The sequence below is a fragment of the Dryobates pubescens genome, chromosome 15, assembly GCF_014839835.1.
Source record: "Dryobates pubescens isolate bDryPub1 chromosome 15, bDryPub1.pri, whole genome shotgun sequence".
NCBI classification, from domain to species: Eukaryota; Metazoa; Chordata; class Aves; order Piciformes; family Picidae; genus Dryobates; species Dryobates pubescens.
In genome coordinates, this window is record NC_071626.1 from 18,426,793 (window position 1) to 18,533,515 (window position 106,723).

General features: G+C 47.1%; 5 protein-coding genes across 5 annotated transcripts; 2 read left to right on the forward strand and 3 right to left on the reverse strand.

Annotated features, from left to right (window-relative positions):
- Window positions 1–3,046: 3,046 nt before the first annotated feature.
- LOC104299486 (C-type lectin domain containing 7A) lies at window positions 3,047–12,465 on the reverse strand. The gene is made up of 7 exons (XM_009899650.2): window positions 12,384–12,465; window positions 10,200–10,277; window positions 9,183–9,281; window positions 7,655–7,795; window positions 5,360–5,511; window positions 4,061–4,173; window positions 3,047–3,218 (listed from the first exon to the last, which is right to left on the reverse strand). The coding sequence occupies exons 1-7, from the start codon at window positions 12,463–12,465 to the stop codon at window positions 3,086–3,088; spliced, it is 798 nt and encodes a 265-aa protein (XP_009897952.2). The 3' UTR covers window positions 3,047–3,085.
- A 2,637-nt stretch (window positions 12,466–15,102) lies between these two features.
- Window positions 15,103–24,106, reverse strand: LOC104299485 (killer cell lectin-like receptor subfamily F member 1). Its single transcript, XM_054167603.1, has 5 exons — window positions 23,782–24,106; window positions 18,083–18,214; window positions 17,280–17,431; window positions 16,447–16,562; window positions 15,103–15,315 (listed from the first exon to the last, which is right to left on the reverse strand). The coding sequence occupies exons 1-5, from the start codon at window positions 24,104–24,106 to the stop codon at window positions 15,186–15,188; spliced, it is 855 nt and encodes a 284-aa protein (XP_054023578.1). The 3' UTR covers window positions 15,103–15,185.
- A 124-nt stretch (window positions 24,107–24,230) lies between these two features.
- Window positions 24,231–47,101, forward strand: DNAI7 (dynein axonemal intermediate chain 7). Its single transcript, XM_054167604.1, is given in 17 exon segments — window positions 24,231–24,339; window positions 25,575–25,595; window positions 27,543–27,586; window positions 27,588–27,690; window positions 28,846–28,934; window positions 30,360–30,461; window positions 33,916–34,053; window positions 35,563–35,709; window positions 37,215–37,318; window positions 38,398–38,671; window positions 39,684–39,780; window positions 41,359–41,528; window positions 42,651–42,795; window positions 43,701–43,915; window positions 44,862–45,029; window positions 45,238–45,351; window positions 46,513–47,101. Coding segments are annotated over 17 exon segments (2,310 nt in total). The 3' UTR covers window positions 46,783–47,101.
- A 103-nt stretch (window positions 47,102–47,204) lies between these two features.
- Window positions 47,205–89,126, reverse strand: IRAG2 (inositol 1,4,5-triphosphate receptor associated 2). Its single transcript, XM_054167606.1, has 39 exons — window positions 89,045–89,126; window positions 88,747–88,857; window positions 88,007–88,187; window positions 87,745–87,806; window positions 87,584–87,662; window positions 86,060–86,218; window positions 84,863–84,980; window positions 82,887–82,937; window positions 82,289–82,366; window positions 81,456–81,512; window positions 79,600–79,659; window positions 79,435–79,499; window positions 79,248–79,347; window positions 78,146–78,259; window positions 77,765–77,866; window positions 73,579–73,742; window positions 72,151–72,265; window positions 71,549–71,711; window positions 68,005–68,066; window positions 66,669–66,734; window positions 65,556–65,664; window positions 63,819–63,921; window positions 62,951–63,032; window positions 58,691–58,737; window positions 58,544–58,608; window positions 58,294–58,410; window positions 55,702–55,784; window positions 55,490–55,562; window positions 53,874–53,928; window positions 53,760–53,787; window positions 53,062–53,202; window positions 52,444–52,578; window positions 51,512–51,659; window positions 50,641–50,684; window positions 49,658–49,735; window positions 49,479–49,543; window positions 48,726–48,827; window positions 48,464–48,565; window positions 47,205–47,490 (listed from the first exon to the last, which is right to left on the reverse strand). The coding sequence occupies exons 1-39, from the start codon at window positions 89,124–89,126 to the stop codon at window positions 47,247–47,249; spliced, it is 3,810 nt and encodes a 1,269-aa protein (XP_054023581.1). The 3' UTR covers window positions 47,205–47,246.
- Window positions 89,127–99,410: 10,284 nt separating this feature from the next.
- SPX (spexin hormone) lies at window positions 99,411–105,115 on the forward strand. Its single transcript, XM_054167607.1, has 6 exons — window positions 99,411–99,416; window positions 100,824–100,904; window positions 101,035–101,092; window positions 102,089–102,151; window positions 103,248–103,334; window positions 104,873–105,115. The coding sequence occupies exons 1-6, from the start codon at window positions 99,411–99,413 to the stop codon at window positions 104,929–104,931; spliced, it is 354 nt and encodes a 117-aa protein (XP_054023582.1). The 3' UTR covers window positions 104,932–105,115.
- The last annotated feature ends 1,608 nt before the right edge of the window (window positions 105,116–106,723 follow it).

Genomic DNA, 106,723 nt, shown 5'->3' on the forward strand with positions numbered 1-106,723 from the left:
AGGTCCATGTCCTTCCTCTGTTGAGGGCTCCAGAGCAGGATGAAGCACTGCAAGTGAGGTCTCAGCAGAGAAGAGCAGAGCAGAGAGGCAGAAACACCTCTCTCCATCTCTGGCCACACTACTTTTGATGCAGCTCAGGCTGCCATTGGCCTTCTGGGCTGCAAGTACCCATTGCTGGCTCATGTCAGCTTCTCATCCCCCAGCATCCCTTTTCTGCAGGGCTGCTCTCAATCTCATCATCTCTCAGACTGGATTGATATCTAGGATTGCCCAGAGCTAGGTGCAGAATCTTGCACTTTGCCTTATTGAACCTCAAGAGATTCTCCTCAGCTCACCTCTCCAGCCTGTCCAGCTCCCTCTGGCTGGCACTTTTCCCATCCTTCAGTCTTACCAATCACACCACTCAGCTTGGTATCATTTGCAAACTTGCTGAGGGTGCCTCAGTCTGAATTTTCTGTGACAAGAGGACTTCAGTGTAACCAGAACCATATGGCATGGATGTTGTCAGGAACTTGTGAATGCCAGATGATCACTAATTTTGCTGAACTACACATTATTACCTGGCTTGTATTCTTTATAGGCACAGCAACAGGACTCTGCAGAATGTATAACCTAATGACCTATGTGTTATTTATATGTAACTAGTTATCAGGGGGGATTGTTATGCAGTGCTTTTTAATTTAACTAGCTCTGAAGGATGTGGTCTGTGCAATAGGTCTGAAATGATACCCAATAAATATCTTAACAGAGCCTCTGATTTATGTTCTAATATTAAAAGTGTTTGTCAGCCTAGGCTCCATTTGGGGGATCACCAGACTGAATCATAATAAAATGTCCAGGCTTTGAATGTGAGATGATCTTTAAATCATAATGTTGGGGATGACATGGGACAACCATAGAATCATAGCATGACTTAGGTTGGAAGGGACCTCAGAGGTCATCTACTTCAACACTGTGGGCAGACACACCTCTCAACTAGACTTGGCTGCTCAAGGCCTCATCCAGCCTGGCCATGAACAGCCCCAGACAGGAGGCATCCATGACCTCCCTGGGTAGCCTGTTCCAGAGTCTCACCACCCTTGTACTGAAGAACTTCTTCCCAAGATCCAGTCTAACTCTGCTCTTCCTCAGTTTCAAACCATTTCCCCTTCTCCTGTCTCACCTCATGAAAAGTCTCTCAGCAGCCTTCCTGTAGGATCCCATCAGCTATTAGAAGGCAGCTCTAAGGTCCTCCCAGAGTCTTCTCTTCTCTAGGCTCCAGCTCCCTCAGCCTGTCCTCATAGCAGACATGACATTTTACCACCCATTCCCTCCAAAAAAATTAAACATTTAACTTTCTAACACTGTTGTTTGCCACAGGCAAAGCATGCTACATGCCACATCTTTAAACATGTCCAGGGATGATGGGAATGTTCCAATGCCTGACCACTCTTTCAGGGAATCTTTTTTTCCTCATGTTCAGTCTAAACCTCCCCTGGAGGAGCTTGAGGCTATTCCCCCTCTTGTTAGAATTAGAATTAGAATTAGAATTAGAATTAGAATTGGAATTAGAATTAGAATTAGAATTAGAATTAGAATTAGAATTAACCAGGTTGGAAAAGACCTTTGAGATCATCAAGTCCAACCTATCACCCAACACCATCTAATCAACTAAACCATGGCACCAAGCGCCTCATCCAGTCTCTTCCTAAACACCTCAGCGATGGTGACTCCACCGCCTCCCTGGGCAGCACATTCCAATGGCCAATCACTCTTTCTAAGAAGAACTTCTTCCTGTCATCCAGCCTAAACCTCCCCTGGCACAGCTTGAGACTGTGTCCTCTTGTTCTGGTGCTGGTTGCCTGGGAGAAGAGACCAACCCCCATCTGGCTACAACCTCCCTTCAGGTAGTTGTAGACAGCAATAAGGTCTCCCCTGAGCCTCCTCTTCTCCAGGCTAAGCAACCCCAGCTCCCTCAGCCTCTTCTCATAGGGCTGTGCTCCAATCCCCTCCCCAGCTTTGTTGCCCTTCTCTGGACACCTTCCAGTAACTCAACATCTTTCCTAAATTGAGGGGCCCAGAACTGGACACAGGACTCAAGGTGTGGCCTAACCAGTGCTGAGTACAGGGTAGAATAACCTCCCTGCTCCTGCTGGCTACACTGTTCCTAATACAGGCCAGGATGCCATTGGCCTTCTTGGCCACCTGGGCACACTGCTGGCTCATGTTCAGCTGCTGTCACCCAGTACACCCAGGTCCCTTACTGCTTGGCCACTCTTGTTCTATCATTGATTGCTTGTTAGAAGAGTCCAGCCCCTACCTCTCTCTGTTGTCCTTTCAGGCAGGTGTAGAGGGTGATAAGGTCTCCTCTCAGCCTCCTCTTCCTCTATCTAACCAGTCCCAGTTCTCTCAGCTGCTCTTCATCAGACTCATTCTCTGGGCCCTCCACCAGCTTAGTTGCTCTTTGCACCCCCTCCAGCCCCTCAATGTCTTTCTTGTATTGAGGTGCCCAAAACTGAACCCAGCACTTTAGGTGAGGCCTCACCAATGCTGAGTACAGGGGGACAATCCCCTCCCTCTCTTGCTGGTCACGCCATGGCTGATCCAAGCCAGGATGCCCTTGGCTTCCTTTGCCCCCTGGGCATGCTGCTGGCTCATCTTCAGCTGGTTGTCAGTCAGAACCCCGAGGTCCTTTTCTGCTGGACAGCTTTCCAGCCACACTTCCCTGATCCTGGAGCATGTATGACAGCTGCAGGCACCACTTCAGGCCCTGCCGATGGCGTCTTGTCTGCACACTGAAGTTCATGTGCAAGGTGCTCGTCCCGGGTGATCACCTCTTCTCCCTGCCCTTTCCTGGAGGCAGTTGCTGCCAACATCTGTCCATGAGAGGGCTCAGCCACCCCCACATCCACACCTGCTGACTTGCAGTCCTGTTGTGTGACCTTCACATGATCACTGAGCAACTTCTGAGCCCCTCATTTGCACCAGACAAAGTCTTAGGGCAAAATACAAATTTCTGCATAAGGCTCATGAAATTATTTACAATACATGTTGTTTAAAATGGGTCTTCTGACAGAAAGCTCTGTCTGTTGTTTGACAGTTTGGCTCAGAGCACCAACAAAGTTGCATTCTTCTTGCAGATCCACTTCTTCAGAGTCTGGCAGTTATCTGCTTGGATCATGTCTTTTCTTCTGTAAACAGCACAGTTCTTCTCAGCCTCTTCTCTGTGTTCAGCTATGCTGGTGAGAGAACAAAAGGGATGCAGTGAGTTGTCAGCTTTAAATTCAGTGCCAGACAAAACTGTTGATCATATCCTTGTGAGGTGTTTGGGTGATGCCCATTCAGTAACCCACTGAAGCTACAGCAGCCATGCATAGGTGGGATGAGTGCTTGCAGCAGAGGCTGCTGGCTGCTGAGGGGTGGATGGTCAGAAGTATCAAAGTTACCATGGTAAAGCAGCCCATTACAGTGGCCCTGTGCCTGTGACCAGCCACAGAGTTTCCATTCAGGCTGGCACTCTGGCTGCTTCCTGTCAGCTGTCAAAACCCCCTCAGTGATGCTTCTCACCCCAATGAACCAGGCTGCAAAGCCTGCTCTTTAAGGGGAAAGAGCTGTTTCTCAGGGAATGGTGAGCTTCTCAGAAGAGCCATTTGGAGCAGAAAACCTCCACATGCAGCCAAAATGCTGAACTACAGTGTGGTAAGAGCGAGGGGAAGGATGCTTCAGCTGCATAGATGTGCAGGTGTCACATTCAGGGGAGGAAGTCAACACATGGTGTGTAAAGTGAGAGGATTTGTTGGCTGCTTTCAGTGGGAGCAGTGTGTGTTGCTGTCCCTCTGCATTAGCACAGACATGAACTTGAGTGTGGTTACTCTTGCAGGCAGTAAACAAATCTGTTTCCAAAGGTGCCCATCGGGAGCAGTTATGCTGGAACTGGCCATGAAATAGGTGCCTGGGGCTGCAAGACTAAATCTGTGCTTTGGCAAATGAGCTTGGATTCAGAGTTGTATTTCTGCGCAGGGTTCCATCCATCTGAATTGCCAAAGAGACCTCCTCCCTCCAACCCCCATCAAATTATCACCTTTTCCCTTTTGCTCTGGGATCTGCAACTGAACTCTGTTGTGTTTTCATGTCCTGCTTCTTCAACCCAATCCAGATGTATTTGGTATCTTTCTCTTTCTTGTCTATAAATTCCTGTGGAACAAGTAGAAGCATGTTACCCAAAAGCAGAGATTTTTCTCCTGTGCTCAGGTCACAGCCCTGTCTCTTGAACAGGTTTTGTGGGTGCCACAGGATGGGAAAGACACTGGGGTCCTGGAGCATGTCCAGAGAAGAACAGCGAGGCTGGTGAGGGGTTTGGAGAGCATCATACAAGAGGGGTATGAGGGAGCTGAGGTTGTTTAGTCTGGTGAAGAGAAGGCTGAGGGGAGAACTCTTTACACCTACCAGAAAGGAGGGTGGAGTGAGGCTGGTGTTGGTCTCTTCTCCCAGGTAACCAGTGACAGGACAAGAGGAAATGGGTTTGGGTTGTGCCAGGGGTGGTTTAGGTTGGACATTGGGAGAAACTTCTTTACTGTGAGGGGTGAGGGGTTGGAACAGGCTGCCCAGGGAGGTGGTGGAGTCACTATCCCTGGAGGTGTTCAAGAAGCTTAGATTTAGTACTTCATGATATGGTTTCAGTGGTCATGGTAGTTGGGTTACAGTTGGACTCAATGATCTTAAAGGTCTTTTCCAATCTTAATGAGTCCTTGATTGTGTGAGTCTATAACTCTATGAGTCCATGATTCTATATATTCCCTCTCATGGGGAGCCAGGGCAGGGATCCAGCCATGGTAAAGCAGCCCATTACACTGGTCCATGTGCCTGTGACCAGCCAGAGTTTCTGTTCAGGCCAACACTCTGGCTGTGTTGCTTCCTGTCAGCTGTTGAAAAACCCTCAGTGGTGCTCCTCACCCCAATGAACCAGGCTGCAAAGCCTGCTCTTTAAGATAAAAGAGCTGTTTCTCAGGGAATTGTGAGCTTCTTAGAAGAGCTATTTGGTGATTCCTTGCTATTCATTATCCCAAAGGAAAATGAGGAGGAGGTTTTGCTGTTTGAATTTCCATTTAGTGGTTCAATCAGACTTCTCTCCCCAAAGCAAAGTACTGGGAATGGTTGGGAAGCTTCCAGGATTTCCTCCTCTCAGTAAAACTACTCTAGCTTTCACAATTGCATCTTTGGTGCTTCTCTTCAGCTCTATTCTGTTGCCACTCTCAAAACAAGCTCCTCTCTGTGGAGAGTCAGATGCTCTGCTCTTGCCTGCAGGTACACCTGATATCTGGGCCGTGTTTGACTAAGGCAGATGCCTGTTGCAGAGTTTTAGGGCTGATGCATGTCTCACCATCTCAGTTTCATCTTCAAAGACAAGAAGCTGGGATTTCCTGGCCAAACAGTTTCTCTGGCTGTCATCCCAGCTCACAGCCTCCTCAGAGAAGTAGTAACATCTCCCTCTGTGTAGCTGCCACCCAGGTGGACACAGCTCACATGTTGTTTCTGTGGGTGGAAAGAGGGAACCATTAGCTCATACCCTGACTTGTTCGAGTTTCCTTTTAGCATTTTATGTCCATGTGCTTGACTGGCTGGTCCATAAGTAGCCAGTCTCCAGTCCCAAGCATGGGTTTACTGCGTGTGAAGGGAGGTTTGAAGGCTCCAGTGTCACTTCTCAGCTGCCAACTCCCCTGTCATGGTGCTGTGGACTTTTGCATTCCCACTGCACATCACCAGGCTCTCTGCCTCCTTGTGAGCCTCCTCAGTGAAGAGCACCAGGAGGACATAGAGGAACTCAAAGAGGCATTTGGTCCTCTCACATGCAGTCCTTGTGAGCAGACACTGCAATGTGACATGCTGGAGCAATGTGGTGCTGGAGTGGGTGCAAAGAAGAACAACTAAGCTGATGGAGGGCCCAGGCAATGAGCCTCATCATCCTCTACAACTACCTGAAAGGACAATAGAGAGAGGTAGGTGCCAGTCTCTTCTCACAGGTAGTAAGTGATAGAACAAGAAGGAGCAGCCTCAAGCTGCTCCAGGGGAAGTTTAGGCCGAACACGAGGAAAAAAATTTCCCTGCAAGAGTGGTCAGGCATTGGAACAGGCTGCCTAGGGAGGTGGGGGAGTCACCGTCCCTGGAGGTGTTTAGAGGTCATTTAGATGTGGCGCTTAGCGATATGGTTTAGTGGTGAACTTGGTAGCGTGGGCTTGATGGTTGGACCTGATGATCTCCAGGGTGTTGTTCAGACCTGATGATCTTAACGGTCTATGACTCTATGATTCTATGCTGTGGAGTGTGTGAATTTGACACATGATGTGACTGGAAATCACAGGCACCCATGACATCCTAACTATGCCTGTGGTGCTGGAGAAGGTCCTGTGTGACGTAAGGGAAGCAGTGCTCTTCCCAGGTCTACTTCCCATTTCACTCAGAGCATCTGGGAGGAGCTGCTCCCTTACATTGTCTGTTTGGCTTCCTTTAAGGTTTAAAGTAATGTCATTGGTCTCAGCCCATAGAAAACCATTAGCATTTCCCCCAAAACAAGAGATCCACAATAAAAGGAGGGCCTTCCCTTCCCTGATCCTTGGGGGGGACAAAAATGAAGAGCTAGATTCCCTCCCACTCTTTGTGAACAATTATTGTCTAAAAAGTGTTCCCTAGGGCAAAGGGATGAGCTGCTTTATATGGCATTGCTGACAGCAGGGCCTGGCAGAAAAGAAGTGTAAAGTACTATAAACTGTTTACACCAAAGGAGAAGGGAAATTATTGTCATTAAACTGTTGGTTTAGATCCTGTCATCACTGCTCTGCAGGAACACCATGCCCTCTGGCATCCAGTCTCTTGGATGTTGATGAGTCATGGTATTTAAAAACCCAAGAGCATCTTAAAAGTTCTGCTGCTGCTGAGAAAATGACCACAGTTCATTGTGGTAATGGTTGCAATACGCAGTGTGAGCAATCTGGCAGTGTAGGCCTAGAGCCTGACGTGCTGGACACGGCCTACCACCATGTCAGGCTCTAGGCCTACACTGCCAGATTGCTCACACTGCTTATTGCAACCATTACCACAGTTCATTGTTGCCTTGCTGTTCCTGTTTGAATTCAGTGATTCAGAGCACTGTGATACAGGGTGGGTTTATTCAGACTGTCTGGGTTCAAACTACTCCATGATGGTCATCACAGGAGCAAATGGGGTGCACCCCATACTCGGCTTGAGTTCTGTCTCCTCTGTAGTCTGGAGAACACTGAGAGGGGAGCTTACTAATGTTTGCAAATAATCTGAAGGATGTGTGCCAAGAAGAAGGACCCAGGCTCTTTTCAGTGGTGTCCTGTGAAATTCCATGTGGACATAAGGAGAAACTTCCACTGTGGGGGTGCCAGAGCCCTGGAGCAGGCTGCCCACAGAGGTTGCGGAGTCTCCTTCTCTGGAGACATTCCAAACCTGCCTGGGTGTGTTCCCGTGTGACTTGCCCTAGGTGATCCTGCTTTGGGTTGGATCTCCAGAGGTCCCTTCCAACCCCTACAATTCTATGATTCTAGCAGTGAGTTCCCATAAACTGCAGGGTGTCATAGAAATGGGAACAGAGACAACAGAAGTGTGCACACAACACCTCCCCCACATCTGCTGTGAGAGGGCTGACTTTCCTCACCCTGTCCATCTTCACACAGTTCCTCCATGAGCCATTTCAGAAGAACCACTGAGTCAGCCTTCTCAGAGGAAATGGGGTTGCCACTGCTGTTTACACCATACTGGGACAAACTTTCTGATTTTCCCGATCTGCCCTTTAAAACTTGAACAACAACAAAAAAGAGATTATGGTTAACAAGAGGGAAATGCAGTCTTTCTGTCCAGTGTTACACTGTGAATGTGAGGATGTCTGTGTGTACATTAGGAGGGTAGACACAGTTATGAGCATAATATCCTTTGCAGAAGAAATGTTGGGTGCACAGGACACTTAAACCTCAGGGTGGGGGAAGAGTCACCCAGATGCTCCACTGAAACCAGCAGCCCTCTGTGTGGAACAGAATCCTGAACTACTTCATTGCTTCCTCTTTAAAGTGAGGGTGGTGAGACACTGGAACAGGTTGCCTAGGGAAGTTGTGGATGCTCCCTCCCTGATGGTGTTCCAGGCCAGGTTGGATGAGGCCTTGAGCAACCTGGTCCAGTAGGATGTCTCCCTGACCATGGCTGGAGGCTTGGAACTAGGTGATCTCCAAGGCCCCTTCCAACCTAAGCCATTCTATGATCTATGATCATACCATGACTGTAAGGGGCTGGCAAAGGGCACAGATGCTGAATAAGGTGGAGAGGACAGAAAAAGAAAATAGGCTTTTCATTGTTCATAGTCAAATGTATAAATAATACAAAATATTTTGGTGAGGTCTTAGGGAGGGTTGGTTGTTTTTTCTGGAGTGTTTCAAGACCGTTTTCTCTTAGGAAATGAATATCTTCTTGGGAGCAGTTCTTGCATAACTGGTGTATAGAATTCATAGAGTCACAGAATGGCTGTGGATTATGATAGCACCAATACCAGGGAGCTTTGATTCAATTCATTTAGCTGAAGCGTGACTTTTGTTTGTTTGCATCTACAAAGTAATGAAGTGAAATGGCCTCAAAATATCATCATGTGTGCAACTTGGATTTTGTAAGGCAGTAAAGCCAAATGTAATGAAAGTTGCACCAGGGAAGGGTTAGGTTGGCTATTAGAAGAAAATTCTTCACTGAAAGGGTTCTCAAACACTGGAACAGGTTCCTCATGGAGGTGGTTGAATCCCCAAGCCTAGAGGTGTTTCAAAGAGGCCAAGATGTGGTGCCAAGGGACATGGTTTAGCACTAGAGTTGGTAGAGTTAGAGGATGGTTGGATTGAATGATCTTAAAGGTCTTTTCCATCCAAAACAATTCTGCAGTCCTGTGATGGTATGAAATCTGCTTCTACAGCCTTTCACCATCACTGAGTACATAGCAGACTGCAGCAGCTCCCCTCCATCTGCACTACATGTTCATTATACACATGACAGGTGATAGTTTCTCCCTTTGGGATGCTCCATTTAGTTCCCTGTATGACTTGACACCTTTACTGCAACACTAAGGGAATTTTTCTCTCAGCATCACTCTGCTTGTGAAGTTCAGTCACACCTGCAACAAAGAGATGGAGGGGGAGGTAGGATCTACTCACATGGCTTGGCTAGCATCACTGTGATGCTTAGCAGGATGAGCACAAGGACTCCCAGGACCATTGCCATGTAGAACCAGACCGAGCGCCCATGTTGGCAGCCTGGAGGGAGGCAGGAGGAAGAGCAGATTAAGGTCTTTGTCCTGTTGAAATCAACACTGCTTTATGAATATCCATTTCTTATGTGGAAACAACAAAGAAACCATCTGCTGAAGTCAGTCTGCTGTGTGAAGGATGTGGGGACATTTCACTTATCAAAAATTTGCAACCACTTTGCATAACTGAAACTGAAATCAAAAGGTCATGTTGCCAGAAAAAGCAAGTGATTGTCAATCAATGATGCCACTAACCATTCCATTTCTCTCCTTTGGGCTCCTCGAGTGTTGCTTCCATTCACCTACCCACCCACACCTGCAAAGCCCAGCAAAGCAATTCAGAGAACACATCAGGGATGGTCTGTGGTAGGTTGCTCCTCTCTGGTCTCCCTCTCCTGTGTTCAGGTGCCTGCCCTGGGGCTGAAAGCTAGCTTAGCTGAATGCAGGGAAAAAGCAAAACATCTCCTAATGACACCATAGCCCAGTGAGGAACATCTGAGCAAGCATCTCTCTGGTGTGCATTAGATCCTGAGAGTGAAGCACTCAGGAAGAGGATGGACTGAGGACATTTGGGGTCAAGGTGCCATTTCCACTGCTCAGGGATGTCCAATGACAGGACAAAGAGCAATGGGTGCAAGCTGGAGGAGAGGAGGTTCCATGTGAACAGAAGGAGAAAGATTTTCCCTGTGAAGGTGCCAGAGCCCTGGAGCAGGCTGCCCAGAGAGGTTGAGGAGTCTCCTTCTCTGGAGAGGTTCCAGGCCCATCTGGATGTGTTCCTGTGTGACCTAGACTAGATGATCCTGCTCTGGCAGGAGGGTTGGACTGGATGGTCTCAGAAGGTCCCTTCCAACCCCTACCATTCTGTAAGGCTGTGATTCTGTGATCTATAACTGGCAACCAACAATTAAAGAAAAGAGCACAGTACCAGAAGTGGAAGTGTCTGATTTGCTGCTTCCTTTGGGTTTTGGCTTCACAGGCAGCTCAGCGTAAGTGATGGTGTTTCCTGTAAGGAGCAGGGACATGCTGACATGTGTGATTGTGCAAGCCATGAAGTGGAGAAACAACAAAGGAGACAAATCTGTATAACGAAGGGCCTGTGTTTCAGCTATTTTCTCTGTGAGAATCAACTGAGAAGATGATGACTTAAATTTTCCTGCTGCTCTCAGGAAGTAACTAAAAGCCTCCTCCAGAACCTTTGCTTGAACTACTTGGGTCACGTGTGGCTGGACCAGCAGGCAGGCAGACTGACTGAAGGACAGGTAAGACCTGGGTTCTATCCACACAAAACACCTCATTTGGTGTCACATGAGGAAGCATCATAGGGGCTTTAAGGGTGTCAGAGTGGTGACCACTTTGTGGAGCAGGGAGATGACAAAGGGGAAACTGCAGCTCAGAGATACTTCTGCAGCAGTCCTGGGCTGCATCAAAACCAGCATGGCCAGCAGGCAGAGAGGTGATTCTGCCTCTCTGCTCTGCTGAGACCTCACCTGCAGTGCTGTGTCCAGCTCTGGAGTCCTCAACACAGGAAGGACACAGACCTGATGGAAAGGGTCCAGAGGAGGCCATAAAAGTGGTCAGGGGGTTGGAGCACCTCTGCTACGAGGACAGACTGAGAGAGCTGGGGTTGTTCAGCCTGGAGAAAAGGCTTCAGGCAGACCTAATAGCAGCCTTCCAGTACCCAAAGGGGGCTACAAGAAGGCTGCAGAGGGACTGTGCGCAAAGGTGGGAGATATCCCTGCCCATGGCAGGGGGGATAGAACTAGGTGATCCCTAAGGTCCCTTCAAACTCAATCCATTCTATGATTCTGTGATTCACAGCACCCTCATCACTATTGATCTACACTGAAGCAGAACATCTCGTAAAAGTGCTTATTAAACAATGTTGTTTCCTTAATTAAATACATTAATTACTAACCAACCTTGAAAGCATGGAAATACCATCTAACTCCAACCACAGGTACTCCCTGTTTGCTCATAGTGAGAAGCTGCCATTCATGTTAGCTGTGATAGAGAATTTTGACAAAATGCTTTCTAAACTTAACTAATTGTTAGTATTTTTACAAGTAGTGGAAATTGTATTTCTATATAAAAATACACATAGTTTAAATCATCTCCTTACCCTGAATATTGCCTTAAATCTTTGTCTTTTATTGTAAATACATGAAGTGATCACAGATTGAAAATGTGGCCCTGGGAAAATCCCTACTGGAAAATTAAAGAGGAAGAGCAGGATGATTTTAGCAGTAACAGTGCTTCCTTCAATGCCACTAGTATTCTGATTTACTAGTTAATTTACTGCTCCTCTTCTATGGAGACATCAGAAAATACACTGATCTGATTTTTGGACTTGATTGTCATTTTATGGAGCATACTCTAATAGGATTTTCACCATATTTCATAGATTCATGGAATGGTTTGGGTTGGAAGGGACCAGAAAGATCATCCAGTTCCAACCCCCCTGCCATGGGCAGGGACGCCAGGCTGCTCAAGGTCTCATCCAGCCTGGCCTTGAACACCTCCAGGGAGGGGGCATCCATGACCTCACCTGGGCAACCTGTTCCAGTGTCACCACCCTCACTGGAAAGAATGTCTTCCTAATCTCCAGTCTCAATCTGCCCTCCTCAAGCCTCAATCCATTCCCTCTTGTCCTCTTGGTACAAGTCCTTGTAAAAAGTCCCTTCCCGGCTTTCTTGTAGACCTGCCTCAGGTACTGGAAGGCTGCTCGGAGGTCTCCTCAGAGACTTTTCTTCAGGCTGAAGAGCCCCAACTCTCACAGCCTGTCCCCATAGGTGAGATTCATATTTAAAAAAGAAAAAGATTATGCACCTTATTCAGAAAGAGCAAAGTTTGTTTCTCAGTCTGTTACTTAAAGCAGGCAATCAGGATGGAGATAGTACCCCACGGTGATACTGGCTGAGGAGTAGCTCTGCTGATTTGTATCCCGTGATGATCCCTGTCACCATGTGCAAGTTTTCAGTCTTTCTGTGACTTCTGTGTGCAGCATTTTATAGCACTATTCTGGTCTTATCCAGTGACAGTTTTTAAAACACAAGAGAGAGAAAAACAGCGAGAAAACAGTGCGTGACCGAGGGCTAAGGAGAGGTTTTACCTGGAGCTGATGTCCCAGAAGGAATGTGCTGTCTTTCCCTTGGTAGTATTGCCACATCTGCATATGTGATATCACCTGCCATTGGTGCCTGGCTTATGGGCAGAGCTGGCTTATTGCAGTGGTTGCAACCTGTATGAGCTTTGCCTGCCTCCAGAAGTGTACATATGCTGTGCTATGCCCATGAGGAAGGCTGAGCAACAGATGAAAAAAGGAAGGAAGTTACTTATTTCAATACAGCTTCAAAGACTATTTTCAGCCACCATTGTGACTCTCTTGTGTGATCTCTTACCCTTCAGAATACAGAAGGGGGGGGGGGGGGGGAAAGGGGAAAAAAAAATAGTATTTTTATTAATATAAACCATTTCTCGTTGGCCAAAGCAGAGCAAAGTTGCTAAGGAATAGTGAAAAGTGGAACAAAAGTTTTGCTGCTACTGCAGTACAGTCTGTGTTGTGGATATATTATGCCCATGTGCATGATCTTCTTCACCAAAAAGGAAGGTAAACAGGATATATACCAATATAAGGTGGTGTGGGACTAATGCAACTGCAACCACAGTTTGAGCTATAAAAATATAACTCACAATTCTAACCTGCTCCATCCACTAATTACTATCATGGTCTAACAACTGAATTTACATTACATTGCTGATGCCTTAAACTTAACTCCAGATAAAGTAATACCATAGAAAGGTTTGGGTCAGAAGGGACCTCCAAAGGTCATCTAGTCCAACCCCCCTGCAGTCAGCAGAGGCATTCTCCACTAGAGCAGCTTGCTCAGAGCCTTGTCTAGCCTGATCTTGAATATCACCACGGATGGGGCCTCTACCACTCCCATGGGAAACCTGTTCCAGTGTTCCACCACCCTGATAGTAAAGTAATATGATCAATGCCTTTTAAAAGAATGCTTCAGCACTTCCCTGTAGCAGTAGTTACAAGGGCTTGAGCTATCTGTTGTTTGAGACAGCAACTCCACAGGAAGAAAGCCTGAATTGCCTTTAATTCCTAGTTCATGCTGCAAGTTATTTTGGTGGCAGTGTTTTTGTCTTCTGTTTTGGAAACAAACACCCAAAAGCCCCACAGATCTGAACTGAAACTTAAAGCCCTTCTAAAACCTAAAAATACTTTTCAGAACACACAGACACAAAGCCCTGGGTATTCACATTCCTGATATTTCCTGCTCAGAGATGCACTCCTGGTTTTGTGCTTTCTTCCCACTTAGAAAACTCCATAAAGGTTTGACACAGACAAGCCCCACAAACCTACACAGATCAGCTGAAAGGAATGCTTCTGTTCTGCTATGAGGACAGGCTAGGGAGCTGAGGATGTTCAAGCTGAAGAGGAGAAGGCTCTGGGAAGAGCTTATAGCAGCTTTCCAGTACCTGAAAGGGGCTACAGGATGGACTGTTTGCAGTGATAGGACAAGGGGCAATGGTTTGAAATGAGAGCAGAGCAGATTTAGATTGGATGTCAGGAATAAGTTCTGTACCATGAGGGTGGTGGAACACTGCAACAGGTTGCCCAGGGAGGGAGTTGAGTCTCTATCCCTGGAGATATTCAAGGCTGGGATGGACAAGGCTCTGAGCAAGCTCATCTAGTGGAGGATGTTCCCACTGACTGAAGTGGGGTTGGACTAGATGACCTTTGGAGGTCCCTTCCACCCCAAACCTTTCTATGATTCAATTCCATGATAGATCCAATTTGCTTTTTCTGTTACACTCAATGGGACTTAAAAAACTGTAGATAAATATGAAAAGCAACTTTGGTTTTGCAGTTTTCCTGTAGTGATCATTCTCCTTCTTACGTTAAACGTTAGTAACAGTGTAAGAGCAGGAAAAAGAGAGGTTTAGGGGAAAAAAAAAAAGAGCCTTTGATAGTCATGGAACAGATTACTCAGAAGTGCCTCTCAGGGACAAGTTACAGGCAGTCTGTCTAAAGTATTGGTGCTCTGTCATCAGCGACAAAGTGATCAGCATGCAGAGGTGGATGCTGTTAGCTGGATGCTGATAAGGTTTGTTTTGTGCTAACTTACACTGTAGCAACAGAACTTTTGGGCCCTAAAGCAGATCCTTTAAACAAAAGACCTGTGTATGAAATTGCTTTTTAAGTTAGATGCTAATGCAGGTATAACCATGATTTATCAAGAGAATGCCTCTTGAGTGTCTGCTACAGCTTGTGGGTGGACTGATGCAATTTGGTTTTGCTGGTTTTACTTTCTTCTTATTGTTGCAGATGTATATTTGTCATGGAAAAGGCACAATACTGTTTATTTATTTATTATTTTCCCCCCAGTCAGGTCTCATGGTTGAAGTTAAAATCAAGTCCATCACATTCATCTAAGAACAATGGGGGGAAAAATGAATCAATTGCAAGGTGCTCAGATCCCCAAGCAAGGGTAACCTCGGCTCTCTCAGTGAGGATATACATGCCTCCCACTAGAAACAGTGATCAGGATGCTTGTGCACACACCATCACAACCACCTGTGTTTATTTATGAAACAGGAAGAGTTCAGCTGCTACAAAAAGCAAAGCTCAGTCAATCACTGGAGACCAGTGACAAGTGGTGCCCCTCAGGGGTCGGTACTGGGACCAGTGCTGTTTAACATCTTTGTCAGCAACATGGACAGCAGGGTTGAGGTACTCTGGGTATCTTACACACAGTAAAGTGGCACAAAGCCCCCAGGGGTTGTGAAGACCTTGTTCCCTTTCAATGTTAAGTGTTGACCCTTCAGTGCTGGGTTGAGGGTTGGACTGGATGATCTTTGAGGTCTCCACCACCCAAATGTGTTCTGTGGTTCTGTGATCTTAGGTACCCAGAAGGACTGCCCTCTTCTTGCAGATCCACTTGTACAAGGAGTGGCAGTTGTCAGCATACATTTTTGTCAACTTATAGGCACCACATTTCTCTTCTTTCTTCCTTCCTCTTACTGTGAAACTGCAAGAGCCAAACAACACACAGCTATGAGGATCACTGAAATAACTTTCCTTGCATATACAAAGACTGGCTTTTATTTTTTGTAGTTTTATTTCCTTTGTTCTTATGCTGTCATTCTTTTGATTCTCTGACCTACAGGGAGGTTTTTTTTCATTACTAAGCTTCACCCTTTCTCCATTTCCCTACTTCAAAGTAAAATACTTACACAGCATAGGCACACCTCCTAACCAAATCAGCTTCTTTTCCAAAAGCTTTGAAAGAGATTCACTTTTCAACTGCATAATTTGATCAACTTTATTTTTTTAATAGATACTAGGAACAAATTCTTTACAGTGAGGGTGGGGAGGCACCGGAACAGTTTACCCAGGGAGGTCATGGATCACAGAACAGAATCATAGAACCAAGAAGGTTGGAAAAGACCTCAAAGATCATCAAGTCCAACCTGTCACCCAAGACCTCATGACTACTAGACCATGGCACCAAGTGCCACGTCCAATCCCCTCTTGAACACCTCCAGGGATGGTGACTCCACCACCTCCCTGGGCAGCCCACTCCAATGGCTAACAACTCTCTCTGTGAAGAACTTTCTCCTCACCTTGAGCCTAAACCTCCCCTGGTGCAGCTTGAGACTGTGTCCTCTTGTTCTGGTGCTGGTTGCCTGGGAGAAGAGACCAACTCCCTCCTGCCTACAACCTTCAGGTAGTTGTAGACAGCAATAAGGTCTCCCCTGAGCCTCCTCTTCTCCAGGCTAAACAATCCCAGCTCCTTCAGCCTCTCCTCATAAGGCTTGTGCTTGAGGACTCTCCTCAGCCTCGTTGGAGGGATGACCCCTCCAGGTTCAAGGCCAGGTTGGATGAGGCCTTGAGCAACTTGGGCTAGTGGGAGGTGTCCCTGCCCATGGCAGAGGGGTCAGAATTAGAAGATCTTCAAGGTCCTTTCCAAACAAAACTGTTCTATGGCTATGAATTCTCTACTGAACACAAATCGGATTAGGCTGAGCTGCCTAACTGGAGTATGGGCCCAGGTATCTTACTACTACTACCTCACAATCTAAAGGCTGAACAGACTGGGCACAGTGAGTGGAGAACATGTCACACAAGCCAACACAGATTCATTCCATAATGAACCTACCTGTGCCCTGGATGTTTGGGATCGTTGAGCCATACCCATCTGCCTTCCTTCTCATCAAAGCTTAATCCAGTCCAAACAAAGCCAATGTCTTTATTATTCAGTTTGTTTATGAAATCCTAGAGAGAGGTATGTCTTTGAACTATCACAGTAATGCTCTTCTCTGGACACCCTCCAGCTCCTCAGTGTCTTTCCTGTCCGGTGGCACCCAGAACAGAACCCAGCACTCAAGCTGAGGCCTCACCAGGGCTGAGTACAGGAACACCATTAGTGCTCTACTCCTGCTGGACACACTGGTTTTGATCTAAGCCAGGATGCCTTTGGCCTTTTTGGCCACCTGGGCACACTGCTGGCTCACGTTCCTCTGTCCACCAGCACCCCCAGATCCTTTTCCTCCAGGCTGCCTTCCAGCCACTCTGCCCCAAGCCTTTAGTGTTGCTTCGGGTGGTTGTGACCTGCAGGACCCAGCACCTGGCCTTGTTAATCCTCATTCTGTTGACCTCAGCCCATGGATTGAACCTGTGCAGATCTCTCTGCAGAGCCTTCCTACCCTCCAGCAGATCAACAGTGCCACTCAATTTAGTGTCATCTGCAAACTTGAGGATGGTGCCCTCGATGCCCTCATCCAAATCATTCATAAAGATATTAAAACAGAATGGGGTTTCTTAACAGGGAGAAGCCAATCATCAGAGCACTTTCCAGAGGTGATGCCTTTTATGAGCGCATCAGGTTTAGAAATGGCTTCTAAAAATACTTGGAAAGCTATCCTTGGACATGTGAATTCACAAGGTGCAAGTTAAAAGATTACTTCAAGCACAGGGTGCCTTGAAGCTTACCATTTCAGCCTCATCTTCTATAATCAGGAGCTCAGATTTTTTTCCTGAGCAATCCCTTCTGCTGTTCTCCCAGATGTCACGAGTTCCTGAGAAGAAATAACATCTCCCATAATGCAGCTGCCAGCCAGCAGGGCAGACTTCACACCTGGAGTCTGTGAAGAGATCAAGGTGAAGGCATTTTTGTCACTTTTGGGTTTGGTTTGGGTTTTTTTGCATCTGATTATTATTTCCTCCTGATTTTCCTGCCGCTTTACAATACAAGAGTAAAGAAGGTTTAAACCATAAGCAGAGCAGAAGTTGTCATGATTCATAGATTCATGGATTCATTAAATGGATTAGGTTGGAAGGAACCTTAAAGATCATCCAGTTCCAACCCCTCTGCCATGGGCAGGGACACTTTCCACTACCCCAGGTTGCTCAAGGCCTCATCCAGCCTGGCCTTGAACACCTCCAGGGAGGGGACATCCACAACCTCCCTGGGCAATCTGTTCCTGTGTCTCACCACCCTCACTGTGAGGAATTTTTTCCTAATCTCCAGTTTCAGTCTGCCCTCCTCAAGCTTCAATCTATTCCCTCTCATCCTACCACTATAAGCCCTTGGAAAAAGTCCCTTTCCAGCTTTCTTGTTGGCCCCCTTCAGGTACTGGAAGGCTGCTAAAATAAATTACTTTATATATCTATAGCAGTATAAATGTGGCTGTTCTGGTATCTAAAGCTCAATTCCTTTGTGCAGGTCTTTATATCAATCTTCTCTAGAGCTTCAAACCATTTATGCTGCTCCAAGCAAGACTTTGTTTCCTTACCATTTGTATACACACATAAGCTTTCTTTTAGAGTAGTCAGGAAGCTGTTTTCATGAAGATCTTCCTCAAAGACACTGCCACTTCCAGACAGATCTTCTCTGCACTTCCCCGTGTCACTTGATAGCAAGTTACCTGGAGAAAAATCTCCAATGCTTTAATGTAAAGCTGACAAATGAACTGTATAGAAACCCCACAGTGTCTGAGAATGGAAACTCAGTGAAAACTCAGATTGTGGATGTGTCCTTCCAGCTCTCCTGTAAATGGCAGGTGGAGAGCTTTGTATCCAAATCATACGAAGTGAACAAATACAAGAGGTGGCTGACTTCATAAAGATGGTGCAGAGTATGTTAACATCATGCTTCTGACAACATGACATGCAACAATTCTCTCTCAATTAATGTGGCTGTGCCCTGAAATTTGTATTGAGCTTATTTCAGAAAAGAATGGGCTGATGTCAGAGGGCAGTGCTCACATCCAGAGAAAGGGAGAACAGGTGACTCTGAAGGATATTTATCCTGAGAAGTGCTCCTGAATTCTCATTTTCTCCTGTGTTCTCAACTGACTCTGATGTGCAAAGTGATTTTGATGCCTAGAAGCAGGCTTCACATTGAGACTACCAGGGCAAGATTTTCTAAAGGAGGAAACTTGGGGCTCCTTGATCAGAATTCAAGTGCTAGCTGATGGCAACCTAAAAGTTTGTTCCACTTGCTTAACTAAGACAACTGCAACCATTTCCCTGATCTCTGCCTTAAGATGCTCAGAGATAATGGCACAGATCACTGCTGGATAGCTCTGCATGCAGGTCATCAATCCTGGCAGGGATCCAGTGCTTATGCACAAATTCTGTGGACAGGTGAAGGCCACTTTCATAAACTTAGAGGCACAAATTCTTATTTCTATTTAGAGAGGTCTTTTCCAACTATGTACCATTTCCCAGGCTTCTCTCTTACCTAGCCCTGAAGTCCAGCTCACATTCCCATTGTACGTGCTAGGGAGGACTATCTGAGGCTTAAGGTAAGCAAAGCAGGGCATCAGGAGTTGAAGGCTGACTATGAGGATGAGGGGAGGAGGAGACGGCAGGGGTTCCAGTTGTACTGTATGCCTGGAGTGAGATCTATTTCATTACCAGAAGAGATTTTCCAAATGGATGGATGGTTTCTTTGCCTAGAAACCTTGGAGGTTCAGTTTTGGGAAGGAATAGGAGGGACTCTCGACTGGGGAACTTAAAAGTGAGAAAGCCTCCAGCCCTCTTCATACAGCCCACACATGCAATGGTCCTCTGAAAGCTGCTGACTTTCCACAGCCCTGAAGTGCCAGGGCCTCTCTTCACCAGGAACACAACAGCAGAAACACCAGTGGCCTTGCCACCTTACCAAAAGAGTTTGTTTGCAAAACTGAAGCATTGGTACCCACCAAATGCACAGGGATTTAAAGCAAAACATTGCACTTGGTCACTCACATTGCTGAATCAACAGGATCCCAGCTCCCAGAAACACAACATTCAGAAGTCCAGACAGAGCAGCGAAATACCGCAAGCCTGAAGCAGCAGAGGGAAGTTCTGCAAGAAAGAAGAGGGGTTTACAAACACAGCATGAGAGAAACCAGACACCAGATTCTCTAGATCTCTTTCAGACAGAGAATCCACCACTGTCGCTTTGCCACATGCTTTGCCACAGATCCGTTTTCCCCTTCTGGTTGCCTCCTGCCTGTCAAGTTTAAACAAAGCCAAGCCAGAAAAGCTCAACCAAACTCCAGGAAAAATGTAAATGGTACAGAGTTGAGACCACTGCTAAACTTGCTGCCAGGTACTGCCTCATGCTTTCCTGATGTGCCTCTGTCTCCTGGTCCCCGTTTCCTATTGACACTGCCAGCACCAGTGCTCCAGACCTGGTGGCGCTTAGTACTGTGTTTTATCTACCAGCCATCACATTTCTCTGTATACTACCACATACCATTGGCAGTTTTAGTAGCACCAACTACAATTTTTGGCAGATTTGGAGTTATATATTTTTTAAAGATAACTCAAATACAAGTGAAAATAGCTGGAGAGATTTGTTATTCACAGAGGAAGTCTGAAGGCATAGTATAAGTGCTTATGTGCTCACCAGCATTGGAGCCTCTCTTCCTTCCTTTGAAATGAAGTTCTGTGTAGCCCTCTTCGTTCTCCATCTCAAGGTCTTTTTATCACCTTTTCCTCCTGAAGACTGATTTTCAGTGTCAAACCACATCATGCTTCAAACGAGTGTGACAAACAGGAAGGGGGCAGCGAGCGGTCACTTGTGCTTTGAACTGAAAGCATGCAGTAGCTGGGCGCTGAGAGGGAACTTTTAATAACTGCACAGACATGGGAACTTTTTTTCCCCCTCTCCTTTTACACTTCTTGTGTTTTTCTCTGAAGAACTCCAAATACTTTTGGCACTGCATCTCTTCCAAGGCAGTATCACAGCCTTCAAATGCAGTCTTTCAATGCTCACACACTCTCCTCCCGCACATGAGAGAACAGGTTTGAGCCCCTCAAGCCCATTTCCCCGGCTTGGTTTGATGCACCAGGCCACAGAAAAGTTGGTTTTTTACATTTTAGGGTTGCTTCCAGTTGATGTAAAAAGTTCTGGGTTTATGGTTGTTTTGTGTACTTGACTTGGTGGGGGGGGACAGGCAGGCAGGGGAGTTTTACTTTGGTTTTGGTGGCTTTGAGTGGTCAGGCAGGGGACAGGTAAGAAGGGAGCCTGGAGCTGCATGGTTGGGAATCGGTTGGGACTTTGTTGTGAAGATAAACAAGTGAGGTGAGAGAGCTGATACTGCTCATGTGCCCCTGTGGGAGTTCAACTAAAGGACACCCCTGAAGACCACCAGAAACCTTCACATAAGACCTCAAGAAACTCGGAGTGCACATGTGGGTGGGAAGCAGAAGTCATCATTTGGTCCATCTGTGTGTAACAAGGGTATATAAGCTTGGTGCCTGTAATAACAAGGCAGAGCTATCCCTGTGTGTGTCCCAGCTGAAATAAAGGCTGCCTGCTCCCTGAGAACTTCAGATTAAAGTCTCAGAGAGTTTTCTTTAATAACTGAATTTTACAGTATCATTTTTGGAACTCCAGGTGGGACCCTGCTTCTGAACCTCAATGGATCCTGGCATGGTAGGACCTTCAGCTGGCACCAAGGAATTCTTGGGGAGAACCTCTGATGCTTTGCCTGAAGAGCTCAGAGCAAGCCCACTGGTAAGATAAAGGCATTCATTTCAAATATGGGATTTTTGGTTGCCTCCCATAATACAAAGGCAACAGCCCAGCAGGGTTAGGTTATTAAGGGTTCCCAAGGGGGTTGGGTTCCCAAGGGGTTCATGTCCCCAGTGTTTTGTGTTGTTAGTTTTGCTGGGGTTTGTTATTGGATTTTTTTCCCCTGTCACCAGTGTTTTGTTCCTTAAGGAGTGGGTTGGAGTACCACTAGAAAATGGGCTGGAGTCCCCAAAATATTGTGGGTTAGTGTCCTACTTGAAAAAAAGGCTTTGAGCCCCCAGAGTGGTTTACTGAAACTTGGTCTGTTTACTGGAACTTGGTTCCTCTCTGTGACTTTGGTGAAGTTAAAGTTGGATTAGGAGTGAGGGCTAAGATGGGTGCAAGACAACCTAAGGGTGATGTCTTCAAGAAATTTCCTTTAGGATATAGCACTGGAAATGAATTGGTGGACCCCCAAGCAGGGTTGTGACAAAGGAAAATTTGATTGTCTAGTAATCAATGGTGGTCTTTATATAAATTAAAGAAGGAGAAAGGTGGTCTGTGATTGGTACAAGTTACAATGCTTTGTTACAGTTAATGCTGATCTTAAGAAAAGAGCAGAAAAGGGATGATTTCTATATGCTGGTGTGTCCTGTCCTTTAAGAAATCATCCAGAATGGCAAAAGGAAAAGAGAACACCTGGCACCCAGTGATCCTCTTGTTTTGGTATTAGAGGAGAAGAAGTGATATTAGAGGAGAATAAGTGGAAATCTGAAAAGATGTTGCTCAGTTTGTAGCACAGGGCAGAGGTGTTAAAAGGTCTGTGAATAGCAAGAGGATGTGGCATGGGCACTGTACACAAGACACTGAGAGAAAGAAACCACAAATAGCAGATTAATAGCAATACTAAAAGAAATCCTTTGGGGAATTATCACCCAGCACTGTTTTCATGCACAGAACTGGAATAAACTAAATGTCTTCACTCTGTGTGTGGATTGGCTTTTGCACACTGAGTACAGAATCCAGATCTGGGACATTTTGGTGACCCAGATGGGACAGCCATGGAGCTTTACCCAGATTATTTTGCCATTCCCTACAAAGAGAAGTGGGCCAAGCCCGAATCCATTGTGCACCAACCTGCTGATCAGGGACTCCTCTAGCTCCACTCCACTGCCAGTTGGTGAGTGACTCACAGCTGCAGAGGATAAAGAGATTCTCTTACAATAAGAGAGGAGAGCTGTGTGGGGAGAAATTGGATGAAATCCAACAGGGACAAGTGTAAAGTCTTGCATCTGGGAAAGAACAACCTCATGGACCACTATAGGCTGGTGACTGAGAGCAGAGACCCGGGGGTCCCGGTAATAGATGATACTGAGTCAGCAATGTGGCCAAAGAGGCCAATGGCAGCCTGGGGCGTATTACAAGGCGTGTGGTGAGTAGGTGGAGAGAGGCTCTCCTCCCCGTCTACTTGGCCGTGGTGAGGCTGTATTGGGAATAGTGTCCAGTTCAGGGCCCCTCAGTTCAAGAAGGAACTCAGGAAATGCATATTACAAATACATTAATGAAAGAGAGACAGGGAGAATTTCCAAACTTTATTGGGTGCAGGGGAGAATATTGCCAGCAAGAATGAGAAGGCTGAGGTACTTAATGCCTTTTTTTGTTCCAGTTATTAGCCAGACCAGTTATCTTCAGGTTAGTCAGCCCCCTGAGCTGATGCCCATCTATGAGAAGGGCCAGAGGAGGCCTGTCAGCCTGGCACTGGTACTGGGAAAGATTATGGAGTGGTTGATCCTGGGAGCACTCATGGTATATGCAGGCTAGCCAGGGAATCAGGCCCAGCCAGCATAGGGCCTGCTTGATGAACCTGATTTCTTTCTTATAACCACATTATCTGCTGAGAAGATGAAGGAAAGGCTGTGGATGTTGTCTTCCTGGACTTTAGTAAAGTCTTTGATGCCCTTTCCCACAACATTCTGCTAGAGAAGTTGGTGGCTCACAGCTTGAAGGGCTGTATTCTTTGCTGGGTTAAAAACTGGCTGGCTGGCTAAGCCCAGAGACTTGTGGTGAACAGTTAAATGCAATTGGCAGCTGGTCACAAGCCGTGTTGCTCAAGGCTCAGTCTTGTTTAGTATCTTTATCAATGCTGTGGATGAGGGGATTGAGTGCACCCTCAGTAAGTTTGCACTGATCGGCCCCAAGGTACAGGCTCTGCAGAGGGATCATGGGCTGGCACCAACTGTATGAGGTTCCTGCACTTGGGTCACAACAGCCCCATCCAACACAAAAGGCGGAGTGTCTGGAAAGCTGCTCGGCAGAAAAGGACCTGGGAATGCTGGTGGACATCCGGCTTAACTAGGGCCAGCACAGCGGCCAGGCGGCGCTCTGCGGGATCTGGCTGGCCTCGAGCAAGCCAGGCGGGGCCGGCGGCCGCATCATTTAGGCGAGCCGGTGCTCGTCGCCCTGCACTGTGCCTCCAGCACGCACCCACACACTGAACTGGCACACGACCCCCTCTCCTCTCGGCTCGGCCCCCGGGAAAAAGAGGAAAGTCTACATCTCCCCAGCCCCACACCACGCCGTAAAGCCCGGCGGCGTCACTTGTCGACAAAGCCGTAAAGGGAGGCGCGGCCTTCCCGCGCGAGCGGTGACGCAGCGGGAGCGCGGGCGGTGACGCAGCGGGAGCGCGGGCGGTGACGCAGCGGGAGCGCGGGCGGCGGGGCCGCGGGAGCGCGGGCGGTGACGCCACGGGCGGCGGGGCCGCGGGGCAGAGGAGGGGCCGGGCGCCTAGGCAACGCGGCGGCCGCGTCATGGTGAGAGCGGGCTGGGGACCGCGGCAGCGGCGGCTTCGGGGTGGCTCGGTTCGGCTCGCCGTTACGGTGGTTTGTCCAGGGGTTTGCGACACGTTGTGTTGGAGCTGCCAGTGCCCGGTCCGGATGACCGAGCTGGGGGCACTGGCACCGAGGGCACGGCTTGTTGGGTACGGCCGCGGAGCTGCGCTGCGCTCGCAGCTGCTGCTGCTGCGGGCGCCTGAGGCGCTTGCTGGTACCGGTGTAGCCGCAGGGCTTTGAGCTCCTTGCTTTCTACAGCTACCTGAAGGGTGGTTGTAGCCAGGAGGGGGTTGGTCTGTTCTCCAGGCAATTAGCCTGAGGACGCAGTCTCAAGCTGTGCCAGGGGAAGTTCAGGCTTGAGGTGAGGAGAAAGTTCTTCACAGAGAGAGTTGTTAGCCATTGGAATGTGCTGCCCAGGGAGGTGGTGGAGTCACCATCCCTGGAGGTGTTCAAGAGGACGTGGCACTTGAAGCCATGGTTTAGTTAGTCATGAGGTGTTGGGTGACAGGTTGAACTTGCTGATCTTTGAGGTCTTTTCCAACCTTATTGATTCTACGATAATGAAGAGGAGAGCCCCGACTAACAGGCGTTGTGAGGCGCTGATTAGGTGTTGAAGTGGGTGAGGGTTGGGCTGGAGCATTCCTCGTCGGGTATTGAGGTACTGGCACATGGAAAAAAGGATTTAAAACGGGGAGGTGGGGAAGTCACTTGAAAACATGTTACCTTTTCTGCAGTCCCTGAGCTAACTTCTTGTGCAGTGATTTGTTCCTGTGGTTGCCTAGCATGAAACCCAGCTTGGAGGGAACTGAAGCATTGTCATAGTCACTTTGAAGGAACAAACCTCTCTGTGCTCCGGCGCACAGCTCGGCTTCCCCTTTCTCCACGAAGTGATGTAACTTCACAGTATTTAGGCATTGCACAGGAAATGTAATTGCTTGGTAAAGCAAATAAAGGAGTCACTGTTAGGTGCCTGGCTTTCCACAGTCTGTGGTTACCTCCTGTAGCCATTTGGAGCAGTGCCCTGATTGCACTTCCTCACTTTGTCTGCACTTTCCCCATGAGTGCCAAAGGCTTGGTGGTGTTTCTGTGTCTGATCATCACATTCACAGGAATAGCATGCACCTGAGTTCAGACAACACTGAAAATACTTCTAAATTGTGGCTCAGACTAAATTTTCTATTGGCTGTGCAGGAATTTTTTTAAACAGCTATTAAATAGCTGTTAGGATTTAATAGCTACACTTCTGTAACCATAAGTGTAATCCTGCCTGATAAGCTGTGATGATCTGAAGTCATGCATTAGTAGCTAATTTTCTGCACTATAAACTTGGCTGTTCTAGTTAAACTGATTGTACAGAGTTGCATTTTCTAATCATTCCTTTCCACTCAGTATCTTGTTCTCTGATGCTCATTTTCCTTTTATTTTTTCCCCCCCCTCTTGATCTTCTAGGGTCCAAAAAAGAAAAAGAAGGTAGGTAGGCAGAAATATGCTCCAGCTCATGCACAGCATTTTGGTCCTTGTTGTGGTCATTTAGAAGCTCTGCCAGCACAGTTCTGGCATCATGGAAATTATGTCAGTGGATTTACAAAGCACTTCACACTGAAATGAAAGGAAGCCTCAGTTACTTCTGGGCTTCATGTCTGCAGGACAATATTTTTAAGGTGATGTGTCATAAGAAGGGTGTTGTGACAACTTAATAGTATGCAAATATGCTTTTTAAAAGGGGGAAAAATTGATTTTAAGTGATTTTTAATGTGTGTTTCTTCTGAGGCACTTGCTTGGGCTCAGTCAGATTCAGGCACCTGAAGGAGCCTAAGTCTATGTGTGTTTTTTTAAGGAGGCTGAGTCCAGAGGGACTTGGGCAGGCTGGAAAAGTGGCCCCAAGCCAACCTCATCAAGTCAACAAGGCCAACTGCAAGGTCTTGTACCTGGGTTCAGGCAATCACAAGCACAAATCTGGGCTGGGTGAGAGCAGCCTTAAGGAGAAGGACTTGAGGGTGTCAGTTGGTGACAAACTCCCCAGGAGCCAGCAATGGTCACTGGCAGCCCAGCAGGCAGCTGTGTGCTGGGCTGCATCCAAAGCAGGGAGAGCAGCAGCACAGGGAGGGGATTCTGCCCCTCTGCTCTGCTGAGACCCCACCTCAGCACTCTGTCCATTTCTGGTGCTCCCAGCATAAGAGGGAGGTGGAGCTGATGGGGTGGGTCCAGAGGAAGCTGCAAAGATGATCAGAGGGCTGGAGAACCTTCCCTGTGGGGACAGGCTGAGAGAGCTGGGGCTGTTCAGCCTGGAGAAGAGAAGGCTCAGGGAGACCTTAGAGCAGCCTTCCAGTACCTGAAAGGGCTACAGGAAAGCTGAGAAGGGACTTGTGACAAGGGCTTGTAGTGGAAGGATGAGAGGGAATAGATTGAAGCTTGAGGAGGTGAAATTGAGACTGGAGATTAGGAAGAGGGTGAGTGAGGGTGGTGAGACCCTGGAACAGGTTGCCCAGAGAGGTCATGGATGCCCCCTTCCTGGAGGTGTTCAAGACCAGGCTGGATGAAGCCTTGAGCAACCTGGGCTAGTAGAAGGTGTCCCTGCCTTGGGGTTGGAATTGGATGGTCTTTAAGATCCCTTCCAACCCAAACCATGCTATGTATCTGTGGACTGTTTTGTTGGTTAGATGCTTCCAAATGCCTGACTTGCCATGGCCCCAGACACATTTCCCAGTGTTTCCTAAAATGTTTTAAGTTGTAACATCTATTTTCTTAGCAGGTCTACCTCTTACACGATTTCTACATTAAACCAAGAGATTTTAATATTAGGATTGTTGAATCATAGAATGGTTTGGGTTGGAAGGGACCTCCAAAGGTCATCTAGTCCAACCCCTTCTGCAGTGAGCAGGGACATCCTCCACTAGATCAGCTTGCTCAGAGCCTTGTTGAACCTTGAATATCTCCAGGGTGTGGCCTCAACTCCCTCCTTGGGTAACCTGTTGCAGTGTTCCAGCACCCTCATGGTGCAGAACTTGTTCCTCACATTCAATCTCACTCAGCTCTGCTCTCATTCCAAACCATTGCCCCTTGTGCTGTCACTGCAGGCCTTTGCAAACAGTCCCTCTGCAGCCTTCCTGTAGCCCCCTTCACATACTGGGAGGTTGCTATTCGGTCTCCCCAGAGCCTTCTCTCTTCCAGGCTGAACAACCCCAGCTCCCTCAGCCTCTGCTCGTAGGAGAGATGCTCCAGCCCCCCAGTCATCCTCATTGGCCTTCTCTGAGCCCACCTCTTCTCCTAGCTTAGAATAATGTGTTTAAAAGCACGAGTTGCATCATGCAAATGAGAAGGAAACTGAGCCCAGGATGTGGATTGCTGTTGTGGAGGCACCACTGACGGTGTGCAGAGTTCAAATCACACTAGAAGGACGAAGTTAGAGAGGGCAAGTACTTCCTAAAATGTATTAAAATAATGCTGATGCTTGTTTGCTTTTAATTTATTGAAAACATTTAGTCAGGTGGCACCAAGAAAGGAAGGAAAGCTGAAAAACTGAGATTGCAGCAAGAAGAGGAGGAAAGGAAGCGGCAAGAGGAAGGTACTGTGTGCACTTCATTTACAGGGGACGTGATGGCACAAAGTGCTGGTTTGAAACCAGTGGATGGGAAGTAATTTCCTAAACAAAGCCTTAATTTCTGTCTGTTTCACAAACATAGGTGACTTCTCTCTCTTTTGTTATGTGGGCCACATTCTATGTTGTTACTGTACCTTACTTCCCTCTGCCATACTCTCTTCTCTAGTTACTTCTACTGCAGTTAAGAATAGAATAGAATGAACCAGGTTTGGGAAAGACCTTCGAGATCACAGAGTCCAACCTATAACCCAACACCATCTGATCAACTAAACCATGGCACCAATAACCCCATCCAGTCTCTTCCTGAACACCTCCAGTGATGCTGGCTCCACCACCTCCCTGGGCAGCACATTCCAATGGCCAGCAACTCCTTCTGTGAAGAACTTTCTCCTAACATCCAGCCTAAACCTCCCCTGGTGCAGCTTGAGACTGTGTCCTCTTAGAATAGAATGGAATAGAATGGAATAGAATGGAATAGAATGGAATAGAATAGAATAAACCAGGTTGGAAGAGACCTTCAAGATCATCGCGTCCAACCCATCAACCAGTCCAACCCACCTTAACAACTAAACCATGGCACCAAGCACCCCATCAAGCCTCCTCCTGAACACTGAGGAAGCTGAAGTCTGTTCCACTCCCCACCCTCTGCCCAGCTAGGCTATAAAAAGCAGGACATTGTAGTGCTCCTTTTGGCTCCTGCCTCTGCAGGGCCAGAGGAGGCCATGAAGATAATCAGAGGGCTGCAGTGCCTCTCTTTGGAAGACCGGCTGGGAGAGCTGGGGCTGTTCATCCTAGAGAAGAGAAGGCTCCAGGGAGACCTTAGAGCAGCCTTCCAGTACCTAAAGGGGTCTCACAAGAGCACATTAAAGGGGAAGAATGAGCTCTCTCGACCTGCTGGCCACATTCCTGTTGATGCAGCCTAGGGTACAGTTTGCTGTCTGGGCTTGTTGCCGGGCGCTGGCGGGGCGGAGCCCTGGTGTGCTTCAGTAGCTTGAGCCAAATTATTTTGGCTCGTTCTGAAGCTTCCTGGGTACTGTAACACAACTTTACATTGCTCATTATGATGGTTGGTTTGTCATTAAGTATAATAATGTGCTTAATTTGTTTCCCCATCTTCAGAGGAAGCCCGGTTGCAAGCTCAAGAAGAAGCAGCAAGGCTTGAAAAGGAGAGGCTGTTACGAGAGCGCATGGCGCAGCTGGAGGCTAAAGTTAGTTCTTCTTCAATAGCTGCTGAAAAAAATCCAACCCTATTTCTGAACTTGTGGCAAGGTCTGTAGAATATTATTAATGGAGTGCAAAACTGGGGGAGAAAACAAATCCCTCGTGTCCCTAATGCTGGGAACAATGTAGAGGAACTAGCACCACTAGGTGAAAATTGGTCGTGAAAGATTGGGGCAAGCCACTGAAAGGTGCTCTTGGGTAAGGTCCTGCACCTGGTGATCTAAAGAGCTGGATTCACAAACTGCACTGAGTTGTGAGTGACCCTCAAAGGTCATCTTGTCCAACCTCACTGCAGTCAGCAGGGACAACTCCAACTAGATCAGGGACACATGATGTCTGACCTTGAATGTCTCCAGGGATGGGGCCTCAACCACATCCCTGGGCAGCCTGTTCCAGTATCTCAGCACTCTCATTGTAAAGAGCTGCTTCCTGGTGTCCAACCTAAATCTCCCCTGCTCCAGTTTCAAACCATTGTCCCTGGTCCTATTACCACAGGTCGATCTCCTTCCTGTGTTCAGGGCTCCAGAGCTGGACACAGTACTCCGGGTGAGGTCTCACCAGAGCAGAGAGGCAGAATCAGCTCTCTCCATCTCTGGCCACACTGCTTTTGATGCAGCCCAGGCTGCCATTGGCCTTCTGGGCTGCAAGTGCCCATTGCTGGCTCATGTTCAGTTTCTCCTCCACCAACACCCCCAAGTCCTTTTCTGTAACTGAGTAAACCACAGGACGTAAAAAGTCAAGAGAAATGGTGCTGAATTTTTCTATGGTATTCTCTCACTAAGCCAGCATTTGGCACCTGCTATGAGGACAGGCTGAGGGAGCTGGGGTTGTTCAGCCTGGAGAAGAGAGGGCTCCAGGGAGACCTAATAGGAGACAAGGGAGGTAGCTAAGGCCCCATCCCTTGAAATATTCAAGGTCAGGCTGGACAAGGCTCTGAGCAAGCTGATCTAGTGGAGGATGTCCCTGCTAACTGCAGGAAGGTTGGACTGGATGACCTTTGGAGGTCCCTTCCAACCCAAACAATTCCATGATTCACAACAAGAATTTTCTTTTCCTCTCTCTTTTTTCTCTGCTTTTCTCCAGAATAGTCACTCTTGTCTGTGCTATATGTCCTTTACAGAGTGTTTTGGGGATTTTTTTTTCACTCCACTAGGGAGAAAAGGAATTCAAACCTAGAAAGGAAAAAAATGACCTTGCCCCCTTTTTCTCAACCTTTTTCTCAACATATGCTTGCATGTTTTAGCAGCTCACATTAGAAGGGGTTCCAGAATGATGATGTGGAAACTGTGTTTGGATAAGTTTCAAAGATCACTCATTCAAATGTACCAAGTGTTTGTTTTTTTTCTCTTGGGTATGAAATAATTGCAAGAAAGCCAAATACTGAACTGCTCTGTTTCTGTCTATGTTAACAGGATCAGGAGCGAAGGGAGGCTGAACTAGCAGAGCTTTCTTCATTGGAGCACAAGTTTGTGTCTGCAGAGCAGTGGAAAACAGATTCTAGAGCAAATGCAAAGGTAAGCTGGCTTACCAAAATGTGCCCAGGGTTGTGGAGGTTTGACAGTGTCCAGACTTTAGGCTGTGCCTCTATGGGAGTACTGCCCTTTCCTGTATGTAAGTGTATGTTTGGACTGTGTTTCAAGTTCCACATGAAGGGTGGAAATGGTCATTCTCACTCTCCTCTGTCGTCTGCTAAGACCTCATCTGCAGCACTTCATTCACCTCTGGAGCCCTCACCACAGGAAGGACATGGACCTAAGAGGCAAAAGGGGATCTAATTCCCCTTTCACCACACTTTTGTCAGAAGGGATCAGTCAAAAGCAGCATGGCCACAGAGCAACTGAGGTGATTCTGCTACTTTATTCTGCTCTGGTGAGACCTCACCTGGAGTACTGTGTCCAGCTCCACAGCCCTTAACGCAGGAAGAACATGGAGCTGATGAAGAGGGTTCAGGGGAGGGCCATGAAGATGATCAGGGGGCACCTCTGGAGCACCTCTGCTATGAGGACAGGCTGAGGGAGCTGGGACTGTTCAGCCTGGAGAAGAGAGGTCTCTAGGCAGACCTAACAGCAGCCTTCCAGTAGCTGAAAGGGGCTACAAGAAGGCTGCAGAGGGACTGTTTGCAAAGGCCTGCAGTGATAAGACAAGAGCCAGTGGTTTGAAGTGAGAGAAGAGCCCCATCCCTGGAGATACTCAAGGTCAGACTCAACAAGACTCTGAGCAAGCTGATCTAGTGGAGGATGTCCCTGCTCACTGCAGAGGTGTTGGAATAGATGACCTTTGGAGGTCCCTTCCAACCTTGACCTTGAATAGCTCCAGGGATGTGGCCTCAACTACCTCCCTGGGCAATCTGTTGCAGTGTTCCAGCAGCCTCATGGTGCAGAACTTGTTCCTAACATCCAATCTAAATCTGCTCTTCTCTCATTTCAAACCATTGCCTCTCATCCTGCCCCTACAGGCTTTTGTAAACAGTCCTTCTGCAGCCTTGTAGCCCCCTTCAGCTGCTGGGAAGGCTGCTATTAGTTCTGTCTGAAGCCTTCTGAACAGCCCCAGCTCCCTCAGCCTGTCCTCACAGGACAGCAAGTTGTGCTTTCCTATTTCCCATATTTCTGCTTCCAACAACGCTCAACCATCTTAAGTCCCTCCTCAGGACGCTGCAGTGTGCTGCTCTTTTGTAGTGAGGCACACAGTACTGCAGATCTGCCCTCGGGAGCCCTGCAGAGGGAACTGTCCGAGGTTTGCTAGTCAGTTTCACATGCCTGGTGTGCCCTTAGCCTTCCTTGCCACAAGGGTGCAGCATGGTAGCTTCACACCGAGGTCTTCATAGGCTTCCAGGAGTTTCATGACTTTTTCTGGGTGATAATAACCTCTGAGAATACTCAGGGCAAAAGGAGCAATGGTTCCATAATATTTTACTACCCAGATGAAAAAACCTCTGCATTCTACATGACAAATTGATCCCCTAAGCCAGTGTTGGGCTCCTGTCTAGAGGTAAGTGGATTTAGCCTGTCAGTGACTTTTTTTCTTCCCCCACCTAAAAGAGTGACCCATAAGAGACTGGAAAATCAAGCTGCTCAAAAGAACACCTGGGGTTTCACATTCCCACCAGAGGCTGAATTGGTGCTGGTAAGGAGGAGGGAATCTCCCTCAGAGGAAGAGAAAGGAGAAATAAACATGTTGGACTGGAAGGCTCTTGAGTATCTTTATTGCAGTGTAGGAATTTTCAGATTTTCTGGCAGTACCCAGCTTGGGAACTGTTTGCCTCTCCTGTCTGCACTGGGTCCTTATTTATGGTCTTGGTCATTTGTTCTTTCAGCCCTTCATTTGTGGCAGGGACTGAATTAGTTGCTTTTGTAGACACACAGGTTAGAAAGCATAGAATTGTTTCAGCTGGAAAAGACCTCTAAGATCATCAAGTGCAACCACTGACCTAACCATCATTGAGGCTGGAAAAGACCTCTAAGGTCATCAAGTGCAACCACTGACCTAACCATCATTGAGGCTGGAAAAGACCTCTAAGATCATCAAGTGCAACCACTGACCTAACCATCATTGAGGCTGGAAAAGACCTCTAAGATCATCAAGTGCAACCACTGACCTAACCATCACTGAGGCTGGAAAAGACCTCTAAGATCATCAAGTGCAACCACTGACCTAACCATCACTGAGGCTGGAAAAGACCTCTAAGATCATCAAGTGCAACCACTGACCTAACCATCATTGAGGCTGGAAAAGACCTCTAAGATCATCAAGTGCAACCACTGACCTAACCATTACTGAGGCTGGAAAAGACCTCTAAGGTCATCAAGTGCAACCACTGACCTAACCATCACTGAGGCTGGAAAAGACCTCTAAGGTCATCAAGTCCAACCATTGACCTAACCATCACTGAGGCTGGAAAAGACCTCTAAGGTCATCAAGACCAACCTCAAGTCCAACCACTGACCCAACACCACACTGAGCACCAAAACATGTCTTGAAGTGCCATATCCACACATTCTTGGAACACCTCTAGGCCTGACCATCTCCTCCTGCTTTTAGATCACATAATTCAGGGTGTATCCAGAATAACTTTCATCACCATAATTTTCTGGCTGAGAAGCTCTCAGTAAAATCTTCTCTGATGTTCCACTCTCTGTAAAAGCAGCTCAGAAATGATCAGTGGGAGTTAACTGGGAAAAGAAAGGAGAAACTGGGTGGTAGCTGCTTTTAAGGATGTCAACTTTCAGCTAAACTGGACAAAGCTGAGCTTTATCCAGTTCAGCCTCTGGAAACTGCAGGCAGAAGTAGAGGTTTGGTCTCTGCTGTCATGAGTCAGTATCCAGAAGTTCTACCTAGAACAAACCAGTGAGAAATGAGTAACTATAAACAGCAAATGTCAGGTGGGCAGAAGTGTTTCAACACATCAATATCAAACCATTTCTTGCTGGCATAGTGATAAGGCAGGTGGTGTTGCAGCCCTGTTTAGATGCAGGTGGGAATTTGTCAGAATCTGTTTTTGTCTCCTGATCATGACAGTCACTTGCACCACATGCCTGTGTCTGCTCTTCTTTGAACAGCTCCCTGCTGAGGAGAGGCTGAGGGAGCTGGGGCTCTTGAGCTTGGAGCAGAGGAGCCTGAGGGGTGACCTCATTCATGTTGATCAAGATGTGCAGGGCAGTGTGGGGAGGATGGAGCCAGGCTCTGCTCAGGGATGTCCAATGACAGGACAAGGGGCAATGGGTGCAAGCTGGAGCAGAGGATGTTCCAAATGACCAGAAGGAGAAACTTTTTCCCTGTGAGGGTGCCAGAGCCCTGGAGCAGGCTGCCCAGAGAGGTTGTGGAGTATCCTCTGGAGGCATTCCAAACCCACCTGGATGTGTCCCTGTGTGATCTGCCCTAGGTGATGCTGCTGTGGCAGGGGGGTTGGACTGGATGATCTTTGGAGGTCCCTTCCAAGCCCTAATGTTCTGTGATTGTCATTTTCTGCAGTGGGAGCATTACCTCCGTTGTGATGGAAGTCCTGACCCAGCTGTAGTGCAGGAAGTCAACACTTTCATAAGCTTATGGCGTGATGAGCCAGATAAGGACATCCAGCTTGTGATGGAGAAGGGAGAAGAGGTGCTCAATGTAAGTGTTCAAATGCTGCTTTTCAATTTAAGCTTCCCAGAATGCATCCTTAACAGCCCTCTCCCCTTTCCTTTGCCCCTCTCCCCATTTTTTCCTCAGCCAAATGCTTGGAATTGGTTCTAACCTTCAAACCCCAGAAGCTTTTCTTCAGTTTTTCCATTTGGCTGGATTGCAGAGCTTTTGTTATCTCTAAAGGAGATGACTCTGTCTACTTAGAGCAGTCTTGCACCAGAACAGAGGAGCCTGTGTCATATCCAGATGTTTGTGTCTGGCAGCCTTGTTGTGTAATAGCATAGAATTAACCAGGTTGGACAAGGCCTTTGAGATCATTGAGTCCAACCTATCACCCAACACCACCTAATCAACTAAACCATGGCACCAAGCACCCCATCCAGTCTCTTCTTAACACCTCCAGTGATGGTGACTCCACCACCTCCCTGGGCAGCCCATTCCAATGGCCAATCTCTCTTTCTATGAACAACTTCTTCCTAACATCCAACCTAAACCTCCTCTGGTGCAGCTTGAGACTGTGTCCTCTTGTTCTGGTGGTGCTGGCCAGTAGAGTGTCATGTAAGAATGGTTCCCAGAAAGCAAGCTACCAACCACTGATGCTTTGTAGTTTTAAGCACTTTGTGGCTGCTTTGTTAGGATTTTATTTTCATTTATGCTAACTTCTTGGAATGTGTTTGAGAGAGTGCAGTGAGGCCTTCCAGAAATTAGGGGTGAAAGTTGCATCTGTAATAATAAATTTCATTGGGCTGCAGTGGTCCTCTGAGTGTTAAATTCCCTATCTTGCAATGCTTGCTGGGTGCCTGAATTGTATAGATTCATAGAATGGTTGAGGTTCAAAGGGACCTTAAAGATCATCCAATTCCAGCCCTCCTGCCATGGCAGGGACACCTTCCACTAGACCAGGTTGCTCAAGGCCTCATCCAGCCTCCACTCTTTCACCACCCTCACTGTCAGGAATTTCTTCCAAATCTCCAGTCTCACTTTGCCCTCCTCAAGCTTCAATCCATTCCCCCTCATCCTGTCACTACAAGCCCATATCAGAAGTCCCTTCCTGGATTTCTGTAGCCCCCTTCAGGTGCTGGAAGGCTGCTCTGAGGTTTCCCAGAGCCTTCTCTTCAGTCTGAGCAACCCCAGCTCCCTCAGCCTGTCCTCATAGCAGAGGTGCTCCAGCCCACTGAGTATTTTCATGGCTCTCTTCTGGACTTACACCATCAGGTCCATGTCCTTCCTGTGCTGAGGGCTCCAGAGCTGGAGACAGCACTGCAGGTGAGGTCTTACCAGAGCAGAGAGGCAGGATCAGCTCTCTCCATCTCTGGCCATGCTGCTTTTGATGCAGCCCAGGCTGCCATTGGCCTTCTGTGCTGCAAGTGCCCATTGCTGGCTCGTGTCAGCTTCTCATCCCCCAGAACCCCAAGTGCTTTTCTGCAGGGCTGCTCTCGGTCTCATCATCCCCCAGCCTGGACTGATACCTGTCTGTATTGATATAATTTCTTCTAGCTGATTGAGAAGCTGCAGTTTCTCCTCTTGGACACACCACCAAGTGAGATGTCAGAAAAAGCAGCACTGCAGTACCAAGAGTGTATTCTAGGATTGCAGATTCTGCTTCATCAGAAGTACAGTGGAGCAACAGAAGAGTTGCTGAAGGTAAGACTTTGCTGCTTCAGAGTTCTGATAGGCAAGGGGTAGCTACAAGTGTCTGCTTGCCATGGTTGGTTTGGTTTGTTCTGTAAGGGTGTGTACAGGTACCAGGCTTGCACTGCCTCAAAACCCTTGCAGCTCTTAGCTTCACAGTGGAAAGTCACATCATTAAGACATCTGAGGCTAAATGAGTGTGGAATGTTTGGAGATTTGGAGAGGCTGAAAACAGGGCACTGTATGAAAATTGTTGCCTGTCTTGTTTCAGTGAGCTGGAGCAGAGGAGGCTCCAACTTGAGAAAGAACTTTCCCTGTGAGGGTGCCAGAGCCCTGCAGCAGGCTGCCCAGAGAGGCTGTGGAGTCTCCTCCTCTGGAGACATTCCAAACATACCTGGATGTGTTCCTGTGTGACCTACTCTAGGTGATCCTGCCCTGGCAGGGGGTTTGGACTGGCTGATCTTTGGAGGTCCCTTCCAACCCCTAACATTCTGTGATTTAAAGCAGGTTGCACAATTGCAAAGGTGAAGTGGAAACAGATACTTAATAATGCTCCCTTGTTCATAGATTTATGCAATGGTTCAAGTTGGAAGGGACCTTAAAGCTCATCCAGTTCCACCCCCCTGCCATGGGCAGGGACACCTTCCACTAGACCAGGTCACTCAACACACCTGGCCTTGCACACCTCCAGGGATGGGTCATCCACAGTGTCCCTGGGCAGCCTGTTCCAGTGTCTCACCACCCTCACTGTCAAGAATTTCCTCCTAATCTCCAATCTCACTCTGCCCTCCTCAAGCTTCAGTGCATTGCCTCTCATCCTGTCCCTACAAGCCCTTGTCAAAAGGCCCTCCCCAGCTTTCTTGTAGGCCCCCTTCAGGTACTGGAAGGCTGCTTTAAGGTCTCTCCAGAGCCTTCTCTTCTCACAGAATTAACCAGGTTGGAAAAGACCTTTGAGATCATCAAGTCCAACCTATCACCCAACACCACCTGATCAACCAAACCATGGCACCAGTCTTATTTTAAACACTTCAGGGAAGGTGACTCCACCACCCTCCTGGACACCATTCCAATGGGCAATCTTTCTGTGAAGACTTCCTAACAACCAGCTTAAACCTCTCCTGGCACAGCTTGAGACTGTGTCCTCTTGTTCAGCCCCTGGTTCTCCAGGCTGAACAGCCCACAACTCTTTCAGCCTGTCCTCACAGGGGAGGTTCTCCAGGTCTCTGATCACCTTTGTGGCCCCTGTTTGTCTTTACTGAGTTTAGGATTCCACTCCTGCTGTAGTGGAATAGTAGTTGTATGTTGAGAAAATGCTGCAGTGCAGTGACTGTGTTCAGCTTTTAACACAGAGGTCTGTGTTTTTAGCTGCCATGTTTTAGTACATGAATACGAGATACATGAGCTTGGTCTGGTCCCTGTTTGTTTCTACATCTCTTTGCTTACTCAGGTCCAGTTGTGAGTTAGTGAAAGGTGGCATTAAGGACACAGCATGATTTAATTGCCTCTTTCCTTTACAGAATGCTAATATGTACAGAGATTCTGCAAGTGGAAATATGCAGGCAGTCATGAAGGATAAAAATGTTACCTTCTGTCTTTGGGCCAATCTGACAAAGCACATGAGGTACAGCACACTTCAGTTCTTCATTTGAAGTGAGGCCTGGCCTTGCCTTGTCAAGCTGAGGCCAGACTGAGAACCAGTTTCTCGCAATCATGGGATCATAGAATGGTTTGGGTTGGAAGGGACCTCCAAAGGTCATCCAGTCCAACTCCCTGCAGGCAGCAGGGACACCCTCCACTAGATCAGCTTGCTCAGACCCTTGCTGAGTCTGACTTTGTGCATCTCCAGGGATGGGGCCTCAACTACCTCCAGGGCCCTTCTGGGCTGCAAGTGCACCCTGTTGGCTCATGTCCAGCTTCTGATGCACCAGCACCCCCAGGTCCTTTTCTGCAGGGCTGCTTTCTATCAGCTCATCCCCCAGCCTGGATTGATAATGAGAGTTGTTTTGTCCCAGGTGCAGGGCCCTCCACTTGCTCCTGTTTAACCTCATGAGGTTCACCTGGGCCCACCTCCAGCTTGTCCAGGTCCTTCTGGATGCCATCCCATCCCTCTGCTGTATGGACAGCACCACTCAGCTTGGTGCCATCTGCAAACCTGCTGAAGGTGCACTGGATCCCACTGATACAAATATTGAACAGCTCTGGTCCCAGCACAGAGCCTTGAGGGACACCACTTACCTGATGGAAAGAGCCAGGGGCACGAGCTAGATGTGCCTGTTGATTGTCAAACTGAAATCTGTGTTTCTGAGGAAGACTCTGTGCCTGCTGAGACACAGCCAGCTGGTGACTCTACCTGTGTAGGATTTGCCTATTAAATCAGCCACTTGTAGCAGGAAAGTGCTGTGTAGAAGAGCTGGGCTCTGATTCTGCCTCCCTGTCATCCTATCAGCACTGTTATTTTTGCAGCTTAATCCCCTTAATGCAGCTGCAGCTTTTCTGGGGAGGCTTACAGACAGTTGTCAGTACAAGACAGGAAGCCTGTCCTGACATCCTGCTCTATTTCTTAGACTCTGCCCTGTGCCCAAAGAGAATTTAGGTGACTTTCAGTGTAGAAAACACATTTTCCTGTTTAAGGAAATACAAAAGTGCTGCCAACATTACTAGGAAATGATACTTTCCACACCCCCACCCTGTTACTTACAGGACTGAAACTCAGATGTTCCGTGGTGCAGAGCATGGATTTGAGCTGCCCAGGTCCCTGGAGTCAGACAGTGTGGCTGTTAGGATACTGCACACTCACTATGATCATCTCTCTCCACTGTGGCTGTGGTGCCACAGCCTGCCAGAACCTCAAAGCTCAGGGAACAAAGACTTAACTCAGCTTGCAAATGGTAAAGTAGAAGAATCAGAAGAGAAGAAAGCCAGAGAAGAGCCCAGCATGCCTGCTGAGGAAGGAAAGTGTTCTGAAGGGAGAAAGGTAGGCAGAAAAATCTCTCCAAAGGGTGTTTTGCTCTGCTGCTGTTACTCCAGGCCCAGCTGCAGTGTCACAGCTTCTTAAGGAGCCCTGAGCCTGGGAGTGCCAAGTTCTGAAACCTTTGATAGAAAAAGGCAACTTGTGTTAACTCTCTGCCATACAGCTTCTCAAAGGGAGGGTGAATGACCAGCAATTAATGGGTGCACAGAAGGTAGAGGGAAGTTTGGACCAGGTGTAGTAGTTGCTATGCAGTTGGACTACTAAGCTCCCCAGCTGGAGTGCTGTGTCCAGTTCTGCTGTTCCCACCATAAGAGGGACATGGAGCTGCTGGAGCAAGTCCAGAGGAGGCCACCAAGATGATCAGAGGGCTGGAGAGAACCTCCCCTGTGGAGACAGGCTGAGGGTTGGGGCTGTTCAGTGTAGAGAAGAGAGTGCTCTGGGGAAACCTTAGAGCAGCCTTCCAGTACCTGAAGGGAGCCTACAAGAAAGCTGGGAAGGGACTTTTGACAAGGGCTTGGAGTGAGAGAATGAGAGGGAATGGATTGAAGCTTGAGGATTGGCAAATAGAGACTAGGAAGAAATTCTTTTCAGTGGGGGTGGTGAGACACTGGGACAGGTGGACAGGGAGGTTGTGGATTCCTCCTCCCTGGAGGTGCTCAAGGCCAGGCTGGATGAGGCCTTGAGCAACCTGGGCTAGTGGGAGGTGTTCCTGCCCATGGCAGGGGTGTTGGAACTGGGTCCCTTCCAACCTAAACCATTCTGTGAATCTATGACTTTGCTGTGCAAATGAAGCAATTGCTTTTTGCTTATATATCCAGTTCCAAAGTTGGAGACTACCTTTAGTCACAACTACTTTTGCTAATATTTCTCCTGAGACTTTGTGTAGCAAGATTGGTGCAGATGTTGCTGGAGCAGTGGAACTCCACTTTCTGTCCTTGGGCCTCCTTGAGGGAGGTGATGCCCTCTTCTGTAGTGTGCCTGCCTCTGACTGATGGAAGTCTTGCTGTTGATACAGAGTGTGCTCTCCTTCAAAGAGAACAGCACAGCTGAAATAAAGGAGTCGGAGGAGGAAACTGAGAAGAAATCAGAAGCCTTGGCCATGCCTTCAGAAGGTATTTGATCAGTTTTGTGCAGCATAACAAAAGTACTTATTCTAAAGGGTTTATTTTATATATGAAACATAACATCTGCTACAGAGCTCTGTGTGAGTGGAGCAAAGGTTATGAACACCTCACCTGCAGCAGTGTGTGCAGCTCTGCAGCCCTCATGACAGGAAGAGCACGGAGCTGATGGAGAGGGTCTAGAGGCCACCACGATGATCAGGGGTCTGGAGTGCCTCTGCTACAAGGACAGGCTGAGGGAGCTGGAGTTGTTCAGCCTGGAGAGGAGAAGGCTCCAGGCAGACCTAATAGCAGCCTTCCAGTACCTGAAGGGGGCTACAAGAAGGCTGCAGAGGGACTGTTTGCAAAGGCCTGCAGTGACAGGACAAGGGACAATGGTTTGAAATGAGAGGAGAGCAGATTTACATTGGAGGTTAGGAACAAGTTCTTTACCATGAGGGTGCTGGAACACTGCAACAGGTTGCCCAGGGAGGTGGTTGAGGCCCCATGCCTGGAGATATTCAAGGTTGGGCTGGCCAAGGCCCTGGGCAACCTGATCTAGTGGAGGATACATACATAGAATACATAGATGTCCCTGTTGACTGCAGGGGCTTGGACTAGATGACCTTGGGAGGTCCCTTCCAGTTCAACCCATTCTCTGACTCTATGACATTGATGTTTTGATAACACACTTGAGTTCTGTTGACATTTCTATTAATGATTGTTCAATGCAGGGAGAAAATAGGACAGACAGGAAAATGGATTTGGTTCCCACTTGATCTATTCTTTCTGTTCCTGGACATGTTTGTTCTGTTTATGCACATTTGTGTATTGTCATCCATGTGTTTAGTGGGTGAGACACTCTCTAACAGTCTGCCAGGTCAGATATTTAGGAAGCTGTTAGGTCAGATTGACTGACTCAGGTGGTCCTTTATTTCCCCACCTTTAAGTGGTGAAAGACAAGGGCAGCACCAGTAGATGGTGCTGAAATGCTGGGCAGAGTATCACACAATGTCAGGGGTTGGAAGGGACCTCCAAAGATCATCCAGTCCAACCCCCCTGCCAGAGCATCATCACCTAGGGCAGGTCACACAGGAGGACATCCAGGTGGGTTTGCAATGTCTTCAGGGAAGGAGACTCCACAACCTCTCTAGGCAGCCTGTTCCAGGGCTCTGGCACCCTCAAAGGGAAAGTTTCTCCTCCTGTTCACATGGAGCCTCCTCTGCTCCAGCTTGCACCCACTGCCCCATGTCCTGTCATTGGACATCCCTGAGCAGAGCCTGGCTCCATCCTCCCCACGCTGCCCTGCACATCTTGATCAACATGAATGAGGTCACCCCTCAGGCTCTTTCACTCCAAGCTCAAGAGCCCCAGCTCCCTCAGCCTTCCCTCAGCAGGGAGATGTTCCACTGCCTTCAGCATCTTTGTGGCTCTGTGCTGGACTCTCTCAAGCAGCTCCCTGAGGTCTTTCTTGACCTGAGTGTGAAGCACTTGAAGTGTGTAGGCTTTCTGTGCAAAAGTGAAAAAGAATAGGAGTGGGGAAGGTGGTCAAGGCACCAAGCTAAGTGGTGGTGTTTGGCTGTATTTCAGTTCAGGATCCAGCAATGCTTGAAGAGATGAAGGAGGAAGAGGTGGTGACAGCTGCTGAGATTTGCATTGTTGATTTGCAGCAGTTTTTGCCAGTGGGTGGTGTGTACCATATTGATGCTCTGCAGCTTCCACCTCAGGTCAAAACAGTCAAGGGCTGGACTATGGTGAAGGTAAGTGAAGGTGTCAGGCTTGAGGAGCTGTGCCTCATCTCCATGTACATCATTTCTCAAGCAGCAAACTAAAGGGACTGAGTTGTCAAATCCATTTTCAATAAGGCCTGGCCAATTTTTGGAGGAGCCAGGAGGGAACAGATCACCTTGCACTGGTGCCTGCTCAGCAGCATGGCTAACTGGCACAGACTGGGGTGCTGGAAGATGCTTTTGAATTACCAAATCATCAATGTCACAGAAGCATAGAAGGGTTTGGGTTGGAAGGGACCTCCAAAGGTCATCTGGTCTAACCCCCCTGCAGTCAGCAGGGACATCCTCCACTAGATGTCTGCCCAGAGCCTTGGCCAGCCTCACCTTGAATATCTCCAGGGCTGGAGCCTCAACTACTGGTGGTGCAGAACTTGTGCCTAATATCCAGTCTAAATCTCCTCTGCTCCAGTTTCAAGCCACTGCCTCTCATCCTGTCACTGCAGGCCTTTGCAAACAGTCCCTCTGCAGCCTTTTTGTAGCCCCTTCAGGTACTGGAAGGCTGCTATTAGGTCTGCCTGGAGCCTTTTCTCCAGGCTGAACAGTCCCAGTTCCCTCAGTCTGTCCTTATAGCAGAGGTGCTCCAACCTCATCTTCATGGCCCTTTGAACCCTCTTCATCAGCTTCATCTATGTATTCTATGTATGTATTCTAGCTCCATGTTCTTCCTGTGTTGAGGGCTGCAGAGCTGGTCCAGGTGAGGTCTCACCAGAGCAGAATCAAGTGGCAGAATCACCTCTGCTCTGTGGCCATGCTGCTTTTGACTGATTCCCTCTGAGAGCTGTGTGGTCAAAGGGGAATCAGATCCCCTTTTGCCTCTTAGGTGTTCCTGGTTTTTTCTGAGACTGTGGGACTATTAACAAATGACTCTGCCAGGAGGGTGACACTGCTTTAAGGGTGCTGTCAGCAACAGCTGAAGGGTTCAGTGTCCTGGGGGTAGTCACCCTGAGGCTGTTTCAACATCACTTGGAACTGTGCAAGACAGCAAACCATTAATACTAACAAATCTCACATGGTGTGGGGAAGCTGCACCTGTGAGTAGGTGGACTCCATTTTCTAACCATAATGTGGGCCTTTTTCCCATCTTGCCAACAGGTTCTTGATGATGGATTGAAGGCATACCCCTATCCCCCTGGAGAGGCTGAGGATGCCTCACCCCCACCCATACAGATAACCCTCAAGCTTCCTGACCACGTGGTGTATTTTGTGGCTCCTGTGGTAGCACGATGGGATCCTGTGGGTATGAACTTAGGCCCTGAACTGAGTGTCCGGTTCTGGGCCCCTCCCTTCAAGAAGGACAGAACCCCATAGATGCTGAAGACCATGGAATGCCCCCAGAGAAAGAGACTCCACCACCTCTCTGGGCAGCCTGCTTCAGGGCTCTGGCACCCTCACAGGGAAAAAGTTTTTCTCCTTCTGGTCACATGGAGCCTCCTCTGCTCCAGCTTGCACCCACTGCCCCTTGTCCTGTCACAGGACATCCCTGAGCAGAGCCTGGCTCCATCCTCCCCACACTGCCCTGCACATCTTGATCAACATGAAGGAGGTCACCCCTCAGGCTGCTCTGCTCCAAGCTCAAGAGCCCCAGCTCCCTCAGCCTTTCCTCAGCAGGGAGATGTTCCACTGCCTGCAGCATTTCTGTGGCTCTGTGCTGGACTCTTTGAAAGAGTTCCCTGAGGTCCTTCCTGAAGGGAGGGGCCCAGAACTGGACACAGTATTGCAGATGTGGCCTCAGCAGGGCAGAGCAGATGGGGAGAACCACCTCTTTGGACCTGCTCACCACACCCCTTCTCATCCACCCTAGGATGCCCTTTGCTTTGTTGGCCACCAGGGCACATTGGTGGCTCATGGGCATCCTTCTGTCCATCAGGATCCCCAGCTCCCTTTCCCCAGAACTGCTCTCCAACAAGTGAATCCCCAACCTCCACTGCTCCATGTTCTTTCCTAGATTCCAGACTCCACACTTATAAAGACAACCAAAATGAGAGGAGTTTGTTGCTTTAAGTAGTATTTCTGTGGCCAGTGTCTGATCTTCACTGAGTATTAACTAACCTTGGCTGTCTTTACTAATTATTCCCTGCTAAAGCCTTCTGCCTGCTGTCACAAGCAGAAGCTTTACAGGTCCACCCTGGTATTTTTGTGAAGGCCAGCAGTGGAGAACTGATGGCATCAGGAATGTGGTGTATGAAAGCCAGGAGAGGAGAATCACCTTCCAGCTGGGCACCTTTTCTGCAGTAACCCTCCTCCAGGATGCTCATCTCCACATGCCCTACCAGGCATGGGAACTGCGACCTACTGGTGTGGATGAAGCCCTGCTTGCAGTCACTACAGGCTTTGCAACCATCCAGATACAAATGAAGGTACTGCAAGGACTTACTTTGCAGATTTAAAGACAGTAATTAAAAGCTGGAGTCAGTGGTGTCCTTTAGTGTGAACCTGGGGTGCTTCCAGCAGGCCCTTTTGAATTCTGCTGGTGAAAAGGAGAGCTCTCTCCTTTTCCAAGCACTCCCAGCAGCACTACTGGCCAGCTCATTTTGCTGTGGAGTAGGCAGAAGCAAGCTTTCAGCTGATTGTTCTGAAAAGGTCCAGCAAGTGCTTTTGATACTGAGGCCACCTTGCTGAGTTCAAGACTGTCAGATGGTTCCTCTCTCCTCTCAACTCTACCTAGAGATGGGACAGCATTTCAAGCAACTGCCTGCCAAAGCTTCAAGTTACATGTGAGATGCTCATTGTGTACCAAGCAGCATCAGAGCTGACTGGAAGAGTCAGTAAGACCCTTAGCATTGGCCAGTAGGCCTCTGCCCTCAGTGCTGAACTCCTGCAGAGCAGTGGCTTCCTTCAGGGTATGTGAATGGAAGTTTACAGCCCAGAGTGATTGATAACAGCCTCCCAGAACCTGCAGCAGAAGGCTGGAGAGGAACTGTTTGCAAAGGCCTGCAGTGATAGGATGAGAGGCAAAGGTTTGAAATGAGAGAAGAGCAGATTTAGATTGGAAGTTAGGAGCAAGTTCTGCACCATGAGGCTGCTGCAACACTGCAACAGGTTGCCCAGGGAGGGAGTTGAGGCCCCTCCCTGGAGATATTCAAGGTGAGGCTGGCCAAGACTCTGGGCAAGGTGATCCAGTGGAAGATGTCCCTGCAGACTGCAGTGGGGTTGAAGTGGATGACCCTTGGAGGTCCCTTCCAGCTCAAAGCATTCTGTGATGCTGTAACATATGCAATATCCAGAACAGCAAAGCTATTTGATGCCTGAAGCAGAAAACAGCTTTCATGAGCAGTAAGTTGCTTTCCCTGGTTTGTACAACAGGATAATCAGTGTATGTTGTCTTCAGTAGCGATGGAAGAGGAGGATTTGCTTTCCCACATCACAGGAAAATGGCTGAGTCCAGTTGTCCTGAGAGCAGCTCTGAAGAAAGCTGGTGTGAATATTTTCCCAGGAGAGGTCTCTCACAACTATGTCTCTGTGAACAAGAAGGTGAGTGCCAGAGGGGGCAGTTTTCCTGGGGGTAGTTTTCAGATGGCTGATACTTTGTTGTCTGAAGAGCTGTTGGGCAGAAGCAGAGAGCAGCAGGTGCACAGGTGCCCTGCCAGGGGCTGGTTCCAGCAAGCTTTTTTCTTGTGTTTGTATAACAAAAGGCATGGAACAGATCTGAGTTTCCCAACTTGGCACTTGTGCCTTGCAGGCTGCCTTGGCAGAACTCGGGGCCTATCAGCAGATGGCACTGCTTGCACCTGCCTTTGCTTTTGCCTGGAGCAAGTGGAACCTAGAGGCAAGCCCTGAGCAAGTTGTGTTCAAGGTTTGTGGATTTAGACTAAACTTCTAAAGGAAACCAGCACAGCACTGATCAGAGTTAGTGACAGAAACTATTGACTTCTAGAAGTTAGCACTGTGCTCAGCCTCTGCCTGCACCCTTAGTGCTGCAGTTTTAATACTTGAAAGCTGCTAAGCAGTCAACCTCACTGTGTCCATGAAAATTCAGAGCTTGCTTCTCCACTGCTTCACAGCTCACACAGCTGTGAGATCCTCAGTGTGACTGAGATGTGCCCCAGAGGCACTTGCTCCTCTGCTAGGACCTGTTTAGCTTGGAGGACAGAGGGGTGACCTCATTCATGTTTATAAAGATGTGCAATGGGTGCAAGCTGGAGCGGAGGAGGTGCTACAGGAACAGGAGCAGCTTTTTCCCTGGGAGGGTGCCAGAGCCCTGGAGCAGGCTGCCCACAGAGGTTGTGGACTCCTCTGCAGACATTCCAAACCCACCTGGATGTTTTCCTCTGTGACCTGCTTTAGGTGCTGCTGCTTTGGCAGAGAGGGTTGGCCTGGATGACCTTAGGAGGTCTCTTCTAACCCCTAACACTCTGAGACTGTGCCATCAGTTACTGAGGCTTTAGCCAATGCTGATTTTCATGAAGTACCCTACTGCAGGGGTGCTCCAAATAGTTAACAACTGGAAGTCTCTTTTTGTCCATATGGCACTCCATTTGTTCCCTACTGTAAAGAGGGAAAAGAATCATCTGAAACATGGATTTCTTTTTTATCTGTCAACTAAACCACACATAGTTAAAGCTTCTCCCAGGCAGAAATACACTTAGTTGTGGCTGTAGGTACAGAACATACCCTGCTGCTGGGATCCTGAGTGGCTTTCCCCCCTCTCCTGAATTAAACCTGTGCCATACAAACCATTTAGCCTAATACTTAATCTTGGGAGCAAGAACTACAAGTGATGCCTACTGCACCTAGCTGCTGGCCCAGGGGGAGGCAGAAGAGGAGCAGGAATGGCTAAACTTTGCATTTTCCAGAGGCTAGCTAGAGGGGAGGTTGTGGTGTGGGTACAGTACCTGTTACAGAGTCTCTTAGCTGCTGTTTTAGGTCCATCCAGAACTTAGGATGCAGTACAAAACAGTGCAGTGTCAGCTTCAGGGGACCTTCAGCTTACAGCACATCTCCTTTCCTGCACTAGGTAAGTGAGCATCTAAAACCAGATTCTGCCCAAGCCTGGTCTCTTTACTTGTTTGATGGTCAGAGAGCACAAAAGCTCAAGATCACTGAAAGCAGTGAAGCTTTTTCAGAGGAGCTGGAAGAGGATTCTGAATTTCACTCCACACTCTACCACATGCTTAAGGACTTTGCCAGCAAAGAAGCAATGGAGAAAGTGGAAAGAGGCAGCTTCCTGTTTATTGATGTTGTATACCAGCTACTCCTTGCCACAAGAGTTTTAACATACTCTTAAATGCTGCATGCTTTCCTTCAAAGGTTTACTATCAAAAGCTTGCAATAAAGTTACAGTTCAAGCCTTGAATTCTTTTCTGTTTGAGTACTCAGAATGCCTTCTAGGACTGAAATGCCAACATTTTGGTTAAAGTAAAAGTTCTTTATTCTTTTCTAACCAGACCACTCAGTGATAGTGAGTGTTAGCTATGTTCAAAAGAGCTGCTTTGATTGTAAACCTGAACAGAACTGAGCCCCTTGCAGGTACTTAGAAAGGTGACTTTTGGCAAAAAGGGGGAGGAAAAATAGAGTTCAGATTTCAAGTCATGCTTCAGTAAAAGAAAAAAACCCCTCAAAACCCCCCATGGCCCCAGCCAAACCACCCACAGCCCAACCCAAACATGGAAGCTTAAATACACTACTCTCAGGTTCTCGTGCTGCTGCCCACAGCTTGGCACTCTTAACTACAAAAGGTCAGGACCTCTGTTATATTGGAGGCGGTCCATAGTGTTGAAGTCCTACATACGGCCACAGCAGCTGCTGCAGCAGAGTCCAGGAGTCTCCAGTTCCTACAGGTGCTGCATCTGCTGGTCTTTGAAGAGACAGCCCAGTGAGGAAGCTTGTGAGAGCAGCAAGCAGTACCAGGATGGAGACAGAGAACCAGAAAGTTTTGTTGGCGTTGGAAAAGGAAGTCTTGAAGTGGGACACCCAGGATGCCATTAACTTGCACCTGCACAGAAGCGGTCAGATTGGTTCAGTTTGGCTTCCAAGCCCCCTTCCCCACCCCTTGCCAAGCAAGCATCCAGTCCCTTAACTATCAAGAGTGACAAGGTTGTTACTGGAGCAGGAGCATTGTACAGTGGTGGCTGGTTCTGGGGTTAAAATACAGACTTCAGTGGGCAAGCTCTTGCTAAGCTGTTTGGGTGACTGAGCCAAGGTGGAAGCCCAGCCCTGTACCACACAGTTTCTGAACGTTTCACAACAGCTGCTTTGCAGGTCAGCAGCTCTTGCATGTACAAACCAGGGGAAGTGTTTGCCCCAGGTTTTGTTGTTTCCTAGGGCTTTGGTGCCTTCCTTGAGGTTAGGGGAAGCCCTGCCCTCACTGACTGTCCCAGACCTCCTGTGCTGTTTGGTACATCTATCTTTTATCATCAGGTAATAGAGTTTACATCTGCTCTTGCTGCCTTCTCAGTGTTACACACTAGCACAACTGTCTCTCTTGCTCAGGAATCCCCCAGTGGCTATTCATAGGGAATAGACATTTTCTCTGCACAAGCAGCAGACCTCCTTCTGTAGAAGGTGCTTCTAAGAGAAGCAGTCTCACTGAGGGGAGGTGCTTGGAGAAGTTGGCTGGAGTAGTCCAGAGCAAATTCAGTGTGATTCTGTAAGTCTGGATGGCTAACTGTGTGCGAGTGTGTGCCAAAGCTGCTGCCTCCAAACCTCATCTATTAGCCTAGCTACAGCAGCTTGTCACAGAGACACCACAAGAGGTGAGATCCCAGCAGAAAGCTGCTCTTTACCTCATGATTCAGGATTACTGGTGAGTCCCTGGTGAGGTGAGTCTGGCCTTTGAGATCACCCATTTCCAGCTGGCTTAGTAAGTGGGCAGTAACAGCCAACCCAAAGCTACAGCTTTGCTTCCTCCCAAAGAGGAAGAGGAACCTAACCACTGTTTAACCTCACAACGATGTGAGGATACTTACACTTCCTCCAGGTTCCATTTAGATGACTTTCTTTTGTCAGAGACACTTTCCTCCTTGGATGGTTCTTCCTGTACCTCTGCAGGTGATTCTGACTGCTCAGTTCTGTAAGAAAGCACCAACAGGTCCATCAAGCACTCAAGCTGACAGAGCTCCCAAGAGCTTCACTTCAAAGCCCTGCCCAGGTGGTGTACAGTTGAGAGCTCATTAAAGACAACCCCACCCACCCTGCACACCCCTCAGAGAGGGCTGCCAGCGACCTTACTTTGTTTCAGGGTGCTCCTCTTCATACTCTGCCCAGGAGTAGGTGCTCATGAAGCGCTGCAGGGAGGGACGCTTCTCACTTTGCTTTGCTCCTAGTCGCCCCCTGTCACATTTTCAACGAAACCTGACTTAACATTTCCCCATCAGATACACAGCATGAACTGAGAAATTCTGCAGCAGCCTGCCCCTGGCAGCAGGCCTTCAACAAGTAAGTTTCCAAGTCAGTTGACTGGAATTAGAAAAGGTTAATTTACCCTTTTTTCGGATAAACCCTCAGACCCTTCAATGCCAGCTGCCTGCTTTTCATAGTCCAGTTCTAATGCAAGACAGGCAAAGGAATTACAAACCCCACACGTGCTGTAACATTTAGTGACAAAGGCTCCTTTACCTCCTGAGGCATGTGGAAGTGAGGTGGAAGATGAGGGCAGACTGAGACTGGAGATTAGGAACAAATTCTTTCTAGTGAGGCAGGTGAGACCTGGAACAGGTTGCCCAGGGAGGTTGTGGATGCCCCCTCCCTGGGGGTGTTCAAGGCCAGGTTGGATGAGGCCCTGAGCAACCTGGGCTAGTGGAAGGTGTCCCTGCCCATGGCAGGGGGTTAGAACTGGGTTATTTTTAAGGTGCCTTCCAACCTAAACCATTCTGTGAGCAAATGTTATTTCTTACACATCAAGATGCTCCCATAAGCTGCTGAATACAGAGAGTTTGAGCTGAAAATTCAACCCTACACAAAACCAAGGCCAAGTAACTTTACCAGCTGCTGGATCTCCTGTGGAACTTCTCGCTGTGTTCGCCTCCATCGGGCTCACGGAGCTGGGCCTAGGGGAGAAGTTTGACACACTGCACTGCCATTGTCATGCTTCAGCTGAGCCAGTTTTGAGGAGAGAAAGCCAGTTTTGGGGAGTCAAGTCCCACCTGGGACCCCTCACTTACCAGCTGCAACCCAATGCCTGCACTTGCCACACTCCTGGGCAATGCTGCAATGCTAACTCTTCGTAGGGATGCTGGTGGCTGTACAAAGAAGAGGCATTACCAACTCTTATCAAGGAATGATTGCATTACTCTCTGGTCACATAAAATACTTCTACTTTTATACAAACTATAGAAGAAGAGTGACACACTACAGAATCAGATCAGAAGCACAGCCCAAACCATATTCTTTAAAGCTGTGCCTTTCCATACCATTTGATTTTCCCCTCCAAGGATCTGAGGTGAGGCTGGCTGCACAGCTCCCACCCAGATACCCAAACTCAATGTGTCTGAACTGCCCCAGTGGTGCTTACAGGAATTCCTACAGTCACCTTGAACTGCTCCCATCTATTTTTCCCCTCTTTCCATGGCTTTTTCTGTAACCCCAATGAGAAGGCTGGGGAGGGACTATTTAGAAGGGGTTGTGGTGACAGGATGAGGGGCAATGGCTTGAAACAGGAGCAGGGCAGATTTAGGTTAGGCATAAGGAGGATATTCTTCACAATGAGAGTGCTGAAATACTGGAAAGGGCTGCCCAGGGATGTGGTTGAAGGCCCCATCCCTGCAGAACTTCAAAATCAGACCTGATATGGCCTGATCTACTTGGAGGTGTCCCTGCTGACTGCAGGGCAGTTGGACAAGGTGACCTATGAGGGTCCTTTCCAACCCCATGCAGTCTATGTGCCACACATGATCAGTACTTCTTAACCACTGCTGACAACATGGTCATTACAGGTTCTGTGAACACTCTGTCTCCCAAGTGGGAGCACATGCAGTTCCCCTAAGGTGGTGGTGGGAGGTAGGGGTGAAGGAAAACTGTATCCTCATGCTTGATGACAGCAGCCCCTCTCTGACACAGAAAAACACATGTAGCAGAGCACCCAGCACAGGACAAAGCAAAGCCCTTAGAGACTTGACATTTGGTGTTAGTCTGCAAGGGGTATTACCTTAAAATTAAAAGGATTTGATAGCTTTTTATTTGTAGCTTCATCTGTGAAGAGATCAGAAAGGGTCACAGCAATGCAGTAAGCTTCATTTGAAACCAAAGGTCTGACTTGTGGCAGTACTGGTTCAAGCAAAGAGGGTATCAAGGGACTCTCCAAAAGCAGGACTAAGATTCCTATTGCACTAGGTAAGTTGATAGCATTCACACATTACACATCCTCTACAAGCACCATCTCCTATTGCTACCAATAAATGCATTCTTCTATTACTGAGGCATGTCCTGTTACAGGACAATCTTCAGCAGTCAGGAAGGAACAGACTGTGATGCAGAAGGCTCCTGCAAGGCTTTTACCAGTCTGCATGGCTGCTGCTTCTGGTTTTAACCACATGCTCTCTTTTTCAGAAGAATTTCATGCCTCTCTGACCAAGCCACAAGAGTACAGCACCATCTGAAAAACCTCACCACACTGTCTGCTTAGAGGGGGAAATTCAGGGCCCCTGTACTCAGGGAGTCCATAATTCTTCTTTAGAAAAGAGCAGGAAACATCTACAGAGAGCAGTCAAAACTCAGCTACCTAGAAACAGCATCCAGGAGTGCTCCAGTGTGAGTGAGCACCCAAAGTTAACTGCTCACAAGGAAGAAGATTATCACTACCACTTTCTGAAGTCCAGCACACTGCTGCATGCTGGCAGCTGCCCTCTTGCAGCAGGAATCACAATTGTTGGCACACAAAACTGCTTTCAGGGATTGCTTTCTAATGATGCCAGGAAAATGCTATTTTTGCAAACCCCCCCCCTTATTTTTAGGCAAGGAGATACAGCAGTCATAGAAGCCCTCAGGCAGGGAAGGGTGTGCCTGGTGGCTGTAGTTACCTCGATCTCCATGAGCAGTGAAAGATCTCTCATTGTGGAGCAGGACCTGTTTGAGCTCCTCGAGCTCGGCATGCTCCTTGGCGTACATGCGCTTCAGGTTCTCCACGTGCTGGATCATGACTTCCACAGCCTTGCTGACTCTGCTTTCCTAACACAGCAGGTGTGACACCAGTAGTGAGGGAACTGCATCATGTTTAGAGTTTGACTCCCCCTCCAGCCCAGCCCCTTAACCATCTGCTTTCCTTTCACTGTGGTGCAAGATCCTCTCACCTCTGTCCACCCTCCTGGGGTTACAGCCTGCCTCCCACCACAGGCCTGGCTCACACAGGTCTCATTTCTTCAGTCATTGCTCTTCTGCTAAGATGTGTTAGTCAGTTTTCTGAACCCTTGCAACTCCTCCTCATCTCTTTTTTGCTCTACAGTCCCAGCTGCCACCATGCCTTTGCAAGCACTGCCAGGGCCTGCATTCAGGCTATGGCATGACACAGAGGTACACAACATTTGAGCAGGCCTCTGGAAGTGTTTGTAAGTTTAGTTTAATAAGGCACAGAATTCCCATGAGAGCATCAAGACTTGGTACCACATTGCATTCTTGTGCTCTCTGCTGCACATATCCCCCTCTGATGCCAAGTTTTCCCCCTGTATTGGTGTTTGGAGTTCTCCTGTTTGCAATCAGGACCATGTATCTTCTTGTGTGGTTTATGCACAATGGCAGTGCAATGCAGCTGCTCTGGCAGTGCCTGGATTCCTCATAACAACACAGTGCTGGGGGAAGAGGAAGCCAGGACTAAGCTGTGCTGGTCAGTCTGCATTACCCCCAAGAGATTCCCAACTGTAATTCTGGAATCAGAAGCCTAGCAAACAGGTGCTGCTGTCCCTTTACATCTAGAGGCTTTTAGCTGTGTACAGAACATTGACATGGCAACAGTTACCTGGTTAATAGCTCCCAGCATCTCTGCTCTGCTGGCAACTCGGGCTGCATACTGGCTAAGGAACTGCAAGCTCTTCTGCAGCTTCTTAATTATCTCCTGTGCTTGGTTATCTTCTTCACACAAAGAAGCTAAAGCCTAAAAGCATAATGGTAAGAAACCCCATGTGGGCCACCAGTAAAAAAGAGTGAACACAATTGATGACGCTGAGGAGTTGTGCTCAGGCCCAAGCAGTCACAGCATCCTACACCCTCCATCAGTGTAACTTGGATACAGACCTCAAGTGGGCAGAGACTTCATCTTGCCTGGCAAAAAATCAGCTGAAGACATGGTCTTGCCCAGCATCTGTTTGACAGAAAATTCCACCCACCCCAAGCACACAATACACTTGGCTGAAAGCTAACCCTCAGGGCAAAGTCTCTCAGATTTCAAATGCACCACTTCAGAACTTCATTCAGATTTGCTTTAAAGTAGTACACATTCTAAGGAAAAAAAGAGACACTTTCACAGCCCTTCCAGCAGCCCTGGCCACCACCAGCCTCTACCCACCCTGTACCCTCCCCAGCCGCCCTGGCCACCACCAGCCTCTACGCCCCCCCAGCAGCCCTGGCCAGCACCAACCTCTAACATCTTCAGAGCATTTGTGATCTCCTTTTTCAGGTTTTCCTCAGCCAAGTCTCGGGACCTTTCTTCGAGCCTTACTCTCTTGTCCAAGGTAAACAAGTCACATTTAAAACCTAAAGACAACCTCAGAAACTCTGCCTGTTGTGGGAGAGGAAAAGGTTTCAGAACAATGCAAGTGATGCAGCAGCTTTAGAAGCAGGTGTGGACATGACATTTAGGACTACAGCCCCATGGACAGACACAGAACAGCATGCAAGCATGGGCCCCCTGCCCATCAGTAGTGATGGGGGCAATCATCTGCAGGCAGAACAGGTGAGGTCTCCTGGCAGCAGGCAGTGTGCCACCTCTCTCTTGATAGAATTGTCTTAAGTGGGCACATTTTGGCTGGGAGGAGGTCACAGCTGTGCTCCTTCACACTTGCAAGGAAACATTTCAGTAGTGAGAAATCTTTTGTTCAGCTTTACAGATTTCTGCCTCTTCCCATCTCACAGCCTCAGAATTCCAATAGGGCTTGGAAAGCAATTTCAGAAGCCAGCTGAGAGAAACAAAGGCAGCTTAAGCTACTCAGCAGCATTCTCACTACACAGGACAAGATATGAATCAGGGCTCACCTAAGAGCAGGACAAGATACTGGGGCTCACCTACAAGATCTTTCTGTTGTCAGAGATACTTAGATACAAGCAGTTCAGACTTACCTCCACTTCCTTCTCGTTAGGGGAGTCACTGTAGGATAACAAACAGCAAACATGTAACATCCTGCAGCTTTAAATTCATCCCTGCAGGTGAACACTGGAAGTCAAAACACTTACAGCTCATTTGGCTTTGTTTTATCTCCTTTAATACCACCTGCAAGGTGTGAGCTCCCTGAGAAGAGAGGAGAAAGTTCTCAGACAAAAGTGGAACAGCAGCCCTCCCAAAGCAGCTTCTCAAAGGCTTTTCAGCTCCAACAGAAAGCAGTGCTCAAGACTGCCAGTGTTAAGCTCCTGTCAGTCAAACCTGAGTACTTCAGAGTCTCTTAGGCTTAGAGTGTCACTAAGAGCCCAGCACTGTAAAAAGCCCCACAAGTCAGTTCTTTAGTTGACTTCAGCTAGACAATGAGTACAGGAATGGTTAGTGATAGGTTTAGGATGTTAAATGACTTACTGTGGCATAGCTTTTAATGAGCTTCTAGGGCAAAGAGGGAGGTGACCAGAAGAGTGGGGATGCCTAAGCGTGGTTCAATAGAAACATCCTGCTCATCTCTATTGCCCCAAGCTCTTGCTAAGACAGAGGATGCTGCTTTAGAGGTATTTGGGAAGGGCAGACACATCAGAACTGTTTCAACAATCCCAAATGAATGTGCTGCCCGAGGAGGTGGTGGAGTCACCATCACTGGAGGTGCTCAGGAGGAGACTTGATAGGGTGCTTGGTTGCATGGTTTAGTTGATTAGGTGGTGCTGGATGATAGGTTGGACACGATGATCTTGAAGGTCTCTTCCAACCTGGTTTATTCTATTCTAAATCCTCTGAAATTGCAGAGAAGTTTCCCCCCTTTTCTAAAGGAGGATGGAACTGGATAGATCAGTATCTACTGAAATCAGAGCAGCAGGGTTTACATCACAGAATGTGAGGGCTTGGAAGGGACCTCGAAAAATCATCCAGTCCAACCCCCTTGCCACAGCAGCATCACCTAGGGCAGGTCACACAGGAACACATCCAGGTGGGTCTGCAATGTCTCCAGGGAAGGAGACTCCACAACCTCTCTGGGCAGCCTGCTGCAGGGCTCTGGCACCCTCACAGGGAAAAACGCTCTCCTTCTGGTCATTGGGAACATCCTCTGCTCCAGCTTGCACCCATTGCCCCTTGTCCTGTCATTGGACATCCCTGAGCAGAGCCTGGCTCCATCCTCCTGACACTGCCCTTCACATCTTGATCAACATGAGTGAGGTCACCCCTCAGGCTCCTGTGCTGCAAGCTCAAGAGCCCCAGCTCCCTCAGCCTTTCCTCAGCAGGGAGATGTTCCACTGCCTTCAGCATCTTTGTGGCTCTGTGCTGGACTCTCTCAAGCAGTTCCCTGAGGTCCTTCTTGAGCTGAGGAGCCCAGAATTGTACACAGTATTGCAGATGTGGCCTCAGCAGGGCAGAGTCAAAGGGGAGCAGAACCTCTCTGGACCTACTCACCACACCCCTTCTAATCCCCCCCAGGATGCCTTTGTCCTTCTTGGCCACAAGGGCACATTGCTGGCTCATGGTCACATTTGCCTTCTCTCCACTACTAACCCATTTTGGTTGCTACTTGCAGCTACTATTCCTCAAACCAAAACTCTCTCATAATAATTGGTGTGGGGCAGGCATCAATCTGCAGCTATTGATACAGTTTTTGACCCAGAGGGCCAAGTCCTGCACTCCAGTGACTGACACAAGTGTGTGAGAAAACAACTCTTACCTTTCCTGCTGGGGACCAGAGCTGCTGCTTCCTTGCTCTGCTCTTCAGCACTTTTCTTTTCTTGGTCCACTTCCTACAGACATGTCAGAGAATAGGTAAAGCAGGGGAGGAGCCACACCACCTGCCTGCAAGAGGCCTGTACCCTCCTGCAGGATTTCTTCTGTCACTGCTCAGGCAAACCAGTTGTGCTTCACTGGCTGAAGGACTCTTACCAGGTCTTGCTTTAAAGCATTTTGAGAAGCAGGTTTGTGTTCTTCTGTGACAGAGCAGAATTCCTCCTTCTTGGGCAGATTTGCTCCTGGAAGAAACATTTCCAAAACCAAATGTAACAATAAGATAGAGCAAGTCCCCAACACCCAGGGGGACAGCCAGTGGGCCTTGGACACAGTCCCCCACAACATCCTTCTGAGCTGGAAATGTGTGGATTGGATGGGTGGACTGCCCAGTGGATAAGGAATTGGTTGGAGGATCACATCCAGAGGGCACAGGTCAACAGCTCGATGTCCAGATGGAGACAGGTGACAAGTGGTGTCCCTCAGGGGTCTGTTCAAGGTCTTCATCAAGGATATCAACAATGAGATTGAGACACCCTCAGCAAGTTCTCAGACTATACCGAGCTGAGTGGTGGGGGATGGCATCCCGAGAGACCTCGACAGGCTGGAGAGGTATGCTGGGGAAACTCCCATGAGGTTCAACAAGGCAAAGTGCAAGATCCTGTACCTGGGTCAGGGCAATCCTAGATCTCAATCCAGGCTGGGGGATGATGAGATTGAGAGCAGCCCTGCAGAAAAGCACTTGGGGGTGCTGCTGGATGAGAGACAGCTACAAGCACTTGATGTTCAGAAGACCAATGGCAGCCTGGGCTGCATCAAAAGCAATATGGCCAGCAGATGGAGAGAGGTGATTCTGCCTCTCCACTCTACTGAGGCCTCACCTGCAGTGCTATGTCCAGTTCTAGTGCCCTCCACACAGGAAGGACATGGACCTGATGGAGAGGGTCCAGAGGAGGGCCATGAAGTTGACTGGGGGGGCTGGAACACCTCTCCTATGGAAACAGGCTGAAAGAATTAGGGCTGTTCAGCCTGGAGAAAAGGTCTCTCCTCAGCCTCCTCTTCCTTAAACTAACCAGTCCCAGCTCCCTCAGCCTTCATCAGACTCACTCTCTGGGCCCTCCACCAGCTTAGCTGCTCCTCTTTGCACCCCCTCCAGCCCCTTTATGTCCTTCTTGTCTCAAGGTGCCTAAAACAGAACACATTGGTGAGGCCACACCTCGAGGACTGCTAAGGACTGGGGGACAATCCCCTCCCTACTCCAGGCTGGTCACACCATTGCTGGTACTTCTGTCCCTGCTGATTTCTGCAGCAGCCCTCTGTAATCTGACCTGTCAGACTCCCAAGCACCTTTAGAAGACAGGGGTCAGGTATCAGCAAAAAGCACAAGAGGAGAGGCATCAGGGTCTCTGCTCTAATACTAGAAACCCTTCCTATGCAGAGCTGTACAAAGGGCAGCAGGCTCTTCAGGTTTTACAGCTGTCTGGAACTCTGCTTTGCATATTGTTGCCTCATTGCCAAAGGCACCTAGACAACAGGAAAATCAGCAGCAGAAGCAAATGAGCTTCTAATAGTCTTTACAAGGGGATTGAATTAGACTTCAGGAAGATAGCACTAAAGAAACAAAATCAAAGATGAAACAGTGACAAAAGTCTTCTATTGAGGTAAAAGTTAAAGACTGGTTGCAAGCAGGGATGCACACATCCTGTGCTGCTTATTCAGATGTGCTTCTCTAAAAGTACAGTGAAGACACTGGGCACAGTTACTCCAGGTTTGGCTTGCTTTTAGTGTTTAAGTGAAAGAAGCACCATCAGAGCTGGTAAGAATAACTCCTGTGGATGTTTATGGCTATAGCAAAAGACAGAGCCATGCAGAAAACGAGCCTGGTGGATTAGAAGAGGTGTAGTTAGTACAAGAGAGGTTTTCCTCCCCATCTGCTCATCCTGGTGAGGCCACATCTACAATACTCTGTCCAATTCTGGGCCACTCCCTTCAGGAAGGACCTTCAAAGAGTCCAGCACAGAGCCACAGAAATGCTGAAGGCAGTGGAACATCTCCCTGCTGAGGAAAGGCTGAGGGAGCTGGGGCTCTTGAGCTTGGAGCAGAGCAGCCTGAGGGGTAACCTCATTCATGTTGATCAAGATGTGCAGGGCAGTGTGGGGAGGATGGAGCCAGGCTCTGCTCAGGGATGTCCAGTGATAGGAGAAGGGGCAATGGGTGCAAGCTGGAGCAGAGGAGGTTCCATGGGAACAAAAGGAGAGAGTTTTTCCCTGTGAGGCTGCCAGAGCCCTGGAGCAGGCTGCCCAGAGAGGTTGTGGAGTCTCCTTCTCTGGGGACATTGCAAACCCACCTGGATGTGTTCCTGTGTGACCTGCCCTAGGTGATGCTGCTGTGGCAGGGGGGTTGGACTGGAGGATTTTTCAAGGTCCCTTCCAACCCCTAACATTCTCTGGTTTTGTGAACAGGCCTCAGTGTCTCACCACCCTCACTGGCAAGAATTTCTTCCTGATCTCCAGTCTCAATCTGCCCTCCTCAAGCTTTAATCCATTCCCTCTTGTCCTGTCACCACAAGCCCTTGTCAAAAGTCCCCTCCTAGCTTTCTTGTAGGCCCCCTTCATGTACTGGAAGGCTGCCAGAGCCTTCTCTTCTCCAGCTGAACAGCCCCAACCCTTGCAGCCTGTCCCCATAAGGAAGGTTCCCCAGCTCTCTAATCATCAATGCATGAGTATCACTGGGCTGCAGATATCACAGTACCTGAGAGAGGAGCAGCTGGATCCTTATCCTTGTTGTCCTCCATGGCTGCAGCAGCTAGCACATCATCAGCTTTTCCATCTGAGCACTTGAGTGATTTTCCCTCTGTAGCAAGAGTGCCTAGAATAATATCAGGAGACAGAAGACAGAGCTCTCAGTTCAGTGACTGCAAAGATTTGAGTCTATTTCCATCTTTTACCAAGGACTTCAGTGCAAAAAGATCCCACATCTATGCCCCTAATTAAGGGCTCACCTGTTACTGCTGCAGTGTTTTCCAAAGAGGGTGTAAGAACTTCTTGTGGTGAAGTTAAGTGATCACTGTCAAAACAGAATTCTGTCAGAACTCATCTGTGTTACACAGTCTTCATAAAAGCTTTTAAAAGCTTCCACAAGACCTGACCTGGATGGGATGAGGGTGGCTGGTAGCCTTGGCTCTTCACAGTCAATCTTAACAGAAAGAGAAGAGTTAGTATCAGGGAGTGTTGCTATGGGAGTAGAAAATGTCTGTGTCCAAGTTTCAAGTAGTTGTCCCAGCTGTGCCCAGGTTCTCTCAGGAGTGAAGACCTCGATGGTAAGTGCACTGCATGCAGACTGCCCTGCTGCTAAGGCCATCCTTACACAGTGTGTGGGCTAGCATTTTGCCATCATTTGGAGTGCTAACTAGGATTCTACACAAGTCTTATCTCAGGAACATCATCCTTAGAGGTGTATTTTTGTTCCTGCCCTCATGCTTTGCTTCTAACGCACAAGTGTACAGGTTAGCATACCACTGCTCTATCTTAACGCTGTGCATCATGATATATCCCTTTGCAAGGTCTTGGCCTCAAACCCTCTGAGATGCACTGCACAGAGCTTCACTCTGCTGCAGCTCAGACTCATTCAGGTAAATGAAAGCACTGCTATTAACAGCTCCACTGAGAAGATGATTAGAATGCAGAAAACTAGCATGGTGTGTTACAGCTTTTAGTGCCTGCCTTTGAATGACACAAGACTTCAGGATTATGTGTAACAATTCCCTAGCCATCTGAGAAGGCTTCAGCCCTCCTCCTTTCTATGCAAACAGCTCAGAGGAATTCAGCAGCTGAATGCTGATAAGTTGCTTTGCTCTTGTTCCTTTAGCCACTCCAGTGTGGTTCCAGACCAGAGTTATCACATCACAGACAAAACCAACATCCTCTTCAGCTTTTTAATATGGCAAGGGAGACACTGAACAGGAAAGCAGCCCTCTTCCTCACTCACCCTGGTTAACATCAGCTTGCTTATTCAACTGAGACTGGCTTCTCTTCGTGGGTGAAAAACACAGGGAGAAACAGAATTATAAAGGGCTATGTCAATAATTGCTTGTGGTGAACTGCTGAAGAGGAAAAAAAACCCAAACCAACCAAAACCCCTCCCAAGTAAACAAACAAGAGAGGACAAAAGAAAGAAAAACCAAACCAGAAACCAAACCTGTCTCCAAGCAAAGAAAGTATGAGGCTGGCCAGCTTTGGGTAGCTCCCTGCACATCAAGTGACCAAAAGCACTACTGAAGGGGGGGGACAGCCACAGAAAACAAGTATCAGTGAGTGACTACTGATGCTGTGATGCTTTCCTTTCCCCGACTAATGTCCTCAGAGGACCCAGAACAGTAGAAAAGGAAGTGGCCAAGGCCCTCCAGTCACTTCCAGGAGCAACCAACTTCTCCCAGCATCAATAAGTGCCTTCTCTTTCTTCTCTGCTTGCCCACCCACTGGAGCTCAACCACGCTCACAGAGCCTTGCTGGATGTTTCCTCTAATACCAATCCAGGCTATTTTTAGTCTCATTTGAATTCTCTGTTCAGCTTAAGGAAGTCCAGCACTGCATTTGCCTTGTTCAGGCCACTAGGTCTACAGTAGTGAGGAAGAAGGCAGTGAAAACAAACATCACATTGGAGTGAAAACAAAAGAAGCCTAAAGGGCTTTTAAAACAAACACCCAAGCACCACACCACCCAAGCAGACCCAAAGCACCCCTCACAGCACCTGGAGCTGCATAAAGCAGCACATTATACAGGACACACAGAGGGCTACAAGAAGGATGCAGAGAGACTGTTTGCAAAGGCCTGCAGTGACAGGACAAGGCACAATGGTTTGAAATGAGAGGAGAGCAGATTTAGATTGGATGTTAGGAACAACAACTGCACCATGAGGCTGCTGAAACACTGCAACAGGTTGCCCAGGGAGGTGGCTGAGGCCCCATCCCTGGAGATCTTCAAGGTCAGGCTGGACAAGGCTCTGAGCAAGCTGATCTAGTGGAGGATGTCCCTGCTGACTGCAGGGAGGGCTGGACTGGATGACCTTTGGTGGTTCCTTCCAACCCAAACGGTTTCCCCCTCCCCAGGTAACCACATGGTAAGTGGCTTTTGTTTAGAACAAAGGAAAACCCTCAATGCTGGTTTTAAAGCCCCATACTGTTAGGGCTGTGGGCTCCCATAGATTGCACAGGGTACACCAAGAGGAACAGCAACAAGACAACCCCACTTTCTAGATTTCCTAATAAAAATCTGTTTGCACAAGACAGAGAATGGATCTTCTCCCTGATAAAAGGATTACAGCTGAGATCCTGCAGTACATTCCCAGTGGAGCATAACAAAACAAGGATCCTCTGCCACAACAAATTCTTGCCACAGTCTTGTATAACTTGCTCCCAAACAAGCATGAACATTTGGAAGGCCTAACATGTGGTTTAGGCTGTGAGATGACTCTCACATTTGTAAGTAAATTAAAGCAAGTAGAACTAGCCCAAGCTTCATCTGGCTCTCACAAGAACTCCCTCAGCGAGTAGCTCCTGAACTCTTAGGGTTTAGGACCCTAAAAGTTTTGACAAAATAATCTGAGATACTTACATGCTGAATGGCTTGAGCTGCTCAAACATCTGCAACCCACAGTGCACCAACCAACCCCCCACTAGGGAACCTTGTCCTATTAAATGGTTATTCAAATGTTTTCCTGCACGTCACAGTGTTCAGAGCAGATGCTGGACACGGCCACTTTGCCTCTCCTGTGGAGCAAGCTTTAATGTTCTCATTTCCACCCCTTCCCCCCCCCCCCCCCAGAATATTCACATGGAAAGTTCATATGTGACTAAGAAAAAGGCAAAAAAAAAAAAGGAAAGTGACATTTGTGAGCCCAACTGGAGTTACAGAAAGCTCCAAAGCTATGAAGCACAGGCATTTCAAGCAGCTCTGCATTCCTCTGACTTTCCAGAAGGGCTGGATAAAGCAAGGGCCTTTAAGATTATCCTCTTAAATAGCTTAAGTAGTAGCAACATAAATAGCTTAAATAGTAGCAACATAAGCTAAGAATTCCTCATTACCCCAACTGAGCAGTGTGCTGAAACCACAGGCCATCCCCACCACACTTACTTTTCACCCTCCCTTCACTTCCTGCCTTGACATGCTGCTAGAGTTAGACTAGAATAGAATTAACCAGGTTGGAAAAGACCTTCCAGATCCTAGAGTCCAACCTATCACCCAACACCATCTAATCAACTAAACCATGGCACCAAGTGCCTCATCCACTTTCTTCTTAAACACTTCTAGTGATGGTGACTCCACCACCTCCCTGAGCAGCACATTCCACTGGCCAATCTCTCTTTCTGTGAAGAACTTCTTCCTAACATCCAGCCTGAACCTCCCCTGGCACAGCTTGAGACTGTGTCCTCTTGTTCTGGTGCTGGTTGCCTGGGAGAAGAGACCAACCCCCAGCTGGCTACAACCTCCCTTCAGGGAGCTGTAGAGAGCAAGGAGGTCTCCCCTGAGCCTCCTCTTCTCCAGGCTAAGCAACCCCAGCTCCCTCAGCCTCTCCTCATAGGGCTGTGCTCCAAACCCTTCCCCAGCTTTGGGCCACTGCTGCACTTGCAAGGCATCTCACACTGGCTGAGGCAGGTCTGAGGCTGCCTGCTCATCAGTCTTGCAAGGGTTATTTCCAGCATTCATGAGCACTCCTCCATCATCACCACCAAGACCAATACCAAAGTTTGTGAAGCTAAACAGAAGCCCTGTGGGCAGGCCTGGGATCTAGATTTCACCAGTGAGTTATGTGGCACAAGCACAGAGCACAGCTAGGTGTGCTGAGCTGCAGCTCATCTTGCTGTTGCCATGAGGGAGCCAACTGACAGCTCAAGCTGTATGTGCAGGATTCCAAAGAGCAGTGAAGGCATTTCTGAGCACATTAGCTGAGTGAAAGTTTTTATACAGCAAAAATATTTTCCAGCTGTGGAAGGAAGTTCAGAGAAGGCAGCATTCACAACTAACAACATGCTGTGGCTCCTGGCAGGTGGATAAACAAACAGACCAAAAAAAGGAATCACTTGGGACTTCCCCCTGGCAGAACTGAACAGACAACACTGCTTCAAGCCTTGAAACCATATTTAAAGTGCTCCCCAGCTAAAAGCATGACCTAGATGCACATGGTCAAGGCACTTGTGTCTTTAACTACAGTAGTTTTCCTGAACAGGAGGAACCACCCCACAGAGGACAAGATGCCACAGCCCCCTGCTGACTGATGTGATGTCAGCTCTATTTATCCCAAAGCAATACTGATTTATAGCTGCTCAATCTGGATCTGGGTCTGAGTAAGGCACTATACATGCTTGAAACCATTCAAAACCCACATCATGGTTATCTGAGACAGCACTCACCTCAGTAAGTGAAGAGTCCATCATTGTAATGGAAACAGGAAGGTCTGCAGCAGTACAGTTGCCAGCATAGCATATTTTCCACCTGGCAACACACATTTGATTTGCATACTGCCCCAACAGCAGAGAGCTATTTTGCCCATTTTCCTTAAGTACATAACTGAAGTCACTGCTAGCTGTGTAGTCAGACAGCTGGTCTCTTGAAAGAAAGACAAATTCATCACTAACATCAATCCCTCCTCCCCCAAACAGCAAGAACCACCACCAGTCCTTCTAACCTCCTCCACACTGCACATGTCTACAAAAACACCAGTGGCAAAAGCTTCAAGAGCTGCTGAGCCTTTTGCTGCAGATTGCCTGCTTCTGCATCTTCAGGAACATCCTCATCTTCTAAAATATTCACTGACAGCACTTAGCTAGCTTTCATCATCTTAAGCAGCTCAGTCTCTATTTTAAAGATGTAAGGAGGCAGCTTGATAAGCAAAGCCCTCAGAATTCCTGCTCTAAACTCTGAGAAATATGTGACTCCTCAAAGCCAATAGGATTTTGGCTCTTAAACATGGGAGTCAGTTGAGAGTTAAACACTGAAAATAGACACAAGAATGCCTGCACTATGCTTCAGCTCTCCAGCATGAAATGGAAAGAGCATCCCAGTATTGGCTAACAGTTTTAGTCACCAGTTTAATTACTTTTGTGATTAGAAGCCATGTGTTACCCCCCTAACACTGAGCACTGAGTATCCAGCCTTTTCTCTAAGGGATGCCCTGTAGTTGAACACAGCATGTGCTGAAGATACAGCTTTCCCCTGAAACCTGCTAGATCCTGTGGACTCCTCCACCTTTCACCTCAAAGAGGTTTATTGCCATCTTACTTGCACCCCACTGATGTCACTTCTGAAGCAGATGCATATGCCAGGTAAGAGCTTTCAAGCATCCAGCTGTGCACAGGGCATGAGGTCTCCAATGTCAGAGCATCTGTCACAACAGACAAAGGTGAGAGTGGCAGTTACTGGCAAAGCTGGGTTTAGTCACATGTTAAGGTTTGACAAAGCCTAAACTAACCAAGGAGCAGACCAACCAAACACAGATTTTTATAAGGCAGCTTCCATTTCGGTATGAAAGGGTTAGGTTATGTGACCCTGATGTGTTTTGTAGATGGAGTCTGCAGCACCTGGGGATGGGGATTTTCCATCAGCTTTGGTGTGTGGCAGAGGGCTGGGAAATCTTGTTTGTATCAATAGTGGGGTAGTGCCAGCTGAGAATACCTGCCTTATCTGTGATTGGACTGTGCTATTCCAGCAAGCTGCAACAATGGTCCAAGCTGACCACTGAAGCAGCCCTTCCAGAAGGGCACAAAGCTCTTGTAAGGAGCATGTGCAAACAGGCAACATCATCTTCTGTTTCCTCCAGTATGACACAGAACTACAGTTGAGCATTTTATAGATTGTGTGAGAAGTGACTCTCTGCTGTACCATCTCACTGCTGGAACAAATGCTTTGTCTGCAAAATCCCCCAAGCATTCTGCAGTTCTCTGGCTCTGCAATGAATACCTGGCAGTGGCTTTTAATCCTCATAAGGCTTTAGGGTAGCAGGGAAGTACCAACACCCCGTGAAAGCAACAGAAACCAGTAAACACGTTTTGGTTTTCTTCCTCAGGAGTTAGACATTCAAGTTTTTAACTCAGGCTTGACCTCAGCTCAATAGCAAAGCAGCAGGACATCACTTGCTATCTCAGTGTGTGAGAGTCAGTGAACAGAATGAACATAACTCAAGCCCCCTTGATACTGACTGACAAACATCTTGTGAGGAATACACTGGGATGCAGGACTTATACCAATAGTTCCTTAAGCTTGTGGGAACTCTTCTCTGCCCTGCTGAGGCCATATCTGCAATACTGTGTCCAGTTCTGGGCTCCTCAGTTCAAGAAGGACCTCGGGGAACTACTTGAAAGAGTCCAGCACAGAGCAACAAGGATGCTGAAGGCAGTGGAACATCTCCCTGCTGAGGAAAGGCTGAGGGAGCTGGGGCTCTTGAGCTTGGAGCAGAGGAGCCTGAGGGGTGACCTCATTCATGTTGATCAAGATGTGGAGGGCAGTGTGGGGAGGGCAGAACCAGGTTCTGCTCAGTGATGCCTAATGACAGGAGAAGGGGCAACGGGTGCAAGCTGGAGCAGAGGAGGTTGCAAGTGACCAGAAGAAGAAAGTTTTCCCCTTTGAGGGTGCCAAGGCCCTGGTGCAGGCTGCCCAGAGAGGTTGTGGAGTCTCCTTCTCTGAAGGCATTCCAAACCCACCTGGATGTGTTCCTGTGTGACCTACTCTAGGTGATGCTGCTCCAGCAGTGGGGTTAGGCCTTTGGAGGTCCCTTCCAACCCCTAACATTCTGTGATTCTAGGTGTGGGGTCTCCTAGGCTGACAGACAACCACTTTTTCAGGTCTTACAATGAAAGACTTGTAAAGATGGCTTAGCCTCCTGGTTTACACAGAAATAGGCTAAAGCCAACACAGATTTTCCACAGACTTCCAGCACCTTGAGCAACATTGGTACCCTTCTAACAACTCTTCTGATCTTTCAGGAGAGACAGAAGAATGGCTAATGCCAGCAGGTCTTACCTAGTAGAGGTGTACCACGGCAGTAGGCAACATCCAAGCCCAGTGTCCTGGGAAGTCCAGTGCACAAGGTGGGTCCTCCACTCCACGGTGGTTTAGAGCAACAGAGCTGCTAATTGCAAAACAGAGTGCTGCTGCTGTTCAATCACACTCAACACACTAAGGCCACCAACTTCCCTGCCCCCAGTGTTTCATCTGCTTTTATGGAACTGTCAGTATTACATCATCTGTTGCTTTTTTTGTCCAGAAATGCTCACATCCTTCATGGGCAGAACAGGTACAGGAAGAGGTAGAATAATTCAAATTCACATTTGCAACAGACTTGTTGGTTCAACTACATCTGGAATTAGGTACTGCAAACCAGGCAAGATGAGTAGGGCAGAGCAACATGAACACCCCACCCAAACAACCAACCCTATGAAAAAACAAACAAACCCCACTGAAAAAAACACCCAAACAGACCTCAAAGAAACTAAACAAAACCCAACCAAGCCCCATCAAAATAAAGAAGCCAACAAAACCCTTTTGGGCCAAGCTAACCCAACCAGATAGACAAAAATGGGAACATCCATCCAGTGCCCAGCATCTGCTATGTAGATTTCCCTCATCAGAAGCAGGAGCACAGCTCCAGCTGGAGACGGCATGGACACAAAGCACTGCCCCACCATGCTCTGAATGCACACCACTTGCTTGCTAGTTAGTACTGAAGATGTCATCTGAAGGGGGCTCCAGGAAGCTTCTGAAGCAACACTGCAGCTGCATTTGAGCTGATGTTGTAACAACTTGAAACTGAAAAATGCAGACCCACCTTCAGCCTCTGATCCTTCTCAGAAGGCAATTGATCAAATGCCTAAAGTTTGTCACAGAAACAACTGGAGATTGGTTTTGCAACAAGGATCTGGATATACTTTTGTGTGTGGACATGGTTGTGCATGCACATGCAAGTATGTGTCTCAGGTGTTTTTTAAGTCAATGTTTAACTTGGCAAAGTTTCTCACAATGAGGTTATTTCCTTCAGATCACAAACCAAACCCAACCCCACCACCACAACTGAAATAAAACCCCCCCAAGAACCACTGTCACATTTAAAACAGGGTCAGCAATGGTCACACTTACCTTCCCCTTTACCAGCTCATCTGATGTGAGCAGCAGACTGGAGTCAGGTTGTAATTCTACATAGCACTGTTGCAACAGAGAAATAGTTTAAAGGCAGGCAGACATAGAAATAAGAGTAAAAAAGAGACAAGCCACACTGCTACTAATTACAAAGGGGAATTTTAGCTAGTTGAACTACTTTTCACCCATCAGGAAACCTCAGCAGTTGTTTCCCCTTGCTACTCTCAGCCTTTAGTTCTGCAGACCTTGACACACACAGACAAGTGATATTCACATGCAGCTGGTCCACAGTTTTGATTCTGCTCTTCTGATGCCCCTGTTACAGCCTAGGATACTTAGACAAACAGAAGATCCTGAAAGGTAACTTGTTGTTCTATGTTAAATCCATACCATTCAGACCCTGAGCTACAGCATTCCTTACTAGAGTTGGTGAGGGAAATAAAGCCTTCCCACAACACCTACTCCTCCACCCCCTTCTAAACTTGGAGAATTTATATTCAAAGCCAAGCACTCTAGAATTATATAATTCCCTCCATATTTCCACAGAGGGGCACACAGGAATGTTTCACTGCCTAGGCCAATGTCTGCATACTGACAAATACTTTATTACAAGACTTTGAACATTTGTTTTCCAGACTGACACAGAAGAGAGCTGATGGTGTGGGAAAAATCACAGCAATGCATCAGAGAAAGCTTCATAGAATGGCTTTGGTCAGAAGGGATCTTAAAGACCATCTTCTTCCACTCCACCCCCCCCTACCATGGGCAGGGACACCTCCCCCTAGCTCAGGTTGCTCAAGGCCTCACCCAACCTGGCTTTGAACACCTCCAGGGAGGGGGCATCCACAACCTCCCTGGGCAACCTGTTCCAGTGTCTCACCACCCTCACTGTAAGGAATTTCTTCCTGATCTCCAGTCTAAGTCTGCTCTCCTCAAGCTTCAATCCATTCCCTCTTGTCTTGTCACTACAAGCCCTTGTCAAAAATCTATCTGCAGCCTTCTTGTACACCCCCTTCAGGTACTGGAAGGCTGCTAAGGTGCCCCTGGAGCCTTCTCTTCTCCAAGCTGAAGAGCTTCATTTACTTCAGCCCCATTTGCTTTCAGCCCCAACAACTGTTTAGAGTGAAGACCAACACCAGCCCTGTAAGTTCTAGCCCCTTTTTCCCACAAGACTGAAAGATGAATCATGTGCAGACCAGTACCTACAGTTTACTGCCTCCACAGTTATGCATATCAGAAAAGAAGAAATGAGATGAAGTTCACCTCTGCTGGGAGTGTCCTACCAGAGCACATCCTATGCAAGCCTACCTTTTCTTCCCCCAAACAAGCACCATACCTGACACAGCAATTCACAGAGTCGCCTTTGAAGCAGTTCCCATCTCAGAACGTTGGCAGTTGCTAAGAAGAGACATTTACAAGTCTGACATTGTTCCTTATCATTTGATAACAAGCAGGCAGATGTTACAGCCTCTTTAAATCTGACTGCCACCCATCACAAACCCATCCTGCTTTGCTTTAGTCTGGTTATACCCACGACATTTTTTCACAGGAAAGAACTTCCAAATGGTGAATTCTACCCTCCAGAAACTACTGTGGTTAGTTTAACCCTTGTTGGAAAGAGGGAATCAATACTTGCCCAGAACGTCAGGTTAAGGTGCCACAGGTCCCTGTGACTCCATTATGACTTACTGGAAGTGAAGTATTTGTCCTTACAATGTGACATCCTGCACAGAAGTTTTAAAGTCAGGGAGCTCTCTGTCACACTTAAACATTCTTTGTTGAAATCTGCCCCCAGGGACTTCCACATTGATTAAAGTCTACCAGAGCTTTTATACCACACCTAATAATGGGGCAGGAGCAGGGCAAGATGGTGAAAGGAGATTTCATTAGCACAGTCACTTCACAGAATTATTTAAGGCTAGAAAAAAAGCCCTTCAGATGATGGAGTCCAACCACTAACCTAACACTGCCAAGTCTGCTGCTAAACCAGATCCCTAAGTACATCAACCACTTCCCTGGGCAGCTCACTCCAGTGCTTGGCAGTTCCTTCCTCATGTCCAAACTAACCCTCTCCTGGTACAACTTGAGGCCACTTCCTCTCATCCTGTCACTTGCTGCTTGGGAGAACAGACCAACAGCCACCTCACTACAATCTCATTCCAGGTTATCAGAGAGACAAAGTATGCCCTTGGTCTCCTTTTCTCCAGGCTAAACAACCCCAGTTCTCTCAGCCACTCCTCACAGGACCTCTTGTCTAGACATTTCACCAGCTTTGTTACCCTTCTCTGGACTCACTCCACACCTCAGTGTCTTTTCTTGGGCACTCCATTGTCCAAGCAGAAATCAAACACAACTCTCAGTAGCTTGTTCAGCTTTTTCACTGGATGAGAGCTGTAGCAATTAGTGGCAGGGCACAAACACAGAAGGGACTGTACCAGGTTTAGTTTAGTTGATCAGTAGCTTCCTTGGCCAACAGGTTTCCTACTTTCTCATCCCTTACCACACAGGTGGCAGGAAGTAGAGGAATGGAATAGGTATGCAGTCAGAGGAGAAATCTCAGTCTTGCAGTCAGAAATGGCACTGGACCTATCTGGCTTTCTACAGGAATATAAAGCATTGTGCTCCCCTGCTCCCATCCTTGCCAGCCTTGTTCTTCAGAACACTTTGCAACTTCTCTACACATCTACCAGTTTATTTCCATTCATCTAAAAGATTTCTGCACGCTGCTCAGACTCATTTAAAGCCAGTCTCAGCCATTTTTGGGGTGGGTGGGTTTGGGGGAGGTCTCTTTGGGATTTTTAAGTATATTTTTTTTTCTTCTTTTTTTGAGTCCCCACCTGTGTGGGGTTCCATCTCTTCAGCTACTCTGGTTTACTTTGCCTGTTCAGGGCTGTGAAATGACACACTGCTTCCATTGTTGTGCCCCTTGCCAAAATACAGCCCCACTATTGAAGGGAACAGTAAACAGGAAAGCAGCATCAGCGCACACATCTGCCTGCTGTTTCGGCATCGCTCACAAGTCAGCAAGCACAGTCTGGAGCTGTTTCTGCCACTGCAGTGCTTAACAGGTAGATCTCTTAGAGCTAAGAGAGTCCCACTGGCTATGAAATGACTTTGCTGAGGAGGGAGCATTTCCCCAGGCAGGATGTGAATACAACCCAGCTGGGAACAGCCTGGCTGTGGGGTTGGACCCCGCAAGGCTTTCAGCTCAGTATAAAGCTGTCATGTACAAGCACAACCAGAAAAAGGTGTGGGTGACAGTTTCTGGTCTGGTTCCACCACACTGCCTGTCTGCTGGGAGAGGGAGGTTTAGTTAATTGCTACAATTAACACGGAGCTTTCCTTCCCCCTTTTGGTGCGTCCAGTTACTGACTCATTCATTCTCCCAGACAGAGGCCACAACAAGGCACAGAGAGGCTTGAGGATGAGGGGTGGAAGACTAAGAAACAAATGGCATATGTGCCAAGATCTGCTTCTCAACAAGAGGAAAAACTTCTTTACAGTGAGGGTGTTGGAGCACTGGAACAGGCTACCCCCAGAGAGGTGGTGGAGTCTCCTTCTCTAAAGGCTACCAAGAGGCATCCGGACACATTCCCGTGTGACCTGCCCTAGGGGACAGCAGGGGAAGGAGGAAAAGGGGAGGCTGGACTTGATCTCTGGAGGTCCCTGCCAACCCTTAACATTCTATGATACTATGATCTTTCCTACAAGACAAATTGTAGTTTCACATAAAATTGTCTGAGACATGGTACGGGATGAGCATCAGCCACAGAGCCCTGGGAAATGCATGCCTGAGGCCAAGCATTCAGGGGGCTTAAGTTCAATTATCTTTTATTTTGCAATCAGCAAGGGATATGCACTCCAGAAACTGGAAAGCAAACACCACACATCCAGGAATCAAACCACTGCACTCCTTAATTGCCCAGACTTTTGAGGTGCTTATGTTAGCAAGCAAGCAAGCTAGAGGTAGTAGGAGGTTTCCATATTTTGGCAGCAAAAGCTGCAGGTGTAAGATGCAGTGGCAACTGCTTTCTACTACAGAGAGCAGCCTAGTACCAGGCAGTTAGTCAAAACCACCAAGCAAACAAGCAGCAAGCAGAATGCAGACTGTAAAACAAGTAATAAAAAATTAAAAAGATCAGAGGTATTTGACACAGGAAGCTTAAGAGAGAGGGATGACTGACTGAGAGCAGTAAGGTGGGCTCTTCAGGTATGGGAACAGCATCTTTAGTAAAGGAGTGCCTGTGGTACTCAGGGAGTTACTAACCCTTTCCTCCTAGCATTGGAGATTGTTAGGAGTTTTTGCAGCTTTGGTCTAGCTCAGCACCAACTCACTGGGATCCCACCTGATTCTCAGCCAAGATACCATAGAATGGTTTGGGTTGGAAAGGACCTCCAAAGGTCACCTACTCCAACGCCCCTGCAGTCAGTAGGGACATCCTTCACTAGATCAGCTTGCTCAGAGCCTTGGCCAGCCTGATGTTCAATTATCTCCAGGCATGGGACCTCAACTACCTCCCTGGGCAACCTGTTGCTGTGCTCCACCAGCCTCGTGGTGCAGAACTTGTTGCCGAACTTGTTGCCAACATCCAATCTAAATCTGCTCTTCCCTCATTTCAAACCACTGCCCCTCATCCTATTACTACAGACATTTGTAAACAGTCCTTCTGCAGGTTTCTTGTACTTCAGGTACTGGCAGGCTGCTATTAGATCTCCCTGGAGCTCTCTCCCCTCCTCCCCTTCCTCCATCTCTTTTTAAGAGAAGACTCCCCAGAGCATTTGAATCACTTTACCAGCTCCCCTGCAGTTCAGTTCCATTACCCCTTGCCCTAAATATGAAAGATCTGCCCATGCAAGAGCACACTGCAGGAGTTACTCACTTTTCAGGTCGTTCACCTTTTCTTGCAGCAACTGGCAAGTGCTTGTTAAAGCTGCATTCACATCCCTGAGTTTTTGCTGCTCAGAAGTGGCTTCCTCTAACTTGCATTTCAAGGATGCAGCTTCTTCACAAGCAGAGTGAAAGGCTCCAGCTTGATCCTCCACCTAAGCACAAAACAGTATTCAAGAAACAACAGAGGGAAAGGAAGAAAAAAGATGAAGAGGCTAACAGAAGGAGCCTCTGCAGTTCATGCACATGAAACCAAACTGCATCTGCTCTCTTTCTCAGGAAGTGATAAAGCTCCCTCTGAACTTCTGCATTTGTACGTTGGGGTGGACTGTGCATGAAAGCTATTTTGGGCTTTTTTCTCTCTCCTCTTTTTTTTTTTTAAGCCACCACAAATATGCAATGCTGCCTCTTTCATCAGCAAACTGTTGTCACCACCCCCTCAATTTTTACTTCCTCTGCCAGTTCCACTTTTGAAATGAGGTACACTGCTCTGAACATGCAATTTCCTTTCCCAGGAGCAGCAATGCATTGTACGTAGCCTTTTTTCATCTGCATCCTTGTTTCCTGTGCAGAAGGAACCAGCCTGCCCCTTACCTGCTTGCTGGCATCCTCAAGCTGTGTTGTTGCTTTCTGCAGCTCTAAACCAAGGGCTTCTGCCTGGCCAGCAGTTTCTGCTTGTAACTGTTTGACAGTTTTTATCTCATGTTGCCTGCAGGGTGAGAGAGCAGAAACCACAATGGTGTTGCTGACACCTTGGAGCAGGCATGGGAGGGAGAGATGACACGTGCTAGTTGAGACAGGCAGCAAGAGTCACACTGAGTTGTTGCATACTGCAGCTCCCCAGGATCCAGTACCAGGGACTTAGTTCTTGCTAAACACAATTTAAACCAGTAAGTAGATAAGGCTTTTCTATAGCAGGGATAGAAGTTTTCCCTGTTTCTCCCCAGCTGATCAGTGCAACAGCTGTGCCAGCCCCAGCCAGCTGGAAATCAGAGTGGAAGACACAAATACCCAGAGAACTTCCCAAGAGCAAGAGCTGAGGGGGGGCAAACTTTTGCCATTTGGTCAGCAGAATGCATTGCCTCATAGTCTAGGAGAAACAATAAGGGGATTTAAACCAAATCATTATAGAAAAGATATTCTAGAGCTAGTACTGCAGATATACAGCTCCTCAGATTCATTACCCAGTATCTCAGAGGGTATTTAACTTGACAGCAAGCAGATGCCATCAGAACCAGCACTAAAGGTGATGACTTTCAAGTACCTGATGTTGGGAGGTCTATATTAACAACACTGAGTAGAAGGTAAGTCAGGCAGTATGACTGCTCCAGGGATGCAAAGCCCTAGGAAGCTGCTTACACTCCAAACCTAGGTAAAGGCATGACTGCAAAAATTTACACCTAGTGTAGGACAGCAGAAGGCTGAGACTGCCAGTAAGCCTGGGTTCCACAAAGAGAACAAATTTAGTTCAAATCTGCTTTCCTGAATGTCTAAGCAGAGGTTTACACCTGCTGGGTTTTGCTGCCATATTTGTAACATCCAAACTCCTCTAGCAGGAGCCAACAAACTGAAATGTAAAGTGTCTTTTCAATCTTAACAAGATAACTCCTTGAAGCTATACCATGGAGAAAATGGGACATAAGGTTTTCTGGCATTAACAATTGTCTTCCAGATCAATGATACTTGCAGGCACGTTTTACAGGTGCTTCACATAAAACCAGCAGCAGTTTGTTTAATGGTTGCACCTGCTAGTTATGCAGTGCCCTCAGGCTCTAGCTACTCAGTCTGTGGTCTCCCTGGTGCTTTCAAAGACACCTCCAAGATGTTACTTCATACACACACTTCATACACTTCACTCCCACAGTGCAAATGTTATGCTAAAAACCCCTCTCCAAATCAGCAGATAATATCATCTGTGAAAAAAGTCTGCAGAATTCAGTTGAACTTTGTTCCACAACACAAAAGACCCAACCAAAACAAAACAAAACCCCAACAAACAAAACCCAGCTCAGCCAAGGGTACCTGGCAGAGAGCTCTTTCCTTAGGTGGAACTCCTCTGTCTTGGCTCTCCTCAGATTGCTTGCCATTCGAATGAAATCCCTCTCTAGGGCCTCTTTGTATTTTTCCAAGAGATTAAGCTTCTGGATCCAAAGGTGTCTTTTTTCTCCCAGCTCTTGCTTGAGAACCTGTGGAAGTTTTAAGCTGAGTTGCCATATGGTCAGATGAGATGCAGAGTCAGAGAGTCAACCAGAGCCCTAGTTTACATCATGAGATTTCATTGACCTGCTCCAACCACTGAGTGCTGGATGTAGATTATACCATCAAGAAAGAGAGAAGGTGGATGGCAATACTTTGTAATCTACTGGTTGGAGAAGGGAGGAGAGAGTGAGGGAGCAATGAGTAAAAATACATTTTAATAAGGAAAAGAACATAAAGGACAGGCAGGTTTTCATTTTACACAACACTGTTTTGTGCAGTCTAATAGGTCAACAAAGCTACATAAACTCCAAATTAGAGCCTTCTAACTCCTCAGGCTGGTGGGACATGGGGACAGACAGCATAGACCCCTGTCAAGTGTCAGCAATTTAAGACTTATTTTAAGATGGAGCAATGCATAACAGTTTGCACAAGAAAATGTGAGACAGTTCAGTTTGGTGAAAGGCTCCCACTGTTTTCAAAAGGTCACTTATGCAGCAAAAGCCACTCTCAGCCTTTCTTCCTGGGCAGACCTAGAGCAGAGAGGTAGCCCCCTTCCTCTTCAGCCCTCATGAACAAAATATACAGGGAGGGAATGTTTATGCCCAGTGTGGCAGGAGATTACATGGTGCACAAGGAAGTCTTTTCAACTTATCCCAGACAACCTCCATGCCCAGACACAGCAGTAAAAGTGCTATTTCGTAAGGGAAAGTGTTAATAATGACCATCTTGCAGGAAGCCTCTGTCACCCTTTCCTCAAGGTACAACTAAGTCCATTGGCACCAATTTGGGTTTGTAGTCCAGCAAAATAAAACCCCCAAACCCCACTAAATCCATATTTGTCAAACAGGTCTAGCAGATGAAATCTGCCCTTGGGAAGATGTTGTGATTAAAGGCTTTCAAGTTTTACCTCTGATTTGTAGGAAGAAAAAGGGGAAAAGGGTAAAAAAAATTAAGTATTAAGTGGCACTGTATCCTCTCTATTTCTACAATGACTTGCAGTGGAAAGCACTGAGCAAGAGGAATTCAGTCCTCTTTCTGTGGTGTCTTTGAACATACAAGATAAAGTCCCTGGCTTTTAGAAAATACTCAATGAGAGTCAAACAGAGCTACAAATCAGGTTGGGATTTCTGGCATTTTACATTAGTTGAAAGGGGCAAACATCAGCCCTACAAATACCATTACCTACTTGTGAGTTAGAGCCAAATGTTGTTCATGAATCACGGAATGGCAGGGCTTGGAAGGGACCTCCAGAGATCATCCAGTCCAACCCCTGTGCCAAAATAAGATTACCTAGGGCAGGTCCCACAGGAACACATTCAGATGGGTCTTGAAGTCTCTAGAGAATGTAACTCCACCACCTCTCCAAGCAGCCTGTTCCAGGGCTCCAGCACCCTCGCAGTAAAGTTTTTTGTTACCTTGAGGTAGAACTTCCTGTGCTGCAGTTTGTGTCCATCACCCCTCATCCTATCACAGGGCACCACTGAAAGTCTATTCCCTTCTCCTTGGCATCCACCCTTCAGATATTTGTAAACAGTAATAAGATCTCCTCTCAGCCATCTTTTTCCCAGACTGAACAGCCCCAGGTCTCTTCACCTTTCCTCAGACAGATATTCTAGTCCCATCCTCATAGACTCCATTGGACACACTATTATTTCCCTGCTCCTCTTGAACTGGGCAGCCCAGAACTGGCCACAATACTCCAGGTGTGGCCTCAGAAGGGCAGTACAGATGAGTGGGATAACTTCCCTTCACCTGCTGGCCACACTCTTCTTAATGCATCCCAGGATACCATCAGCCTGCTTGGCCACAAGGGCACATTGCTGCCCCATGAGCTTAAAAAAAAAAAAGCCTAGCACAAAATATCATGCTACACACCCCCCCCACCAAAACCCTAAACAAAACCAACCCAACCCAAAAAAGCACCAGAAAGAGAGCCTGAGCAGTTTTACTAGATATAATGTTACTAGGATGACATGGGATGTGACTAATCTGAAAATGCCCACATCCTGAAGAAGAGCTTCTCAGCCAAGGCAGGCAGCATTTGTTCTTAGAAATAATGTCAGTTTGACACCATCTGGCTGCTTCTGGCTAGGTGAAGACTGTAGCTTTGACATGAAGTCACTGCTCCCCCCACAAAGGCCCAAGAAGGAGAGGACCTTCAATTTTTAAAGAATCCTCTTCCTTGCTCCTCTGTTAGCTTAGTTTCCAGATGCATCATACACTAGCAGCTAGAGTAGGATTCATTTGGCACAATCAACTCCAACACCCACACCAAAAGTTTTTAGCTTCACATGTTTAACATGAATTTGATCCCCATGTAAATGGTAAATTAACAACCATTTTTCAGCTGTGACAGCTTTGAAGAAGGAGCTTGGAGCAAGGCATGAACCAGCACTTTCCCAGAGTCTGCCCAAAGTCACACCAGGGTGAAGAAAGTGAGATGCTTGCACCTTCTCCAAGGGGAAGCTTTCAGGATTTACATAAACTACAAAAAAAATAAAAATGGCTGCAAATTGGATGGCTCCAATGATTCCTCCAATGATTGGGAAAGCTTGATTCTCCAAAGACTGAGAATGCCAATTTACTCTGCTCTGGTGAGACCTTACCTGCAGTACCACATCCCGCTCTGCAGCTGGAGGACCTGATGGAGCAGGTCCAGAGGTGGGCCACAAAAATAATCCAGGGGTTGGAGCACCTCTTCTATGAGGACAGGCTGAGGGAGCTGGGGTTGTTCAGCCTGGAGAAGAGAAGGCTCCAGGGAGACCTAATAGCAGCCTTCCGGCGCCTGAAGTACAAGAAGGCTGCAGAGGAACTGTTTGCAAAGGCTTGCAGGGATAGGATGAGGGCCAATGGTTTCAAACTAGAGAAGAGCAGAGTTAGACTGGATGTCAGAAACAAGTTCTGTACCATGAGGGTGCTGGAACACTACAAGAGGTTGCTCAGGGAGGTAGTTGAGACCCCATCCCTGGAATATTCAAGGTCAGGCTTGACAAGTCTCTGGGCAGCCTGATCTAGTGGAGACTGTCCCTGCTTACTGCACAGGGGGTTGGACCAGATGAACTTTGGAGGTCCCTTCCAACCCACACCATTCCATGATTCTCTAACAGGGCAAGCTACATTTTGCAGCACTACAGGAAATGAAGGGCAGCCTTCTGCTTAAGAAGATAACAGCTTAAAGCAGTACACACTGTGATGCCACTTGCTCTTAAAGTGGGAAAAATTGAGGGTTTGGCATCTAGTAAGGAGCTGAAAGACAGCATAAATACACAGTTTAGTGGAGTTTTCTGGAGCACTGCTCACAACAGATCATTGAAAAAGCTACATCCAGCAAGATGAACATTTCAGAAACTGTGCTGGTATAGGGTATGTGGGGGTCAGCTGGGACAGAGAACAAGAGCAAGAGAGTTGAGCTGTGTCCACAAACTGCTGCTACCATATGGGGAAGTTATTTTTGCCAGTTAGGCAAAATCTTTACTTCCAAACCTCACAAGAGGTACAAGAACACACACATTATGCAAGGTTAAATTGTAAAATATGGTTTTGTAGGACTTTTTCCTGTGGAAGGTGTGCAAACACTTTGCCCTTCACATGAAAAGTCAATCCTGTGAAGGCTTTGATTTGGAAATATAGTTGTGTCGTCATGTCTCTCCTCTCAATAGTGAAGCCATTCACTACCACAGATTCTAGGCATGGGGGAAAAGGGTGCTTGAAGCACACAAATATAGAGCAGACAGAAAAATCTTCACAGTTTGCACAGTGTAGTTTTGTCACCTGATCTCATTTTCCTCTTCAAACCCACTTGCTTCACCTACCCTTTCCTTCAAGCATACTTTCAACAAAGTGGGATCTTGCAGAAGACAAAAAATTGCAGATCCTTGTCTCTGAACAGCCATCTCTGAACCTCCAAGTGGACTGCCATAATCTCAAGTAATTAACAAGCACAGCATGCATCAAGTTTTTACACAGCCCCACTATGTCATAAAAGAGCTCCAAAGAAACAATTACTTACCCCAAGATTTCTTTCCCATGCCTGTTGCATGTTGACATCAAAGTCTTTCACCCATTCTAAAGAAGTCATGATGAGCTCCTCTGATTCAGAGGCTTCCTCTAGCTGCAAAGGAATTATTAACAAAACCAGAAAACAAAACAAGCAACATCAAACAGTGACATTTCTAGTCCTAGTCTGACAGAATGCTGCCCAGAATTACTCAGGTTGTAAGTGACAGTGTTAGATTAGGTGCCAAGGGTTAAAGTGTGCCCCACCCCTCAGAAGGTGCTCCTACTTGTTGAAGAAGAGTAAACATGATCTGACAATCAGTGCTTGGAGGACCCTTCATTAAAAGGCTGATAGAAGCCAGTAATATTTATTCACAGAAGCTCTGCTGCTGACCAGGTTTTGCATGATAGCCTTGAAGTTTTCTCCTGCATATTCAGGTCCCTGAAGTAAAAACAGCACTTCACGGTCCAGCGTTTCATCCAGGGACATCGACTCAGCCTTGGTGATCTTTGAAGAGATGGAAGAGACAGCTAACATATTCTGACATCTCCTTACTGCAAACCAGCATTAGTGACATTTAGACTTTTCCAAAGTATTTGCCAGAAGGTCAGAGCTACTAAAACCTGAAGCCCATAAAAGCTATTCAAAACCACCATGTCCCAGGAGCTTAAATAAAAGGAAGTCAGCCAAGCTGCTGGGATATCCAGTGTGAATCTTCACATCAGCAGTAGGCACGAGGCAGTCAGCAGTTTGTTATCTTTACTCAGAAGCAGCTTTACAAGCAAGGAATGAGTAGAGCTCTAGGTTGCCTGTAAGGCAACCTAGTGGTGGAATTGTGTCTCCTCACAGCACTTAGTGACTCACTGTTGTCCCCTATTGCATCTCACTACAGATTGCTTGGGAGCTGCCTGGCCAAGTGGACCTCTCATTTCTGGTCTTGTAGTTTTAGTGTTGCACATGGAGCTCTCTGCAAACATACCACATACAAAAACCAAGTCTTACATGAAAAATCACTGCAACCGCACCTATTTGTCACCAGCTCTGCTACACAGCTTGTGCTTGAAGGTAATACAGCACTGTAAGGAAGGATGGAGTGAGGCCAGTATCTAGTGGAGACCCTCCAGGGCTGGTACTGGGATGAGTACTATTCAATGTTTTCATCAATGACCTGGATGAGGGCACTATCAGCAACTTTACTGATAACACCAAACTGGGAGGAGTGGCTGAGACCTCTCAGGCTGTGCTGGGTAAGCTGGAGAGAAACTGAATGAAATCCACAAGGCCAAGTGTAGAGTCTGCATCTGGGAAAGAAGGACCCCATGGACCAGGACAGGTTGGGGACTGATCTGTTGGAGAGCAGCTCTGGGGAAAGCGACCTGGGGGTCTAATGTCTTCCTGTTCCAGGATTACTAATGATCTACAGGGATTAAGCTTCGGTCTTCCTTTACTGATGCTAGACAAGTGGGATGATAATCAATGAAGATTTGCTTCATACCTCAGAAGACTGAGCAAGTTCCAGTTCACAGTGCAGTGAATTCATCCCTTCAGGAATACTGCTGTTAAATTTACACAGCAATGGGAGACTCAAGCCATTTCTAAAAGAAGCAGACAAAACCCCCAGACATCAGCCCTTTTTTAGTTTAGAGAAACTGCATTTCTTCAGACTTGTCCACAATACTCACAAGATCAGCTCTTGCTGCATGTGTTGCATGGTCTCCAGTAGCTTTTTCTTTTCTGCCCTCAGTGTCTAAAACACAGCACAGAGCAGTGTTAGTCTGCCATGCAGAATAACCACAGGATCTGCATGCTTTCCCCTCAGTGTCAAAAGCTAAACTTGGGTTCCATACCTCTATTATTGAGGAACATTCCACAACTGTTAACTGCAGTTCTTTGATGGCTTGCTCCTTCTGCAGAGATTGGGGTGGGAAAAAAACCAACAAACAAAACATTTAAAGTTTATAATCTGATAACTAGCACATTTCCAGAATCACAGGATGAGTTAGGTTGCAAGAGATCTCCAAAGGTCATCTAGTCCAACCCCCTCTGCAGTCAGCAGAGACATCCTCCGCTAGACCAGCTTGCTCAGAGCCTTGTCCAGCCTGGCCTTCAATATCTCCAGGCATGGAGCCTCAACTGCCTCTCTAGGCAAGTTTTTGCAGTGTTCCATCAGCCTCATGATGCACAACTTGCTGCTAACATCCAATCTAAATCTGCTCTTCTCTCATTCTCATTGCCTCTCATCCTATCACTGCAGACCTTTGCAAACAGTCCTTCTTGTAGCCCTCTTCAGGTTCTGGAAGGCTGCTATTAGGCCTCCCAGAAGCTTTCTCTTCTCCAGGCTGAATAACCTCATCTCCCTCAGCCTGTCCTCACAGCAGAAGTGCTCCAGCCCCCTGATCATCTTGGTGGCCCTCTTCTGAACCAGCTCCATCAGGTCACACAGGATCACAAATTGTTAGGGGTTGGAAGGGACCTCCAATGATGATCTAGTCCAACACCCATATCCTTCCTGTGTTGAGGGTTCCAGAGCTGGACACAGCTGGACCTCCAGGTGAGGTCTCACCAGAGCTGAGGTGCAGAATCACCTCTCTCCATCTGCTGGCCCTGCTGCTTTTGATGCAGGCCAAGTTGCCACTGGCCTTCTGGGCTGCAAGTGCCCGCTGTTGGCTCATGTCCAGCTTCTCATCCGGCAGCACTCCCAAGTCCTTTCCTGCAGGGCTGCTTGCAATCTCATCCCCCAGCCTGCACTGATATCTAGGGTTGCCCTGACCTGGGTGCAAGACCTTGCACTTTGCCTTATTGAACCTCATGAAGGGCATTTGTAGTATTTATGGCTAAGGTGCATTGTAACCAAAATAACACTACTGCAGGCTTGAGTAAGCTCTTCAATTTAGGTTTGAGCAGCAATCCTATTATGTAACAAAAGCAGCTGTAAATTTAAAAGCATATTGGCTAACAAAAGATCTTTTTTCTGTCTAATGCCTGAAATTTAAGGCAACAGAAACACTCTTGTCCAGGTACTGTGTTTTACTTTATTATTTCCCTGGGTTCTGTGGCAGCAGTAGTAGATTAAACCAGACAGAAGCACTCCAGTTTAAACTGAAAACCCAGACTATGTTGTGCCTGGCACAAGTTTCAATCACAACAAGCATTAATCACAAGTGACCCTTAAAGCAAATTACAATGTTCTGAGGTTCCTCATCTTAGCTTTCACGATTAAGCATATAGATTGTAGCAAACCCTGGATGATTACACCTCTCTAATGAGATTGGGAAAGTGGATTTGTCTTTTCTCTGAATCACCATTTCTAGTTTGACATAAAAATTAAGGACTGTAAGCAAGAAACGTGAAGGAAAGGATCTTCAGCAGATACATTCTTCCACCAGCTGCTGAAGGAAGAAGCCTTTGGAAGCTTCTGTACATTTTTCTGAAGTTTGTGAATTTATTTTGTTTTAATAGGTTGTGATTTTCTTTATCCTTTTTTAAAAGAAAAGCAGATCCTGAAACCTTTAATTTCACTGACTCATAACCAGGTCCTGAAGCAGATCTCGCCTACTTTGAAGCCATTTATAGGCTCAGGTTCTGTAATGTGAGAACAGTAGAAATAGAAGTGCCACACTGAAGATAATTGCTTTGCCTTTGTACAAATCATTTCAGTGTCAGTGTTTTCAGTCAAGACAATTGTGAAATAAAAGCAACTAACCTGGGCCAAGCTTGCCTCTTTATTCACCACAGTACTCTCATAGATATGTGCTTGGACCTAAAGAATGAAAAGATGAGAAGTCATTCCACTCATCAGTATGCTCTGTAACACAAGTCTGTTCCTATCTCCTATATGGAAAGCAAAAAGGGGATCAACATTTCTCACTTAGAAAAATCAAATTCTTCCTTGAATACTTTGCATGGTGTATTTCAAGGTTCAATTCTTGTACCTAGTTAAAAGAGAAACCACCTTGGTTTCCTCTTCTCTGTCCAGGCTAATAGTTTAGAATCACAAAATGTATTGGGCTGGAAGGGACCCTCAAAGGTCATCTTGTCCAACCTTCCTGCAGACAGCATGGATGTCTCCAAGTAGATCAGGTTGTTCAGGGCCCCATAAACTTTGACCTTGAATGTCTACAGGGATGAGGCCTCAACCACATTCCTGGGCAGCCTGTTCCAGTATTTCACCACTCTCATTGTAAAGACCTTCCTCCTGATGTCCAATCTAAATCTACCCTGCTGCAGTTTCAAACCACCACCCCTCAGGTGAGAGCGTGTTGCAGCAACATCAGCCAAAGTGTGATCTTCTAACCCAGCTTCTCCAAGAGCAGGTAAAGTATCTCCTAGAATTTTAACTTCAAAGGGAAGAATGAAACGGTGGTTTGTTTGTATCATCCTAGCTTTTAGCCTCTAGACAACAACTTTTAGTCAAAGCTGCTACACTAAACTATGACTGCACTGCACTACAGAGAGGTTCAGGGCAGAAGTTCCCCGCATTAGACCTGTATAAACTACAGGATGTCCTTTTGTTTCTCCTAGAGTTGAAATGGTTACCTCAAGCTCTGCTGCATCTTTAGACAGCTCCAAAATCTTCTTTTGCAGTCCATCAGCCTCCATGCTATTCCTAATATTCTGAACAAGATACAGAATACTTAGACAAGAGACTCCTGAATGCATGGGTTTTGTTGGGGTTTTTTCTGTTACTATGCATGATTTAAGCTGTTTCTCTATTTCATCTTAAATAGTCTAAAATAAAGGATGTAAATATAAAAACATTTTTTCACCTGCTAAAAACTAGCTTATAGAATATTTACTCTAATGAGAATAACTCCCCTCTGAACAACAACAGAGTTTTAATATAGAGTATTTTTATAGCTGTGTTATCTAGAAATGCTTGGAATTTGCCCATAAAGCTTTAAAAATGAGGGGAAATAAAAGCTGTTTGTCCCTGTCCCCCATGCTTTCCTAACCCTGTTACCCTTACCCAGCAAGTGGAAATTCTGTAACAGTACAACTTCAAGACACAAAGACTTATCCTAAAGATAACCTAATTAGCATGTCAGGCTTCAAAGCCTGGCAAAGATTTAGCCTGTTAACGGTGATCTTTCAGCTAGACAAGAATATATACTTGCAAAGCCATGGTTTATATTACCTCTTCCTGAAGAGAAGTAATTTTGATGATGAGAGCCTGGTTTTCTTTTTCCTGGTCAGGTTTATTTAAATAAAAATGAAAAGAAACAGGAGAGAAATCAAAAGAGTTGGTTTCAGCATGTCAAGCTCAACATTCAAACCCAAGCTAAGACAAAAAGTAACAGACTGTGCACAAACACATCCAGGACCCAGCATGAAGCTGTAGTATTGTGCTCCTCTGCTTCAGAGAGAACAGCAAAAAGGGAAGTGCTAAGACTAGTTGAGCTCAGGAAGCCTCAGCTGAAGTGTTTGACACAGGCATTTCACATGAGAGCACAACTCAGACCACCAGATGATAGAAGGTGGTACTCAAGGGCAGAGTGAGCAAACCTATAATGTTCATGCTGGAGTTCAAAGAGATCTGAAACTAAGAGACTTAAAAACACATCTAATAATATTTCTCCCTCTCACCCTATCTCCTTCTCATGTGGAGAATTCGGCATGTAATCTGAAAATATATCAAAACAAGAATATACACACACTGTAACAGGACAGGACCAGAAAAATGCTTGTGTTCTTGTTTAGCATGGAAGACTTTTTGGCTTTCTAAATACCCACCAGCAGCAGCACTCAGAGCTATGGAACAACTATTTACAGCTACACCCACACAGCAAGCCTTCAAGATGCAAACAACATGCACAGCGGTGATGCAAATGTACATTCTCCAGAGAACCTGTGCTCTGCTCTCTGGCAGCACCTGTGAAAGCTGCAGCCACACAGGCCTCCTTACCAGGCTGCTTTACACATTATAGTCAAAGGCTTTGCTACTCAGGCACCTGGGGTGCAGTTCAGATGCTCTTATGTAGGCAGCTCATGTCCTTTGAGACACACGAAGATGTGCTGCCTGGCTTCCAGCCATCAGTCCAGACTGGACAAGTTTTTCATAGGCACTTGCAGGCACTGAAAATAACCTAAGGGGGTGGGGGGGCTTGGACAATTACTCATGTGGACATGTGAACTGCATCTCCTGTCCCTGTTTGTTCTAGGAAAGTGTGAATTTCTGGTAGAACATCACCAGACAGCTCCAGGAGGGCAGCATGAGATCTGTTGTCCTTAAGCAGAGCTGGGTGTGAGACTAACCCTTTTGTTGTCCTCATTGTGACTGACAACTGTTTAAAGAAACTTGCATGCAAAACCTTCAGAGTGTTTTCATAACATGAGTGAACCACACATAGAATGGTTTCAGTTGGAAAACACCTCTAAGATCAAGTCCAACCATCAAACCAAGACCACCACAGCCGTTAAACCATGTCCCACAGTGCCATGTCTATATGTTTTTTGAATGCCTCCCAGGGATGGTGACTCCACCATTACACTTGGTAGCCTGTTCCAATGCCTGATTACTCTTTCAGAAAAGAAATTTTTCCTAATAAACCTCCCCTAGCACAATTTCAGGCCATTTCCTCTTGTTCTATCACCTGATACTAAGGAGAAGAGACCAACCCCCACCTCACTCCAAACTCCTTTCAGGGAGTTGTAGAGAGCAATGAGGTCACCCCTCAGCCTCCTCTTCTCCAGACTAAATGACCACAGTTCCCTCAGCTGCTCCTCCCCAGACCTGTTCTCTAGCTTTGCTGCCCATCTCTGGATATGCTCCAACACCTCAATATCCTTCTTGGAGTGAGGAACCCAAAACTGAACACAGCATTCAACATGTGTCCTCACTAGTGCCCAGTACAGGGGCACAATCACTTCCCTACTCCTGCTGGCCACACTATTGCTGATAGAGGCCAGGATACTGTTGGCCTTCTTGGCCACCTGAGCACACTGCCAACTCACGTTCAGATGACTATATCAAGCATCCTCAGAAAGCCTTGGTACCTACTAGTACAGAGAATGTCACACTGCTTATTTTTAGTAGTGGAACAATAGCTCTGCCATTGTTACAGCAAAGTAGGAGATGCTGTGCAATGTAAGCTAAGAAGTGAGAGCACCTACTAGTTGTTTATTTTGGCAGAGAATCTGCTCTCTCTTCTCTTCTGACAGGTTCAGATTAGTTTTTACTTCTTCTAGTTCTTCTTCCAGGGACTTGGCCTGCAGCACAGAATGCTGGATGCTGCAGGGGTGGAAATAAATACAGAGAAACTTCAGTGAGTTTACTCTTGGTCATTAGATAGACTTGAAATACCAAGAACAGTATTTTTAGAAGCCACCAGGGACCTACTTGTTGGCACAGATTCTTAACAGAAGAGCAACAATCAAGCTTAAGCCCATCATTTTTGTCCAGTAAGTAAAAGCTCATGGACTCACCTTCTATTTATCACCCATTCCCACTCTGCCAGCAAGGGATGAAATCCCAGGTAAACGCAGCATCCAAGATAACAAAGCTTTTGTTTGCACCAACCTAACAGTCTAGTTTGGTACAGCCAAATGTATCAGACTACATGAGCACATAAACTTGGCTTTGCAATAGTTCATTGTTAGTGGTTAGTGTAGTTTTAGGATAAACTCTGCACCATTTTCTTATCCTAACCAATGTATATTTAACCCACAGGGAAAGGCCCTTTTCCTGGCTGACTCCAGCATCCCAGAGCACATGGCAGAAGGGTATACATCCCATGCCACCTACACAGCAGGACTCTTGCCTTCATCTCCCCAGAGGGTACTGGGAATGGTTTGGCAGAGGATGTAAGTGTCTCATATTTGAATGAATTTGGTCTGATAAGCATTACAAACTCATTGCATAAATAGGCTTGTCCTCATGGCACTTATGGGTCCCCAAACTGTGGCAATAGCACACTAGTGAGAAGACACACTTGATTTCCTCAAGGGAGGCTCTTCTGTGCTCATTTCCCCCCTGCACAGCAGCAGGTGTGTAGTCTAGGACTGGAAGCCTTTTAGTACTTAAAAAAAATATTACTAAGAGAACAGTTTTGTTTGATTTTGCTTTACCCTACGATTTTGTCTGTGTGCACTCACAGCACCTCAGGCTGGAAGATGACTGACTGATTTTACAAGAACCAGGAGGTACAGAGCAGAACAAGAGGGTTAAACCTTACAGATCCTGTATTAAGTCAAGAAAGCTGCCAACATAAAGCACTGCTGAGGCTTGAAAGCATAAAGCAAGGCTAGAGTGCTTGGAAGAAGATAGCACTGCCCATGGCTTGCAGACTTGGTGCAGCCAGGGTCTCTCACCTTTTTGTCTGCTGACGCAGATCCTCGTTATCTGCCAACAGCTTATTGTTAGCCTCATCCACAGCTTCCAGTGTGAGCTTCAGCTTGTTGTTCTCTTCCTGAAGCTTCTGGTTCTTGTACTGCAGGTCCGCAACACAGGTTATCAGGTCAGAAACGTCCCTGTTCCAGGGACAAAACCAGGAGAGAGAGAAATCCTAAATTAGATCAAAGTATCCTGATGCTGTGCTGCACCAATTGGAAAGCTGAGAGGAGATCCCACAGAGGACTTGGAATGCTAATCACCTGGTGCTAATTTCCTCTTAGGCCACCACTAATGCTTTAGTATTTATTGCACACTTCTTGGGTGCTTTCTTTTCCCCTAAACCATCCCCCACTTAGGTTTTCAGCTAAAACTTGAACAGAGATCACCCTTTGGAGATCCTGAGAAAGGATAAAGAAGCATCAGAAAGCAGATCCTAAGGGGTTTTTTACCATGCATAAAACAGAAGTCAGCTTTGTAACCTCTGGTGTTCACTAAGGGGTTTGCTATTAACAGAATGCAAGTCAGAGTCATGACTATAAAAAAGAGAATGTAAAAAAACCCCAAAACTAAGGACCAGATTTTAAGGACAATGTCTTCTTTTATCATACATGCAAGGAGCTGGGGGAGAAAAGGAATCAGTTTAAAAAGGAGACGAAACACACAGCAAAAACAACCACAGGGAAGTAAAAAGGTAAATGGACACAGAAGGATCAAGATATCATCAGAAAAATTTAAGTGTGTTTAAGTCTGAGATGAATCTCTGAAGAACACCACGATGGCATCCCAGGCTGTATCAAAAGCAGCATGGCCAGAGATGGAGAGGGGATTCTGCCACTTTGCTCTAGTAAGACCACACCCTGGAGGACTACATCCAGCTCTGGAGCCCTCAACACAGGAAGGACATGGACCTGATGGAGAAGATTCAGAGCAGAGCCACAAAAACAGTCAGGGGTCTGGAGCACCTGTGCTATGAGGACAGGCTGAGAGAGCCGGGGTTTTTCAGCCTGGAGAAGATAAGGCTCTGGGGAGACCTAATAGCAGCCTCCCAGTACCTGAAGAGGGCTGTAAGGCAGCCATAAGAGGAACTGTTTGCAAAGGCCTGCAGTGATAGGACAAGGGACAATGGCTTGAAATGAAAGAAGAGATTTCTATTGGATATTAGAAAAAGTTCTGCACCATGAAGGTGGTGGAACCTTGCAACAGGTTGACCAGGGAGATGGTTGAGGCCCCATCCCTAAAGACATTCAAGGTCAGGCTGGACAAGGCTCTCAGCAACCTGAATCTAGTGAAGGATGTCCCTGCTACCTGCAAGCAGTTAGACGGGATAACCTTTGGAGGTCCCTTCCAACCCTAGCCATTCTATGCTTCTTTGATCAAGAGCTACAACAGAGCGAGTTCAACATTAAAAACTTTGGTAATATGGTTTTCTGAAACAGGAATTACTCTCAAGTAATTCAAAGCCAGGAGTGCTAAATGCTGAGAACGTTTTGCTCAGGACTTACACATCTCCTTTAGACACATCACCCCCAAAGGCCTCCAAGCTTCCCGATGTAACGTTCATTCGGACAAGCATCTCTTTTGCTGAAAGTGGCAGAGGTTTTGGTTACACAATTGAGAAAGTGGATTTTTCCAGAATAGAATCAAAGAATAAAAAGCTCTGTACCTTCAGAGGTGTTTTTATGCACTTCCATGTTTGCTGTTGGCCCCTCAGTGGCACTGTCTTCCCTGAAACAAGGAAGTATCAAGAGTCACAAAATCACGACTTTGGAACCTTAAAAAGCTTTCAGCCAAAGCCCCACAATGTGGTCACAATATCCTGATACCACCTTTGTTCCAGGTCAGGGAAGGCACAAGCCATAGGAGCCCTTTCTACTCTCCTGTTTTCACAGGAGCTTTTAGTGGGTAGATTGATAAAAAGCTATTACCATTTTCCCTTACAGTCCTCAATCCACTCTTTCATGACAGCATGAAATGTTCCCAGGTCCATGGAGACATCCTTCTTATCTGGGTCAAGCATTCTGAACAACTCTTCAATCCCATTGTCTTCCAATCCCCGACTAGTTGTGTGTCTCAAGTAATCAACTATCTTGGAAACTGCTACTTTTCCTGAAACAGACACAGGTGTTGATGCACCACACTCTGAAGTCTCGTAACAACAGCTGTAAAAGAGCATGCTGCTCATCTGCACTACTGTGTATTCAGTCACACTCAAGAGCTGTGGATATGCAATTGATCCCTGCAGATCTAAAGTTACCTAGGAAGGAACAGTTTAGAGCTTGGCTTTTCCAATAGCCAAGTGTGAAAGTCCAGTTCACTACTGTCTGCTCAGTTCAGACAACCAAACTCAACACGTGCTATGATACTACTTTTCCTTTCTCTAATACTTTCAGTTATGGCTGAGGACTATTCAGAGGAATTGTGGTTTGCTCTGATGTTTCCTGAAATTATCTTTTCTGATTAAAAAAAAAGAAAGAAACAGTCATTTCCAGCAAGAGGCACACACATTTATCCTGCATCTGCCACACATACAGCCACCCAGCTAAGGGAACTGGTCACTCTAAGCACATCACAGATTGGCACATCTCAGGAATCATAACATGATCCTGGCCTTGAAAATGTGTGGAGAGAAGAATAAAAAGAGAGCAAGGAAAATCCACTGACAAACCTGTACGCTCTACGTCACATGCACAGAAGATAGTGGTCAACAGGTCTTCTTCAGAGATCAAGCTGACATTATCCATGCTGTCAGACTCATAACCCAGGGAATACTTCAGTCCTATGAAGAGAAAGTTTGTTACTGCCCACAACCACCAGTTTTTATTTATGCATGGTAATTTTCATGTGCTGCAGCTTCTAACTACGATATTACACTTGTTACAGCAGCAGCACCCATCACACACCACAGCTGGGATGACATTTAAAATGTCTGTTATTTTTAAGAGGATTAAAAAACCAAAGCCAACCAACCGGCTTCCTCCCCTCAGCCGAATAACACCGGGATCCGTTCACAGCTGGAGTCCCCAGGCTGGGAACTGGTTCATGCATCTACTTCTACACATACATTTTTGGCTGTTCCTTTGCATGAAGTAAACATACAAACCACAACATTTTAGGAGGCCAGTTATTTCTTCTCTTTTCCCTTAAGACATACTGTAAAGAAGCCATCACCATCAGATTAAGTGAACAATCCCTAAAGAAAAAAACCCTAACAACCAACCAAAAACTCCAGTGTAAAAACTGCACAGACTAAATAAATAACAAAATCTCTTATCCACAGAAAGGAATGAGTATATTTGAGAAAGCTTAACTTGGCTCATTACTTCCTCACTGTTTACATTCACACTAATGTTTTTTAGAGACAATTCAGAGAACATTTCATGGCAGGTACACCCCCCCAGCAAAGACCAAAATCTCTCAGCAAAGAGGAGTGTGCAACTCCTTCCTAGGCAAAGAAGTTTCACAACATCATGGTGATGACTGGTCCCCACAAACCTTGGCCCAGCCATGTGCCAGGGAGGTACATGCCTAGGTGAAAGAACACGAAAGGTAATGCCCTTCAAACAAGCCCTCAGCAGTGAGGAAGCTGACCACATCTGATCACAGATCAGATTTGACCTGGGTGTGAACAGAGCTCTGCTGGAGGACAAAGCAGTGGGGCTATAGTCGGGGATCCCCTTGGATTGGGATGCTAAGGAAGCACCTTTGAATGTTGAGAGCCCTCACGTGCATTTTGGATTATCACTCCTTCAGTAGTATTAAATTCTGTTTAACCAACACCTGCACCTGGAGCATACTGATATTGTTTGGAGTGCTAAACAATTTTGATTGAAATAAATCCCATGCTTGAGCACATGCCTTCTCAGAGACTGATGAAAACAGCTCTGAAAAAGCAGACGAATTAAGCAAAAAAGGGACACATGGCCCCTTATTAAAACAGAACGGCACGTGGGGCTCCAAGGCCCAGGAGCCCACACCACTGCCCCCAGGCAGGAGCCCAGAGGCTCAGGGTACTCCGAGGCAGGCTTTAGTGCTAGCTGGGCAAAACCGAACCCGAGTGCTTGGAGAGTCTCGAAGAAAGGGGCAGAGGGGATCTCTGAAGTGCTAAATGAGCAAGGGGGGTTCTGGGGTTCTGCAGTGCTGCGTGGCAGGCTGCTGGGCCACCACCCGCTCAGGTCCCCAGGTGCTTGCGGGCTGCGGGCGCCGCTCCCGGGGCACGCGGCGCTCCTGTTACCGTTAAGCTAAAGGGCTTGTGGGAGTCGGCGGAAGGGGCGCAGGAAGCCGCCTGCGTTGAGGCGAGGTACGCGAAGGGGCTGCAGGCCGGTTTCAAAATACAGGCGGTGTCCTTCCGAGAGAGCGGGCTGCGGGCTCCCAGCGCCGTTAGCGCTTTCCGCACAGCCGCTGCCGGGACGCGACACGGCGCACTACTGCCGCGCGCCACCCGCGCGGCGCAGCCCGGCGGCGGCATCGGCGGCGGCACCGGCGGCGAGCGGAGCGCTGAGGGGCGCCGGCCCCGAACCCTCCCTTCCACCAGCTCCTGCCCGCAGCCTGGGTACATCGAGCCACGCTGTCGGTCTGAGAAGCGCCCGGGACATCCTGCGCTGTCTTTCAAGGGCAACCCATGGGTTTACCCGGCAACCCGTGAAGTCGCTCGGGGGGAAAGGTGGCGCACGAAAGGAAAGCGCGGCACCTGTACCCCCCGGGCAGGGAGTTTCGCAGCACTGCGAGGTGAACAGAAGCGGTTAAACTACACCTTGCACGCAGAATGGGAGGGACGTGCGGAGATAATCTAGTCCCATCCCCCTGCTGGAGCAGGGTCGCCCGATCAGGAATGCGTCCAGGTGCGTTTTGAAAGTCTCCAGAGGAGACTCCACCACCTGCCTGGGCTGCCTGTTGCAGTGCTCCAGCACCCTCACAGCGCAGACGTTCCACCTTAAGTTAGAGTGAAACCTCCTGTGCTCTAGCTTGTATCTGCAGCGTCGTGTCCTATCGCTGTGCTCAACTGAGAAGAGCCCAGCCCAATCCTCTTGGCCTCCACCTTCTATAGATATTTATGTGCATTCATAGGAACCCTGCTCAGGCTGCTCTTCTCCAGGCTACATAGCCCCAGCTCTCTGCTTCTAAGAGAGATGCTTCTGTCTCCCAGTAATCCTCATGGCCTTTCATTGGACTCTCCAGTAGCTTCTATATTCTCTTGACCTGGGGAGTTCAAAACTGGACACAGTACTCCAAGTAAGGCCTCACCAGGGCAGAGTAGAGAGGGAGGAAAACCTTCTTGGACCTACTGACCACCTTCTTAATGCACCCTAGAATATCATTGACCTTCTTGGCCATATGGAGTTTGGGCCTCCCATTGCACGTGATGAATACCTGCCAGTTGTCTGCTTACTAATGTATTCGCCTTGGACTCACAGGAATATGTATATAAGTCAAGGATTCTTAATAGATACAGGGGCTCAAATTAGTGTTTTAAGTAAACAGCAAGCTGGTAAGTTAGGAACCAAACCATCAAGGAAGGCATTAACCATAATAGGTGGTGTCAGGGCTACCTATGGCCAAAGCCGACGGACATCAGACAATCAGTTTTGCATTAATGGTTTAGTATTCTACCCATTCCTGCACATACTCAAAGTGACAGTGTGTCACATTTCACAGCCACAGAGGCGCAAGACTGAGCATAAGTAGGAGGCATGAAACAGCTGTTCCACAGACCACATTATCCTCAGGCCAACAGAACAGTCAAACCAATGATTTAAGACACAAGCTGTCATCTTGCACCACAACTGGGATATGGAGTTGACACAAGCAGCCTTTACTACTGATAATTAATGGAGAAATTACAAAAGCTGAGAAATCTGAGCATTTTGTCCTAAAAGACCATTGATGAGTGAGAGCTCTGTACTTAACAGCCAAAAGGACCAGCTCTCATTGAAAATACACACAGGCAAGCCTGTCACTGTAAAACTGCCCACCACAGGCTTTGTACACATGGCCCTAGCAAAACCCAGAGGCTTACATGCCTGGGAAGCCCTGGATGGAAGCAGAGACACCTATATCCTAGCAACCAGCAGATAATCCCTGACTTCTAGCCACCAAGACTGGTTTTAAAAGGACTGAGGCCCTTCTCTGTGGTGTTCTGTTTTTGTTGATGGTTGGATTTCCGCCCCCCCCAGGAAAATGGAAAAGCAGATCCCACTAGTGTTCCTGCTGGCAGCAGCAATAGTGGCCAATGTGGATAATCAGGATCCTAATGGCAACATGGTAGTGAGTTAATGTAATCTCCCTAAACCTGGCATCTCCTAGAAGGATGCATGGGAGTATCGAAGCATTGTCATAGGACTGTTATGGAGGAGAAAGTGGATTTTTCCAGAATAAAAACAGAATAAAAAGCTCTATACCTTCAGAGGTGTTTTGATGCACTTCCATGCTTCCTGTTGGTCCCTCAGTGGCACTGTCTTCCCTGAAACAAGGAAGTATCAAGAGTCACAAAATCAGCAGGGCACAGGATTGCTTAACAACTTTGGAACCTTACAAAGCTTTCAGCCAAACCCCACAATGTGGTCACAGTATCCTGATACCATCTTTGTTCCAGGTCAGGGAAGGCACAAGCTACATGAGCACTTTCTAATTTGCTGTTTTCACAGGAGCTTTTAGTGGGTAGATTGATAAAAAGCTATTACCATTTTCTCTTACAGTCTTCAATCCATTCTTTCATGACAGCATGAAGTGTTTCCTGGTCCATGGAGATGTCTTTCTGATCCAGGTCAAGCAAGGCACATGACTCTTCAAGACCACTGTGATCCAATCTCCAACTAAGTTGTGTGTCTCAAATAATCACCTTTCTTGGAAATTACTGCAGTTCCTAAAACAGATACAAGAGTGAAGTCTTGTAGGCTGTTACAAGAAGCTGTAAAGAGCCTGCTGCTGCTCTGCACTAGTTTGTGTTCAGTTGCCTTCAAAAGATGTGGACAAGCAAACTGAATGCAAGAAGCAGAGAAGCAATGAAGAGACCACTGTATGTTAACTATAACCTACAGTTACAGACTGGCAAGGACTGTCCTCATATCCTCTAAAATTGGGTTTTATTTGCAGCCAGGCTACCAAAACACCACAGACCAGGCTTCTGTTAGGGCTAGGAGAAGAGGGAAACTAAATAGTTTATGTGGTGATTTGTGCACACAAGGGGGACTGACATGATTGCCTGCAGGGGCAGGACCCCAGACTCTATGACCCTAATGGATTTTCCCCCTGCTTAGTACAAATAGCAGCTTGCCTTCAGAAGGATATAGACATCACTGAACCATGTCTTCACTCAAACTGTGCATCAAAGAACAAAATGAAGCAACCTCCCCCTCCCTAAGAAGTTAGCTCCTGCTTTTCTTTTAGCTAGAAAAATACAACAGTTCTTTTCTCAAAAGCAGCAACCTCCTTCACTAGCAGTTAACACAAGTTTCCACTTCTATAAGCTTGTGAAGCAAGGAGGAAAACCACATGCAAGTATTACACTCCAATAGATAGCAATAGACAAACACTCAATATTTTACTTCAATGGGCTTGTTGCAAGCTTCCTGCATGGCAGCTGCTTGGCTTTATGTATGCAGAGTGGTTGTACAGATGGAAGAGTCAAGACCTCCAAGTTTGGTTTTTTGCCCTTGTTTCTGTAAGTAGTATTATTTACCTTAATGAATGTGTCCTTAGCCAGAGCAATGCCTAAGAAAACCCAACAATGGGAGGAATCTCAAAATAATTGTAGAGAAGGGACTGCTTTTTAATAGCTTGGCTGGTTTCTAATATTAACTCCTAAGAAATGCAGGAAGTTGAAACAGTCTTTTATGTTAGAGATGCAAAACAGCCTGTAAAAGAAAAAAACTAAACCCACTGCAGCTAAGTGTAAGTTATCTGCGCACACCTCAAGTGCACAAGAGCCTTCAAGCAGGTTTAAGGAACCCTCCACTGGAGACCATGAGGCCTTTTGTCTACAATGAGTGTTTAAATATTGCTTGTAACTCACCATTAAAAAAACCAAACCCCACAGCCAAAACCCCTGTACTTACACTAACACATGGGAAAAGGGCCTCCTATTTCTCTCTGGCAGAGACAGCACAGCTTAACAACAGCTCTCCTGGATGTTCCTCCCAAGAAGACCTACTAAATTAACTTTTCCCCTCAAATTAGTAGCAGGCTTATTTGCTGGAAAATCAGCTTTACAAGGTACATCTGCTGCTGCTTGCCACTCAGCTCTGAGGCTGAGCTAGGCAGTGGGTTGCAACCAGGTGCAAATCAAGCCTCAGTCTCCAGCTTTCTAGCTCTTCTTTTTTTAATTCTCACATCTGTCCTGGAGCTGTTAAAATGATTATGTTAAATGTCAGTGCATTCTGAAGTCTCCCTCCTAGCCCACCCTTAGTTTTAAAACAGGAAACTAGTGGGTCTGCCTCAACTCAGGTCCCTGGGCTGTTTCTCACTTCTATTAGCAGTTCTTTCTTACTTTGTCCACCTACTGCATGAGTTTAGGCAGGAGCAGGTATCTCCTAATTTCTCCTGTGACAGAAAATCCAGAAAAAGTTTAAATTTTATGGCTTTTACCACTTCTTAAAGGAAGGCAGGTACTGAAGTCTCTTGGGTTGATGGTGTATTAAAGCGCCTCTGTGTTGCTTAGCATATGCTCAGCACATGGTTCTGTGAGCTAGAAGTCTTTTTTTCATTAGGACTGTTAGCCAAGCCTTCCTTTTTGTATTACATTCTCAAATGAGATTTGCATATTAGCATGGGATCTTTAGGAGTATGCTGTACAAATAAAAGGAGATACAATCACAGAATCACAGAATGTTAGGGCTTGGAAGAGACCTCAAAAGATCACCCAGTCCAACATCCCTGCCAGAGCAGCATCACCTAGGGCAGGTCACACAGGGACACATCCAGGTGGGTTTGAAACGTCTCCAGAGAAGGAGACTCCACAACCTCTCTGGGCAGCCTGCTCCAGGGCTCTGACAGCCTCACAGGGAAAAAGTTTCTCCTTCTGTTCATGTGGAACTTCCTCTGCTCCAGCTTGCACCCATTGCCCCTTGTCCTAGCATTGGACATCACTGAGCTAAGCCTGGCTCCATCCTCCCCAAACTGCCCTCCACATCTTGACAAACATGAATGAGGTCATCCCTCAGGCTCTTCTGCTCCAAGCTCAAGAGCCCCAGCTCCCTCAGCCTTTCCTCAGCAGGGAGATGTTCTGCTGCCTTCAGCATCTTTGTGGCTCCGTCCTGGACTCTCACATAGTTCCCTGAGGTCCTTCTTGACCTGAGGGACCCAGAACTGGACAGAGTAGTCTACATGTGGCCTCACCAGGGCAGAGTAGAGGGGGAGGAGAACCTCTCTGGACCTGCTCACCACACCCCTTCTAATCCACTCCAGGATGCCAGTGACATTCTTGGCCACAAGGACACTTTGCTGGCTGATGGCAATGACATTGTTGAAGGAATACTGTTGCCTGCCTATTACCTCCTAATTGCACAACCAAACAGACTTCTCCAAACGATGAAATGACACCTCCCAGTCTGCCACAGGCCATTTCAGCACTCCTAGAAACAAAAAAGAAAGAAGTGCTCTCCAGCTGCTTTGTGATGGAGCCCCAAAATGTGGAAGTGAGCTGACATTCCTGTTTTGTGGGAAAACTGGCAAATAGAAGTGAAAACTTGGCAGCATTACCAAAGACCACAGAGCTGATGCAGTCGGTTCTGATCTGATCAGCAGATGGGTATTTTTGACTAGACACTTTTTCTTCCAGGAGTAAAACTGGTAGTAATAGAGAGGTAAAAGTTCTGAGATCAAAACAGTCCAGGTGATGATCTCTTCTCTTTTATCTCTGAGAGATTTATGTGTATGGAAAGACTTTTATCTTACCAATTTGAAGAGGAAACCTCTGACATTAAAACAGCACTCCTATTTTTTTCCCCCTGTCTTGACAGGATGTGCTGAAAACAGTTGATTACTGCTTATGATTGATCACTAGTATCTGGTTATTAGTGAAATATGTATGATTAGTAGTGAAAAACTCAGCTTGGACAAAATATAGTTATGAAATGCCATGAGAATGCATTCAACTTGCCTTATTTAGAGGCAGACTGTCAAGGCCTTGCAGTCAGATGTCTGGCCTTGTAAGGGGGTGTGTGATGGCAGCCAAATAAAGTCAGTCCCTTGGTTTCTCCCTGGGCCCTGGCCAGGCTCTGGGGAGAAACCAAGAGGAGGATGAAGTCAGAAGTTTCCACATTTAGAATCATGCAAAGTTGTTTATTCAATAATATCAAAGCTGATCCCTCTTGCATTGGTTTTTGGAAGTCTCACCTGTGAGTGGATGCATTGCACAGGACCTCCCAGTGGCCAGTGTTAGCCTAGATGACTTTAAAGGTCACTTCCAACTCAAACTATTCTATGACTGTATAAGTTAGAGCCTGTTCTGATAAATAGTACTGAAAACCCTGTTTGTGTAACATAAAAAGGCTGACATTAAATGTATTGATGGATTTCATGTAAGGTTTGCCCAGTCAGCAGCTTTTACAAGGCAAATAGAGAACTGGGACACAAAGTTCCCCCCAGTCTGAGTGGAACATATGGAGTCAAAGTCCAAAGTCAGAGCCTGAATCAAACCTATAACTGAGTCTGGGAGAACTACCCCTCTACCTTTGGTACTAGTCAGTGTAAAGTATATTCTCTTCACAAGGCTTCTCCTGTGGTAGAAAAAACAGGAAGTGTTTGGCCCTGAAAATAAGCTCTGGTCCTCCTACCACTGCAATGAAACAAATTAACACAGAATAAACTGTGAACACAACCTGCTCAGACCCTTCTGTCGGAACTGGAGAGAAGGAGAAGAGAATGGGAGGCACAGAGAAAGATTTATGTTGTTGCCACACTGTCAAAAGACAGCTTTGGCTTTTCTTATCTTTTGAGTGTTTTGCAAAGTTTGAGCTGTTCTGAGTTGCTGTCTCCAGAACCTGGCTGTATTGCCTGGGCCCCACTCACCTCCTGGTGGTGATTGGGGCTTGCTTGAGGCTGCCTGGGGGGCTGCAAGGAGCTGAACTGAACAGGTCAAGACCTCAAGTGTCTTCTTGTTGGATCTTGACCGTGAGCTCAAGAGACCCAAGACTTGCAGAGAAGCAGCTGAAGGGCAAACAGGATCCCTACAGCGCCTAAACCACCACTGATTGCTTTTGGTTAGAAGCTGAATGACTCCTACAGAGTTACAGGAAACAGGACATGAAAGAGCCATGGTCTGTGTCTCTTCATTGGCTTCAGACAGCATTTTACACAGACATCAGATGAAACAAAGCAAATCTCAGACTGGATTTCCATAACGTTTGCTTGTTTGTTTGTAAAGGTTTTTGGTTTTCCTTTAAATCCTCTGTGCCTTTGTGACTTAGAGCCCTACATTAATTTATTTTTACTGTACCCAGTGATTCTAAATAGTTTTGGTGTTTAAAAAAGAAAAAAGTATTTCAACACCACCTTCCTGGAGATCTGTAAGAAGTCTGTATGCAGAACAAAGAAATCCAAGTTTGTCAGTTCTACTTTAGTGATTCAAAGAGAGTATTTAGCTCTTCCTGACTCTTCTTCTCCCTTCATAGCTCTTCCTTGTCATGATCCTATGAAAAGGTGGGCATTTCATTCTTCTGAGAAATCTAACCACTTCTGGGATGGCCTTTGGGACAAGATTTACTTGCAAAGAGCAACAGGAAGCAAGACTTTGGGAAGGCAGGGTAGGTACTGAGCGTGTTTGCATTGACTGAAAACCCCACGTGGATGTGTATGGGCATATGCAAGCTTGTACTCTTGAAAAATGAAGTAGACTCTAAGTGGGTTATGGATCAGAACACACTAAAAGATGACAGCTCTTCAGGCAGATGAGCTGTACATGAAGCACTCATTTTTGGTGCTGCCATTTCTCAGTGATTCACATAAAAGAGGAAGTGACTTTGGCATTTAATCAATGCCTTAAATGAGGGAAGTGGAGTGAAGCTTGCTGTAGCAGCAGGACCCCTTATTAGAAAGAACATAACCTACTCTTATTCATAAAGATGATCTAAAGGGCAGGGACTGCTTATCCTGATGCTGTAAATGATAAAAAGTCAATTTCAGGGATTGAAGTTCAGTGCTGAGGTGGGTGAAGAAGTTCTTGTGTGGGGTCATACACCACTGACTTGTGCGACGACTCTGTACCTTCCCCAAACTCTCCCTAAGGATCCAGGCTACAGTCTTTTGGCCTGTTTGTTTTTAAACTGCTGGTAAGGACAGCAGTGACCTGCTGCTTGCTCTTCAGTAAAAGGTGTAGCTGTTTGTTGTGTGTAGCTGGCCAGTAGGTATGTCAGCAAATATGATATACACTGTCCTGAGATTGCCATACACTCTCCTGAGATTTATGACCCTTGTCTCTGGTGCTTCTTCTCATTTCCTCCGTGCTTTCCTCATAGTTTGTTAAGTCTTTGGGAAATATATCTCACTTCTGTCTGGCAGATGAATAGCTCCTACCACAGTTTAGTTCTGCCTTGTACATAGATTCATAGATTCATAGAATGGTTGAGGTTGGAAGCGACCTTAAAGGTCATCTAGTTCCAACCTCCTTGCTATAAGCAAGGGACACCTCCCACTAGCCTCATCCAACCTGGCTTTGAACACTTCCAGGGAGGGGACATCCCCAACCTCCCTGGGCAACCTCTTCCAGTGTCTTACTACCCTCACTGTAAAGAGTTTCTTCCTAATATCCACTCTAAATCTGTCCTACTCAATCCATTCCCTCTTGTCCTGTCACTACAAGCCCTTCTCAAAAATCCCTTGCTGGCTTTCTTGTAGGCCCCCTTGAGGTACTGGAAGGTGGCTCTAAGGTCTGACCATGTTATGCCTGGAGAATAATCTACTACCTTTCCCAGCTCTCACAATGGCCAGCAATCTGGTATGTGTTACATTGTCCCAGGTCAGCACTCACCATCCATACTAATAGCTTGTTCTGGCTGTGGGTTATCGATCACCGAGCAAGAAGGTGATGTGTTGCAAATGCACAGGGCCGATGCTGATGTATTCAGAAGGTATTCACCTGGCTAATGGGCTGCATCTCCAAGTGTATCCATCTTTCAATCATTTCTCTACTTCCTACAAGACCACATGTTTCCCTCAGGAGTCATCAGAACCTTCTGCTCCTCCACTTGCAGGGCTGACAGGATCTCCCTCTGCCTTGCCACAGAGGGGAGGGCACCTTCACTCCGAAGGTTTAAAAAGGGACCCTCAAAGCTGTAGGAGATACTGTGACACATTATCCCAAGAGAAGACGACGAAAGATTTGCCACTGAACTAAGCATGAAGGTGAGTAAGACTCTTTGGGTGTGTGGGGAACATTTAGTTTGCAATTTATGCTTTTTCATGTGAGTAGAATACTCAGGAACTGCAGGGAGGGCTTCATAATTTTAACTCAGAAATGACCTGTGAGAAATAGACACAGTGACATCAGGGCATGTTCAGTATTTGAAACAAAATGAATTGCACAATGTGCTCTCAAACCCAGGATGAAAGAAACCCCTGTGAATCATAGAGGTTTTCTGTTGCCCACCTGTTACCAATAGATGAGTAGCAACATGGGCTGTGTGAGCAAACAGATGCACCTTGTTTGCAGAGGATTCGTGTTCCTTGGTCCCATTTGCATCTGCTGCAGAAGTGAACAGCTCCAACAACCAAAAACCCCTGTCTTGTGATGTCTGTAATCATGGTTGGTGCAAGTAGGATGCTGATCTTAAGAACTTTCTTTTCTTGAGGAAGCAGTGATCTGCTCTCCTGGTTGGTTGGCTTGATTGTTTGGACTGGCAAGTCCCCTACATTTGCTTGTTTCAGCTCTGTGGTTCGAGGTTTGGTAAAGCCAGGATATATTTTGTATCATTTACCTCCCTTAGTTTGTACATTATTCTCATTTCTAAAGGATATAATGCCCTTGTAAATAGGAGCATTAAAGTTGTTTACCTCCATAAGCTGGTGCCCCAGCATAAGAGGGACATGGAGCTGCTGAAACAGGTCCAGAGGAGGCCATGAAGATCATCAGTGGGCTGGAGAACCTCCCCTATGGAGACAGGCTCAGGGAATTGGGACTGTTCAGCCTGGAGAAGGGAAGGCTCTGGGGAGGCCTTGGAGCTGCCTTCCAATACCTGAAGGGGACCTTCGAGAAAGCTGGGGATGGACTTTTTACAAAGGTCTGGAGTGCTAGGATGAGGGGCAAAGGCTTTAAGCTTGAAGAGGGTAGATTCAGACTGGGTGCTAGGAAGAAATTCTTTCCAGTGAGGGTGGTGAGACACTGGAACAAGTTGCCCAGGGAGGTTCATGGATGCCCCCTCACTGGAGGTGTTCAAGGCCAGGTAGGGTGAGGCCTTGAGCAGCCTGGTCTAGTGGAAGCTGTCCCTGCCCATGGCAGGGGGGTTAGAAGTAGATGATCTTCAACGTCCCTTCCAACCTCAACCATTCTATCAATCTATGAATCTATGACAGCAGTTCTCAGCAGCATTCTTTAGAATGAATATGAGAATCAAGTCTGTTTGATTTAACGTTCATCCTCCCATAGGATCACACTGTACTGGAGCTAAAATAGCCATTGACCAAGAGGAGGTTTGGCAGTAAGGCAGGGAGAAAGGAGCTACTGGAAATACCCTCACATTCAGAGCTGAAGTTAAGGAGATCTGCCAATCTGAAAGGCTTTTCCTGTACCTTGGTGTTTTCTGTCATGCACAGGGACTGTGCAAAGTGGCAGCATCTGCAATGGCTCTGTTCCTGACAGTGTCCTTCATATCTTTCTGCTGGAGTGCACCTCAGGTAAACTGCTCCTGTAGGCTGAAAGTGCAGCATACATGAATGTGACAGGTTGGTGAGCTTTAAGTTATTTTTGCTGGTTAGGAAGGGCACACAGCACTGACATGCATCTTTCCTCTTTTCTGCCATGAAGGCTCATTTCCAAAGGAGAAACTGGACTCCTCAGGCTATGCTGTATTTGAAGGGTGCACGTAAGTCCCAAGCTCCTTCTGTTTTGAAGGGCTGACTTTTTCTACCACTGCACTATTCTTCATCTGCTTAGCTCCACACAACCAGTAAATCCTTCAGAATGCTGCGGAGCTGTAAGTGATGAGGCCTGCAGGACTGTGCTAACCAGTTATTTCTTCTTGTCTCTGAAATGGTGGTATTACTGGTTTTAGTTAGTTAGTTAGTTAGTTGTTCACTTATTTATTTATAAGAAATCAAAGAGAGCAAGTTCAGCACCTTGAGTATGCTGGAACACTGCAACAGGTTGACCAGGGAGGTGATTGAGGCCCCGTCCTTGGAAATACTGAAGGTGAGGCTGGACAAGGCTCTGAGCAAGCTGTTCTAGTGGAGGATGTCCCTGCTGACTGCAGGGGGGTTGGACTGAATGACCTTTGGAGGTCCCTTCCAACCCAGGGTATTCTGTAATTCTGCAATAATAACACACACAAACCCCCTGGCTCCAAATAGCTCTTAAGTGTAATTGAAAGAAGTTCTGGTGGCGTTTGTTTGTTTAATGCTTCAAAGTAAATCATGCACTGTGGCACTTCTGTGCTGATCTGGGGGTACATAGGGAGTAATGCCATTTGATTTTTTTGTTGTTTCTTTGTTCCACTCCCATTTTAAAGCAGAATTGTCCCTTTAAAAGGTAAGACTTAAGAGTCCATCAAAGAGATTGAAGGCTTTTGATCACACAGCAGTCATGAAAAGAGTGAGGGAAGGAGAGAAAATTCTTCCCTCTGTTCAGTTGCTGCAGCAGGTCAATAAAAATGCCAAGTGCTGAAACACCAATTGTGTGGAATGAAGTATGGATTGTGGTTTTGGTCATTTGGAAAGACCCTGGGATGGATTTATGCATTCTGTCTTTCTTATGTTTGTAAAAGTAATGCTTTAATTTTGTATTTTGAAAAGCAGGGGATTGTAAAGTAGCAATCCCTAAAGATTTGGGAGGTTGTTTTCACCCTTCTTCGCTGCTTTTGCAGAGGGACGTCGATTCATCTCTGATGAGAGCCAGCAAAAGAATCTGTATGGCAGGATGCAGCTTGGTGAGTTCATGTGCACAGCTGGGCAGAACACATCAGTCTGTCCTTAGTTTGTGGGAGAAATCTGTGGAAACTGGAGGTGATTTGGTTTCCTGTAATTATATTCAAGAGGTGACCCTGCACACGGCAGTGGGTTTGGGATGATCTTGAAGGTCCCTCCCAACCCAACCCAAACTATTCTGTGAAGCTAAGACTTCTTTATGATCTTGTCCCTGACATGATGTGTTTGTGGAGAGTGCTCTGAAACGTGGGGGTGCCAGCTGATGACAAACTCCCTATGAGCCATCAATGGTTGCTGGCAGCCCAGAGGGCAGCTGTGTGCTGGGCTGCATCCAAAGCAGGGAGAGCAGCAGGACAGGGAGGGGATGCTGCCCCTGCTCTGGTGAGACCCACCTAGAGCACTGTGTCCAGTTTTGGTGCCTCCAGCAAAGGAGGGACATGGAGCTGCTGGAGCAGGTCCAGATGAGGCCATGAAAATGATCAGAGGGCTGGAGAACCTCCCCTGTGGGGACAAGATGGGAGAGTTGAGAATGTTCAGCCTGGAGAACATAAGGCCCAGGGACACCTTAGAGCAGCCTTCCAGTACCTGGAGGGAGCTGCAAGAAAGCCTGGAAGGGACTTTTGACAAGGAGTTGTAGTGACAGGATAAGAGAGAATGGATGCCCCCTCCCTGGAGGTGTTCAAAGCCAGGTTGGATGAGACCTTGAGCAACCTGGCCTAGTGGAAGGTGTCCCTGTGCATGGCAGGGGGCTGGATGATCTTTAAGGTCCCTCCAACCTGAACCATTCTATCAATCTCTGAATCTATTAATCCATGCTGGAGAATGTTTCTGGAGGAAACAGAATGCTGTAGCAAAGTAAGGAACAGGTGAAAAAATAAAATGTTCTTCTTTACCTTCTAAGGGACTTCAGAATAGCCTCCTTTGGGAAAGCTGTGTTCGACCTTTATCAGGCTGGTTTGAGCAAACAATGTTAGGAAGGTAAAGGCATAACAATGTCTTTTTCTCTTTGGGTCTCCAGTTACAGAGATAAAAAAGGACAAAATAAGTAAATGCCAGCAGACACTAACAAACCATGCACCTCTGGTTTTCTGCTTCCAGAAACACGCAGCCAAAACACAAATCCTTTCTCTCTTCCTGAAGCTGTGGCGCTCCTCCTTAGCTCCTTATGGAAAGCACAAGAAGAAGGTAAATGCAAATTTTGTCTTACCCTGAGGTTTTTTATCAGTATTTCAGTTACAAACAGTGTAGTAAATTAATCTGAAAGTCCTGGATCTGAAAGAGGGATCATTCCACAGAGTGGAATGAAATAGGATATATATCTCCTCTCATATATGTATTACAGATATTAGAGTGAGCATTTACACAGACTAGAACGTGAAGGAGATAAATGGTAGTAGGTGAACTTTTACATGTTCTGATTTTAGTTTGGTTTTCAGATTTTTATTGGTTTGGATTTAAGGGAATGGCTATTTTGAACAGAATTTTCAAACCTCAATTTTCAAGACTCTGCTGGGGCTTCCTTTTCTGCATATTGTTTGCTTGTGAGACCCTCTGTTGCCTTTATTTCCTGGTGGAAAGGCTGAAAAGAATCCTAAAAAGCCCCAGAAAAGGAACTGTAGGATCACATCTGGCTCCTGAGAGCTCTGTGCCTTGCACAGCTGACAAAGGGTCCAAATGACATTTAGAGGCAGAGTCCTGAAAGCCTCAAAAATCCCTTCATTCACGTGTTCCCAGCCTTCCAGTGATACTGTCTAACCCTCCCATCTCCCTCCTCACTACCTGCTTCCTCAGCACCTGTCTCATGCTTCCACTTCTCATTTCAGAACCTCAGAACCCATGTTTCCCATTCGCAACATACCATAGTATCATAGTATCAGTCAGGGTTGGAAGGAACCACAAGGATCACCTAGTTCCAACCCCCCTGCCATGGGCAGGGACACCCCACACTAGATCAGGCTGGCCAGAGCCTCATCCAGCCTGGTCTTAAGCACCTCCAGGGATGCAGCCTCAACCACCTCCCTGGATAACCCATTCCAGGGCTTCACCACTCTCATGGTGAGAAACTTCTTCCTCACGTCCAGCCTGAATCTCCTCACCTCCAGCTTCATTCCATTCCCCCTAGTCCTATCACTACCTGATATCCTGAGAAGTCCCTCCCCAGCCTTCTTGTAGGCCCCCTTCAGATCCCCTGCAAAACCCAGCCCCTGAGTCAGGCTTAAATAACCTGTGTTGGCTGCTTCCTTTACACATCTTGCACCTCCTTAGATGAGAAGCCCTATCTTCCCCAGCTCCCTCACCCTGCTGTGCTGCTTCTTAGACCACCTTTCCTGCAAAGCCATTATCCTGAACCTCTCATCATCTGCTGCATACATCTCAGCTTACCAGGCTCAGACCCTAAAGTCTATGCTGTCCATGTGTTCTGTCTTTGTTCCTGTCCCTTCTTCAGGTGCACAGACTGTTTTTCAGAGCTGGGAGCAGGGAGTCTATGCAAAAAAATGGTGCTCCTCTAGACACGGTTTCTATCTTTCCTCTTCAGCAAACAGGGGAAATCCTGCATTTAAAATGAGGGAAATTATGATTATTTCTTCAGACACCTGCATCTCTTAGCTAGGCAGTCCCCTTGCCCCAGGCCTGTGTCTGAGCCACACCTCTCTCCTGAAAACTTTGACTGAACTTCCCTTTATCTACAGCTCTTTTCCCTCCATTGTGTCTTGTCTTAACAGCTGAAGAAGAGATCAGTGATCACCCTGGCTACTTGACAGACAAGCTATCAAGCTGGTGAAATACCTCAAGGTTCTTTAACATTTGTATTGCCCTGAGATCATGCCTTGTGTATTTCCTCCATCCTCACTTCAGTTCCCAAGGCTGCTGTACATATGCCTTGCAAAATTATGGATGCTTCAGAGTTATTAGAATGATTAAAATTCGTTTGTTCAGGTAAGGGCAGCATTTGTTAAGTTCCTGCTTTGTTTAGACCATTTTCTGTGTCCTACCCCCAACTTAAAAGACACTGTACCATCTTACCTGAAAAGATGATTAAAACTGGCTTTTAAAACAACTTCTTCATTAAACCCAGTTTTTCAGTGGTCACTTTTTACCACCTTCCCCTCAGCTGTATATTGAAGCCTTTTGATTTCTGGTGAAGGTAAATTCCTTCACCACTTCATTGCTGTCTGTGTCAGTTGCTGATGATCAATAAAGTCAGTCAGATATGAAACCAACCCAGCTATCTTTGACTGCAAAGCCAGTGATTATTTTTTGCAGGTTGTTTTTTTATCTGTTACTGCAGGGAACAGGCAGCACCACTAAGTCACAGCTCATTGCTGCATCAGTTACCCACTTACCTGGACAAGCTGGAGGGTGGGCCCAGGTGAATCTCACGAGGTACAACAAGAGCAAGTGCAGAGTCCTGCACCTGGTCAGAATAATTCTCTTATCAACCTGGGCTGGGGGATGAGGTGATAGAAAGCAGCTCTGTGGCAAAGGGCTTGGGAGTGCTGGTGGCTGAGAATTTGGATATGAAGCAGCAATAGGCACCTGCAGCCCAGAAGGCAAATTGCAGCTTGGGCTGCATCAAAAACAGCCTGGCCAGAGATGGAGAGAGGTGATTCTGCCTCTCTGCTCTGGTGAGACCTCACTTGCAGTGCTGTGTCCAGCTCTGGAGCCCTCAGCACAGGAAGGACATGGACCTGATGGAGGGGGTCCAGGAGAGGGCCATGATGCTGATCAGGGGGCTGGAGCACTTCTGCTATGAGGACAGGCTGAGGGAGCTGGGGTTGTTCAGCCTGGAGAAGAGAAGGCTCTGGGGAGACCTAATAGCAGCCTTCCAGTACCTGAAGGGGCTCCAGAAGGCTGCAGAGCGACTGTCTGCAAAGGCCTGCAGTGATAGGACAAGGGGCAATGGTTTGAAATGAGAGAGATTTCGATTGGATGTTGGGAACAAGTTCTGCACCAGGAGGGTGCTGGAACACTGCAACAGGTAGCTGAGGACCCATCCCTGCAGATTTTCAAGGTCAAGCTCACCGAGGCTCTGAGCAAGCTCATCTAGTAGAGGATGTCGCAGCTGGATGTAGAGGTATTGGACTAAAAGACCTTTGCAGGTCCCTTCCAACCCATTCTATGATTTTAAACTCTGTACAGCCCTGCTGAGCAAGACCTGCCATGTAAAGATTGCATGGGGATAGGATCAGGGCCTCATGAATGACTATAGTCTAGAGTAACTGCTGCTGTCAGGAGGCACAGTGCTGTTGGAGCTAGTGGTGGTGTGCTAGCTACAAATCCTGTGTCCTGCATGACAACAGGCACACAGAATGTTAATTGCATTGCTGTTGTGCTTTGTTGTTGGCCTGGTTTTTGAATTGCAGAACTGGAATTACAGATAAATTAATGATCATTCCATGCTGATAAGGATATTTTTAACATTACTGATGCAGTTTTGTGGTCTTACTGGAAGGCCCTCTGCAGCCACATGATTCTTGTGTCCCAGCAATGATGTTTTATTATTTTAACCTTTAACCTTAGTCATGCTCTTCATCTCTTAATGCTGCTTTCCTCTGATCTTTCTCATGACATTG

What these genes read in the sequence shown, in the direction of transcription:
- LOC104299486 (XM_009899650.2), bottom strand. Translation starts at nt 12,465, where the DNA reads ATGGCAGGTGATATCACATATGCAGATGTGGCAATACTACCAAGGGAA. An exon ending in ATCAGACACTTCCACTTCTG is followed by an intron (nt 9,282 to 10,199) that starts GTACTGTGCTCT and finishes GCCTCCCTCCAG; the next exon opens with GCTGCCAACATGGGCGCTCG. An exon ending in ACTGTGTGAAGATGGACAGG is followed by an intron (nt 5,512 to 7,654) that starts GTGAGGAAAGTC and finishes TTCCACCCACAG; the next exon opens with AAACAACATGTGAGCTGTGT.
- LOC104299485 (XM_054167603.1), bottom strand. Translation starts at nt 24,106, where the DNA reads ATGACGCGGCCGCCGCGTTGCCTAGGCGCCCGGCCCCTCCTCTGCCCC. An exon ending in CTTATGTGTGTATACAAATG is followed by an intron (nt 17,432 to 18,082) that starts GTAAGGAAACAA and finishes ATCTCTTCACAG; the next exon opens with ACTCCAGGTGTGAAGTCTGC. An exon ending in TAGAAGATGAGGCTGAAATG is followed by an intron (nt 16,563 to 17,279) that starts GTAAGCTTCAAG and finishes ACCTCTCTCTAG; the next exon opens with GATTTCATAAACAAACTGAA.
- IRAG2 (XM_054167606.1), bottom strand. Translation starts at nt 89,126, where the DNA reads ATGCATGAACCAGTTCCCAGCCTGGGGACTCCAGCTGTGAACGGATCC. An exon ending in GAGGACTGTAAGGGAAAATG is followed by an intron (nt 87,807 to 88,006) that starts GTAATAGCTTTT and finishes TCCTTGTTTCAG; the next exon opens with GGAAGACAGTGCCACTGAGG. An exon ending in CCGTGGTACACCTCTACTAG is followed by an intron (nt 63,922 to 65,555) that starts GTAAGACCTGCT and finishes CTGTTGTGACAG; the next exon opens with ATGCTCTGACATTGGAGACC.
- SPX (XM_054167607.1), top strand. An exon ending in GCTGTATTTGAAGGGTGCAC is followed by an intron (nt 101,093 to 102,088) that starts GTAAGTCCCAAG and finishes CTGCTTTTGCAG; the next exon opens with AGGGACGTCGATTCATCTCT. An exon ending in ATGGAAAGCACAAGAAGAAG is followed by an intron (nt 103,335 to 104,872) that starts GTAAATGCAAAT and finishes TTGTCTTAACAG; the next exon opens with CTGAAGAAGAGATCAGTGAT.